The 111837-nt window shown below is 41.6% G+C and overlaps 9 protein-coding genes, 2 long non-coding RNA genes and 1 pseudogene across 23 annotated transcripts; 7 read left to right on the top strand and 5 right to left on the bottom strand.

Moving 5' to 3' along the window:
- LOC8081474 (zinc finger protein ZAT12) lies at positions 1324 to 2273 on the bottom strand. Its single transcript, XM_002465410.2, has one exon. It carries the CDS (start codon positions 2080 to 2082, stop codon positions 1489 to 1491), a length of 594 nt encoding a protein of 197 aa, XP_002465455.1. The 5' UTR covers positions 2083 to 2273; the 3' UTR covers positions 1324 to 1488.
- LOC110432005 lies at positions 6573 to 7725 on the top strand. Its single transcript, XR_002449454.1, has 2 exons — positions 6573 to 7233; positions 7565 to 7725. It is a non-coding gene; the product is annotated as an uncharacterized LOC110432005 (long non-coding RNA).
- LOC8084908 (kinesin-like protein KIN-5B) lies at positions 9435 to 16190 on the top strand. 3 transcript variants are annotated; one of them, XM_021457358.1, is made up of 23 exons: positions 9435 to 9926; positions 10416 to 10542; positions 10710 to 10865; positions 10952 to 11289; positions 11377 to 11506; positions 12113 to 12210; positions 12301 to 12457; positions 12538 to 12607; positions 12685 to 12761; positions 12902 to 12955; positions 13046 to 13126; positions 13237 to 13339; positions 13453 to 13539; positions 13618 to 13793; positions 13877 to 14038; positions 14137 to 14244; positions 14330 to 14488; positions 14564 to 14647; positions 14721 to 14929; positions 15044 to 15145; positions 15234 to 15343; positions 15420 to 15571; positions 15847 to 16190. In XM_021457358.1, the coding sequence occupies exons 1-23, from the start codon at positions 9700 to 9702 to the stop codon at positions 16048 to 16050; spliced, it is 3171 nt and encodes a 1056-aa protein (XP_021313033.1). In that variant the 5' UTR covers positions 9435 to 9699; the 3' UTR covers positions 16051 to 16190. The 3 variants fall into 3 exon arrangements, with proteins under 3 accessions (XP_021313033.1, XP_021313027.1, XP_021313029.1); XM_021457352.1 differs by having other exon boundaries at positions 9436 to 9926; positions 11377 to 11515; XM_021457354.1 differs by having other exon boundaries at positions 9438 to 9926; positions 11377 to 11515; positions 14724 to 14929.
- On the bottom strand, positions 25792 to 29721 carry LOC110432019. Its single transcript, XR_002449473.1, has 2 exons — positions 29098 to 29721; positions 25792 to 26125 (listed from the first exon to the last, which is right to left on the bottom strand). It is a non-coding gene; the product is annotated as an uncharacterized LOC110432019 (long non-coding RNA).
- On the bottom strand, positions 30640 to 37006 carry LOC8084906 (annotated as a pseudogene).
- On the bottom strand, positions 54588 to 71107 carry LOC8081472. The gene is made up of 4 exons (XM_002465407.2): positions 70330 to 71107; positions 69391 to 69851; positions 56642 to 56877; positions 54588 to 55328 (listed from the first exon to the last, which is right to left on the bottom strand). Exons 1-4 carry the CDS (start codon positions 70533 to 70535, stop codon positions 54756 to 54758), a joined length of 1476 nt encoding a protein of 491 aa, XP_002465452.1. The 5' UTR covers positions 70536 to 71107; the 3' UTR covers positions 54588 to 54755.
- Positions 64912 to 76369, top strand: LOC8081470 (probable 4-coumarate--CoA ligase 5). Of its 11 annotated transcripts, none has more exons than XM_021451617.1 (8): positions 71228 to 71625; positions 72322 to 72374; positions 73493 to 73626; positions 73696 to 74314; positions 74403 to 74464; positions 74880 to 75019; positions 75114 to 75288; positions 75691 to 76369. In XM_021451617.1, the coding sequence occupies exons 7-8, from the start codon at positions 75220 to 75222 to the stop codon at positions 76282 to 76284; spliced, it is 663 nt and encodes a 220-aa protein (XP_021307292.1). In that variant the 5' UTR covers positions 71228 to 71625; positions 72322 to 72374; positions 73493 to 73626; positions 73696 to 74314; positions 74403 to 74464; positions 74880 to 75019; positions 75114 to 75219; the 3' UTR covers positions 76285 to 76369. The 11 variants fall into 11 exon arrangements, 10 of the variants coding, with proteins under 10 accessions (XP_021307287.1, XP_021307291.1, XP_021307293.1 ...); XM_021451613.1 differs by having other exon boundaries at positions 74383 to 74464; XM_021451615.1 differs by lacking the exon at positions 74880 to 75019.
- On the top strand, positions 80080 to 81911 carry LOC8084905 (nitric oxide synthase-interacting protein). Its single transcript, XM_002468030.2, has 2 exons — positions 80080 to 80476; positions 81100 to 81911. Exons 1-2 carry the CDS (start codon positions 80238 to 80240, stop codon positions 81776 to 81778), a joined length of 918 nt encoding a protein of 305 aa, XP_002468075.1. The 5' UTR covers positions 80080 to 80237; the 3' UTR covers positions 81779 to 81911.
- LOC110431204 (photosynthetic NDH subunit of lumenal location 1, chloroplastic) lies at positions 82464 to 84433 on the top strand. The gene is made up of 8 exons (XM_021449938.1): positions 82464 to 82627; positions 82725 to 82821; positions 82904 to 82987; positions 83117 to 83190; positions 83295 to 83417; positions 83536 to 83607; positions 83812 to 83908; positions 83997 to 84433. The coding sequence occupies exons 1-8, from the start codon at positions 82586 to 82588 to the stop codon at positions 84104 to 84106; spliced, it is 699 nt and encodes a 232-aa protein (XP_021305613.1). The 5' UTR covers positions 82464 to 82585; the 3' UTR covers positions 84107 to 84433.
- On the bottom strand, positions 85646 to 93841 carry LOC8081469 (ABC transporter B family member 20). Its single transcript, XM_002465406.2, has 11 exons — positions 92982 to 93841; positions 91629 to 91683; positions 91379 to 91554; positions 91076 to 91276; positions 90587 to 90846; positions 90187 to 90497; positions 89889 to 90109; positions 89460 to 89800; positions 88216 to 89009; positions 87870 to 88111; positions 85646 to 87261 (listed from the first exon to the last, which is right to left on the bottom strand). Exons 1-11 carry the CDS (start codon positions 93390 to 93392, stop codon positions 86032 to 86034), a joined length of 4242 nt encoding a protein of 1413 aa, XP_002465451.1. The 5' UTR covers positions 93393 to 93841; the 3' UTR covers positions 85646 to 86031.
- On the top strand, positions 98922 to 100311 carry LOC8081468. The gene is made up of 3 exons (XM_002468029.2): positions 98922 to 99608; positions 99767 to 99872; positions 99968 to 100311. Exons 1-3 carry the CDS (start codon positions 99564 to 99566, stop codon positions 100054 to 100056), a joined length of 240 nt encoding a protein of 79 aa, XP_002468074.1. The 5' UTR covers positions 98922 to 99563; the 3' UTR covers positions 100057 to 100311.
- On the top strand, positions 106814 to 111476 carry LOC8081467 (terpene synthase 10). The gene is made up of 7 exons (XM_002468028.2): positions 106814 to 107047; positions 109261 to 109519; positions 109606 to 109981; positions 110071 to 110289; positions 110500 to 110638; positions 110758 to 111009; positions 111101 to 111476. Exons 1-7 carry the CDS (start codon positions 106814 to 106816, stop codon positions 111401 to 111403), a joined length of 1782 nt encoding a protein of 593 aa, XP_002468073.2. The 3' UTR covers positions 111404 to 111476.

The raw sequence follows: 111837 nt of genomic DNA, 5'->3' as shown, positions 1-111837 counted from the left end.
TGAGTTTGGATGGAGGGGGAGGGGGTCCAAGTAGGACACCGCATCTTCTTCGCGAATGCTCTTTATAAACTTACGAGGGGCCTTTGGGGAACGGTCAACTTCTTATTTCTCCTAAATAAGCATATGGACGGGGGCATGACCTATATGACTCTCGACATCTTATCTTTTGGTTTGTGTTGTTGGGGACAACCAGATGGATTGAGGATAATCCAGCGAGGTATGATCTATACATGACAAGATATAGGTGGTAGGTGAATTTGATGACTCGCATTAACTCAAATCGAGGACACGGTGAATCATCGATTGGTGTAAGGCGCTTGAATACCCTCTACGATAATGTGAGGCTTTAAATTCTTGAGCTATTCATGTTCTTTCTTACTAGCAAGGAGGAGGCATGAAGCGCTCAACTCAGGTTAAGACGACGTTGGGATTGCAGGAAGCTTGACCATGAAAAACTCATGGGCTACTAATCAATGCATGTACCGCGAGTATCCTAGCTAAGGCAATAATCCAACCCTAGTCAAGGAATGGGCTAGGCCGATTAGACTAGGACGGTTTTGATCTAGCGGTGCCTCATCTACTTGGCGCATAGGAGTAGACGGGATATAGGCATCTGAGTAGAATATTTAAGAGATTATGGTAAGTGAATAGGAAACAAAATCAGTGATTGTCAGGGGTGATCCACATGTAACCTACCTTAGTGTTATATAAGGCTTGGTGGGGAGCCCTTGATGATTATTCCCTACTTGACACCAAACCCTTCGACGCACAAACAATACAACATCAACATATGTTGGATGTAGGGCACTTCTATCTCCCAAGTAAGTGTTATTCCTCTCATCTACTATGTGCGTGATACAATGAATTCATTGCTATTGGAAGAAATAACACTGACATAATAGATAAGCCATAAGAAGCCTAGATCAACTAGCTGGGGTAGATTGTGTGATTGCATATCCAACCACTCAAGTTTGTGTCTATTTAACTTGGCTTTAGGTTCATATTTTATTCTCAATAATGAAAAGCTTCCCAATTCCCCCCTAGATTGAATCTATCTTTTAGAAAACATTAGACATTCAAATCCTCCTGGATTGAATATTTCCCAATTCCTTCTAGATTGAATCTCTCTTTAAAGAACATTCGACATTCAAATCCTCCTGTATTGAATCTATCTTTTTTTTAGCAGAAAACATTGGACATAACACTAAATTCGTAATAAGTTAGAGAAAAGAGATGTATATATATTTCAAGGTATTGATAATATAAAAAAACAAAATGCCGCAGAAAGTCAAACTATACTATATAGAGCCGCCCCCTAGAGCATTAGAAGCATCCTCATACATTTCTGAGAAAAAAACCATGTAGGTACTCTGGAATTTCTAATGCTTCGAGGTTGACCGCTGGGGCGGCTTAATGATTGTAGTAATAATGTAATAATAATAATTAAAAAATGGAACCGAGAAGATCAATCTATTCCATGTTCTTTCTTTAACGTAAGAAGTCAACTACTGCTACGGGGAATTCGATGGAGAGCCTGGCGCGATCCTGCTCCTCCTCCAGCTCCGGCACGGCGTTAAGGTCCAGCACGAGCTCGGCCGGCGGCGCGGTCTTCTTGCCGCTGTCGTCTTTCGGGGCGAGTAGCCCGGTGCCGAGGCTGAGGCCAAGCCCGAGTCCGGGGCTGCCGCCGTCCGCCTGATCGGCAGCCCGGTGGCGGCGCATGTGGCCGCCGAGCGCCTGGCCGATGGCGAACTCGAGACCGCAGATGGAGCAGCCGTGTACCTTGGGCTTGGGCGGCTCGGCCGCGGCGGCGTCGACGCCGCCGTCCGCGAGGCGGGGCTTCTTGTGGCTGGCCCGGTGGCCGCCGAGCGCCTGGAAAGACGGGAACTGCCTGTTGCAGGTCTTGCACTCGAACACCCGCTCGGGCGCCGAGGAGGCCGCGTCCGTGGATGCCACGCCGCCGGCGCCGTGGTAGTGGTGCTGGTGGTCTCCCGAGAAGAGCAGCAGGAAGCGCGCGACGTCGGCGCCGTCGGGCAGCCAGACCATCTCCTCGGCCTTCTGCCGTGTCCTCTTGCCATACGCCATGGATTGTTGAGCACGACGAATCGTCGAACGAGCAGAGATCGCGCGTCGAAGCTAGCTAGCTGCTGATAGCACTTGAGCAAAGATGATCGAGGACTGGAAAGCTGGATGTGGTGAGCCCGATCGATCTATCGATCGATCGAGTGCTTTGCTTTCTCGGAAGCGTTTGAATGCAGAAAAGATGAGGAACCTGGAGCGTGTATTTATAGCTAATAAGCTAGCTACTGAGATAAGTCTACACATGTACGTGCTCCGCGCGACTTGCAGCATTGTTAATAGCTTGACTTGTGGAGCTAGCTAATACTGTACTAATAAACATGTCAAGTCAGATTTGGCATTTGCCTGGCTTGGGTAGCAGCTAGCTAGCCTTTGATCCGTTAGTTGGTTTCTGATGAGGTGTGTGTGTGTGGCGACTGACGACACGCGCGGCGGCCGATGGAGGAAGGAGCAGAGCTGCTGCAGGGGCGGCGGCGCAACGAAGCCGTTTTTGGTCGCGCATTGTGATCACCAGAAGGCAGAAGCCGTTCGAGGAGATTGTCTTGACCTGGCGCTGGCGGTGTCCATATGCATGGTTGCGAAGTATAACTTAGATCCTACATCCTGCTAGTTACACGTGTGTACGGCTACTACAATAAATATGGTGACGTTTTCATTATCTTTCTTTCGATTGAGTCCAACTGAGCTAACGACGGTAGTAGCCTAAGAAGCCAGCGAACAGTGCTTTTAGCCATAGATTTTCTACCAAGCGAATATGCTTTTAATAACTAGCTGGCATAGTGGCATGGCCGGCCGTTGGCAACCTTTTGCAATTGCAGGCTGGGACTCTGGAAAGCCCTCTGAAGAGCAAGGACTCTGAACTCCTATTCGGATCATTCTGATCGACCTTCAGGCTTGCAGGTTCCCTCCTGTTCCTTCAGTCCATATGTCATGCACTTGTCATCGTTGCGACTTTGCGAGCGTTGGGAGAGGCAAGGCGGTAGCTAAGCTAACCCACCGCGCGCACTTAGGGCCTGTTTAATATTAGTTGGAGCCCTAGTGCCAATCAATTGGCCAGGCATTGATCTCAATCTCAGGTTATCAGATAAAAAATCAAACGCTTGATAATCTTGCCAGGGCTAGTCAACCTTTTACAGCTCTTAACCAAATAGATAGCCTTGTACTGTAATAAAGCGTGTCCTTTGAGTAATCCATAACCCTGCAACTAACCATGCGCCGCGATGTCGATCGACTAGCTAGATCAGACGGCGCCTTCAGTCTTTCGGCGTTTAGAGCAAGAACAATAACACCGCCCGCTAGCCAGCGAAATGAAGTCTGACGTGGCTTTCAATTAATACGGAAGCAACAAGCATAGCAATGCATGAGCACATGCAACCAATGAGGACCAAGCAAAGCAGGAGATCAACGAATGGGGATGAGCAACACGTATATCGTCCGCTTCATGCCGGCGTTTGGTGAGACGCCCGCTGGGCACTCTCTCCACTTTTCTCTCTCTGCCAACACGGATCCAGCCCGCTCTCAGCCACCCATAATACTTGCTCTTAGAGCAAGAACAATAACACCGTCCGCTAGCCAGCGAAATGAAGTCTGACGTGGCTTTCAATTAATGCGGAAGCAGCAAGCATAGCAATGCATGAGCACATGCAACCAATGAGGACCAAGCAAAGCAGGAGATCAGTGAATGGGGATGAGCAGCACGTATATCGCCCGCTTCATGCCGGCGTTTGGTGAGACTCCCGCTGGGCACTCTCTCCCCTTTTCTCTCTCTGCCAACACGGATCCAGCCCGCTCTCAGCCACCCATAATACTTGCTCTTAGAGCAAGAACAATAACACCGCCCGCTAGCCAGCGAAATGAAGTCTGACGTGACTTTCAATTAATGCGGAAGCAGCAAACATAGCAATGCATGAGCACATACAACCAATGAGGACCAAGCAAAGCAGGAGATCAGCGAACGGGGATGAGCAGCACGTATATCGCCCGCTTCATACTGGCGTTTGGTGAGACACCCGCTGGGTACTCTCTCCCCTTTTCTCTCTCTCTGCCAACACGGATCCAGCCTGCTCTCAGCCACCCATAATACTTGCTCTTACAAGGTCTGAGCTCTGAAGTCCTGCTAGGTGTTTGCAGCCTCAAGCATAGGCTCCCGAAAACTTCAACACATGCATGCTTGCAGTCGGAAGTTTCCTTCTCGATGCAAATGCATTAACCCCAGCCAAACACAGTTCTTCCGCGGCGTGGTATGGCATATATGCATCATTATTCATTGGCAGTTGTGCAGCATGAACTCATGATTCATGCGTGTACCACATCAAGAGGAGGAAGTTGAATCTCTGGACATAAGAGGGGGGAAATGGGATTGTTTATAGCATTAGTACATAATGCGATCACTGATAAGACCTGGGATAAAATCATAATATATAGGGCCCTAATATATAAATCTGCACCGAACCTTCATCAACTTCGCTTCCAATTGAAACAACATGGCCACAACTTATACTACTCAAGAGAGTATAATATACATAAATACATAATATAAGCTATCTAGCTATTATTTCAGTTATTAAAAGCGAAAAGGAAAGTGCTTACATCTCAGCCCATTGACATTGTTTTCGAGAATACTGTACCTGCTACATACACCAAAGGTCAAATAATACATAATAGTACCCTACTCGCCATGTACATATCTAGCTGCATGCGCGGTGCTCATCCACACCACGTATACGCGTATTTCCTCTCTGTACGAGAGAGATATAATATAATTGTTGATAGAAGTTGAGCTATAGCTAGATTCGGTCCTTAGCTTGACTGCAACAGCATCGAGAGCAGCCACTTGATGAGGAGCTTATAGATTCAGACGACTTTCTACAGAAGTACTGAATGTGGCGTGTGGACAGCGATAACAGCATTGCAGTTGCAGAGAAGAGCAAGTCTGAGTACGCACGCCATGACGCGTTTCTAACAGATGCATGTCTCTAGCTAATTCTTCTGTATGCTAAGGCCAAGCTGCTGACCAAGGCAGCAGTTAGGATTAGGAGAGGAATATCCCAAAATGACTCTACTCTAGTGTTTGATAAATTTATTTTGCAGAAAGCCCCCGACACTCTGTGCATTTCAAATTCCTCCTGCACATGATTGGGTTTTACGCTCTGCACTTCTCTGCAGGGCTAATGCATGCCTAATGATATCGACATATATATATCGTCTCTAGGCCCAAGAAAAGCTAGTACACGATCTGAAGCAGATGTCTGCCATAGACAAGGGCCTTTGTTTAGTTCACCCCGAAAACCAAAACTTTTTAAGATTCTCCGTCACATCAAATCTTGTGGCACATGTATGGAGCATTAAATATAGTTAAAAATAAAAACTAATTACACAGTTTGCTTGTAAATCACAAGATGAATCTTTTGAGTCTAATTAATCTATATTTGGACAATATTTACCACAAACAAACGAAAGTGCTACAGTAGCCATTTTTTTTCATATCGGCAACTAAACAAGGCCAAGGTATGATAATGAGAACCGTATACTTACTCCGTCCATAAAAAAATTGTAATTTTCATTTTTCAAAAAGTCAAATAATTTAAATTTTTACTAAATTTACATAAAAAGAATACTAGATACAAAATAAGTGTTGTTAGATTAGTTATAAAATAGATTTAATAAATTTATTTAGAGACATAAATATGAATATTATTTACTATAAACTTAGTTAAATTTTAATCAATTTGATTGACATGTATCTCATAATTAAATTCTTTTAGAGACGGAAGGAGTATATTTAATTTGTGCGGAATAAATTGATCGTAGCGCGAAAGCGAGAAACAACCCATTTGATGAGGATTGAGACAAACGTAGGTTCTGTTTCTGCTTGGAACTACCCGAACCTGTTGCTGCATGCATGCATGCATAAGCACATGCACTGAACCCAGCGCTACGCCCGCGCGCGCAGCCGTGATGGAGCTCGTCATGCTGCGGTCTCCCACACGCTCAAAACCCTCCTCCAACGGCACCTGCTTGCTTGGACTTGGACCAAGAGATTTCATTGTTCTGACTTCTGACTGCTGCGTTATTGGATGGCGAATTCTTTTCTAATTAAGTGATCTCAAATTCACTAATAGCAGATGGACCTATCGTCACCACCAGCTGGATTGTTGGAGGACACAGCAGGATCTATATATATATGCGGTCGGTTTCCATCAGAGAGGGGCTTAGTTAATTTGATCTGATGATATCATAAGGCCAGTTTCAATACATGTTTTATGAGAGTGTCATGCACATTAAATAGGGTGTCACATAAGCAAAATTGCTGACTTGGCATGGTCATTAAATGAAGGAGTTTCATCAAACCAGAGAGGAGTTTCATCCCCATGAAACTCTTGTGGCTCGGTTACCTAGTTTATAATTTTGGTAACTGTACTATAAAACTGTGCATTGAGACTGGCCGTTCGTACGCCCGCTTTAATTTCATGGTGTTTCCAAGATCGAACCGCACATCTACGGAACAGGAGGCTAGCTAATGGCGGATTCATGCATGCATGCATGCATTCATGCTTGCCGAGATCGAAAATCTCAATTAAGGGCATATACAACGGGTCTCTGCAAGGGTCGTCTACATGTGGCAATTTTTACAAAAAGCCCCCTGGCGAGCATGGAAGGCACCGAGCCCGTCGTCTCGCGAAGAGACGAGGACGGCTCGTGCTCCGATGCTCGAAGAGACGATGGCTTCCGCGTTGTACGAGCTCGTCGTCGCTTCGCGGATCCAGTGCATCTCGCGGGAAGGATTGCGCTGAAATCCCTATCCCCTTCCACCTTTCACCATATATCCTGCTTCCTTTTTCGTCTTCTCCCAGCACAGATCGAAAATGTCTAGTATGGAGCCATGGAGGCGGCGGCGACCACGGATCGAGCTCAAGGGCGCGACAGCGACGAGGACGGACAAGGCCTCGGTAGCAGCCAGAAAGACCAAGGACAGATCAGCCGCGACGGCCTTCTCCGCAGTCGGACGCGGCCACCACCACCCCTTCGGTCGCGGCAACGGCTCAGTGTCGATCATGGCGGGAGCAGCCCCCGCGGAGGTGGTTTTCCATTCCCTACGTCTTCGTCTTCTGCTTGGTGGGAACTTGGTTGCGATGGCAATTCAATTTGTCCATCTTGGTAAGAACAATAGTTTAGTTCTGATACATATGCTTTCAGTTAGCAATTAAGTTTCAGATAGCAATTTCAGTTTCCTTCTAGTTATGTGCTTTCAGTTAGCAAGTTTCAGACGGCAATTTCTTAAAGCTGTTAACGTATTCCCCCCCCCCCCCCCCCCAAAAAAAAAAGTTGTTAATGTATCAGTTTCTGTTTTTTACAACTAAGTATCAGTTTCTGTTAGCTGCTATCTGAAATTCTATCAGTTTCTGAAATTGTTAGCTTCTGAAAGCTGAAAACTGTTATCAGTTAGTGCAGACTATCAATTGTTTCCCTTCGTTCTGTTTGTTTACAGGACGAGAACCAGAAAGCTAGTTGTAGTCCTAGCTGAACAAGCCGTAGCTGCTGATGTATGGAGCTGTCATGCTTTTATTTTGTATTTTCATAGTACCTTGAAAAAATTCTAATTTCTTTGGTTGCATGCTGATGAATGGAGTTTGTGTGAACTTTCTCTTAGTTATCTTGCTTTGCGTTTATTGTTTTCTTATCAAATAGCAACATATTGGTATACAAAATAGTATTTAGGATGGATCTTGTTTATATGCACAACATTAAATAGCTTGCAGACAGAAAAAAACAGTCCATTGTATAATCTGTCTTTTTAGCTGTCTATATGTCAAATTCCATATTCTTATAGACGGGACTCTGTCTATGGGCTGTACATGCCACGACGACGGTTTCACTGCAGCTCTGGCCATCCCTCTGTGAGCATTGCTTGCAGGATCAGGAAATATTCATCAGGATGTACAGTACAGTAGTAAAAGCAGTGACGGCGGCACGTACTGTACGCTACTACGGGCGTGCGCTGACGATACGAAACGGGCGGCGGCCGGCTGCGGTTAGCTTTTTCGTGACTGCTTCGTAATCATAGCAGCCAGACGACGTACTTACAGCTGCATGCATGCGGCTGCCGACTGCCGTTAAACACTTTCATTTTCGCCACGGCTCTGGTCGGTGCTGGACGCAGAGGAAAGTAGCAGCAGCCTGAGAGACGATGTTGACTGATGACTGGGAATCTCTATGTGCGGTGGCTGCACACAACACAAACAGTCCTTGAAACCGTTTTCATCTCAGAGTTCGTTACCCATATATATATTCCACGATCGACGTGTCTCCACAGCTCGAGCTACCATTTTCCAAGTCAGGTCAGCTTGCTAACTGCTACGCCAATCTGAAGCTAGCTCACCATCTCACGGAATTCTTGAGCTTTGACTTTTTGGGCACCATTATTTTTCATCATGACGCATGCAGAACGTCAGAACACCTAATAATATAATAAATCTTCATTATCTCCCTGCTTCTGTCGGTTAATTGGGCCTTGAGAGGAACACAGCTCAATATTCCTTGTTGACCTTCTAGAGACTAGACCCAAGCTACATTGAAGTGATCAGCTGATCCAGCCGAGTAAACAACTGCTGCTTCCCAAGTCAAACATGCTCCCTCATCCGGAGAGAGAGAGAGAGAGAGAGAGAGAGAGAGAGAGAGAGAGAGAGAGAGAGAGAGAGAGAGTGCATATAACAAGCTTTAAAAAAAAGAAATGCAACTGACATCAACTACCCCAGGTGTAGCTAAAGCTTCATTTGGTTGGACCTAGTAGCACCGCAATCCAGTAGGAGGCTAGTTTAAGCCGCATTATTCAGAACCAACGTGCTGTGCAAAGTCAACAATTGCTTGTTTGTGCGAGTTCAAACTGCAAGCAGAGCACGTATCATATTCATAATATAGAATTGTCTGGTTCATCGACAGCGATTGAAGCAGTAGAAGCTGGTGGTGTAGAGACGCATGCATGCGCGCATTGCGCATGCCCCGTCTCTGCTTGCAAGTGAAATCGTGCTGTCGTTGACATTTCGATACGTCCGAATAAATAAAGATTCTTGCAAACCACTATTTTGTTACCGGTTGCAAATCTCCGATCCGCGTTGGACTGTTGATGATTTTATTTTGCTATTGATAAAGTCCCTAGCTTTTGGCATTATCATACCTTTCTGCAATCATGACAAGTTAAACCACTTTTTTAATATAAGATATACTCAACGATCCGAGTCTGACCTGACTTTCGAGTTTTGACCTGGCGTGTTCATGGGCTATATTTGTTCGGCGAAAGAATCTTCAGGCCTCAAATTAAGCTAGGGTCAGTCCCATGACGGCCCAACACATACATCGCCCATGGACGCAGTCACCCACTCACCCCGGAGGGCAGAGGCCCAGTCGCCACACTCTCACTCTCACTCTACGGTCTACGCTCCGCACCTCATCACTGCTTAATTCAAATTTCTCCTCAACGGAAAATCTTTAATCATCACGGCCTCCCTACTCCGCTTTCCCCAATCCACCCCTTGCCCCTTCCAAGGAGCGGCGAATCCGCCCTAGAACTTCGTGATTTCCTTCAAATCACTCCTCGGATCAGAGCGTCGCGGGTGTCGCCGGGGTATGGCGCAGACACCGAACCCCAGCAGGAGGTCGTGGGTCGGCCCGGCGCCTATGCCATTCCTCACGCCGCGGCCGGAGCGGCGGCACCTTGAGATGAGGTGGGCTGATGGAGTGTCCCAGAGCGCTGCTCGCCGTAGCGGCGTGGGTGCCATTGCCGGCAACGGTGGAGGCGGGGATGGATGCGAGAGGAATCGGGAGGTGAACGTTCAGGTCGTGCTCCGGTGCAGGTGAGTTACTCGAGACTGTGGAGGACGGGTTTTATTTTTTTAATAACAATAAGAATTGTTTGGGCTCCTAAAAATTTCTGGCTCCGATCCTGTCCGTATGAGTCTATGAATTGTGTTTCAGTGGCAAATTTGTGAAGCCCAACGTTTACACTGGCAAGAGTCCAATTTTAAATAATAATTTCATCACAACCGAATCATTTAAAAAATGTAATTAGGATTGTACCATCGGGATACTATGAAATTCCATGTAGGATCTTAAGGTCCACTTCAATTTGTATTAATATACTATAAAATGAGTGGATTTAGGATACAGGGTGGAATTGATATTGTTTTGGTTTGATAGGATCATAGTATAAGATTCTACAATACGGATTGGGATCCTGTCAGTGACACCCTTGAAGAGTACCCGGTGCTTCATTGCTGCTATGAGAAAACCTTTTGCTACCATCGCGTAATTGCTCCTGACTGTGCGTTCTGTCTGTCTTGTAGGCCACTGAGTGAGGAGGAGCAGAGATTGAATGTGCAGAGCGCCATCTCTTGTAATGACCTGAAGAGGGAGGTCATAGTTCTGCACAGCCTCTTCAAGCAAGTAGACAAGACGTTTACCTTTGACAAGGTAAATCCTCTTTGGACCTGTGTGTGCGCGCGCATGTGTTTGTTTATCTTTTTCTATATGATTGTGGAGGTTTAACTACTGGAGTACTGGTTCTAAAAGATGTTGTATTATGATTCATATTGCTTACCACCATTGTTCTTGGATATGTGGTTGTTGTTTTGTCCTAGGTTTTTGGACCAAAATCTCAGCAAAGGTCGATATATGACCATGCTGTTGCACCAATAGTGATTGATGTCCTCGAAGGCTATAACTGCACTGTCTTCGCCTTTGGACAGACTGGAACTGGAAAGACATATACCATGGAGGGAGAGATGACACTGAAGGTACCCAGAATATATGGACATCATCTATGATGAAGGCACGAAGTTCCTTTTAACTGCTGAATAATTTGTCTTACCTAATATGTTAGGTCAATGAACTACCGGATACTGCTGGTGTCATCCCTAGAGCAGTGCGCCATATCTTTGATATGCTTGAAGCACAGAAGGCTGATTATAGCATGAAGGTAACCTTCTTAGAGCTCTATAATGAAGATATAACAGACCTATTGTCTTTGGAGGACCAAAGCAGATTCCCTGAAGGTAGTCAAAAGAGGCCTATAACTCTTATGGAAGATGGCAAAGGCGGCGCAGTCATAAGAGGACTCGAAGAGATTGTTGTCTACAGTCCTAGTGACATATACAACCTTTTGGAACACGGGTCATCTAGGAGACGCACTGCTCACACTGCACTAAATAAGCAAAGCAGGTTCTTAATCATTCCATTTCTACCTTATTTTGGTACAGAGATTGTTGTCTGTCAGGGACTAAGCAACTCTGCATTCTGTTCTTGCAGCCGATCACATGCTATTTTTTCTATAAACATCCATGTCAAAGAAACAACAGTAGGAAATGAGGAACTCATGAAGTATGGGAGGTTGAACCTTGTAGACTTGGCAGGATCAGAGAATATCGCTCGATCAGGGGCAAGAGAAGTACTTCTTTTCTATTGCCATTTGCTACTCATTAGCAATAACATTACCTGTTAGCTTGTTTACCATATCTTGTCCAGTTGGGTAATTTGGTTTAGTCGATGTATCCATCTTGTCTACTTGTATTGAATCATATAGTCATGGTGCATCATGTGTAGAATATGATAGAAGTACATAACTATATCTTGGTGTACGTGTATATTATCATAAAGATGGGTATATGAAATAATGAAAGGACGATGCACGATATGGGGGGTTCTCAGCTAATTGTCATCAATATATTGGCTGATGTTTCCCAACTCAGTGGTCATTGTGATGTTCAGGGGTTATGGGGCACAAGGTCATTGAAGGAATCAATTCAGTTCAGTAATAGTACTGCATATTCCAGGAGCAGCCATCTGTAGTTAAAACCTTATGCTGCCCACGAAATGGAGCATTTCCTTTCTTTTTTCTGGCGATCAAGATCTTTATTATCTTACGCTGTATACACTGAATAAAATTATCTGTATACACAATCTCACTGTGCCTCTATATTAGCATCCCAAAATATGCTCTTCCGGCATGACAGTCCTGTTTAAGTCATAATTTTGCTTGCTATAGGGTAGAGCAAGAGAAGCTGGAGAGATGAATAAGAGCCTATTAACTCTGGGACGTGTCATCACTGCGCTCGTGGAGCATTCAGTTCATGTGCCATACAGGTTATACACTGTGCTTAGTTTTGATATGTAAGCTCATGAGCAGTTCATTTTGTGCGCGGGCAGTAATGCATATTCATATACTTTTATCAGGGATAGTAAACTCACCAGACTGCTAAGAGAATCATTAGGAGGCAAAGCCAAAACATGCATCATAGCAACAGTGTCTCCATCTGTCCATTCCCTGGAGGAAACACTGGTGACACTTGAGTACGCTTCTCGTGCTAAAAGCATAAGAAACAAGCCGGAGGTGAAACTTCTATTCACCATGGGGTTTGAAACTTTCAATTTACTCAAAACTCTTGTTAGAATCTTGACCATCTATTGCAGGCAAATAAAAAAACATGCAAATCTGTAATGCTCAAGGACCTCAACCAAGAACTGGAAAGAATGAAACAAGGTTCTCTCTTTCTCTCTAGATTTCGCTGCATTGATGACATTAGCATAGTATCTCATAAGTATATCGTCACTTGTCAGATGTCAAAGCTGCAAGGGAAAGGAATGGAATCTACATCCCTCATGAAAGGTTCGTCCTAGACGAGGCAGAAAGAAAGGTATAAGTACGAGTGTACAGCACCTCCATCACCAAAGCCTTGAGAATTTCATTAAATATAGTTCTTATGCAACATTGCAACTTCTGTGTATTGATTTTTACTATTCTTAATCCATTAATCACATTGACTATTTATTGCAGAAAATGAAGGAAAAAATAGAAAATTTGGAGCTCAGTCTTGAAAAGCAGAACAAAGTATATGCATATCCCCAAATCTGATTTAGTTGTATTTTTTTCAATAATTTCAAAGTTGAACTGACTCTTATACTTCTGGTGATCTGGTAGGAAGTTGAAAAATTCAAAGGCTTTTACCTAGCAGAGCAGGAATGCCGCTTGGACTTGGAAAGTCAGAACAAAGATTTGAAGGTAAAGCACTTTGGAGAACTTTCTTTTCTTATTTTCTGAATAACGCATACTTCCTTTTCATTTATTTAGATCTATTAGGGTCCTCACATTTTGTACATATCCTTATTTAGGTAAATCTTGAAAACTGGAAGGGAAAGTTTCTGGATCTTCAAGAAGTTCATTGCAGAGCTAAAAGGGAGAAGGACTTCATTATCTCAAATTTACTTCATTCTGGTATTTTTTTTATCATAAGTAACTAAAGTAATTTCTAACTCAAAGAGTTTAATATATGTACAACTCTTCCATCCATGGCCAATTGTTTTGTTGTTATCCATTATATTGTATAGAACACTTAATTCTTGAACGAGCAAAGGATTTGCGCAACACCTTGGAGAATGCATCTGGAGATACCACTGTACTTCTGAATAAACTAGGTAATATCTACTATGATTTAATTTAATCCAGTATCTTTCCTTCTACTGACTATGCATGTCTTTCACAATCATTTATAGAAAGGCAATCAAAAACTGATGCTGAAAACAAAGGCTTGCTATCTGGTTTTCGGGCTGAATTGGATCATAGTCTTGGAGTTCTGCATGCTACAGTCGCTGGATCGGTTTGTGAACAGAGTAAAATTTTGGAGTCTATGAATGAACAAACAAAGTTGTACTTTTCAGCCAGAAATGAGGTGCCACTCTTGAAATGCTATACTTTTATTATTACTATCCCTACTAGTACACTAAAATAGCTACAACATACAATTGCTTCCAGTCAGAGAACCAATTGGAGAAAAGAATTGCAAAAGTCAAAGATATGTATGTCTCTGGGGTCCAATGCATGAAGGAGCTCGCTAATACCTTGAGGGAGCAATCTATCATAGATTCCGAGCAGATGAGGCAAAACATATCTACTAATGCAATTGCTGTTGACAATGTATGGAATAACAGAAACTTTTGTATGAATACAATCTAATGCAGAAAAAACAAAGTGTTGAATGCAATCTAATTATTCTATGTATATGAACACTACAGTTTCTCGCAATGATGGTTCCTGAAGCTGAGCAAGTTCTAAACGATGTTCTGAAATCTACTTCGGAGCTCAAAGAACTATTAGCTTTTTCTGCAAAACTACAACACTCTGTATGTCTCCTTGATTTTGTTAGTTCATGTGCCTGTATGGAACATATTTAGCTAGACGCGACAACTCGTGTGATTTCTTTTGAAGGGATTTAAAAGGAGTCTTACTTCTGCACAAGCCATGTCAAAGACATCAATTGATTTCTTTAAAGATATCAGGATACATGTGTCTCGGCTCATCACTCTTATGGAACAGAATCAAATGGAAAGGTCCTCCAAACTTGTTAAATTTGAACATGAGTTTAAGGTAGTTGATTTAGATATATGTGCTATATATTTCATTTATGAACAAACTCTCTGATGACTTGCCACCTTTTGACAGGAAACTTGTGTTAAAGACGAGCAAACTGCTCTGAATAAGATTGCTGCAATTTTATCAGAGTTGACTGCCAAGAAAACTACAATGGTCAGATTTTATATTGCATGAGAAAATAAAATGGTCTTAGTATGACTTCAGCTTTAACTGATGTAAACTTTAGCAGGTTTCATCATATATGGGACAGCTGAATGATAGATACAGTGAAGAGCAGAAGCACCTGAAATTGGAGATGTCCAACCTACAACAGGTTTCAGATAATGGCAAAAATGCGTCTGTGGTTCATGTTGGAGTGATAGAGAGCCAGTTCCACGAGGATATGTCATCGCATGCTAAATTAAATGATCAAATGGAAGGCATCTTGCAGCAATGGTACCAATCTCACTTGTAAACCTCAAACAACGTGCAATTTGAATCAGCCATTCATTCTTGAAGTACTTCCATTTCCATGATTTGTTTATGCTTAAGAGGCACTGTCCATTGCAGCTTGAAGAAAGGTAGCCATTCTGTATCTTACTTGTCACATACACAATCATCTTTGCATGATCTTGTTAAGAGCTCAATCATGGAGACTGACGATTTTATTGAGTAAGTTGTAATCATGTTTAGTAAAGTTATCATTGTTGATACTCTGAGCAGGCCTTTTCCATGTCTCTTACCCGTTTCTTGTATGCAGGGAAAGGAGAAACAAAAATGAAAATATGTTCCAGGAAAGGCTTCTGTTTTCTTCACAGAATGATGCAGAGTTCCATGCCATTACATCCAAAGTGTTGACTGCTTCAAAGAGTAAAGCTTTATCTTTGTGAAAAAATTATTTTCCGAAAGAATGCATTTTCCTTATGTTGTCTTTGTGCATTTCCAGATTCCCTCTTACTGGATCATAAAACTAGCAAGATGATAGAGACTAACTCTACCACTTTCTTGGATCATCTGGAACTGCTGAATGAAAAGCACAGTGAAGGGGCAGAATCTATAAGAAGCATGACGAGTAACTGTCTTGAGAAGGATTACATGGTAAGCTCCGTGGACCTGTTTAGATTAGAAATGAAAAAGGCAGAGTGTAAGGATATATATAAGATAATATAATAAGTACAACAAAATGACACTGTATTACTGTTTGTCTGGCTGTAAAGTGGCTATTTCCTTGTTGCAGCAGAGCTATATCACCATTATAAGCAACCTTAAAATTTCAAGTGATGAACCGATATTGCTCAATGTAAACCACCTTTATGTGATTATCATTTGATTATTTGTTATATCCATTGACCTAGCTATTGTTCACCCATCAGGCTAATAGTCCGGTTCAAAACCATCCAAGGGAACTACTGACCAGTGCAAACAGCTTGGAATCAATCGACAAACTAAGAGCTTCTGTGCCTGATCTGGTGGCAAAGTTCAGGTTCGAGAACAAGTTGGATGAAATGGACAAGGGGAAGCAATACTCCGATCAAAGGACACGCACTCCAAGAAGTCCTCTGACGCCTGTCAATTAGTACCTTGAGTGATGAGTGAAGATTGTGGCAAATTCTGGGATGCTCAAATGTTGTAAAGATGGCAAGATATCTTGCCGATCTGTCACCACCTTAATTTAGCATGCTCAGGTGTTAGGCCCTGTTTAGTTTTCCACCCAAAATTTTTTCGTCCATGCCCATCGAATCTTTGGACACATACATGAAACATTAAATGTACATAAAAAAATAAACTAATTACACAGTTTGATTGAAAAACGTGAGACAAATCTTTTAAGCCTAGTTACTCCATGATTAGCCTTAAATGCTACAGTAACTCACATGTGCTAATGATAGATTAATTATGCTTAATAGATTTGTCTTGTAGTTTCCTGATGAGCTATGTAATTTGTTTTTTAGTTTTTAAAAACCCCTTCCGACATCCTTCCGACATATCCGATGTGACACATCTCCAATCTAAACAGGGCCTTAGGATGCTGCATAGCAAAGATTCTGATTAGGGTTAGATAAGGAGGAGAAAACATTTGTTTTCTTTTTGTATTATATGTAAAATCAACGTGATATTCTCACTGTTATGCTTTCCATTTCTGATCAATCCTGTGAGGAAAGTAGCATGCAACGTCGAATTTCTTTCTCAAAACCATACTGAGAATTAAAAGTTTGCTAACATGGTATGTATCTCGAGAATCCACTTGTTCCTTTTGTAACGTGTTTGCCATTTTCTAACGCACAATGTTGCATATCTGAGCCCTTCTGGTTCAGGCTATCTGGGCAGATGATCACATGAGGAAAGCACAGAGGAAGAGAATGGTATGCAGAACGGCTCATAAAGTCATCTTGGGAAAGAGAAGGGTGAGGGAAAGGATAAGATGCAGGAAAACACAGAGAGCACGGTCTGGTGAGGGAAGGCAGTGTTTCATCGATCAGCCATGCAGAGGTCTGTTCCTCACTTCACTTGTTGCAGCATTTTTCATCTCTTTCTCTTGAAAACAAAACTGCACTCTGTTCTTCAAAATCGTGTTATGAACTTGGGCCTTGTTTAGGCCCTGTTTAGTTCCCCACCCAAAATTTTTTCGTCCATCTCATCAAATCTTTGGACACATGCATGGAACATTAAATGTACATAAAAAAATAAACTAATTATACAGTTTGATTGAAAAACGTGAGACGAATCTTTTAAACCTAGTTACTCCATAATTAGCCTTAAGTGCTACAGTAACTCACATGTGCTAATGATAGATTAATTATGCTTAATAGATTTGTCTTGTAGTTTTCTGATGAGCTATGTAATTTGTTTTTTTATTAGTTTCTAAAAAACCTCTCCCGACATCCTTTCGACACATCAATGTGACACCCAAAAAATTTTCATCTCCAGTCTAAACAGGGCTAGTTCCCAAAAAATTTTGCAAAATTTTTCAGATTCCCCGTCACATCGAATCTTTAGACGCATGCATGGAGTATTAAATATAGATGAAAATAAAAACTAATTGCACAGTTTGGTCGAAATTGACGAGACGAATCTTTTGAGCCTAGTTAGTCCATGATTGGACAATTTTTATCAAATACAAACGAAAGTGCTACAGTGTCGATTTTGTAAAATTTTTTGGAACTAAACAAGGAATGCTCATTCTGTTGGCAGGAAGAACTTGGCTGTCCCAGACTGGAGCCGCGAAAAGTCCTCGCCCTGTCTGCGGAGGCTGATGATGCAATCTGGCATCTGGCCTCACTGGCACGAAGGAGGATGCTGCTCGGCCGGGGAGCGGAGGTGGGAGGCCGGAGAGGAGGCGGCCAGGTTGCGGCAGGGGCTTTCCCGTTTGGAAGAAGTCCCTCCTTTAACTTTCGCAAATGTCTGTTTTTCATTTCTGAACTTTAAAACCGAGTAAAATACATCCCTCAATTTTTGAAACCATGAATATTACGTCCCTGACATGGTTATGAGCGGTTTTGAAGGCAGTTTTGTCTTTTTTATTTATTTATTTTGGCTGGATATTTGTAAAATTATAGTAAATCACATAAAATTCATAAAATAGTAAATCTAATTTTGTTGGACTCCAGATAAGTAGATCTACATAGTGAACATATAATATAGTATGCTTTAGTACAAATTTTTTATTGTAGCTTTAGATCTGTGTTTTTCTATAATTAATTAGAATAATTCATAGCTATAGTTTGTATGGTCCAATTATGGTGAATTTTTTTATGTTAGACTAATTATTATATGTTTAAACTATGGTAAAAATTTCATACTCATTAAGATCATGTATAACTTAGTTATAGATTTATTATAATTTAACGAGCAAAAACCTAAATAAATCTATAACTAAGTAATAAGTGATTCAATGAGTATAAATTTTTACTATAACTCAAACATAGAATAATTAGCTCACCATATAAATTTCATCACAATTAGACCATAGAAAATGTAGCTATAATTAGTCTAGTTAATTGCAGAAAAATATAGATCTAAAGATGCATCAAAAAAATTGTACTAGAACATACTATATTATATATCAATGTGTAGATCTACTTATCTGAAGTCCAACAAAATTAAGTTTTCTATTTTATGATTTTTACGTGATTTACTGTGATTTTTTCAAAAAATTCAGCCAAAATAAATAAAAAGAAAAAGACAAAACCGCTTTCAAAACCAGGTCAAGGATGTAATGTGCACGGTTTTAAAAGTTGAGGGATGTATTTTGTACGGTTTTAGAGTTTAGGGATGAAAATTAGACTTTTGTGAAAGTTAAGGAACATAAAGTAGACTTTTTTCTTACCGTTTTGTATGACAACGCTGTCGGGTCTGTAGAGTGGGAGGGCCCATGTACTAAATAGTAGCCTCTCGCCGCGCCGGCTCTGCCGTCCGCGTTCTTCTTTTCTTCCTGGACTCCGCCGCGCCCTCACAGAAGCGAGGAACTACCAAATCCGGCACGAGCACGCGGTCGTCCTTCTCTGGCTAAGCCTCTGCACACGGAACCAAAGATAAAGGCCTAGCCTTGTTTAGTTTATCCTGAAAACCAAAAAGTTTTCAAGGTCACATCGAATCTTGTGGCACATATATGAAACATTAAATATAGACGAAAACAAAAACTAATTACACAGTTTAGCTGTAAATCACGAGACGAATTTTTTGATCCTAATTAATCTATGATTATATAATATTTGTCACAAACAAACGAAAATGTTACAGTACCGAAAACTTTTCACTTTTCGGAACTAAACAAGGGCCTTGTTTAGTTCTCTAAAAATTTTACAAAATTGTTCAGATTCCTCGTCACATCGAATCTTTAGACGCATGTATGAAGTATTAAATATAGACGAAAATAAAAACTAATTACACAGTTTGGTCAAAATTGACGAGACAAATCTTTTGAGTCTAATTAGTCTATGATTGGACAATATTTGTCAAATACAAACGAAAGTGCTACAGGGTCAATTTTGCAAAAAATTTTAGAACTAAACAGGCCTAAGAGGAAAACACGTGAGGACGCTGCCGCCGCGGCAATTCACAGAACACTCGCCGCCCCTCGCCAAAGAAGGCCGGAAGAGAACAGAGAGAGAGAGTCTCCGATTGCATAGTACTTCCAGCCGGTTTGCTTACTTTTTCTGCCAGTGCGTGTTTTTCTCTTGCGCTCTCATAATAAATATTTTTAGCCATGACTTTTCACACCAGCGACCTTTCACTTTTGGGTTGTCTACTTTGTATGCTTTCCACCACATGGCAACATCCTCTTGCAAATGCATAGTAGCGTGAGTTGCGTGCTGCTCGTGTCCAAGTAGTGTCGCATGAACTGATGAACATTCAGCATTAAGCTGATGCAGCATCTGCTCACCTCGATCTGCTCGTGGAGATGCTTGATGCAGGTGGCTGCCTCGTGGAGCACTGATGCCGTATCCGTCTGCACACGCGGGTAGATCTTATTCAGAGACACAAACGCTCTTCAGATTGGCATGCTATGCATGCAGATCACAAATAGGATATACACACACAAGCATGAGCAGCACAGGTCGACGAACTGCCGGAGCTTACCTTGCCAATTGCCATACTGCTGAAGCGCCGTGATCCTGTCCCCCAGCTTACCTTGCCATACTGCCTGCACAAAGTACAAAAAGAAGAAGAAAAAACATTCAGAATGCAGAACGTTCAGGTGATGTTGATGTCCGGCATCAGTCAGGCAGGCATCGAAGCCTGCTGCTGTGCATACAAAGGGTTTTACATGCGAACAAAACAACCTTGGTTGCCTTCATAGACTGATTTCTTGTTGGTTTCGGATTGCACCACTGGCCGTGCCGTGGACCTTGCCCTGCCGCTGGCGTTGTTGTCTTGAGCCTCTTTGATGCCCTGACCCCCGAGACGGCTGCCATCACCAGTCAGCTTTGCTGCAGTACTCTTAAATGACTATTTCGATCGAACGGTAACAATCACTTATTACCTTCTAGGAGGTAATAGATGAAATATTTTTTTATTTATTTTCTTGTTTTAGAAAATAGGATAAATAAGGAAAGTTTTAGATATAAAAAACATTCCTTGATTTGATTGATGTATGCGTGATCTCATTGATATAGTAAATTCATTTTTTTAGTATGTGCATGCATGGAAGTTGAGGGGTTAGGGTGTGTGTTCGTGTAATGTACGTGGCTAGTAGTGTATGTTTGATCGGCATGGGTAACATGAGTGAATAACGTGTTAGTACAGATAATATTTTATTATTTGTAACTTTTAGATACAACAAGTCTTTTGATCTGACAAATCAAACTTTTTTAAGTTTAATCAAATGTATACAAAATAGTATGAATAATTATTCGTTGAAATAGGTTTAATATGAAAACATATTTATAGTTGTTCTGATGATACTTACTCAACATCATAAATATTAGTACTTAAATTTAATCAAGTTTAAATTTATTTGACTCTCCAAGAAGTGACAATATTTTTTCTTCACTGAGGGAGTAATCTCTTTTAATATTTTCTATAGTGCTCATAGACATGGAAGAAAAACAAATGGAAGAAAAACAAAAATTGTTTTGATTTGACACTAGGTCAAATTCTTGCTCAGTATTTGCACAGTGCCACAAATTTTCCCGACATACAAATGGTTTGAACCTGATTATCGATCATATAAAAAAAGGAAAACACATCAATATTGAACTATTCTCTCTTCAAACATTACACAATGTATACACTATATGCAATAGAAAAATATCATTTTTGTATGAGGGAACGAACGTAATTAGGGGACGGATGGACATTTCCATCTTGGGCGGCATGTATGATTTCCCCTCCCGTTATTAGGAATTTAGGAGCATGCGGAGGAAGTGTTTTTTGTTTTTCTATATTATTTAATTTATTAAATAATTCATAAAATCCGGAAAATCAACTGCTCGAATTTATTTGAGCTCCTCACCGGTCACCGTCTCCCCCGCTGCTCCCGTCCATTTCATCGAGTAGTGCTGACAGAAATAGGCATGTCCAAGACGTAAACTTTAATACTAGAACCATTAGCATGATACCAGTGAAGAGAATTACAGCGGCAGCGGCAGTTGGCTGGGTGAGGCTGAGCTGCGAAAACGCGGGCCAGGCCTCGCTGCTGTAGATCGGATTCGCGCCTATTCCTAATTCATTTCATTCATGCACAATCAGTGAGATTAAACAAACGGGGGTAATAAATACTCTAGCACTGATCCTGCCGTTTCAGGCATTTGTTTTCTCCCTATCCGGCCCCAGAAAACCCCTTTTGATTCTTACACGATGATGATGATTAGATGGCAGGCTCATCACTAGTCCCGCATGCTAATCACCGAAGGGCATGTAATTCGTTATTACCAGTTTATCCCGCATGCTTCAACTTGTAGAGTTGTTCTAAGTTAAACTTTTCAAATTTTGTCTGAATTTCTAGAAAAAAATGATAAAATTTATAATACCAAATTAATACCATTAAATTTATTATAGAATATATTTTCATAAGATATTGATTTTATATCATAGATTTTGATATTTTTTATAAAGTTAGTCAAATTTAAAAAGTTTGAGTAGCACGGATTTTAGAAGTTGAAGTTTTAGAGACAGACGAACTACATCCGGCTGAACCGGGCTGACTGGATGTAGTGTGGCCTTGTTTGGTTGCCTGCTCGTGGCTTGGAGCCAAGCTCTGCTTATGCAATAAGCATCTCGCAACCAGACTCTGGAAAAACACCGGACTCAGTCGTTTCTTCTGAGCCAGGCTGCCCAGGTGCAACCATTTAGGAGACTAATGATGTATTAGTGTATGATTAGTAAATAGTAAGTGATATTAATATATTTTAAAGATGTTAAGACATAATTAGATAAAATAAGAACTTTAAGAGTGTACCTATAAAAATAAAAATCATAATTATGATTTTATAATATCTTATGTTACATATATTCATGCAGGCAATCAAACAATATCTCTTCTCAGCCAAACTAAGTAGATGCAGTCAACCAAACACGACTACTTACATATACTCAGCCTATCCCATATGAGCCTAGCTCTCATATACAAACCATGTTCATACGCGAACCCCCTCTCTTGTCTCGCTCTCTGTCCGTTGCTCCCGTGCTGGCGAGTGTCACGGCGTAGGGTTTGGACATTGGACCCTGCAGCTTAGCAGCCAAGTTCCCGGAACATAGGGTACGTGGTACGAGAACGTGGTACGCGGTACGACATTCTCATAAACTATGGAACGTAGGGGGTATATAGCTTCGTCTCGTTCCTTTAAGTTGCGGAACGCGTTCCACTTTCTAAAGGAACGTGTTTGGGACGTAGTGGTTGGCTCAGATAGTTTTATATGTTGTTTTGAACCAAATGAGTTCGATTTCTAGCGTGATATAGTTTACTATTGTATTTTTGTTTCATTTAGGGCTGTCTAACTCCAACCTTTTGGCTCATTGCATGTGTAGGCGAATGAGTCAATCACCATCTAGATTTTTCGCCGACCGCTCATGGACGGGCACGGCGCAGTATGCACACACACCACGAAGTTCCATAGTCGCTTGGGACTGACGTTCCTATGATTGCTCCTATATATGATTCGTGTTCCACCGCATTTGGAAACGATGTTCCATGATGTTCCCGTTCCACGTTTCGGAACGAAGTTCCCGGAACGAGGAACGTACCCATGTTCCCGTACCCGGCTGCTAAGCCCTGCAGGTTGACCAGTGTTGGAGCTCGGATAAGAGATTCCTGTCCTCTCGCTGGAGCCCGGAGATGAGATCAAGCAGCCCAGTTTAGGGCCCGGTCTTTTCCAATAAAAACAGCCCAGAAATTAATCTAACTCATGAAGTTTATACAATTTTAACCAGCATTCCTGCCAGGAAATTTTCCAGCGAAGGGGCCCTTAATTAGGAGGCCGGCCTAATTGTATAAGGGACGCGTCGCATCAACGACGCTCCTGCTCGATCCACCCTCCATCCAACCATGCTTTATTTCCTCAAATGTCACAACTCTAATCTAGTATAGGAAATAGTAATTGCTTCGTTTTTTCCTCAAACGTCACAACTCTAACGAAAATAGTAGAGTAAAACTTGCTCTGTACAAGTCAGCAGACGCCATGGATCACAACAAATTGGAGAGGGTTGGAGCTCGCTCTCTCTACTAAAATAGTAGAGTAAATCTTGGCTTGTACAAGTCAGGAGACGCCATGGATCACAACAGATTGGAGAGGGTTGGAGCTCGCTCTGTACTTTAGCTTGGGCGTGTGGTGACGTGCAGAGCAAAGCAAGGAAAGTGCTTATGACTTATGAGTTATGAAGCGGCTGGGCGTCACATAGGAAGAAGACAAAACTACGGAGATGACCTTGCTGCGCTACGTCAACCTCTTCAAAGGTCTGATGATGTCTGGCCTTATCATCAAAATGCTGGTGACACTCAGTTTTTTTTTTTTTTTTTTTTTTTTTTTTTGAGGAATCTGGTGACACTCAGTGGCCTCGACGGACCAGCCATGCTGGGACAGATTGTCACGTAATACTTCCTTGCATCGTCTGTGTTGTTCGAGGACTCGTTCATGCCATGCCAGACCAAGCTTCTATAGAGGGGACTAAATGACGGCACAAGGTGAGGGGGTGTTTAGTTTCCTATATAATCCAAAATACAAAATGTCAACTACTTTGAAGTGATGAAATACAAAATGCCAAAAAATTCAGGGTCATATTTAGTTTCATCCAAAATGCAGAATTTATTGTACTCATGAAACCTCTTGAGGCTCATTTTGGTTTTTTTTTTTGACCCCTTGAGGCCAAAAACCAAAATGGAGAATAATTACCTTTTTGCTAAAAATTTTGTATAGTGTTTAGTTCTATTTTACAAAATGATGCACCAAAACCCAAAATATTTTGGGAAAAAATGAGAATTAAACACTCCCTGAGACTCGGTACATGATACCAGATAATGGGAGGATGTCAGGGCGTTTGGCAGTTGCCTTGGGAAACGGGGAGCTGTTTTTTGCTGCTTATGATCAACTTGGCAATGAGGACACATGGTGGGTGTCATTGATTTGTCTATTACTCCCTCCGTCTATGAAAGAATCAATTCCTATAATTCATACCAGTCATTTTTTTAAATTTGACTAACTTTATAGAAAAGAGTAACAACATCTATGACATAAAATGTGCATCCTATAAAATATATTCTATGATGTATCTAATAACACTAATTTGATACCATCAATCTTAGCATTTGTTTCTAGAAATTTGGTTAAGGTTTAAAAAGTTTGACTTAGAACAATTTTAGAAATTGATTTTTTCGTGGACGGAGGGAGTACCTCAGTGTTAGTCAGAGTCAGGGCTATGATATTGTGGTATTGTGGGTATTTTCCGTATTTTAATATGTATCTATGTAAGGTTTCAGGCTTGATTCTCTTAAAACTAGGTCAACTTTATTCTTCTTAACTGAAAGACATAGCTCCTGTCATTTTTTTAAAAAAGAGAGTTCTCCATTTCAAACTATAGTTCAATTTAGCTTTATCGCTTTATATCCAGAGTCAAACCTGATAAATTTGGCTTGCCTTTACGGCCAAGGAAGCCCTTGAGCCAAACCAATATTTGGTGTCTAAAATCACCCGGGAATGCGTGTTACTGTTAGGCGAGCAAAAGAACTGTGTTGTCTACTTACTTATGACTAAATGAGCACTTTGTGCAGATTCTGTGCGGACTCGAACCCCCGCGTATTATCCAAAACCGAGAAGATTGTCAGATGAGGAATTTGATATCCCCCCGTTGTCTCAGAATTCAGCAAAGCAAGCCCAGATCATCAGATGCCCTTTCTCGTCCAGATTTTCTATTCAGAGTTTCCAGGATAAAAAATGGCGTGTGGGAAGACATCACGGTGCCCTGAAGTCTGAACTCTGAAGTCGAAGCAAACACCAACCTCAAGATTCTTCACGACAGGAGCAGCTTGCAAATGACCAAATCACCAAAGGTAAAAAGGTGCCTGGCATTTGAATACAGGGAATCGAATACGCCAAAAATACACTACTGTGCTAGACACAAAGCCCTCTCCAAACAAGATGGCAAGGGATATTTGTTTCATATGACCATCGCGTTCTGGTTTTAGATGCTTCCTGCGGCCAGCATTGCACAGCAAACCTTTGTCGCGCCCGCGCCTGCCCTCACTAGCAAGTCAGAACCTGTCGCTGAAGCAACTGTTTCATTTCACAAAGTCATGGCAATAGCAGCCAGCAGCACGAAATTAAATAATTGCAAGGACAACTCTGACCCGGTGTGTTCGGTTATCACAAGGGCCGATTCATTACTTTTCTTAGATCAAAGGCGTGACGCCCAGCTTATATTGAAAGCTGAAAATGGTAACAGTTTTTGCTGGGGACACCAGCTATTACATCCAAGCACATCAAAAGAGAGGCACACCTCCATCTAAACCTCCCCACAGTACGATCACAACACCAGAAACGACACCCCTATTTTACAGCAAAACAACTCCAAAAACCGACACTAAAAGACCTGGTCTACAAATATAGAAAACAACTCATTGGAACTTTTAGGTGCAGACCACCATCGCTCCATCCCCTCCTTCAGTTTGCCCAGCCATGCATCCTTGGTCGCTCCGTCGTTCCTTGACATCAAGATCCACTGCTTTAAGAAACCCAAAGATTTATAAGCCACTTGCTTGGGTGATTTGATCACAGTATTAGAGAAAATAAGATCATTTCTAGTTTTCCACAGTGATCACCCCAAGGGCCGATTCATTACACGACAGAGGAGTGCTGTTTCAGCATCAATAGTTTTCTTCAAACCAGTGAACGTATAGGAGCTACATGACACAGGATGCGTGAAAGATATAAGATACCAAACTCAATCTAGAAAGAAGGATGAAGATGATATATGCGATCTTGGGTTTAATGTGATATTGCAATAGCCAAGAAAATCTTTACTTTACAGAAGTGATCCCTGTCCGTGACTTCTACTACGTGAACAAAACTTGATGACAAATGATTGTGCAGTTTCAAATAAATGTCTTAGTCAAGGGTAGTCTAAACAGGCTATGACCAATAATCATAATCACCAGAAATGCCAGAACCTTAGTAATCAGCATGGATTTATGATTGTTTCATCAAAGAGTTGGTAGAAAATTATAGTCTGGTAGGGTCCTTTGCAGGAGTTATGTCGTGTCAAAAAACAATTTTCTTTTAACATATTAGTAGGAAAAATAACTAAGATTTGGAGAGTATCATTTACAGCATACCATGTGAGATGCTAATACCATGTAAGAGTAATATGCTACTATAAAAGATTTTAAAGTTTGAACATTAGCAGCAATAAATAGTAAGAACACCTTCAGTCCATTGATGAATCGCATAGACATCTGAGAAAAATATATACTATGTAGTTACAAATAACCCTTTAACATCCCTGGTGAAAAACAGCTCTAAAGTTGATTCAATGAAATAAATAATCATCAGTATCATGTGGTCCTTCTGGCAACAAATTTAAAAGTGTAAAAGAAAATCTATGGAGCTACAATATGATTAATTGAATACCGGCCTGTACAATCATTCAGAGTAGCAACACAACCGAAACAACTAACTGCTGATCTTGACAAAATTAGAAGACGCTTTCTGTGGGCGGGCACCAGTGAGTTAACAGGAGGAAAATGCAAAGTGGCATGGAGTACGGTGGCCAAACCAATAGAGTACGGGGGTTTGGAAATCATTGAACTACAGGCTTTCAGTCGAGCGTTGCGGGTCAGATGGCTTTGGCTCCAATGGTCCAACCCTGAACGCCCATGGAATGGCATGGAACTGCCAATTGATGCAACAGACTTAGCCCTTTTCAACGCGGCTACGGTGGTCACAGTAAGGAACGGACTCAAAGCCTTCTTTTGGCACTCAAGTTGGATTGAAGGAAGACCTCCAGCAAGCCTGTGCCCCATGTTGTACCAACACAGTAGGCGAAAAAATAGGACTGTAAGAGATGCAGTCTTGAATGGCAACTGGATTAGAGACATTGCCCACAACCTGAACCATGATCTCCTAAATGAGTTTTTTAGACTGTGGACAGCAATTGAGATGGTCGGACTTAATCTGGAGGACACCAGCGAGGACACTATCACCTGGACGCTTGAGAGCTCAGGAGAATACTCGGCGAGATCCGCATATGCTATCCAGTTTGCAGGCCAAATTCTGTCCAACAGCCGGGTTTTGATTTGGAAGGCTTGGGCGCCACCGAAATGCAAGTTTTTCACCTGGCTGCTACTGCAAAATAGGCTGTGGACAGCTGCACGCTTGCAGGCACGCGGGTGGGAAAACAATTATTTTTGTGCTTTTTGTGTAAGGAACTTAGAGACGACACACCACCTCTTCTTTGAGTGTCCCTTCGCCAGATCAGTATGGCAGCTCGCGGCCTCCTGGAGTTCCTGTGGCAGCCTTGATCCGAGAGGCTGGAGACTTGATCTTGACTTGGAAGAGTCATTCAGCCAAGCTCTAGGGGATGGCGAGAAGAAAGGACACACTATGCTGATTCTGACCTTGTGGACTATCTGGAATTGGCGAAACGCTATCATTTTCAGAGATCGCCGAACATCAGTACAAGCGGTTTTCATGGAAATCCAAGACATGGCACAACAGTGGTCACTAGCGGGTTGCGTGGCTCTAAAGCCGCTTTTTGTCGTGCATAACTCTAGCGAGTAATTGACTTTGTAAAACCACCCGAGGCATCCTAGGCTGTGCTGGGGAGCGCATCTCGCGCTTGTAAACTTGAAGTTTCTGCCCCCTCTTATTTAATCAAAGCCGACTAAGGCCGGGTCTTTCAAAAAAAAAAAAGAGTAGCAACACAACAATGTTGTGACCTTGGCTCCTGAGTCATGAGCCTGAAAGTCTTAGGGGCTTAATGATCCATCAACAATGGCAACTCAATTAGACTAATCATAATTTTTCGAAGGAACAAAGTAACTGTTATTGGAAAATGCAGCCAATCAATTGTTACAGGTATACGGGCCATAGATTTATCCAATTACACTCTTTACCCTATAGTGCTTTCTGCAGAAACCACAAGTGTATTTCAATGGAATGTGTTACAAGGTAGGTGAAAACAATGTTTTTATTGACTGTTATTATGTTTTAGGTGAAAACAATGTTTTATTGATTGTTATTGTGTTTTATTTACCATTATGACATTTCTGCTCACAAATCCGATAAACCTCCATACAAAATCATTTTAAACAGATAACAAACCACAGATACAATTGGCGGTGATACTGAACCATCAAAACACATAAAGCCACCCATGAGGCCATGACAGCAAGTTGCAATGTGTAAACAAGAGGATGCAGAGCACTGGAAACAAAATCAGCAAGTACCTAGGGTATCAATGCCTTATCTCTCAACTTCGTATCCCAAGAGGCAAAAATATGTTCACATGAGCAGCAAGAAATAAGAGCCACACTTAACAAACATCATATATGTAGTGTATTGAATAAATATTTCCACTGGAGTCATGAGCCTAAAGGTTCTAATGGTTTAATGATCCATCAACAGTGACAACTCAACGAATGAATGAAACTAGTTCTGATATTTGAAAGAACAAAAAAGCAACTAGCAACTAACCTGTCATACAGCAGCTGCAACTGGTTTCTTTTATTCCTCCTCTTCTTCCTCCTTCAATTGCTCTTCTTCAGAGATCCAATCCTTGCCATCTGGATAAGGTGGACACCACACAGGTGACTTTGGTCGCTTTTCATGAAGGAATTCACCTTCGTTGTATGCATCCCTTAAGGGCACTCTAATTCGATTCCTCAATTCATGGATGGATTTGACATGTAGGCCACTGCGATTGGTTATCTCTGGAAGGGGTTTTTTTCTTATCATGCAATCAACATATTCCAAATACTGAAGCGAGTAATGTTTATAGGTTCTAATGTTTGCAGATAAAGGAGCCATCCCTGATTTCTTGTCCCATCTGGAGTCCAGCGTGTTCAGAAACAACAGGTCAAAAGAATCTTTGACTTCCTTCCAGACCTCTTCATCTCTCATAGCCTCACAAATGTTGACAGCAAATATTGCAACAGCTTCCAAAGCATCATTGTAACTGACTCCATCACACTTGTAGAGGACTTCAAAGCCATGAGTCATTGCAAATGGACCAATTCTAACCTCTCCAAGAGTATGTTTACAGATGTCATGGTAGTTGAACCCCATCTTAATGATAGTGCAACCTGGAATACACCTTTCTTTTTTCTTCTCATCAATGTCTTGGATTTCGAAGGCACCATATCTGTCACCATCCCACCCCAACAAATATAGATCTCTGCCGTTGATGTATAAAGTAAGCTCACGCTCTCTGAACTTCAATTTCAAATGGAAAATTCCTTCTGCTGGGGTGGTGAAAATCTCAGCACCAGGTCCAAAATATTGTGACAAATCAGTTACCTTAGTATTTGACTTGCACCACTCTCTGGCTTTATTAATTGCTCTGGTGTAACTGTGTTTGAACGCAGATAAATTATTCTCATCAAAATTGATAGTGGCTGTGTTTCCAGGAGCTCTTTCATCAACTGAGTTTCTAGAATTACTGGATACCATTCGAAACTGATGGTATGAAAAATATAAGGACTTAACCACCACCTGCATTATTATCAGAGGCTAAGAAAAATTATGATAAATATGACAAATATGAAATACCGAAACTAGTACTCTATAAAACAGAATTCACATGCATTGCACTAATATGACAAATATGAAATACAAAAACTAGTACTCTACGAAAAGTTTCTGTATGAATTAATGCATATATGGGTTATCCTCACTTGGTTCTAATTGTGAGTTTGCCCTCCTTTTTTCAACTTTGCAATTGGGGCACTGTTGCAGCAATTCATGGTATCCTATTCTTTTTGAAACCATGTAAACAGCAATTAAATGAGATATATTGTTTACTATTGGTATTTACTGGAGATGCTATGTAGGTCCATACATTATACCAATAACATTTGAAAGTCTAAAAGTTAAAAGGAACATAGTTTTAAAATGCTTTTATCTGCTTTCACTCTGATATCTAAGCTACTGCAGACTAATGGAAACCAAAATGCTATAGAAACTTCAGTTTCATCAGCATTATGCTGCAAGGTTTCTGGCATATGAATATTATGTAAATCAGTTACTACCATAAAGCACCTGGAAAAAAGCATTGCATTTTTTTTCGCGAACAGGTTTCCCCGTGTTTCAAAAAAAAAAAACATTGCATCACTTAGTGATGTAGAGTATATTGAACTTGGTGAGTAGACAAAACCTTCTTAGAGTTCACTTCTTGATCGATTTGTCGATTTCCTCCCATGACTTTCTTCTGTGACTGCAATAATCCTCTCTGGTTTTCCTGCATCGAAGAACTTCAATATATATTCAAAGTGACTATCTTCAGAATGTCAAAAATGCCAATCACCACCTTTGAGTTCTGAAGCTCCAGTTCATCCTGCATCCTCCCGCATTCTTCCTCATGCTTCATTCTTAGTGATTTTATTTGATATTCATGCTCATTGCTAAGCAATGACGGTCTCTGCATATATATTATACAAATTTCATTAGTATGGAAACCTGCATGATCAAAGCATCTTGCGGAATTTGTTACTGACCTCCCTCAATTCTTTCTCAACCTGGGATTCAATGAGCTGCAGTTCTTCTTTGAGATAAGCCTGGAGAGTTGACTCATTATGCTCTTTGTCCTGCTGAATTCTTGCCACCTGAATATCAGCAGAAAACCACCTTCATGGTCATTTAAGGAAAAAATATACTCAATCCGTCCCAAATAGTAGGTCGGTTTGTCTTTTCTATGTACATTCATTTTCATATGCATCTAGATGTATATCTAGGTGCATAACGAAATGAATGTACCTAGAAAAGCCAAAATGACCTACAATTTAGGATGGATGTAGTACAGTTTTACTATGCATATATTGTGCAGCAATTCATGGTATCCTATTTTTTTGAAACCATGTACAAATGAGATATATTGTTTACTATTGGTATTTTCTGGAGATACTATGTAGGTCCATACATTATACCAATAACATTTGAAAGTCTAAAAGTTAGGAACATAGTTTTAAAATGATTTTATCTGCTTTCACTCTGATATCTCTAAGCTATTGCAAACTAAATGGAAACCAAAATGCTATAGAAACTTCAGTTTCATCAGCAGTATGCTGCAAGGTTTCTGGCATATGAATATTATGTAAATCAGTTACTACCATAAAGCACCTGGAAGAAATCATCTCATTTCTAGTTTGATACATTAGGCTATTTGGTATGGCTTTCATTTCATTTACATGTCAAGACCATTTAGGGAAAAAAAATAAAAGAAACTCCAAGGACCCCAGAAACATTTTGAGGTCACTCAGCCTTTTTAGCAGAGAGGTCATAAAAGAAAGTTTAACTTGCACTTGTCAACATTCATCATTAGATGGGCAAGAACATTAAAATGAGTATCTTAATTTTTTAAAATGATGAAAATAAAACACAAAAAACTTACTATTGCACCGTGATCCTCCTTAAGATGCATCGAATGCCTTGCAGAATCTCGCTTCTTCTCTGATATCTTTTCATTGCATTTTTCTTCCATTTCACTTATGAGTTTGTCAGCCTGAATTTTTGAGCATTCATTAAAAATATAGCATAAGAGAGGCTTGATGTTCTAGGCATATAGTTTCTGAAATAAAATAAGTTAAGCATAAATAGTTTCTGAAATAAAAGGAGTTAACTTACCTTTTCTTTTATGACATTTGTGATTTCTATCTTTTCAAGTTCGTATTTCTTACGGATTTCATTGATCGCCTGTAAAATTCATTCACAAACTGAATTTGTTTGTGATTGAGATGCCAAAGTGGTGCACAATTAATAGACATGTAATACCTGGTAATTTTTGAGAGAGGGCTCCTTCAAATGTTTGGATAGCTCTATCTTTTCACCTTCAAGCATGGGATCATACCGTGTTCTTGCCTCACTAACCTGGGCAGTGGATTGAAAAGGTTGTTATGCACTTATGTTATCTACAAACTATTAAATTATGTGATTTAACAAATCCATACCTGTAATTTCTGGTCTTCCATAGTCTTCTCTCTTTCCACCGAACAACTACAAAGTTGCTCCTCCTCATTCAGGACACTACAGGGCTGGAAATTCTGATTCTCAAGTGTTTCAGTCTGCTGGTCATGCTTACTTATCTCTCCTTGCAGAGATTCAGCACTGTTGGACATTGACTGTGCTTGGCTTTGAAGATCATGGTTATCTGATTCTAGCTTCAAAAACTTTTGAAGCAACTCTTGCTGCAGAATACAATATCATGAGTAAAGAAGCTTACACGTCATCAATTGTTTGTAAATAGCAAATAAGTGTGTAACCGGGACAGATAGTTGACAAACCTCACAATCTTCATGGGGTAACTTTCCTACCCAATTGATATTCGAAGCAGAAATTTCAGCTTCAGATTCTAATCTTCTTAACTTATTTTCAGTCACTTCAATATGTTGAACCATAGCAATTGAACCCTTTAATTGCTTGATGATGGAATCTGCATATAGATACAGTTATATTACTGATAAGGGTAGTACTGTTGTTGTTATGGTCGGCAAGACATATCAGCGTAGGAGTCGTGGCTGACCAGGTTGGCTGATCAGGCCTTATGTTGGGCGCCTGGATACAGGACTAGGCCTGGTCGGTTTAGGAGTTCAGCTAGTTATGGAGTCCTATATGTTAGGATCTATTTATATTTAGTTATTATTATTATTTGGTAAAAGTAGCAGGTTTGTTAGGATTGTTTGTATAAGTATTGGACTCTGATTAATGAGAAGGATCAGCCTGGGATTGAGATACTTGTATCTCCCTTGGGCGCCCAGCCCCCTTGTCTCCTACCCCTCGACATCCATTGTCTTGCAGCTAAAACCCTAGGCGCCGAGCACGGCGCCGCCAGCAAGTCGCCGTGCTTTCAAGCCTAGACCACCAGTCCATCATCGGTATAATCTCAGAAGTGCTAGCGCTAACAGTTGTTGTGTTGCATGGTAGGCATAGCTCAAGGTTAAAATCACTGAATTTTGGAAATAAAATAAGTGGGACTTGGCAATTTTATGGACTATCCTAATGCAATTTAAGCATATGGTCGACATCATTTTTAAATCATCATTTGATACAGAGAAACTAACTTATACCTTTTTCCTTTATCATAGCATCATTTGAATACAGTTCTTCCTTGTAATTTTGATCCATTTCTTCTTTTTCTTGTTTCATCTGCAAAATGTCCAGTTTATCTGAAAATAGGACAGCAGAAAGCTATTGTCACATTGTTTCAGAATTATTTATCACATTGCGGATGTTCTATCTATTAACATATGATACGAACATAGATAGAAGTAGAGAACGTATGCACAGTTTAGTGTCAAGTTACTAAGACTGATTAACCTGAAATGATCTTTTGTTCTGCACAGTCTTGTTTTGTTGATAAATCATGCAACAGGAAGTTAAATTCATCTACAACTTTGGAATTCTTCCCAAGCATCTCTTCAAAAAAATTTTATCTTCCTCAGTTGTTTATTGTTTCACCAGTCAGATCTGAACAGCAAACAAGCAAAATAAATGTCACCATAAATACTACCTTGTTCTTTCTCTCGAGCTAGCCGCTGCAGAGTCTGAGTCAGTTGATCACACAAGGTCTTTGTTGAGGAGGCTCCCGAATCTAATCCTTGCCAGAGCTTCGAATCTTCAGTCTGCTTTACCTTAAGCTTTGCATTTCCATTCACAACTTGTTGAAGTTTTCCCTCTAAAAGGTCTATCTGTTCTGTCGCCCTTCCCTGTTTGGTATGCTGAATTTGTAAAATACCATAATGTATCAGTAATAAGACATCCAGCTACCATGTTTGATGTAGAAAAAAACAACGATATATGCTGATAAAATCATTTCAACCTTGAGCTAATCTACCCAATATCCATAACTAACTGCAAAACTGATATTTCCTGTGCCACTCTGAATTTTAACAGAACTATCTGCACCAAGTAGATGGTTTCTCGTTGCATCAGAGCTTAGGTCTCTGAAGGGCAAAGGCCTATTTTAATTAAGTTGCCAACCGCCCACTAGATGAAAATACATAACAAAACACGATGGTAAATGATATGGTGGACTTTCCTAGAATTTTGCAGAGTGAACAATGTTAAGGATTCAAAGGGTGCACACGTCAAGAAAATGTTGACGGACTCTGTTGATACTGAAAAGGCACAGCATCCAATTCCAATGTCCATAGGTAGAATTTGTTCGACAGTAATGCATAAATGTAACTTCCAGATAAATGAATAAAGGAAATACTGAAAAGAGATATGAGGATTTTATGCTTGCAAGCTACCCATAATAGTTGAACATTTTTTCCTCTTCATGTTGACAACCTGGCATGATTACTTATTGTTAGATATACAGCCTATAGTCTAATGAGAGGTCTGCAACCATTTGTTCTACCTGGACTGAAATGAGTAGCCCTCAAAATGTGACAGAATACCATAACAAGACTAGACTAGAGGAGTCCTACCAAGCTACCACCAGGGATGATCAACTGGCACATCCCATAAAATAGAGATTTGCAATTTGACATTGATTAAAAGGCTACTAACATCATCCAGACATACATCTAAACCATGTAGAGATAAAATAGTGACCGGACAACAATGACAAATTTCAGGAATAACATCAATTCATACAATTGTACCAACCAGCTATATTGATTTCAGTAAAATTCTACCACAAGGAAAAAACGTTGCAAAATGTTGAGATTATACCGCCATTTGCAGATCAATCTTCACTGAAGCCTTCTCCTTGACCAATTTCTATGCAACCAGACAACAGAGGTTACATCACATTATTTCAGAAATATTTAGCAAATTGCATATCGTTCTAGCTATCTACTAATGTATCATATCAACGCCACAGAATTACGAACATATGCACAGTTTAGCGCCAAGTTACTAGGACTGACCAACCTGAAAAGATGTTTTGTTCTGCACAGTCCCGTTTTGTCGATAAATCATGCAACAGGTATTTGAAATCATCTAGAGATCGGGAATTATTGCAAAGCATCTCTTCAAAAAACTTCTTATCTTCATGAGCTGTAAGTGTATTGTTTCACCAGTCAAATCTGAACAACAGACTTGCAAAGTAAATGCTACAATAAATATTTACCTTGTTCTGACTGACGAGATAGCAGCAGCGGAGTTTCAGTCAGCTGATCACACTGGGTCTTCAGTAAGGAGACTTCTGAATCTAATCCTTGCCAGAGCTTCGAATCTTCAGTATGCTTCACCTTAAGCTTTGCATCTCCATTAACCACTTGTTGAAGTTTTCCCTCAGAATGGTTTATTTGTTCTGTCAGTCTTCGCAGTTTGGTATGCTGAATTTGTCAAATACCAAAATGTATCAGTAATAAGAGATCCACATACTTAAATAACATGTTGATGTAGAAAAAACAATGATACATGCTCATAAACTAATTTCAACCTTGAGCCTAGAAACATTCAGAACATAACACAGTGCTAAATGAGAAGGTGAACTTCCCAAGAATTTCGCCTGTGAGAAGTGTATAGGGCTCTTTCTCAGGCAAGGTACGCAAGGATACATACATCAAGAACATAAAGGCAGTGACTCTATTGATAGAAATAACACAGCATCCAATCCCAGCATCCATGGGTTGAATTCTTCGACACAAACGTATAAATGTATATTCAGAGAAACAAACAAAGGAAATACTTAAAGACAGATGCAGATTTGATGCTTGCGAGCTTCCTGTAGAGGTTGAATAATTTCTCTTCCGTTTTGCAGCTTGCATGATTACATGGTTAGATAATGCAGCCTACCAAAGTAGTTCAACGATAAGCACACTGTGCCACTGGTCCACTGCAATTAATCTGTTTTACCTGGACCTGAATTCCAAAGTCTTTGAATCATGACAAAATACCATCTAACAAGGCTAAACTAGAAGAGTATCTGTATACTCTACCAGGCTATAACCCGGGATGACACAACTGGCACATCCCCACAACATACAGCTCTACGATTTTGACATTGATCAACAAGTGAACTTTTCAGCCAGTCTAAACCATGCTAGCATTCAGACAGACACCAAGTCTAAACCATGCAGGAAAATAAAACAATGACAGGAAAACCGCGATAAATTTCTGTAATAACTTCAATTCAAGCAATTTAATCGTACGAGCAATATCGATTCAGTAAGATTCCGCCACAGTGCATAAACGTTGCAGAGTTTTGAGAAGTTATACCATCGCTTCCAGATAAGTCCTAACGGAAACCAACTCCTGGTTAAATTTGTCTGCAACCAAACGAAAATTCCAACAGAAATCAGCAATAACGCATAGACATTATTCTCAAACAAAACCGGGAGCAAAAACTAAAATTAGAACCGATGATCTTAAGATTTGCGAAGCTCCCATCGCTAGTCCTCTCAGCATCAAATGAGGGCTTGCTGTTCGCGGCCTTCATGGAAGTCGATGTAGAGCCAACAAGGACTCGGAAGCGCCCGAGGATCCTAACGAATGAGAGATTCCGCATATCTTCCACGGTAGCCGGACTGTTGGTCTGCGGCCAGAGGCGGAGGTACTGATGCGGTTTCGGATGCTCGGATCGCACAGCACGAAGGGAAGGGAGGGGAAGGGAAGGGGCGGGCGTACCTTCTAGATGCTCGTCGCCGGCGAAGGGTGAAAATCTAGAGATCGCGGCACTCTCCGCCGAGTCGTCACCGCAGGAAATGTGTGTGTGAGGAGAGAGTTCAAAGTTCAAAGGCGAATCCCCACTTGGGAGGGAAGTCGAGGGCTGGACAGCCTGGCTTCGCGCGTAACGGCTACGGGCCAACAAATCGGCCGGGCTTTATCTCCGGCGAAGATAGCGGCCCGAGCGCGCAGCTTGGATGCCGGAGAAAGCTGGCCCAATGAACCCTGAGTAGGGGCGAACTCGTAAGCGTGGCAAATTGTTTCGTTGCCCGTGAGGCCCAACAAGGCTGACCAACACAACCTAACGGCCTAGCTCCCAATCGTCTTCAGAGGTTTCATCACTACTGTAGTACCGTTGTTGACGCATTTTAATCAAAACGTATCTGCAAAGTGCTTAACACGGTTCTTTAACACGTTTTAGAACGCATCTTCCCTAGAACCTTATTCCTGTATACCAAAATGTTACCTCCGCGGACCACGTCATAGCTAAACGACCGCCGTCCGCTTAGGCCTTCACAAAAACGCAAAACTTTACAAGATTCCCCATCACATCGAATCTTGCGGCACATACATGAAGTATTAAATATAAATAAAAAAATAACTAATTGCACAGTTTACCTGTAAATCACGAGACGAATCTTTTAAGCCTAGTTACTCCGTAATTAGACAATATTTGTCAAATAAAAACGAAAATGCTACAGCGTCAAAACCCAAAACCTTTTTACATCTAAAAAGTTTTCAAGATTCCTCGTCACATCGAATCTTGCGGCACATGCATGAACCATTAAATATAGACGAAAACAAAAACTAATTACACAGTTTGTCTGTAAATCACGAGACGAATCTTTTGATCCTAGTTAGTTTATGATTAGACAATATTTGTCAAATAAAAACAAAAGTGCTACAGTAGCGAAATCCAAAAAATTTTCGGAACTGTTTAGATGTCATTTTTTTTTGAATTTCGCTACTGTAGCACTTTCGTTTGTTTGTGGCAAATATTGTTCAATCATAGACTAATTAAGATCATAAGATTCATCTCGCAATTTACAGGCAAACTGTGTAATTAGTTTTTGTTTTCGTCTATATTTAATGCTTCATGCATGTGCCGTAAGATTCGATATGACAGGGAATTTTGAAAATTTTTTGGTTTTTAGGTGAACAAAGCCTTAGTCGTGCGGGTGAACCCATCGCCATTCTTTAATTCTTTTGTCCCAGTCCAAGCGCGTGCAAAAAAAAACATCTTAGACCTTCTAGTGTTCCTCCTAGTTATTAGAAGCGGATCGGATCAGTGGTCGGACCGTTAAAAGATCGAAGGGCGTGGTCATGTACTCATGTGCACTTCTGCAGTCCTGCTGTGCAGCGTGGTGCTTCGGTAGAGCGCATGCACCTGGCATTGATGGGTCCCGCATGGCAGCTCATCATTGACTCGTGGAGTGGGCTGCATGCACGAGCCATGGATTGGCCCAGCTAGCGGCTAATTTTACTTTTTTTTGGAGTTTGAATGTTGCATGCGTGGCTGCTCTGTTGACTTTTGACAGTCCAGACGTCAGCTGACGTCAGCATGGCGAGGTCGTCTTTTAAATTTTAGAAAATTATAAATTTTCCAAATGAGCTCCAAATTAAATAAATAATATATTTATTTTGATATCCCAACGAGTTCTTTGCAATGATGCACTCCATTTTAGCATTCTAGATTGTTTTCAATGGTGAATATTTCTATTACTATGTGTTTTGAACTATTACAACGAGAATGTTCACACTTGATGTCTTGAATTTAAGAACATATCATTCTATATTTGCATAACTATGAACCTTATGGTTATATAATTAAAATATATTATTTATATCATCTATCAATTATTAATTACATCATATATATATACCGGTTCAATGTATTTGTAACCGGTTCAATATAACTGATCCAATATAATTGAACCAACGGTTTAACTGGTTTTAAACGGTTGAACTAATGAACCGACAACCTCGCCGGTTCGATCTCTGGTCCGGTCCTAATAACTATGGTATTTTTGTCAAAAAAATAATAACTATGGTATTCCCCACAAGACTCCTGACCCTTTCGTTTCCCACCACTCCACCGGGTAAGAGCAAATATTATAGTGGATTGTAAGCCGACTAAATGCTAAGATAGAGGAGAGAGGGGAGAAGAGATAGGAACCTTAGGCCACCCTCAATGGGAGTTTCATGATCCAGTTTCCAACACATCCATATTTTTGGAAATAGTGCATAGGAGTTTCATAGGGATGAAACTCTCTCTACTTCCATAAAACTTTTATCATCTCTCTCTTCATTACTATAGGGCCACATCACCATATTTAATGTGCACGAAACTCTTATGAAACACCATTGAAAGTGACCTTAGACTAGTTTCAATGTATAGTTTCATGGCACAGTTACCAAGACTATAAACTAGGTAACCGAGCCACATGAGTTTCATGGGGATGAAACTCCTCTCTCAGGTCATCCACAATGGTTATAGAATAGCTAGCTAGGAGGAATTCTATGGCTCTCAATAGCACTTTACAAATAGCTAGCGAGATGACGTATAAAAATAATAAAAAAGTAGCACTCTCATTGCCTATCAAGGAGAGAGATCAAATAGCTAGGGACTTTCTAGTTAGTGACTCATAAATAGCTAATCTAGCATGATTTTCTAGAATAACTCTCTCACAATACTCTCTACAATAGTTAGCGACTTCCTAAGCTAGCTATTTGCAAATTGCCATTGAGAGCCAATAACATTCTTTCTAGAGATCAAATAGCTAGCGATTTGAACACCATTGCGGACACCCTTATCTGATGAAACTCTTTCATTTAATGACTCTGCTAAGTCAGCAATTTTGTTTATATGACACCCTATTTAATGTGCATGACACTTTTATGAGCACATACATTGAGAACAGCCTTACAGCTTACGCATAAAAACCAAAAAACTTTGTAAGAGAGATAAATGAGCCATATAACTAACTCATTGAGCCCATCGGCACTGAACCAATATAAATAGAAAAAGATGCCGTGCGATGTGAGTTAGTTATGTCAATATAAATAAAAAAAGCTATAAAGAACCTTATAGCCCAATAAATAAATTGTATTAGGTCTTATTTACTTACACCTAAAAATCCAAAAAATTTTAAGATTTCCGTCGCATCAAATCTTTAGTCACATTTATGGAGTATTAAATGTAGACGAAAATAAAAACTAATTGCACAGTTTAGTCGAAATTGATGAGACGAATCTTTTGAGCCTAGTTAGTTCATAATTAGACAATAATTACCACAAACAAACGAAAATACTACAATATCGTGAAATTTTTCTTTTCACGAACTAAGGCCTTGTTTAGTTCCTTCCCGAAATTTTTTCGGGACACTGTAGCAGTTTCGTTTGTTTGTGGTAATTATTGTTCAATCATGGACTAACTAGGCTCAAAAGATTCATCTCGTAAATTTCGACCAAACTGTGCAATTAGTTTTTATTTTTATTTATATTTAATACTTTATGTATGTGTCTAAAGATTCGATGTGATAGAAAATCTTAAAAAGTTTTTGGATTTTGGATGGAAGTAAACAAGACCTAAGCAAGGCCTTATTAAATTTGCTCAAAGTGAGCCCATCGGCACCGAACCAGGCCGACACCTGATACAGCCGGCAACGGCACCTCGGTAGCTGTATGCGAGAGGGCCCATGGAGCGGACGCGTCGCCCGGTCATCGGCGTGCCGTGATGCCGTCGCTGACTACTGCGGGCCACGGCTGTCGCACAGCATGCACCGGTCCCACGGCACCGTCTAGCAATCGTCCACGCGTACTTCATGCTAATCTCGAGGCACGGCTCCACCAACCAATGAAACAGCGAGTCGCCCGCATCCTTGGAGGGAAAGCAAGGGGCCAGGTAGCCAGAATGCCAGATCTGAGGACGTGCATCATGCGTACCGGCAGTGCTATGCGACACGATCGCATAGAAATTTTTTATGGCAGCATCGTGCAAAGTCTAGGCCCATTAAAATAAGACGTGTTTAGTGAGATGAGTTAAAATTTGAAGGTATTATAGCTTTTTTATTTTATTTAGCAATTAGTGTTCAATCATAAACTAAATTATACTTAAAAGATTTGTCTCGCAAATTATTTTTAGCTGTATTTTTAGTTTCATAAATAATCTATATTTAATCAGTGGTGAAGCTAGAGCAAATTAAAGAATAATGAAGTTTTTTAGTAGATATGAAATTTTAAAGTGTCACAATAGTGAAAATTCGATTGTAATAGTAGGTTTTCAAATTTTTATGGGTGCATGTGCACCCACAATCATGAACCTAGCTTCACCACTGTATTTAGCTTGTTCGCTGGTCTGGAAAATCATAGCTGAAAATACTGTTCGCTGATTTATTATGAGAGAAAAAAATACTGTTGGCTGACAGAAAAAATACGGTTGATAAGACAAGCGAACGGACTCTGTCAAACATTTGATATGATGAGAGTTAAAGTTTAACAACGCCAACCAAACAGATCCTTAGCCTCTCACACTATCTTGTAAAAAACTGCACAATCACTCTCACTCCCATCTTCATCAACTGCACAGCCTTGCTTAAGCTTATTTGCGAAATGTATCAACTATTTAGTAATAATTTTTTCTTATAATAAATTAGCCACAAAGAAAGATGAGGCGCTGCACAAGGAGCCAGAGCTGAATCGCGCTGCTGGGCTGACCAACAGCCCCTGTTCGGTTATCGCTTTAGGTCTCGTTTACTTTCAAAATTTTTTGCAAAATACAAATAGTAGCACTATAATACCTAATTTTAAGGACAAAACCAAATATGCACCATATGCGAGTTTTATAAGGCAAATCTCACATATAGCTACAAATAAGGAGTAATACCAAAAGACAATGCACAAATATATAACGTACTAAGTATAAAAGAGATAACCTTCAGTATCAAACAGCGGATAGATAACTCCAAACTTCGGGTATCAACTTCACTCTACAGGATCCAACTGACTGGTTGATCACAAGCCCAAAACTTCTCCTGAGGTGTGGGGAAAATTGCAAGAGTGAGCACATATCGTACTCAACAAATATAACCAGGGGTTCATGAGGCTCAATAAACTGACACTGGTTTGACTGCATTTAGCTTTTATATGTAGATAGCATATTTATCATTGGATAGCAAATGTCAAGGTAGCATAATTAAATCCCATAACCACATGATCAATGTATACAAGAATTAAGAATAACACATATAAACAACATAATAAACCATCCTTTATTATCATTAATCATGTTCATCAGTGTCCATCTATTCCGTCAGTTTTCCGGACCGCCCGTATCCATGGGCACGGCTAGTATACCAGATTTAACACTCTGCAGAGGTTGTACATCTTTACCCATGAGTCATGATTTACCCTTTCGCCCGAGGCCCGTCGACCTCTTAGCTCACTTCCAAGGAAAGCCGGCAGGGTTCACTATGAAGTCTTTCAAAAGTTCGTCTAACAAGTTAGGGGCCGTAAGGTTTCCTTTGCGCGTAGATATAGATACCCCCTTCCAAATAGCACAATGACGCGCAGCCTATACACATAAGGACAGGGGCTCGCACTATACCCAAAACGGTTCAGCCCCTCCGCCCTTTCGGGTAACCTCTAACAAGCTAGGAAAGCTTACTCATACTTGACTAAAGCCAGAGCCATATAGCCCTCATGGTTGTACGAGTTGTCCCAGCTTTTGCCAAGGGATAAGTCCTTATGGAGGGTCAAGATCAATCCAGCAAAAGTTAGAGTTCTTTCCACCCTTTATATTCAAGTTGCTAGAAAGCTTATCTTATTGTTTATTGTATATCCAAATATTCATGTTACAAGATCATGGATTATATTCAAGCACTAGCAAGAACTACCTAAATGCATATCCAAAATATGCAACAAGGAATTCAGGATAACAATCATCTATGATTTTGCTAAGGTCATCAAGGTGGACACATGCATATGATATACATTGTATTAATTGTGTATAGGTAATAAGGATAGTCCCAAGTTATACTTGCCTTGATCAAAGCTCTCTTGAGCCTGCTGCTGATCTTCAAAAGCTTGACCTTGATCACCAACGTATCGCTCACCGTCTATATCCGATCATCAATCAACGACACACAATCCAATATAGACAATCAGACACGAAGCAAACAAGCTATAATTAGAACAATACACCAAACAGTGGTAAAACAAATATAAAAGTTTATGAAAATATTCTACGCAGCGCTACGATCACACAAACGTAAAGATCACGAAAATCAGAATTAAAACGGAGAAGATATGAATTTTCTAAGATTTCCTATAGAGAAATAATTAATTAAATGCTACTGCAGAATTAAAAAGTTTCAATACAGCAAACTAATACTTCTAACATGGAGAGGTCGTGAAAACGAATCTAACGAAATTTGAATGGACTAAAACGGAGTTAAAATGAACATTATATGACCAAAATACTTCCAGTGGCAATCTTGTAATTATCAGAAAACGTATTCAGCTTGGAACAACGAGAATACACTTTCCACACAGCAAAACGTGCTTTCCAGAGAGCGCCAAGGACCGCGGGTTCTAATCACGAGTTTCCCAGGGGCTCTTTAACAAAGTGGCGCAGTGAAGGGGTATCGGCTCACCTCGACCGTCGGATTAGAAACGAGCGGTGCAGATCCGATCTGATGGGGAGGGGAGGACAGGTCGGCGGCGCGCAGGAGCCCTACGGCGGCTCCATGGCTGGAGTTAGAGAGAGCTCGCCGGAGTTGGCGACTTTGGCGATTTAGTGCGCTATTTGACAAACCAAGGACATGGGGACGGAGCGAAGCTTTGTGCGAACCCATCTAGGGCATTCTTACGGTCGGAGAAGGCCCGGAGAAAGCGTAGCCACGCGCGGCGGCGGAAGGAACTCTCGGGAGAGATCCACACGTCGAAGATAGGCGTATTTGGACGATTTGGATGCGAAAAGAGAGATACGGGGTGGAGAGAGAGCTTTATAGGGTCTCGGGTAAGCGATTTGGCAAGGGAATCCCCTGATCTCGGGATGGATTTGCTTCCGGTCGAGTCTGGCTCGTCCACGGCAGAAGGAAAGAGGTGGACGCCGCTTGGTGGGTTCCCTGCATCAGCGAAAGGAGAGCGGGGCCCAGTCGTCAGCCGAAAGGAAGAGAGAGGAGGGGGCGCTGTCGAGCGGTATCCGGGAGAAGGGGTGCGCGGCCTGGGCTTTGGCTCACGGGTCAGTGGGGAGTCCAACTCCTTGCCGGCTCTGGGTAGAAGACGGCGCCGACAAGTGGGGCTAAGCCGTCAGTGGCTCTGGACGTGGGGTCCGCGTGCTAGAGTAAGAAGGGAAGGGAAAGGGGAGGGCACGGACAGGCTGGGCTGAAGAGTGGAAGCTGCCACGGAGTTGGGCTGGGGTCTGCTGCTGCCCTGCTGGCCCAGACAAGAAAGGGGGGAGGGAGATTTGGCGCGGGGCTAGGGTGGGCCTCGGAAAGAGAGGAGCTGGGCTGGCTGGGTTGTTTCCCACTTTTTTTCTTTTCTATTTTATTTTCCAAAGCATTTTCAAATCCATTTTAAAATCACTTTGAAATACTTTTGAACTTTAGTCAAATCACTCAGCACAATAAAATTAATTCTCCTACATGAATGCACAAACAAGTTGCTAAGTTCTATGATAAATTTTATTTTAATGGAAAATATTATTTTTCCTATGTTTCATGAGCACAAAAATTCATAAATATATCATTTTAGCTCTATTTTCTAAGGTAACAATTTTTAGGGTGTTACAAGCACTTTCGTTTGTATTTGACAAATATTGTCCAATTATGGACTAACTATGCTCAAAAGATTCGTCTCGTCAATTTCGACCAAACTGTGCAATTAATTTTTATTTTTATCTATATTTAATACTCCATACATACGTCTAAAGATTCGATGTGACGGAGAATCTGAAAAATTTTGCAAAATTTTTAGGAACTAAACAAGGCTTATTCCCCTCGCTGGCGGGATCTTGCGAGGTGCCAATGCAGCCATCTTGATCACTGACTCATCCTCTATTGAGAATATATTCATCTAATGATGATATTTATTTGAGATTATAAATAAAATTTTTTTTACATTTAGTCAAATTTAGAAATTTTGGACTTTGCAAAGACGGAAGGAGTAGAAATCAACTCTTACTTAGGGCTGTTATATATATATATATATATATATATATATATATATATATTCTACACCCTAAGTGTAGAATATTATATATATACGGTAGCGCTATTCTACACTTGTATATATATATATATATATGGAAAATCTTTATTTAGTTTTCTATTGTTTGTTTAAATTTTTAACAGAGCAAATATATAAATAAATAGGTAAGAAATACTTAGCGAAATACATGGGGATGCTCTCCGCGAAACTAGATGTTGACATAGTCTTTTGGTGTAGCTGAATGACAGCGAAGGTGTACTTCCTCTCTGAAAGTATTAATGCTAATGACTGATGGAACAACACTTTGTTTGAAGACAGAACATCCTCCTACTTATCCACTTTAATCCTTTGAATTATGTGAAGCTAAAATAGACAACAAAACTTGTGGAACTGATTAAGCATTAGTGATAAAAATCTAAGCCTTGAGTATGTAGAACTTTCTTAACATATATGTCTCTCTATTTGTTAGGATCTCTCTATCAATATATTTTTTTCATATAATGCAAAGAAACTGTAACTATGATGAATGCATATTTATTATTATTTTTTCGTCACCACGGTGAGTATCCTCATGGGTTTTATGCCATAAATTTATTCACATGGGGCTTAACATCTTTAGGATGCAATGCAAAAACGTTTTTATTTTCTTTTCTAATACGGAGATGATAAAATAAACATGATACTAATTATGTAATTAAGGAAAGTAAATATGCTAAGGAAAAACTTATGCATTACTGAAAGGGAAATGATAACTACCATTTTCCTCTCGGCATGAGGGCTTGGTGATTTAAGTCCTCTAAACAGGACATCCTAGGGCACATCAGACGGTTCGAACGGTGCCATTGGTTGTACCTCTTCTTGTACTAAATCTGAAACTGATTTTACCTTCCATACATATTTAGTAGGTGGGGTTGACATAGGGGAAGAAGCTTCTTGTTTTGTTGATTCTTGGTCTAAAGTAGGATCACTCTTCTCAATTCCTTCTTCATAGTCAGTCCGTTCCTCAATAGAGGTTTGTTTCTTCTGGTTCGGTTACGACGTCTTCTTCTTGTTCTATTTTTCTTTGGATCTTCCTCAATTATATAATTGTCACTGAAATAGCCACATACCTTTCCTAGAGGGAAGTGGAAGTGGAGCTCCCCGATCCAATGTAGATGATGGCCTTGATGGTGTTTAGGAACGGTCTTCCGAGGATGATGGGTGGATCTTGCTCTTCTTCTCCCATGTCTAAGACCAGGAAGTTGGTGGGGATGTAGTGGTCGTCAATTTGTATCGAAACATCTTTTGATATCCCCTCCACGAATCGATAGGTAGGATACAAGGGTATTGTTCCATATAAATGTTCATAAGTTACCTTGGCTATTATATTGACTCCTGATTCGGTGTCGCAGATAACTTTTTGGAAGGAGCTTGGATTGATTGTGCATTCGATGGTTGGGACACCTGGATCGTCTTTCTTGGGTAGAAGTGGGGATCTAAGTTGATAGTCATGCTCCTTATGGACTGTAGTGACCATTCTCATTGACTCTGTTTGTGCCTTCTTGTTTTTATTCTTATTCTTATTCGTCCTATTGTTTTTCTTCTTTGGCTCATAAGACCATTGTGGATGTGTTGGGAACTATAACACCTAATTATTGAAAGAGAAGCTTTACCTCTTTCCTTTGATGTTAAAACTAATCTTAGCACTATTGGCGTAGATGATAGCTCCAGCGATGTTCAAGAAGGGTCATCCAAAAATGATGGGTGAATTCTCATCATCGCCTGTCTCCACTATCACAAAGTCTATAGTAACATATGAGCTATCAACTCGCACATAGATATCTTCTAGGATTCCTTTAGCTTGGCACAGTAACTGGTCTGCAAGCTACAAGAACATGGTTGTGTATAATAATCGATAATCAAACATCTTTTCATAAATTACCTTAGGCATGATGTTGACGCTTGCACCAAAGTCACAGATAGCTTCGTTGAACATTTTGCTTCCAATCTAGATGAGGATGACCAGTCTCCCTGGATCACCTTTCTTGATCGGCAGAGTTGCATCGGTCCATCCTCCGATTGAAGGATCACTCCAATAGCTTCCTATATTAAAGATGTCTGAGTAGTTACCTAAGTAGTTAGGTCCGTGCTGTTGATTCCAACCTTAATTCTATTGAGGATGGTAGTAATTTTTGTTGTTGTTGAGGTAGTTCACATCCTCTTGTAGCTCTAGGCATTTATTGTCTGAATGCCTAGTTGCTAAATTATTTCGGTTACCTTTAAGCCATACTCAATTTGCTAAATAACAATTATGCTCTTTCATCTCCACTTGAATAAATCTTTATCGACAGAGTTGTGTGGTGCTTAGGTTAAAATCTCTTCCTAAATTAAATTAGACGTGTTGTCTAGGTAGATTTTTGAGCCGATAGTATACTTTAGTAGACACTGGATATTTTATTGGACTAACCCCTATAGGAAACTCTCAAATCCAATCAATTTGGATAAGTTATGAGAAGAACCCAAATCGAAGATGAAGAAAGACACATGACAAACTCCCATAACTTTGCGCAAAGAGGACACAACTCAACTTTGCATAAAGTGGACAACTCATTCATCATGTATGAACTAGATGAATGAATATAAGCTACGCCTATTCATGGTTTGGCAAAAAAATATGCAAACCCAACCACCATTGCAGCTATGAAACAAAGAGGAAGAAGATGAGTGTCATGGAACAATGAATGGAGCGGATGGTCCAATAGAGATGTCAAAATCAAAGAGCAAAAAGATAGTGTGCCAAAGAATGAGAAAGAAATGGTGCAATCTAGGAAACAAGAAGTTCATGAACAACTCGAGCTGCAAGGCTAGCTGTCACACTCGGTTTTAAAGAACAAAACCAGGATAGCCATATGTGTGCCCAGGAAGTCCACACATACAACAACAGAAGCAATAGTATCAAAAATAGTGTTATATAGCGGAAACATACTTATAATTAACACTTACATCAGAGTATCGCGGAACGGTAACTATTCTTCAGGCTCAATCTTCACATGGACGGTTGACTGGGGGTAACATATGCCTAGCACTTCTTGTATCCTGAGAACGTCCTTCGGTAACTCCTTCGCTCCTCTGATAACTCTTACTAGTAAACTGGAGTGTCGAGAAATTGCAAGAGTGAGCACATATCGTACTCAACAAGTATAACTAGGGGTTCATGAGGCTCAAAAAGCTGACACTGGTTTGACTGCATTTAGCTTTTATATTTACATAGCATATTTATCATTGGATAGCAAATATCAAGGTAGCATAATTAATCCCATAACCACATGATCAATGTATACAAGAATTAAGAATAACACATATAAACAACATAATAAACCATCATTTATTATCATTATTCACGTTCATCAGTGTCCATCTATTCCGTCAGTTTTCCGGGCCGCCCGTATCCGTGGGCACGGCTAGTATACCAGATTTAACACTCTGCAGAGGTTGTACATCTTTGCCCACGAGTCATGATTTACCCTTTCGCCCGGAGTAGCTAATCTCTTAACCCCCTTCCTAGAGAGGTCGGCAGGGATCAGTATGAAGCCTTTCAAAAGTGCGTCTAACATGTTAGGGCCGCAAGGTTTCCTTCGCGAGCAGATATAGATACCCCCCTTCCGAATGGCACAATGGCGCGCAGCCTATACACATAGGGACAGGGGCTCGCACTATACCCGTGTCGGTTCAGCCCCTCTAGCGCCCTTTCGGGTAACCTCTAACAAGCTAGAAAAGTTCTTCATATTGAGCTAAAGCCAGAGCCATATAGCCCTCATGGTTGTACGAGTTGTCCCAGCTTTTGCCAAGGGATAAGTCCTTATGGAGGGTCAAGATCAATCCAGCAAAAAGCCAGAGTTCTTTCCACTCTTTATATTCAAGTTGCTATAAAGCTTATTTTGTTGTTTATTGTATATTCAAGTATTCATGTTACAAGATCATGGATTAATAATCAAGCACTAGCAAGAACTACCCACATGCATATCCAAATAGGTAACAAGGAATTCAGGATAACAATCATCTATGATTTTGCTAAGGTCATCAAGGTGGACACATGCATATGATATATGTATTAAAAGTGTGTAGGTAACAAGGATAATCCCAAGTTATACTTGCCTTAAACTTGCTCAATTCTCACACCATGAGCCTTCGGTCATCATCTTCTGATCATCATCACCCATAAACGGATCTCGTCTACTCGTAGCAAGCACCACACAAAGGCAAACATACAAACAACAAATAGAACAACTAAGAACAATACACCGTATAAGATAAAAGAGCGTACTAAAAGAGAATCAACGCTATAAGATCGCAAGAAGCACCGGAACATAACTTATCGCTAAAAGAAATGATTAATGTTAGTTTTATATTATAAAAGAGAAGTTTACATATTTGATTTATTTAAGTAAACAAAATAATGTAAAAGTTATGAATTCAGATTAATGTTAACATATTTATTTTCAAAGTCAAGTTAAAACTAATCATATTTTATTTATACATAATTTTATATTGTTTATACCAGTTGAACTTTAACTTGTAAAATAATGTAACATGTGAGCACTAAAATAAGTTTTATTGTATATATCATGATTGTCTAAGCAAGATATAATTAAAACATATTCAAGTTGCTATTAGCTAAATTCATGCTCATATAATTACAAAGGAAACCTATATTATTTTTAATTATAAAACTAACTAAAATCATATTAAGCAATTAAATATTTAGCAATATATGGAAAACATGTGACATAAAAACACTAGCACTAACACGTAGATTACATTGCTATGAATCTAACACAACTTGAACGGATCAAATCAGAGTTAAAATAAGCATTTTATGGCTAAAACAAACTAGTGTATTTTCTTTGTATTTCTAGATTTGTTTTTCTAAAGGAAAACGACCACAAAACTTAGTGATGTCATCATGTGATCATCATGACATCAGCACAATCATAAACAATAAAATAATAGACAATGAGGTGATACTCACGATTTTATTAATTGACCATCAGGAGTTTGCTACTGTTGTAAGCAACAACGTTGTTGCTAGTTCTGAGCAATGACGACTTGTAAGATTGGATAGCTCGATTTGTAGGTGAGATGAGTCATGATGGTGGCCGCCGGCTGATTTTGTCAAGGCTGGTCAGATGCTGCAGGCAAAGACGGCTGATGCCATAAAGCAAAAGCGAGACACAAACAACACAGAAAGAACGAGAAGACACAGAGTGGCCTCACCGACGGCGGGACAACATGCAGATGCCATGGAGCGTGCCAATCGGACTCGGAGAAGATGGCCGACAGAGAGGTGGTCTTGGGTTGGCAACGCTACTTCAGGGTTGATGAGGCGATCGATGACATCCAGTGGAAAAACTTTCTGGCGGCGCGGCAAGATTGAGACGGCGGCACATGACGAGAGCTAGGGCTCCATGCTGCTGTTCTTGTGGATAAAGAGAACGACAATAGATTGTGGCTTATATATGTAGCTGGCTGACTCGATCCGATCTGCGCCGTTCCGAACTTGAGCCGGCATTGGTCTGTTCCAGTTTTATTTACATGATGCGCAGAGCTTGCATGCCTTCTTTGTTAATGCCTCCAATGACCACATCATTGGCTCAGATCCTTGCTTCTCTTTGTATTGTTCAATCTTGTTGATTGATCCACGACTCTTAATAAAATACACACAGCAGCGTGTAGTGCGATGAGAGGATTGGCAGGCTGGACAGCGACGGAACCGAAAAGACTAATGACCAGCTCTGCCGGAGATGACGAAGGATGCGGCAATGACTTTATCTTCTTATGACGGTGGCTCTCCTCTTGGCAGATTTGGTGAGCGGCTCAAAGAAGGGTCAGCATGCAGCTCGGCATTGCAGAGATGAAGGCGGCGGCGGCAATGACGTCCTAGGGCTGCGTGGTATTTCATCATATAGACCAAGGGTTGCAAGGGTCTGGAAAAGGAGGCGATTTGGGTCTTGCTATTTATAGACGTGCATGTTATGATATTGTTCTGGAGTCCTTACCGTTCGCGGCATAGATTAGATAGACCAATAATTCCAAGGAAAGAAAAACAAAGATTATTCTTCTAGAAAAAGACTGACGACCAGCTATATAAATAAAGGAGAGTTTGCTTGCTTCAGTCGATTATCACGTCAAAGCACATAGGTACCAGGAACAAAAGGAATAACTAGAAGAAACATAGATTAGGTGTCAACGAGAGAGAGATATTGATGATCGGAGCAAAGATAACGCTAGAAGGAAAAACCAACATTCAGATATGGAAAAAAAAATTAAAGAATGATATATATTTCATATAACTAATTGATGCTATTTTAAACTAACGTTAGAAATTTTATCCAAATATCAGAATATTTATTCTAATTAGTGTTTTATATACACAACCCAAAATTTTAATTTTGGGGTGTGACACTAGCCGAACAAGGAAACTTCAAGCAAAAGGGAAGGACCATCATGAGTCATCTACCCTTCGTTACTTGGTGCTATCACACTCCAATGACAAAGGTAACATCCTAAGATAAATGGTCATCATTTAAAATGTTTTTCCTTGATTTTGGTAGACACACATTGACACATATAAGAAACTAACATGTTTGAGTTACAGTTCTACTTAATCCAACCTAATTAACCCAACACGTTTAGTTCCTTAAGCTTATTCCTAGCACCACTTCCTTGATCTCATAGTTTTAACCAAATAAGCTAAAAAGTTGCACACCTTATTTCTGAAAGATGATAGTCATAATCATGTAAAAATTGATATATTATATAAAGATAGACAATCCTTCCATATGTTAAGCTATTTAATCTATTTTGCCAAATGTCTTTAAATGATACATTCATGTTCAACCTTCCAATTTTTACCACTCATGTTATAATTGAACAAAGCACATAATATCAACTTCATCTTGTTCATGTGCCTAAGATTAGGGAAGAATAAATAAAGTTTTGGTTTTGTTGGTGTTTTTCCATCAACAGAGCCCATGCACTTCATCTCTACCTTGTCTTATGAGTGGAACACACTTCAAACAAAATGTGAGAATCAGTTGACTCCCCGATTTATACAAGTGAAGGTGAATCTGTCAAACCAAAATCAAAACTCAAAACTAAGACAGGTTTGGCAGAAGGTGACATCACCATTAAAGGCCCCACCACAAGAATTCTCATCTTAAGAACAAATCGAGGTACTTGATCAATGAACTTCACAGGGAGAAGTCCGGTTCAAGGACTCGCAACACCGAACCCTCACCAAAAGAGCTAGCATAGGAGAGAAGCACCTTAGTGTATCCAGGTAAGTATTCTTTCCCTTTATTCTAGTTTTAGTTTCTTTTAAATAGTTAAGAAAATGATGAATGAAAACAAAATAAAAATTTATCTTTATAATAAATATATATACTGTGTGATCTAAAAAATGGAAACAAAATAAAAAAATATGTCTAGTTTGCTTTATTTTGTTTTTAAGCGCTGAATAAAATAAAGAGTTTTGCCATATTTCCAGTTCTTAACGTATACAAATATTTGTAATTCTCTTGCGTACATGCTTCTTTCAGATTGATCTGTAATCCGCTGGAACAACTTGACATTGTTCAGCAATTGAATTCCCAGAAAATCAAGTGCTTTGGACCTTTATAATCTTTACGCATACAGACCTAAAGAAAACACGTCTAATGAAGACCTGATGATTTACCCGGCCACTGTTTTAGGTTATGGTAGCTTGCACAGCACCATGTTGTTGAACCGAAATTCGATAGCCTTTTTCCTCATTCTGATTAGCTGCTATTGCTAATTGGTCGTTCGAGATTTCATGCCAAGCAAGGCTTCACGTCCTAGTTTTAGAGCAACTCCAAGAGACTGGCTAAAATTAGTAGCCAAATTCTATTGTTTAGCTATTTTGTAAAGTAGAAAACTTTTTAAAAAAGAAAAGATCCACAACAGTCTTGCTATTTTACAAAATCATATAGCTTGTGTCAGTGGTTGGCTATATATGGTCATCGAAAATCATAGAATAGCTAATTTTCTATTTTACAAAACTAGGTAGCACATCTGTTGGAGTCTATCTTTTGTTATGCAAATTCTAAAATAGCATCTATAATAAAAATAGCCAAGCTGTTAGAGTTGCTCAGAGCATCTCCAACAACTTGGTATTTCAACATGCTATCCTACCAAATTTGCTAAAAGCATAAAAATCCTCCTCCAACAACTCCTTATCTCAACTTTCTAAATTTCTCAAGTTGCTATCCAGAGGTTTCTACTGCCGAGATTTGTCAAGTTGCTATCCCGAGCGCAACTTGTTGGAGATACATATTCTTTTACCAAGTGAGCGGGTCCCATCTGTCATTCTCTATTTTAACCAAGTGAGAATAGTAACTTATTGGAGACACATCTTTTTTCTTTTGCTAAATAAATTAGCAACTTGCTATAACTCAAGATTTGACAAGTGAATTTTACCAAGTTGTTGGAGATGCTCTGAGCATCTCCAAGAGCTTTTCTAAATCTCACTCTCTAAATCACTTTCTATATTTTTGTACTTTCCAATAGTTTTGGTAAATCTCATGCGCACTCTAGAAAGTCATTCTCGCCTTCTATATTTGGCTAGCGAAAAACCCGAAATAGACAATGGCTATATTTGGATGACCATTTAGAGAAGCTGTTGGAGAATAGTTTTTCATCAAAATTGCTATTCCTAGCATTTAGGGATAATATACAAAGTCTCTTGGAGATGCTCTTAGTGCTCGCTGAGATACCAATCAACCATACAAGTTCACACTTCTTTTTGTGCCTTAGACAAATCAGACTTGCGGGTGTCCACAATTATGCCATAAGAAAAAAGGCTGCACAACACCATGGAGAAAACTTCCTGTCTTTTATTTGTATATCCGAACAGAGACTTTTTGATCTAGTAATGGAGCATCACACCAGAAGTTACAACTTACAACCACTAAAGCACGATGCATAATAAATAATTCAGAAATTAGCTGAACATTGAGTCAGAAACTGGAATCATGTTCATCCGCTGCAGCAGTTTCCCCAACTCTCATCCACTGTGGATCATCAGAGTGGATGTGGGTGGGAAATTCGTCCATACGTTTAACCTAACCCCTGCTGCTAAAATAATGGAGACAAGAGAACCGAATATGTATGATAAAGTATAAAGACATATTACAAGAGTTACAATGCTCCTTATTAAACAAAGTTAAAATCAAGTTTGCACAGCTACAAGTCCACCACTCAACTGCCCAAGTTTTTAGTCTCTTGGCTCACTCATTACAGGCACAGGAAAGCTATCAGGCATCACCGTAGTACCCCCTCAGCATAGTTGACCAAGTCACCTTTACTGAGATTAATCCAAAACCAGTCTTTATTTCTTGAACATCATGGCCATGGGTTTTGGCCTTGAAGGAACAAAAATGCTGCTCCAAACTGGATGACAATGCACCTACATTGAACTTCAAATCTAACGAATAATACATCGTTACAGCAACCACCGACCTCTTTAACGCACGTGACTCCATGATAGCACCGTTAAAGAGTCGGATTTCCTCATCCAAATCACTGGTTATACAACCAACAGACAAATTAAATTTTTTCTGTACTTCCAATATTAGGACCTCTACAGTAGCCTCAACTGCATCATAAAGACGTGCGGCAGTTAACTTAACTGTACCACAATCACCAGCGAAGCGACATGTGAATGGGCGATCCCACATGACTGAAGGGCCTATGATTGATGCGCCATCAATCAGCTGTAGGTCATCTTTTTCTTGTTCACCTGTCTTGATCCTCATGTCATATTCGATTAGAGCTTGGTCAAAAAAATCTATCGCTCGCTTAGGGCCAGCCATGTTGATGAGAGAACCCTGCAAAACTATTGTACTTAGTAGCTCTTCAAATAAACATAAGAAACAGCTAGAGTAGATGCTTCTATTAGGATGTTCCACTTGTAAAAACATTTACTTGCATATTTTACCACTGATAATCAAGATCTCTGTCATTTAACAGACAAAATTGTTACAAAGTGCGCAATGGTGATAGAGGGGCAATTGTCCCTGTGATTCATTTGATTTTGTTTCAGATCCCAAATAGTCAAATAAACCTGTGTGAAATGAAAAATTTTCTGTATAGATGGAATCAATGCTATGATTCTTCATATGCCTATAAACAAAAAAAAATCAATGTGTAGTAAACTAAGCAGCAACCAAGAGCCCAAAACTGTTCAATAAGATTTTGTGGGGATAGTGGGTACATGATACTCCCTAAGTTTCATAATTTAAATCCATTACCATTATCATAGTAAACAATCATTTCATAATATAGGACCCGTTCAGGCCATTGATATGACATGTTTTTGAAAGGAGAGACTCTTCAAAAGTAGATATTGACCTTTATTTTTTCTTACAATAGATTTCCCATTGCTACTAAATCAATGTCATCTAAAAAGTATTTCAAGTATCAACATATTGATGCAACTTACACTAAGCGTGCTTATAATCTGACTCATTGTTGGTAGAAGCTTATTAAGTTTGATTTCCAAATCGAAATTTGACTTACATTGATGGACCGATAAAGTAGCTTCTACAATCCAAAGGATTATACTATCATTAAGCTACTTTTGGACAGATTAATCACATGGAATCTTTTTTTTTGGCAGCTAAAAAAAATATTACATGGGAGCTATAACACAGCAACAAAAAACTAATCCTATTTCTAGTTATTAAGGACATCAAGAGGGCAAACAAGCCTTATATCCACCAAATAATTTAAGAGAACAGTTAATTCAACATTCATAATCTATCCAAACTTTAATGATGCAAAAGAGAGATGCCGTGGAGAGTATGTAATGATATGTTTAGCCTAGTATTGTGAAATAAGTAATGTAATTTAAAATAAGGAATGACTCTACTTATCACCATCAAGTACAAAAATGGGGTATTTAGCCCTGAAATATTCCATACCATCTGATCTGCTGTCTAAATGATTCAATAAGGCAGATTTGGGGGTGGTTTTTCCCATGTGGCAGGGTCCACCTAACGAGCCATGTGGGTGAAACCACCTCAAAACTGCCCAAGGTATTATTACCCGAGGGGGTTAAGCAAACAAACCTCATTACTAGGGAGTGTTAAAACATATTCCTTGAAATAATTGGTAACTGCAGATAAGTATGGACATGCACCTGCTCCACAACGATGGGATCATCCCTGCTGAAATTGATGATATAATTAAGCAATGGATCCAGTTCATCCCGCACTGCTATGTATCCATACAACTCTACTAAGCCACCATCCACAGAAATTTCAGCCAACTCTAATGATAAAATTTGCAGCATGCAAGCACGGCCATGGTGCATGCGAATTCCATTGCGGATGATAACATTTGTGGGATCTGAAAACATCATTGCCTCCACCCGAGCTTCATAAAAATTATATAGTCATATCATAAGTTTATATTGAAATTGATGCAGTAAATAAATACTTGAAAGTAAATATGCTATTTGAGGATTACATGGTCTATCGGTAATTTTTCATTTTCATCATCTAAGCATAGACAATCTATGTTCCTTTTTCTAGGAATTGTGCACCCTTGAAAAGTTCTAGGAACAACACAAAAAGCAATGCCTTGAAAAGCTTATCAGTTGCTTGCAGTGAAAGCATTCAGCACAGGATTAATGAGGGTTGAAGGGGCTATCAACACAAATGGTATGACATCTTTTGTCCCAAAGCATACAATGCCTGCAATCTATATCTTATATAATTGGAACCCACTAAGCATCATAAATACTATTTCTCTCTTCTCTCAAGCAGCCACATCACCTTGATCATTCTGTCCGTCAGATACAACTCTGCATGTATTCTGCCCATTAGGATGCATGTCTCTTTGATTTCTTTCTTCTCCATTCATTAATTAACTAAAGAGAAACTCATGAGCCCAAGATTTTCATCCAAGAGATCACTCACATGGCTTTCAATGTAATCTCAACAAGTGCACGATTTATATGAGCAACTAAACAACCACTATCTCTCTCCACATTTGCACCATTTATGTGAAAAAATGAACACACACAAGAGGAACTTCTAATATTTTCTTCCTCAATCAGTTTGTCTTATATATGTCATCCGAGATACAATTTTAATGTGTTATGATGCATGTCATTTCATCCACATGGCTTATGACATGGGTGAATGAATTGGACACACACTTATGATGCATGCCATGTCATCCCGAATACACATGATCCCCAAGGATCAGTGCCCAAAGATGTCGACAGCTAGTACGGTCCACCTTGCTGGCCATCGGCTCTCCATGGCGCCACCCTAGATAGAGCTAACCTTTTTAACTCACATCAAATCATTTCAGAGATGTACGGCTGATGGTTTATGCGGCTGATAAGCCAGTTGAAGCTGATTTGTTGTGAGAGAAAAATATTGTTCCATGGCTGATAAACCAGAATTTCTTGCCCTAGTGATACTAATGTTTCTCGATCTACGTGCAGCTCTACTCAACCGATATTGTTTCTTTCTATTTGTTAGTTGATGGTGTTTTGTAGCTCTTAATATACATATATGTGTTGCAATGTAGTTTGCTCCGTTTTTTACGATTTTCTTTATTTCCACCTCCATTCTTTTTATGTACAAATTCATGTGGGTTTTGTTATTTTATTTGATTAGTAAATGGTCTATTCCATGAGATGAAACGGTTGTTGAATGTTGACGCATGTGTGACAGCTACCATTATGATTACATACCAAGCCAGACTACCACTATGTGTTTAGCAACATTTATCTATTTTTTATTTGAAAACCAGTTCTATTTTGTATTAACCCTGTGTTCACATTAGCCCTACCATGACATGCTTCCTTTATTCGAAAATCCACCATTTCATGTTTTCAGCAAACTCGATCTAAGTGCTGCTTTGTAATATTACATGCTCTTCATACTCTTTTACCTAAAAAAACTCTTGCATATTTTGGCCATAGTTTATAAAAAATCTCCCTTAAATCCCGCAGCAACGCACAATGATTCACCTAGTTTATTTACATGAGATTGGTGTGCGGAGTTGGGTGGGATGATTTCCAGCCCATTAGTGCATTGGTGCTACAACTCAATACCCTCCAGTATTACTGCAGAAGAGTGATGGAGGAGAGAAACCTCTATCCTTATGTCATGTGGGGGGCCGACACTACAGCTGCCGGCCTCGGACACGAGTGAAGGAGAATATAATTGGTGGAATATTTGAATATATTGCATTGGGCCTCATGGGCTGATTATATAGGATACATAGGACTAACACCTTATGTGGGTACACAATACGGTACTATTCCTATTTACTCTAATATCCCACCGCAGTCACAGCAGGAGCGCTACAGACGGTAAGACTGGAGAAGAAGCTGATAAGTAACATCTCCCCCGTAGTCATAACAGTCGATGCGCCGCGTATACTGTGGCTGGAGAAGAAGCCGATGAGTCCTCATGCAACGCGGTAGCCCTTTGTGCCGATGTCGAGGTAGCCAAGCGTAAGGGCGCAGTAGCCATGGTCGAAGAAGCCGTGCTGAAGATGGCCGAGGTCGACGTAGTTGTGGTTGGTTGCGTGTCGATGGAGCTGCAGGCACACAAGGGGCGCCATGGTAATGACGGAGACGCGTCGAGGCAGTCGTCATGGGAGGGGTTGATGCCGAAGTCGATGCAATCAGAACCGTCGTAGAAGAAGGGCGACGACGCAATCGAGGCAGACGGGGTAGGAACGGGAGGGTCGATGCCGAAGTCGATGCAGTCAAGCCGCCTGAGCACCGAGGCGCAATTGGATTTGCCAGATCCAGCAACGCGTCGGGGATGAAAGCATGTGTCGGTGTTGCCAATACCAAGCGTACAAGAGATAGGGCCCCAACCGTGTGGTTGTGCTGGACGAAGAAGCAATGCGGGAGAAGACGCGTCGGCGAGCAGGTCTCAGCGACGACGCGGGTAGTGGCAGCTCGATGACGAAGACCCAATCAATAGGACGAAGACCTTGTGCAGACAGATGGCGCAGCAGGGATTGCGCAACACAGTCGTCGATGCACAGATGATGGCGATGGAGATGCAACGGCGAAGCGTACACACGGACAAAGTGTTGTGGCCCGATGAGGCGACACAACAGCAGCCCTATTGCTCGAAGAAGATGCACGTAGTACTCGGAGACGATGTCGATGAAGTCGATGTCGATGAAGTCGATGTCGATGCCGGAGTAGAACGCGCGAGGTCGACGGACGGTGGGCGACTCAATCCCGATCAGTGATCGGGCAAACCAAAAAGATACAGCAGCAGCAGATCGGGTGTACCCAGTCCTGATCGGGCAGCGCAAGGCGCACGGTGGGTCACGAACACGCGGGGTCGAAGGCGCCAACGCAGATCGACGAGGTGGAGATGGACAGATCCGCCCAGCAACAGCGACACGCCAGATCTGGCTGCCTCCATGGCAGCGCAGGGTCAAGGCGTGTGGCCGGCCCTAGCTGCCCTCCACAGCGTCACTACAGGGAAGTTGCGGCCTCGGTACTATGTGTTGTACCGCATTGCTGCTATCATCAACGACGTCGCCTACCTCCTCGAGCTCCCTCCCCACACCTGTCTGCACAATGTCTTCCACGTCGGGCTCCTAAAGAAGTTCGTGGGCACTCCTGCCACTCCTCCGACTCTGCCTCCCGTGCATCATGGTGCCACACAGCCAGTTCTAGAACACGCCTCGCGCACCAAGCTGGCCTACGGCGTCCGCCAAGTCCTGATACATTGGCAAGGCGAGCCCTCGACCTTCGCCACCTGGGAAGACATTGACAGCTTCACCAAGCGCTACCCAAGCTTCCAGCTCGAGGACGAGCTGCTCGTCAAGGTGGGGAGAGATGTCATGTGGGGGCCGACACTACAGTCACTGGCTTCGGACACGAGGAGCAGCCACGGCAGCCCCCAAGGACGCACATGGCCTGGAAGAAACCAAGGAGGCTTAGGCAGCTAGAGGGGCTGTAGTCTTTAAGGCAATTAAGAAGTAATAGAGATTACGGAATTAATTAGCCAGTTAGCAGTTAATGGCTGGCACAAGCTAAGCTCCTATATGTACCCTCTGTACTCGTTGAATGAAAGCAAGTAAAAAGTTCCCTAATCTCCCTCTGCTATTCTTCATCTCACCTCTGCTCTTGGTAGCCAGGCAAAAGCCGTGGCAACCTTACCTGGTTCGAACTATGAGCTGAGAAGCCAAGGGCCGCCATCCCTAGATACCCAGGCCCATGACACCTTCTAACAAGGTAAGACTCCTAGCATCACCTACAAGCATATGGCAATAGGATTATTCCACTCAAGGATTTGTTCAGGTGTCCTAAACCCCATGGAAGTCCCCACGCTGACATATTGGGTACCACATGTGGAAAAACTGTGCACCCTCAAACTCAGCCCGTGCAGGTGCTTGTGCCCATCGTTCCTGTGACCTTCCTCCAAGAGCCGCTCTACCCCTTACCCTACCCTAGCACTTCCTTTCAAGCACTATTGCCGCTCTCCATTTTCTACCCTCACCGCCTCTCTGCATTACTAAACATTCCATCACTCTTCTGCAGATGATGGCGGCAGGTGCTGATAGTATTACGGATCCTCACTTCTGCAGATGAAAAGTTGTCTCTTCAACTTGTAGATTACAAAGCACACAACCATAATCCTCACTTCTGTTACCTTTTAGTTTTCCTTCTTAGGATATTTCTTGTATTGGGTTGGTCCACAAAAAGAAGCCAGATGAAAACATTGATTTTTTTTTTGTAACACTAAACACTTTGATTTCCAATGCATGTTGTGTGACCAAGAGGAAGAAACTGCTCGGCACGTTCTCACAACTTGTGTTTTTGTATGAAAATTCTGGTATAATTTATCGGTTCCCATCGGATTGGAGTGTATTTTTCCAAATAACAATGAGTTGAGCTTTCTGGATTGGTGGAGAAAAGCAAGTCTAAGGATAGGAAAGCCCCAAAGGGTTTAAGACTGCTGTAATTTTGGGTGCTTGGACCTTGTGGATTGATGTAATTTTGATGGGATCTCCCATTCACTTTTGATCGCCCAAAATTTCAAGAATGAGATGAAGCTGTGGTGTCTAGCAGGGGCACATAAACTGCAAGAGCTATGCATGTTGTATGACCAAGAGGAAGAAACTGCTCGGCACATTATCACAAATTGTGTTTTGTATGAAAATTCTGGTATAATTTATCAGTTCCCATCGGATTGGAGCGTATTTTTCCAAATAACAATGAGTTGAGCTTTCTGGATTGGTGGAGAAAAGCAAGTCTAAGGATAGGAAAGCCCCAAAGGGTTTAAGACTGCTGTAATTTTGGGTGCTTGGACCTTGTGGATTGCTGTAATTTTGATGGGATCTCCCATTCGCTTTCGATCGCCCAAAAATATTTCAAGGATGAGACAAAGCTGTGGTGTCTGGCAGGGGCACATAAACTGCAAGAGCTAGGCACAGGTCATGCTAATGCTCTAGTTTAAATACACCAAGTTGGGTCGTTCTTTGTAATGTAAGACATGCAACCATTTTTCCTGGTTTCTATTGTGGTAATTGTTACAGTGAGTTCAAGATGGCAAGAGAGAGAGCTTTCTATGTGTAGTTGTGTATATATACACTAGGGCACATGGGCCATATGGGCCAAGAGAGTATGGGCCTACAGATACACTTAACACCCCCCTTCAAACTCAAGGCAGAGGTGGATAGCATGATATGCTCCTTTCTTATATATTGGGCAGGTCTGCTACAGGAGAACAAGAAGCAGCAGATCATTCAAGGCGTGGAAGTGGTGAAGACAATGGCCCTGTTCTTCCACAAGCAAGATCTGGCGGCGCAAGCTCAAGAGGAGCGTCAGTTGGTTCCCTATGTGGGTTAGATGATAGTGTCTGTTGGTTGCGGCCTGCGTGCTGTTTGGGAAGGTGCCCAGTAAGGCCTCATTAGTTGTGCTTGCAGGGGGTTTTTTGGATAGACATCTTTCTCTCGTTCCTTGTTGTGGTGTTAGTTTTTGGGGTTCATGCAAATGTTCCCTTGGCGAATAGTTGCATGGACGCTTGGCACTCCTATTATCATTTTTATTACTGCTTAACTGCTAAACTGTGTAATTTCGTTGCTTTAGTTAGTAATGAAATTCGGTTTTCACCGGTGTGGAAAGAAAAGGCGGAGGTGGAGGATGTGAAGCATTGAGTTTGAGCATATGAAGCCGAAGTTGCTCGCGAGTTTATGCTTTGGTAATAAATCTGCCACTTGTAGTTCTGATGGGACACACTGAAGAGCAATCGTCTTTTAATGACAATGAGACTGGGAAAGTAGCATCAACACCAATATGTGTAAGCTCGTGTTTCACAGAATCATTGACAATCTGTATAGCTCTAGCTCCAATATTACACTAAAATCAGCTAGCAGTCATCGAGGCCATCTAATCTCTGAGGTGGTAGTAACACAAGTACTTGAAGTTCTGCCTCTGTACTGGATCAGGATACAGCTGATTGCTTCTTGGACTTCCATACAAGGGGAGAAGAACCGAGAAAATTGCAATAACCAGTAACAGAACGGTGATCTGTAGGATCACTCGCCCAAGTGCAGTCCAAGTAGGCATAAAGACGGAGCGGATTATCACTAGCATAGATTAGAACAAACACTGAGATGATGTCCCCGTTAAGTATCTCAGCGGAGCAAATGTCAAAAATGAACTGAAGTAAAAGCACTGACAAACTGGCTTAAGATATGTACTGCATGAGCAATGTCGGTGTCGGTAATGGTGAGATAAACAAGGCTGCCCACAATATGTCTTATATCGTGAGGGGTCCTCTAGAGGAGTACCATCAGTAGGACAAAATTCCAAGTGAAGATCCATGGGTGTTGCAGCTGTCCGATTATCAGAAATGCCAGAGCAAGCAATAAGATCATGTATATACTTGGACTGACAGAGATAATAACCCTTTGGAGAATGTAACACCTCAATCCCTAGGAAATAACTGAGGACCTAGATCAGACACCTGAAACCGCTTGCCAAGTTGTTCCTTCACATGAGAAATGTGGCCCATATCATCTCCCGTGATTAGCATGTCATCAACATATAGAAAGAGCAAGGTACACCCTTGCGGAGAGAGATGAATACATAAGGCAGGATCATCATCACTCAGTGAAAAAACAGCATCCTGTATCACCGATACAAAACACTCAAACCAAGCACGTGGAGCCTTTTTAAGACCATATAAGGCACGACGAAGACAGCAAACATATCCTGAAGGTGCATCAACACCTAGTGGTGCATCAACACCTAGTGGTGGCTGCATATAAACTTCCTCATGTAAATCACCATGAAGAAAAGCATTTTTAATATCCATCAGAGAGATAGTCCAGGACTTAGCAGCAGCCACAGGAATCAAAGTATGAACCATGGTCGTGTGAGCAACAAGAGTAAATGTCTCATCATAATCACGACCCTGAGTCTGCTGAAAACCTCTGGCGACTAGACGAGCTTTATATCGCTCAACAGGACATCAGATTTGGTTTTAACTTTGAACAGCCATTTACATGTGATAGGAACTGTATGAGATGGTAATGGAACAATATCACAAGTACTTGTGCGCTCAAGTGCAGCGAGCTCCTCAGACATAGCAGGCTGCCATTTCGGAATGAGAGAAGCATCTTGATTAGTGGATGTCTCATCCACAATATCACTTCCAAGTGGAAATCACAATTTATCAAGTGGCACAATAGTGGTGCGATCAGGCAAACTCTATCTCATTAGAAGCATTAGAATCAACAAAAAAACAAGAGCATCACGACTGGCTGAGGAAGAAGGATAAGATGGAGGCTCTATGGGACTGGTGGAATGATGAGCGTAAACACGTGATGGGTGGTTTACATGGTGGAGGCCTGGGTGGTGGAGACTGCGGAGCTAGGATTGGTGGAGGGTCATGAGAAGGAAATGGTGTAGAACAAGGAGGCATCATCACTAGATAAAATAGGAGGAAGGTAAAGAAAATACGTGGGCTCTGTAGGAGAGGGAGATGACTGGGTAGAAGGGTTATAAAAGAAAGGTCAGTCCTCAACAAATGTCACATCACGAAAGATACATATGTGGCGAGTGGAAGGATCATAACAGCAGTAACCCTAATGCTCATGCCCCAGGAAAACACATTCTACCGATTGAGCCATCCATAGTTATTAAGGCGTCGCCTAGGCGACGACTAGACGTCCGGGCGATTTTTGAATCGTGGCGTCGTGCTCGCCGCGGCCTCCTCGAATATGGCGTCGCCTTGGGCCAAAAGTCGTCGCCAAGGCGTCGGATTTGCGGAGGCGGACGCCACTGGACGGAAAAGGTGAGAGGGAAAGAGCAGCGCGATCCGCGCGCCGAGGAAAAGGAGGGAGGAGCGTGCGCAGGGGGTAGGGAAAAGGATTGAGCTGCGCGTGGTGGGAAGCGCAGCGCCGCTCGCGCGGGAAAAGAAGTTGCGGCTCGCATACATCTCCCGCCAGAGGCTCCCCAATCCCCATCGTGTCTTCCCAATCCCATCGCATCTGTTGAGAGAGGGAGAGGGAGAGGAAAAGGAAGGAGAGAGGAAGAGGAAGAGGAAGAGGAAGAGGGCGGCGGAGCACCTGAAATCCGGCGCCGGCACTGACGCAGACAGCTGCCCCGCGCAACTCCGCCCCATCCGCACGACTCTGCTCGTCCGCGCGACTCTGTTTTGTCCACGACTCCATCCCCTTCGCAACTGCTCCGTCCGCCATCCGAAGAGCGAGAGGGGAAGAGAAGGGGCCATCCCCAATCCCCACCTGGTCTAACCCTCGTGCCTTCGGTGCGTCCTTTTCTCCCTCCTTCCTGTGCTCTGCTACGTGGACTCTGTTCTGCATCTTCTTCCTCTGCTCTGCTCCTACTATGCTCTGCTGGTTGCTTCCTATCTGTGGTTGCTATGGATTAGCAGCGTTAGTAATTAAGTTATGTTATGTCACTAGAGTCTAATTTGCTCCTATTGAGAGATGAGAGATTTCAGATTTACTAGTTTGCTACTTTATGTCGTGCCCTGTTACTGTTGCAGAACTATTTATTATGATAGTATATATGGTATGATTTGCTTCTGATTTCTAGTGGTATTATATCTTAAGATGTTAGTATGGCGTCACCTCGCCTTGCGCCTCAAACGCCTAGGCGTCTGGAAGGGGGTCGAGCGCCGCACCTCGCCTTATCGCCTTAAAAACTATGGAGCCATCAACTTAGTTCGCTCACGAGATGCAAGCAAAACATTGCAGGTATATCCAAATACCCGAAGATGATCAAGGCAAGGAGTGCCAAAAAAGATTTCACTAGGACACTTTCTAGATAGTTTGGATGATGGTTGTCAGTTGATAAGATAAACAGATATTGAGACCACGTGCCCCAAAAGTGAGGGAACAAAGGAGGCAATTGGAAGAGTCCGAGCAGTTTCAATGACATGGTGATGTTTGCGTTCAGCTATGCCATTTTGCGGATGGGCGTCAAAGCTGAGGAAGAGTATCCTCAAAGGTCAAAAACTGCCAAACAAGGTCAGACAAATATTATCCATCAGAGTTAGAATGCAAAATTTTAATAGAGGTGGAAAGTTGAGTATGAACCATGCGAGTAAAAGACTGATAAATGGAACACAAATGGGATCGGTGTTACAAAATAAAGCCAAATGTATCGAGAATGATCATCCGCAAAGATAACATAATACTTATGGCCACCTTTAGTAGCAAAAGGAGTAGGGCCCAAATATCTAAGTGAATAAGATCAAAGGATTTGAGTGAGATACACTAGAAGGATAGGAAGCTGAATATGTTTTCCAAGCTTACAAACCTTGCAATGAAAGTTAGACTCAACAGATGTGTGATCTAAATAGCCCTGGTGTATTAATGTGGACAAGCAAGACCCACAGAGGTGACCGAGTCAATGCCAAATGGCAAGAATGATGTGGATGATGATGCAACAGATGACACACAAGCGGCGGAATAAGGAAGACGAAAGGTGTCCAAAATCTAGGGGCTAGGAGAACCTTTAGGGCGATGACAAGTCCCAATCACAGTCCCGCTTTGACGACCATGAATAAAATAAGATGAGTCATCAAATCCAATAAAGCAATTGTGATCAGCAATTTGGCCCACTGAAAGAAGATTCATGGACAATTGAGGTACAAATGAGATGTCAGGTACAAAAAATTGGTACTACAAAGAGCACCCGATGAGCGAAATAACAAGATGTGCCATCAGCAGTCTAATAGAAGCACCATTAGTGATTGGCTTGCAAATAACCCAGTGATCAGATTCACATGAAAGGAAGCCCCTGAACCAAGAACCCAAGCCAGCTGGAGGCACCAATAGGTGAAGCAACAACAATAGAGACAGAACCACCTCTAGAAATGGAAGAGGTACCATGGACACGAGTAGCACGAGAAAGCATAGTGTGCATCAAGGAGCACCCATGACGACCACGACAGCGCTCTGGTGACAGCGACTGGCGGCAGCGCACCGAGCTACGCGATCCTCCAGCTGGCTCCTCCGTCTAGCGCTCCATCTGGGCGCGCAGCGCCGCAGCAGCAGCCACCATGGCCTGAGCCGCAGCAGCTACCTGCCTAGCCATCTCGGCTGCCGCCGCAGCCGCTGCCTCAGCGGCAGCAAGGCGCGTCGCATGGTTGTTGGCCTTGGCACCCGCAGCGGCGCGAGCTCTGGCTATTTGGCTGGCGATCGACATGGCTCACTCAAGAACCCTAGGCTCTAGATACCAATTGTTGCCCAAGAACAAAATAGATCTCAGATATGGGTAAGCCTAGAGAGCGGCTTGGCCATAGGCCGCTTGGATTGAATCTGAAATTGCAAAACTTGGGATACAAGATGGTCTGCTATTGCTTATATAGCAAAGTGGCTTTACCTACTCTAGCATATGCCTACTGCATAAAGCATATATTTGGGTGGTAAGTGAGAGTGTTAGCCTAGTGCAATGTTTTTGAGGCGTCACCTAGTCGTCGCCTAGGCGACAAGGCGTGGTCAAGGGCCTGGGCGTCAGGGTCGCCACGGCCTCAGCATGTATGGCGTCTGCCTCATAGGATTAGGCGTCGCCTAGGTGTGAATGGTGTCGGGCAGACGCCAGTCGCGGGGAAGGGCGCCAAAAGAAGCGTGGCCCCGTGGGAAGTCGACCACGCGCCTACGGGAAAAGTAAGAGGCACGGGAAATTGACCATCCAGGTAGCCTCTTCGCGCATGAAATCTACCGCGCGAGTCATTTACCGCGAGTGTGAGCAAGGGGAGAGGAAGAGAGAAGGCGACGGACGGACCTCGACCTCTGCTTGGCTGCTCCTCTAATTGTGTCCACTGGCCGACCGCCTCTGCTGCGAGAGCCGCCCCAACATCTCCACTTGGCCGTCCGCCCCTACCGTGGAGCCGCTCAAGCATCGTCGCACATCGCTGCTGCAGTCCGCACCTGCTCATGTGACTTTGCCTCGAGTCTTCCTCCGTCGGCCCGGCTGTTGACTGCGCCTCCGTCGGGTACTTCCCCTTCCGCCTCGTATGCCCCCCGCCTCCATCTGCTTTTCCAAATCTCATGTACTCTGTTGTCTGCTCTGCACTGTATATTACAGTCTCCTACTGCTCTGAAGTCTGAATCTGAATATTGTACTCTGCTTCGTGCTCTGCCCCCAAATCCCCCAGCCCCCCTGCTCCTCTGTTCTGCTCCCCCAAATATCACAGGTCCTGTCGTCTCCTCTATTCTGGTCCCCCAAATCTCCCAGCTCCCTGCTGGCTCCTCTGTTTGTCTCCCAGATCTCCCAGCCACATGCCGCCTTTTGTATTTCTTGGCTCTGCCTTTGGCCATTGGTGCATGTACTCTGCTCTTAGCTGGACTAGTGTGTATACTCTGCTTTTAGCTACACTAGTATGTATGGGCTCAAGAATTGGGAACGGACAAGGTATATGTGCTGCTCTAGTATCTAAAGTTCTAGCCTACACAACGCCTTCATGGCGCCTAAAATGGGCATATGGCGTCGCCTAGGCGTCTGCCATAAACGCCTAGGCGTTGTGAAGGGGGTCGGGCGCCGCACCACGCCACAATGCCTCAAAAACATTGGCCTACTGCTGAACCCAATTGTATCTAGTTACCTGCTATTACCTTTACCATTTACTGTAAGGTAGAATTCAGGTTCCTTGACAACCAAGTAGAATCATGGCATCTGCTTTTAGGCAGTTAGAATATGTCAGGTAGTTGGTACACCACTTGCCTATATATGCAGTGGTAAAGCATCTTCTTGTAAGCTAAGTAATTCCTGCACTTCAATACAATCCAAGCGGCATTCTTGCCAAGCTGCCCTCTGGATGCCCAAAACTACTTGTGTTCTATGTTCATGTTTGCAACACTAAGACACCTGAAACTATCAAGACAGTGAATAGTAAAGACAGTAAAGTAAGATACAAGCAACTAGGCTTAACTATCAATGTAAATTACATAGGATGCGACAAGGTCCTAGTCCATGTAATCAAACTCTACATACCCTCAGCCCCTCCCATTAGGTAACAGAGCAAATTGCTATCTGTATGGTGCTGAGTTGAAGGGCTGCAAAAGTAAAGAGCAAGGTTTGGAGTGGAAGTGCTAATGTCATCCAAGTTTAAAGACCTCGAGTGCATTTTTCTCATAACTGAAAGAGTGCGAGCCAAGGAATGTTGCACACAGCTGGTAATGGTGCAGGGTTCCTTGTATGGAAGGATTCTAGGGTCACAACAAAATATGTACAACTGTAGGATATAGAAAGAGATACGCTATGCTTAAGGAAACAAATCATATCCCTTATAACAACAGATAAAGTATGTACAGCTGTAGGATATGGAATGCTATGTTTAGAGGACACAAAATCATGTCCCTAATAACAAAAAATAAAATAGGAAAAGAGAATAAGAGAAATTGATCACTTACTCTCATTACGTTCCGCAATGCGATACTGTTTTTTCCACCATATATCCATACTCCTGTATATAGAACCATCACAGTGTCTGCTTTTTTCAAGTATATTACTCAAAGTATAACCATTGTCCTCACTTATTTCTTCATCGTCACTGACAAGATGTTTCCCCCGTTGATCCTCTAGGTCTTCCAAACATCCTGTGTGCTTAGTAGTCCTATAAGCATCTTTGTCCCCTCTCTCATCTCCAGCTACCTGCGAAGCATCTTTGTCACCTCTCTCACCTTCGGCTACCTGCGCGATTGTGCCGCTTGTCTCAATGTTTTTAATGCCATGGGTGATCCCAGAATACATGTTGTCTTGGGAAAAAATAATGAAGTTGACAGAAGAGTTGTGATGGCGCGTGTATGGTTTTCTAGACTCATCCCCTTTTACTCGACTGATGGTGGCCACGTTCCGGGGTCTATGAAAAAATCTGTCACGAAGAGCATAAAAAGGATAGTACCAGCAGTCAGAATTGAAACCGTAAGCTTGGAATCGACTTCTATTTTTTCTCGATCTCCTTTTTATTTCACAATTTTGGGAGGCGTATTGGACTAACTAAAAGATTCTTCGGACCAGAAAAAATACAAGCCATTTGAACAAGCGATCCAGATACGAAAACAATAGCAACCAAATAAGGCCCCGTTCGTTTAGGGTGGAATGGGATCAGGAATTGTTCCAGCTGATGAATCTTATACAAATTTGTGAACCAATCCAGCTGGGAATTGTTCCAGGCCTTAAATCCCGATGAAACGAACAAGGCCTAAGGTGCAAATTTCAGCATTAGAACAAGGGAAAAAAATTGTCTCCATTTGCACATAAAACGCAAAGTTGGCCACAATCCACATCCAAAACTACATTAGTATATTACCATGTAAAGGCACAAACTTTCATCAGACAAGAAAACACACCGGGAAACACAACGGACTAGTGGATTGGGAGCTGCCAAGAGTGGGAAAACTCGTCCCGCAAGCCCTCGTGGCCACCCGCGAAGCAGAGCAGATGCCATGGAAACATACTGCGGGAGAGGAGAGGCGATGCGTCCGGCCAGCAAAGGTAGCGATGTTACTGGCTCGGAGGAGGTAGGAACATAGGAATAGGGTGGGGGGATTTGCATCTGAGATTGCGGCGGCGCCTGGAAAGGGGAATCGCCGAACAAACAGACCTGGATCGGGACCCCTCCGTGGCCCAATAAAGCCCACCGTGACCAACTGCAACAGTTTTGCTATTCTTGTTATGGAGGCCTTTTAGAATTTTTATAGTAGAAAAATAGGCTCCAACAGATATGCTATTTGGTTTCGTAAAATAGAAAGTTTGCTATCTCTTGATTTTCGCTGGCCATATATAGCCAACCACTGGCACTAGCTATCTAATAGCAAGGCTGTTGTGAACCTCTTCTTTTTTAGGAAGTTATCTATTTTACAAAATGACTAAACATTAGAATTTAACTACTAAATTTAGCCAAGCTCTTGGAGATGCTCTAACTATCTTCTCTGGAATTAAGGCCTTGTTCAGTTTCTAAATTTTTATCATATCGAATCTTACGGTACATGTATAAAAATTTCAGTCTGCCATCACTACCTAAATGAGCCCACACGTCCGTCCATATGTCCGCCACCCATGTTTCCGGGGATGTTTGGTTGCTAGCCATAGTTTACCACAACTAACTTTAGATAAGTGTGGCAAGCCACAAAAAGTGTGGCTAACAAATTGGTTGCCACACTTTGTCATGTCTAAAGGAATCTTGCCACACTTTTTAACTCTATGACATGTGGAGCCCAAAAGAATCATGCCTAAACTTAGTTGTCAACCAAACACTTGTCAACTTGGTCAAACTTGCCTAAGGTAAAGTGTGGCAAAGTGTGGCTAGCAACCAAACAGCCCCTCCGTCCGCCACCCACGCCACCATGTTTCCGTCTCCCTATATGTCTGCCAGCCCGCCACCCATGTTTCCGTCTCCGTATATGTCTGCCAGCCTGTTTCTGTCTCTGTATGTCTGCTCGGACAAGGGTATGCGATGACAGAGGCAGGCCCCGTGCTCTCCATGTGCATGGCGTTTGCCAAGGAGCCGTTGCCGGTGAAGTCCGATGCCTGCGGCACGGTGGTGAGGAACGCCGAGCTCAAGATCATGGACCTGGACACCGGGCTGTCCCTCCCCCGCAACCAGCCCAATGAGATTTGCATCAGGGGCAAGCAGTTGATGAAAGGTACGTAACCAATTTTTTTTCTTATTACACAAATTACAAACAACCAGTGAAACACTAATCTATAACTACTGCCATACGATTACATGGGTCCGAACAATTGTCCGAACTTTTAGAAGTTTATATTAATTAGATTTTTTAATTATTATTTTGAAATTTTTGAAAACCACCTATAGTAAAGTCAATTTAGAAGAAGACCAAGTTTATTTGTCTGGTACCCTAAGTGCACCAGTAAAATAAATATTCTTCTTCTATCCATTTCTAATATGAATACATGAAGTGGTTATGTTGCTGGAGGGGCTACAGTTTGGTAATCATGTGATTACTACCACTCTAAATGCTTGTTACTTCCTCTGTCTCTAAAAACTTCAAGTCTTAGAGTTCTCTTAAGCCAAACTTTTTAAAATTTAACCGAATTTCTAGAAAAAAATACTAAGATTTATAGCACCAAAATAGTACTATTAAATTTATCATAGAATATATATTCAAATATGTCTATATATAATATACCTACCTATTAATAAAGAGGTAAAATTTCTGATCTTTTTTATCGTTTAGCTCAACGGTCGACCCACTCGTCCGCGACCCCTCACTAAGGCCCAAGTTGAGTTGCTACTATGCATCTAGGGAAAAGAAATTTGTATCCATAACCCCTATCCGTGCTGCCGCTAATGGTTTCATTGCTCGCTCGTCTCTCAGTGCCGCCGCTGCGTCGGCACGTTCGCTCGTCTCCCCATATCGTCGATGCGTCGGTGAGCTCGCTTATTTCCCCATGCCGCTGATGCAACTTGACCGGTGGCAAGCAAGGCATTGTTTACTTTCCAAAATATTTTGCAAAATATTTCAGATTCTCCGTCACATCGAATCAATGCATGGAACATTAAATATAAGTAAAAAATAACTAATTACACAGTTTACTTATAATTTACGAGACGAATCTTTTGAGCCTATTTAACCTATGATTAGACAATATTTATTAAATACAAACGAAAATGCTATTGTTTATATTTTGCAAAAAATTTTAACAAGTAAACAAGGCCCAAGTTGTTAAATTAGTGGTTGCTAGCGCATGACCGAGCCTGTAAAAGGATGGGTCGCCCAGATAGCTCCCAGAGCTACCCCTTGCTACGGGGAGCTCCCAGAGCTACCCCTTGCTACGAGGAATTGCTGTGAAACTGAGGCCTTGTTTAGATCCGAAATATTTTTAGATTTTGATATTGTAGTATTTTTGTTTTTATTTGATAAACATTGTCCAATCATAGAGTAACTAGGTTTAAAAGATTCATCTCACGATTTACAGATAACTTGTGCAATTAGTTTTTGTTTTCATCTATATTTAATATTCCATGCATATGCCGCAAGATTCGATATGATAGAAATTTTTTTATAAAAAATGATTTTTGGAGTTTACTAAACAAGACCTGAGTGCTCGAAGATAGGGGAAGAAAAAGGCGGCTCTGCTCAAGACGCAGCCTAGAACGACATAGAGTGAAGTTTTGAGTATCACATTGGATATTTCCAACCAAACTGTATAATTTATTTATTTATTTATTTATTTATTTATATTTAATAGTCTATATATGTGTCCAAACATTCGATGGGATGAGTGAAAACTTTTTGGATGGATAGACCTTGTTTAGTTTTAAATTTTTTTGCAAAATCGACACTGTAGCACTTTTGTTTGTATTTGATAAATATTGTCCAATCATGGACTAATTAGGCTCAAAAGATTCGTCTCGTAAATTATATATAGTCAAATTATACAATTAGTTATTATTTTTATCTATATTTAATGTTCCATATATACACCGCAAGATTCGATGTGACGGAAAATTTGAAATTTTTTATAAATTTTTTTAAACTAAATAAGGCCTAAGGTGGCGGCTCTGTTCAATGGCCACGGTGCCACACGTGAGCAATGAAGACGAGGCAAGGGATGGTTTGGCACGGAGCATGGCTTGGAGCAGCAGGAGCCAAGCGGGTACACCGGCTTCGACTAGCGAGGTAAAACGGTCTCCAACAGCTTACCTATCACGGTACCCAAATCTAAATATGCGTCATCTGTTGCTTTAGGTGAAGAAGTGAAGGTTCAACAGACTACTCAAACTAAAGACGCAATTTGTATTGCGGTGGAGTTGGAACCCAAATATGCATCTCTCTCTTCTCAACCCAATTCTCTCCCACAGCAACGATGGTGGCAGCGAGCACTGACCGCCAACGAGCCTAGCACCGCGAGGCGAGCTCCATCGGACCTCCATCGAACCAGCGGTGAACTCCATCGGGCGAACTCTGCACACGAGCGTTGCATCACGAGGGCGACCTCCGTCAACGGGTCCACGAGCGTCCGTGAGGGCGTCCGGGAGTTCCACTCGCGTCCTCTGACGGGCAGCCGCGAGATCCGCTCGAGCTCGGCATTTGCTCGAGGTGGAGGCACTCCTCGTGGTGGCTCACGAGCTCGGCCTCGGTGACCTTCAGGGGCGGGGCGGCGACGCAGGACGCCTTGCACGTGGCGGCCTTGGATGGCGCCAACGCAGATGCAGTGATGGCGGTGGCCTCAGCCTTGGCGAGGCAGCTGGCAGCGTGGCGTGGGGTTGGTCTACGCATGCTGGTCGTGACGGGTGGGGACGATGGAATCCGCCGACCGTGTAGCTCCATGCTCGGGGACTGTTCTTTTGTCTTCCCTGTTGGAGAGGTAAAGTTTTGGATCCCTCATTCTTTCACTGTGCACAACCTAAATCATGAAATAGGTATTGTGTTTAGGTATCTTCTATTGGAGATAGTCTAAGACAGGGCAGGGTGGCGTCACTTCACCTTCGACTACACTCCCTTATGTAAAATCAAGGTGATATCCTATATACTCTTATAAAGCTAAATCTTACTGAATGATTTCTCTTTTCATATAAGGTGTTATATCATTTCCCGCTAAGTGTCCCACTAACTTACAATCCATTCATACAAACTATCCATGTCATCTCTTATTAATTACAAAAAAAATCTACATCATCTCTATTATGTGCAATACTTTTAATCTTTAATATATTAAATTTAAGTCATCTAAATATGCTATTTATTTCATCACATATTCTTCAATGTGATCGAATATTCTATTAGTTTTTTCTTCTCTTAGCTTACTGATTTTTTTATCAGGACTGATTTAATAAAATAACATGCAAGTCTAGGCGTATATAGAATACTATATAACAATGCTATATATAAATATATATTGATTTTTAAGAAAATCTTGTGGCAATACGCAGGGTATGCTTTTAGTTCTGCCTTCCATTTCTGATCAATCCTGTGAGGAAAGTAGCATGCAATGTTGAATTTCTTTCTCATTCCTGAATGTGCACATGGTAACTCCAAAAACATAATATGTATTGAAAGATTTGCTAACATGGTATGTATCTCAAGAATCCACGTGTTCCTTTTGTACCGTGCTTTCCATTTTCTAACGCGGAATGTTGCATATCTGAGCCCTCGCGTTGCTTCAGGCTATGTGGGCAGATGATCACATGTAGGAAGCACAGATAAGAGAGTGAAATGCACAACGGCTCATAAAATCATCTTGGCAACGAGAAGGCTGAGGGAAAGGATAAGATGCAGGAAAACACAGAGGAGCAGGGTCTCGTGAGGGAAGATAACGTTTCATCGATCAGCCATGCAGAGGTCTGTTCCTCTCTTCAGTCTTCACTTGTTCCAGCATTTTCCCCCTCTTTTTTGTTAAGAAAAAAAATCGTGTTATGAACTCGTTAGATATGCGATGTAGATATATATATTGTACAGTACATTGCTTGGCAATTGGCAACAATATTTTGGATATGATACTTGTTTCTAGATGTCTGCTCTTCGTTGGGAATTGTGTATCTTTTGTACACAATTTATATTGTTAGATTAGATCAATGGATCTTGGCAAACTGTGAGCTTTTTCAGTGGTATATACTATATGTTTCCGAATGGATTTAGGGTTCTAAGAAACGTACGAATTTGACATTTGCAAAAGTATATCCTGCACGTGACTATACGAGTCTAATTACTAAATAGCTTTGCCCTTGCACACTCTGTTTGCAGGAGCGCAGAGTTTTGGAGGAAGAACTTGGCTGGGCTAGACTGGAGCGGCAGAAAATCCTCGCCCTTTCTGCGGAGGCTGATGATGCAATCTGGCATCTGGCCTCACTGGCACGAAGGAGGATGCAAGAAAGGGACGAGGCCAGGAACCAAGCGAGGATGCTGCTCGCGGACCTGCAGGCAAGAAACGCCCGCATGGTGGCGGCGCTTCCGGGAACGCCGTGCTCCAGAGTTGCACGGCCTGATGCGTTCGCTGCCACCGGCTACAGGCACAACCAGGCTCTTCCTCCGGAGTTGAGGCCTCTCGGCGGTACGATGGTGCAGGGGCAGCGTGCCCGTGCAGGAACTGGCTACTGCGCTGCTGCGCCGTCCAGCGGCTTCGGCCACAGGAGGAACATCATCGGCTCGTCTCTGGACGCCTACGCTGTTCAGCCGTCTCTACATGATGGCTTCGCTTCCACGAGCCAGGATCACTTCGATCCTGACATGTTCCTGGTCGACGTCGCGGAATCGCCGCAAGATGTCGTTCCAGTTCCGGCCACTGCAGAGTCCTGCCAGGGGAGAAGCTCCGGCTCCGGCACTTATGGTCATATTTAAGCCTTGTTTTGTTCGCAAAAATTTTCAAGATTTTCCGTCACATCGAATCTTTGGTTGCATGCATGGAGCATTAAATATAGACAAAAATAAAAACTAACTCCACAGTTTACCTGTAATTTGTGAGATGAATCTTTTGAGTCTAGTTACTCCGTGATTGAACAATGTTTGTCAAACAAAAAGGAAATGCTACAGTAACCAAAAACAAAAGTTTTTGCGAACTAAACAAAGCCTTAGGCGAGCATAAGGCCTTGCAGTGAAAAAAAAAAACTAAACCAGCAGCTCAAGCTGATGAGCGTTGTGTCATGGACCATGGCCATGCTCCCTAGATCCTGGTGTTTAGTTGCTCGCAGGATCGAATTTGTTCACAAGGTTGTTAGTACTTGCACGCTAAAACTTCTATCAGTTTGATCAGGTGATGTGGATTTGAATTTCTTTTCGCTACAGCATTTAAACGATCATCAGTCATTGTGGATTGGACTGACATTGCCGGCTCCCGCTAGGATCATTTGGCCACCATGATCTCTGATAATAAATCGCTAGGAACCTGCCTTCGTTTCATCAGATTGCAAAGCCCCATCGATATTGCAAGGCTTCAACCATCCCTCATCCGGAGGCCTCCTCCACCATACCAACTCTCTGGCCGCCATATTTGAAACGTGATTGGTGAGTACCGGCTCCTTGGAACAGCACAGGACTGCACACACAATTGCAACGGTGTCCCTTCCTTCTTCACCTGCATAATATTAATTCGATTTAGTTCTTCCCACCATCTCCATAGCAAGATAATCACCGGAGATCTTGTATTCGGTCTAAGCTTGAGGACCTCCTGAACAAAAGCAATGGCAGACTGAACTTGAAGGAGGTGGTGTATCCTGAGCAGTGTGTTAAAAAAAATCGACCTGCAGAGGGTAAGACCATCCTCGGACATTGCTATAATAGAGAAGACTTTCTCATATAAGCCGAGAAAACCTCTGAATCTCTGACCCACCCTGACCACAGGTACTGTTGCCCTATAAGAACTGAGAACTGGGTCAAGTCTTTTGACATGTGCTTTGACCATGAGACAGACCAGAGGATTTTTTTTTAACCATGGCCTAAAATATGCTCCTATGTGGAGCGAATCTATAAACTGTAGAGTGCTATTGAGGCTCTATAACCAAATCGACTGGGCAACTTGTATCAAGTATAATTCCACGTCTCCTCAATTTCATCTTAGTGATCAATATAGATGATGTTATGGGATATGTGTCAGTCAAACTTTCTCAACTTTGACTAGGGCCTTGTTTAGGGCCTTGTTTAGATTTGAAATTTTTTTGCCCAAAGAGGAAAATTTTTGTGGAATTGGGGCCTAGGAACTAAACAGGGTCAAAAAATTTTGGGACCAAAATTTTGGGCTACAGGGTCTGCTAAAGTTCTGACCACAAAAACTTTTACCACTTTGGCCAAACAATTTCAAATCTAAACAGAGCCTTAGTTGGTGGAAAACTTTGGGTTTGACTACTTTAACACTCCATTTGTATTTGATAATTATTGTGTAATCATGGATTAACTAGGCTTAAAAGATTTGTCTCGCAAACTAAGGCTCTGCTTGGTTCCACCAACTAAATTTTAGCTAGCTAAATTTTAGTCACTTTAGTAGCTAAAGTTCCAAACACATTGACTAAAATGAGCTAAAATAGTTTAGTTCCATTAGTCATCCAAGAGTAGCTAAAATAATTTTAGCTAGCTAAAATTTAGCAAGGGGAACCAAACAGGCCCTAAGTAAATTGTGCAATTAGTTATTTTTTATCTATATTTAATGCTCTATACATACGTCCAAAGATTTGATATGACAGAGAATCTTGAAAAAATTTAAGAAATTTTGGAAAACTAAATAGGGCCTAGGTTTGTAGAAAATATGTACAACATTTATATCTCCAAACAAATTTATTATGAAAATATATTTAATGATCTATCTAATGATATTAATTATATATTATAAATATTAATATTCTTTAACATATAACTGGTCAAAGTAAAAAAAATAATTTCTTGAAAAATAAGAATAACGTTGATGAGGGAGTATGAGCCAAACGCGAAAGGAGGAGCACCTGCATTTGCGGCACAGGATGATGACTTCCCGACCTGGACGGTTCTCTTTCTTTCTCCTCCATCAGCAAGCACATGGTATGCAGATTTGACTGAAAATTTTCCTTTGGAATCAAAATGCCAAGCCACAAAATCACTGTGATAGGGCCTAAGGATGTTTGTTTCAGAGTAGAAAACTTTGTGCCGTGTTGGGAGTTCCCGATCAGAGTCTAGGTACGAAGCTGGACAGTTCCAAATCTGGCTGAACGAGCTCGCTCAGCGCCTGTTTAGACTAAAGTAGTTTTTGAAAAACCGTGATTTATAGGAGGATGATGCTTATATTCTGTACGCACAGGCTGTTGAGACTGCCGATCACTTACTGATTGGCTGTGTTGTCATGAGGGAGCTTTGATGTGCGTTACTAAGAGAAACTCCAGCCCAAACAAGTCCCTATTCTAAATCTAAGGACTTGATCCAAAGAAATCAACTCCGATCTATCTCCTACCTGGACTCTCATTTTCCATGTCCTTCCAAATTATAGTTTCAGCCCATCACATCCAGAACCCCCCTATCCAGTAGGTCCCACCCATAAATCAAGACAGGAATTACAAATGGTGGAGTTGTCTGTTGTTTCCAGTGAAGTTGGTCTTAATCTGAACCCCTACTTTTTTATCATAGCCTGTAAATAAAAGTTTAAGGGCTTAATTTAAAGACTTCGGCTGGAGTTGCTCTGACGCCGCTAGATTTGGGGACGCTTACTCCCCTAATCTGTATATAGGGAAACTCCAGGTGCAAAAAACGTTATTATCTACGGATCCTCCTTATGTGCATATCCCTATGGGGAATCATGCTTTAATTTTTCATTGCATTAAATATCTTGAATAAAAAAAGAGGGAATTTGCTCTGATATAGATTATAAGTCTAGCCTTCTTGGCACACCTAAGTGCAATTAGTAAGCGAATAGGTCAATACAACTAAAAAATGCTTCACTATACCACGATATGGGACAAAAATTAGAAATCCGCTTATATAATAAAGTCGATCTAGCCACGGGGTGATGGCTTCGGCAACAAGCTCGCCTCGACGCGCTCTACGACTAGCTTTCGAACTTTGATGTTGCTCGTCTCTTGGGTTATCTCGAAGGAGAGGAACAACAGAACCTTCTCATGGGAGTTCCAGAGCTCTTCCGGTGGGTGCTACGCGAAGCTGAGGATTGGGTTCTGGCAGGTTTCAGGGTCATTGCCTTAGCTATCCCGTTTTGGTCGCACTCTAGTGTCACTATGTAATCTTCAACTCCTCTCTTTCAGTAGCTAGGCAAAGTGTTCGACCTAACGTATTTGGCTCCTCACCGTCGAGGTTCGGTTTGTGTTGTTGTTGTTGTTAAAACTTCCTCTTAATGAAAAACAGGTGAACGACCCGATCTCAAAAAAAAAAACCATGGTTTTATAAACTAAAATGAAAAGGATGTAATAACACCATAGCTTATAGAAAAAAATCATGAGTGGAGTTTTTTAAATTTCAGAAATATTAAAGTTTTGATAAAATCATGGTTTTTGAAACTATAGAGATTTACTGTATCTAAATATCCATCATTTTACAAAAAAAAAGTAAGAGTTGCAATTTGGAATCCCTCCGAGCCCGACCCAGAAAACATTTTCGGCCCATGGTCAATCCCGCTCAGCTCAGCCCACTTGTGTGCACGGAGTCCCTCCGAGCCCGACCCAGACACAGGGTTCCTCTCGTCACCGTCATCTTCCTCTCGCCAGTCGCCCATTTCCCTTCCCCGCGTCAAACAAATCTAGGGTTCCAAGCGAGCGAAAGCCTTCCTCCGCCAGCCGATCTCCCCGCATCTTCCCGGACTAAGCCGATTAGAGGCACGAGCGAAGATGCCGCAGCGGCACTCGAAGAACAACAACGACCTCGCCTTCTTCACGTACGAGGAGAAGCGGAAGCTCGGGTACGGCACGCAGCGGGAGCGCCTGGGGAAGGACTCCATCAAGCCCTTCGACGCCTGCTGCCTCTGCCTCAAGCCGCTTATCGACCCGCTCTGCTGCCCCAAGGGCCACACCTTCTGTAAGGAGTGCATCCTCGAGTGCCTCCTCGCCCAGAAGAAGGACATCAAGCGGTAGGTAGCATTCGCAACGCTGCACGGTCTATTTCTCTGGATTATTGATTGCTTACTTTGCTGTAGGTAGTATTTTTTTATATAATGATTTAGGTAGTAATTGGTTGGGCCATTGGGGTAGTACTGTTGTAGGGTGCGCGGTGGTAGGGATGAGAGAAGGTTAAGAATTGTCAGGCTAATATCAGTGCTGACTCAGGCGGCTGATGATTTTTGTGCAGATATTAAGCTAAGCACGCCCATGAATTTTAGGCCAACATTATTTAACCTGGAGTTAGATTTAGTTTTTGCAAGGTCACACCTGTACTTGGGATAAAATTATCTTTCATGGATCCATACCATGTCTTGATTTGAGCTCTTGTATGTAGTGTAGTCAGCATCCAACATTTTACCTTAGCCATTTCTCATTGTACCTGCAAGTATATGTTTGTTGGCTAAAGTTCATTTTGCGAGCAGTCATGTTCATCGGCCACTGTTCATTAGACTAATTCCCCTCTTGTAGTTTCCTTACCTAGAATTCCTGTTGTTCATGATGGGCTTTAAAAATTCTGTAGTTGGCCTAAAATCATCTGCTTTGTAATTGAGTCTACTAACAGATTACTGAGTGTTTACTCTTGTTCCTCCAGCAAGCTAGCAGCTCACGAGGCCCAGAAAAAGCAAGAGAAGGAGGAGGAGGAGGAGAAGCTAATTCTGCAGAAGGCTAAGGAGTTGGATGCCTTTGATCAGCAGAATCATGGGGCTGTTCCCCAGTACCATGATCGCAGTGGTTCCCAAGACAAGAATGGGTTTCATGGAGCAAACAGTGTGAAGGTCACTTCTTTTGAAGAGGAAGCCCTCCGCAACATGAAGGCATTCTGGCTCCCTTCAGCTACTCCTGAAGCTACAGTCAAGGTAGATGCACCCTCCACTGACACTGTCTGCCCTGAGGGGCAGGAGAAACTCAAGTTGAAATCGCTCTTCCCTATCTCATTCACGGAGGAAACTGTTGATCAGAAGAGCAAGAAGACAGTGGAAAAGAGCTACATGTGCCCTAGTTGCAAGTCCACTCTCACAAACACCATGTCCCTTGTGGCGGTCAGCACCTGTGGCCACGTCTTCTGCAAGAAGTGCTCTGACAAGTTTCTAGTAAAGGATAAAGCTTGCTTAGAGTGCAGCAAACCATTCAAGGAGAGGAATCTGGTTCCATTGGAGAAAGGAGGAACTGGGTTTGCTGCACATGATGAACGCTTGGAGGCAAGGGATTTCAAGCATTTGGGTAGTGGTTCTGGGTTAGGACTAGTGAAGCCTGCACCAAAAGCTTTCTAGCCTTGAATAATTGTAGCCCCGCTGTTGTATATTGTTTATCATGGTGTCATGAAATTATGTAACCTGGAAATTTTGTTTTATGGCATCAAAATCACTCTATTCAGAACAGTTCCTCGTCAGTCTTTACGATCCATCTGATACACATGCATCTTGCAACTTTGCTTCTTTTTATTGTGGCAAATTTGTTAAGCTGCAGCTGATGTATTATGATGTCTGACTATGATCCGCTTGCTCTTGTTGTTGGCATACTCCCTCTGTCTCAAAATAAATGTCGTTTTTGTTTTTTGAGAAATAATTTTAACTAAATATATATTAAAAAATAAATATTTATGGTACATAATTAGTATCATTGGAAAGATCTTTGAATCTAGTTTTTTTTAACAAATTTATTTGGAGATACAAATGTTACATGTATTTTCTTTAAATATAGTTAAACTTGTGAGAGGAAATCTAAAATAACAGTTATTTTAAGACAAGGGAGTATACCTTAATATTATGTTAAATATTACCCTAGAAAAACGAGCAGGAACATGTCATCGTCGTACCACCTATCCATCAGAAGGGCTGTTGCCTGATGCCTGTTGGGATAGCCCACTTTTGTCAGCCAGTGGTCAAAACAAGACAATCAAAAGTGCTGAAATGAGGATAACGAAAATGCTGACTTGGCTGCCTTGGCTTCCACCCACACACTCGATACTGGAAAAGTGGGCGTGTCCAGCAGCTGTGGACAGGATAACCGATGCTGGGCTACAAGCTTCACAGAACTCTTCCTCCAGCTTAGTGCCAACCTGAACTACTGAAGGTGAAATGGCAAGCCTGCAGAATCTGATTTGCTCCGTATCCAAACAAGTATGTGCTCAAGCCCCTTCTCACAGTTTTCTGGAATTTACTTATTTTCCCTGCAGTTCTGAGGAGTAACAGCTTGAACCCGGGTGCTGATTTTCAGTTGGTTGTGCCAAATTGTGCGGTGACTGCCAAACCGAATGGGGCTCCTCCCTCGGTTGTGGCGGCAAGCTCGAAAGAAGGATCTTTGAATGACAGCAGTAATTGCTCATTTTATTGTTTCTCATACATCTGATGCTCGACAGAATTTTGTTTTATTATAACATCTCTCCACTTATATAGAGGTCACGAAAAGGCGATTAGCTTTGTTTGGTGCTGGAGCGTTAGCCACTGGCCTACTGAAGACAGGCTCTGCATTTGCTGAAGGTATGGCCATTTTGGATGGCCTCACATCGTGTTTATCACTTATCAGGATCAGACTATAATTCTCAAGCAGCCTTTCTGTCTTTTCTTTATATATATTTGACATTAATTGGAGCTGGTCCTTGATTTCAGAAGTACCGAAGAATTATAAATCTTATGTGGATGCGAAAGATGGATACTCATATCTTTATCCAGCTGAATGGAGGGTAAGGTTGCCATGTGATTCTTGAATAATTAAGGACTCAATGCAAATGACCTTTTTTCTGAAGGGTAGTTTTCATGATGCCTTTGTTTCTTTGTCCCTGGATAGGATTTCGACTTCTTGGGGCATGATTCGGCATTCAAAGATAAAAATTTTGCCCTTCAGTGTGTTCGGGTGGGATTTATTCCTACTGAGAAAACAGATGTCCGCGACCTAGGACCAATGGATGAGGTGTGTTTCTTTGGCCTATGTGCTCTTTACTTTGATTAGTCGCAGAAGATAGACATAGCTTTGAAAGCCCAGAGATTCGCTTTTGCTGATCTAATGAATAGTTTTCACATTATACCAGGCCATCTTCAATCTGGTAAACAATGTTTATGCTGCCCCGAATCAAATACCGTCTGTCTATGACATGCAAGAGGTCTGCCATCTGTTCATTGCTTATTCAATAATCATGTCTTGCCTGACCACGGAGCTACCTGAGCAGAAACTCTTATAACCAATGAATTTATGTGCTGTACTCACTGTTCTATTGCTACCTACGCAGCTCAGCGCTCGTTTGAGATGCAGTTTTACGAGTAAAAACTGCTACTGAAATAAGCGGTTGATCATACTATTTTTGCAGCGTACTGTTGACGGCAAGAACTACTGGACGTTTGAATACGATCTGGAGGCTCCGGGCTACGGTGTTTCTGCGTTTGCAACGGTCGCCATTGGAAACGGTAGGATGCCTATGAACCGCAAAACGGTAGGATGCTCATGTGTTTCCTGTTGGGAAAAAAAATGAGATGAAACTTTTTTTTTCTCCAGGTCGATACTACACGTTGATCGTGACCGCGAACGAACGCCGGTGGAGCAGACTGCGAAACAAGCTCAAAGTCGTCGCGGACTCTTTCAAGATCTCGGATCTGACAGCGTGATCGCTTGCTTCTATTAGGGCAGCTCCAATGATGATTTTTGAGCTACCTTAAAGCATATTATTTCATACTTTAATAAAAGCTAGCTCTCGATGAAGAGCTAAGATCATACACACATTCCAAGATTACGTGAGAGTGTTATGTGAGGACACGCACGCTATGAGCAACGTGCTAAACTTAGCACTATTGAAAAAGTTACTTAGAGATAGTAACTAGCTTTATATTCTTGAGGGCGCCTTTAATTGTGATGTAATGCACGGCCTCATGAGCCTTGGGCATATGTATGCAGTATGCTTGGTGAAGAGAAATGTCTATACCCTTGGTGTGATACCCGTGCCTATCGTCAATGATGCAGATGTGCGTACCATGTTAGCGAAAGATGAAATACCTTGTGCTGGTTGCATTTGCTGTCGGCTCGTGGCTCCCAAAATTAGACGGTCCGTGAACAGCATCCAGCTGTCGGTACAAATACAACACTCATTTCAGTAGGGGCCTTGCCCCTCCTGTTTGCTAAAAAAAAAACAAATACAACACTCATGCGGCTTAGAAAGCTTCGAAACGAAGCTAATGAAAAATAGAGACAATGATTTATCACTAGATTGTTTCAAGCACAAGTTTGACGGGTGATGTGATGGCATCACAATTATTGATGTTGACGGTGCCTTCATTGCTCAATCGGGTGCCGCGGCGGTGGGTGTCAAACTGTCAAGTACGCGATGCGGAGGAAGCACAAGTGTCCGCGTGCTTGGAAATTGGAAGGAATCAGGCTGCCTGGCGTCGACCGTCGAGGTGGCCTGCTCGCTCGCACCATGGTCCTGGAATCTCTCCCTGCTCGGTGGAGACAGGAGAAGCGCTTTGTTTAGCCCAAACATCGTTAGTTTTTTCTTAATACTGAAAAACTGCTTTTCTGACTTTTGGTTTTTAGCCTCGGTTGATTTTTGTTGTTGAGCAAATCTTCTTAACCAACTTTTCTGCGTAAGTCAACTGTTTAGTAGAGCTGGGCTGTTTGCCAAGACAAAAGGACAGCAAACATTGGTCAGGTAATCAGGTTGGAAGGGGCAGATATTTGGTGGCCAGGCGCCCATCGTCGTCGATGCACTCTGTGATAGCAGGCAGCTAACAAGGGGGTGTTTGGTTGCAGACGCTAAAATTTAATGTTTGATATATGTCTAAACATTCTAGAGTTTATAACTCTAAACCAAACAGGGCCTAAGTTTAGGGATGACATTACTTAATCCACTGTGGGCCCTTTAGATGCATATGTACTCTCTTTAATCGAAGTGGAACTTGTAAGAACATATCCAATGAAAAAAAACTCATGCCACTTCTGTAACAACGTGGAATGAAGCTTGCCATGGTGCAGTCAAAATGAGAAACGCTTCGCTCGTGCCCATCGACCCAATAAAATAATCAATTGCAAATTAAAAGAATCTGGTTCGAATTTTCAACATCTGCAACTCCTAAGCTGAACGGTCTCGTTGACGAAAATAACGCCGCGTCCAGAATTACCCAGTAACAGGCTTTTCATCACGGCTGCAAGACTTGGACCGACCAAGAATCGAACTTTATACACAAGTTATTAAATGATCAAAACACTAGCATTAGAGGCGAGAGACATCACAAGCACGAGCCTCTGAAAGAATGTTTCAACTCATATATTACAAAAATTACAATGCCCTCCAAACTTGCTAACTATTTCCAGAATGAGTTGTGCCCTACAGTTTCAACACAGTTACTTACCTGAATCTGCAAGCTAATTTTTTTTGTCAAGATCAGGTCAGCATTCCGCTTACTGAGAACAGCATCAGCAGGGCGGCAACTTCCAGCACTTTCATGTGCCAAAAAGGGCGCCTGAATGGCTGCACCAAGAGCAGAAGGAAACCTGATCATGCCCTAGGATAATTTACACCTAACAAGCCCAACAATAATTACATTAGCCGATGCTGGCGAAGACCCTTGCCAAAATGGGGTTGCATCAATCTAACATATAGACCGTTCTGGTCCATCAGAGAGTCATGTGTGCCCTGCTCAACTATCCTACCACCATTTAGGACAACAATGTTATCCACATGCTTCATCATTGCTGCCCTGTGCGCAATGAGAATTGTTGTCTTGTTACCCATAACTAGAGTGTCGAGAGCTTCCTGTACCACTCTACTTGATTCGGACTCAATTGCAGAGCTGGCCTCATCCAACAACAATATAGGTGCATTCTTCAAAACCACCCTAGCAATGGCAATCCGTTGCTTTTGCCCAGGTGTTAGATCAACCCCTCTCATTCCGACATGAGTGTCATATCCATGTGGCAAGCTGCTGATGAAATGATGAGCATTTGCTATCCTTGCAGCTTCCTTCATCTCAGCCTCTGTTGCATTGTGCCTTGCATAAATAATATTTTCTCTTATTGTTGTTGAGAAAATAACTGGATCTTGCTGAATCAGGCCCATGTGGCTACGCAACCATCTAAGGTTAAATGATTTCAGATCTCGACCATCCAGTAGGACTTGACCAGAAACTGGGTCATAGAATCTCTCGATCAAAGAAATAACAGTGCTTTTCCCTGATCCTGAAACCCCAACCACTGCAACTGTTTGCCCACCACTCACTTTAAGATTAAAATTACTCAGCACAAGAATGTCAGGGCGAGCAGGAAAAGAGAAATCAACATTCTTGAATTCAATGCTTCCATAGACATTGGGTGGTTTCAAGCCAGTGGTATCATCAGGATCAATCTTTGGCTCACGGTCAATAATTTCAAAGACTGATGTAAGAGATTTCCTCCTTTTAAGAATGTAAGGTGCAAGTCCAAATGGCTCCACCAATGCGAATGATGCAAATGAAAACAGAATGTACTCTTTTAGTCCTGTGGCTATTGTCAGACGTTGTTGGTCAACTGAAATAGCAGTGTACCAAAGAAGCAGGGCATTGCAGGCAAAAAGAAGGAACTGGGAGAGACCAAAGCCAAAGCCTATAGCCAATCCTTGCACAAGACTTTGTTTTAGTATCTTGCCAAGATGTAGTCTGTAGAGTTCCATTATCTTATCCCCAGCACAGAATGCTACTACAGTGTATATGTTCCGGACTGCATCTTCAAGCACTAACGAAGCCTTTCTATGCATTTCCTGAATTCCTCTTGAGAAGCCAGCAAGCCACAATTTCTGCAACACAAGTTATTAGACCCATTAGAGATTTGCCAGTATACTAATGTGCTACAGTTATAACATATGGAACATATGAAGCGCTGCTGCTAAGAGCAAGTAGCATGATATAAAAATTTCAACATATGTAACCCATATGTCGCAAAGCCCATTACTAACGCATATATCACAAATTTAAAAAAATGGGAGGAGTAGATCATAAAGGGAACTGTCACAAAGCCCATTACTAACATGAAAAGTAATATTTTAGAGTTTGAAGTCTTCAGTAATCTTTGACAGAATATTCGGTCTTACGCATGCAAGCTTCAAAGGAAGTAAATGCTAAGGCAATGGAAGCCACCAGGACTCACAAGGCTTTATTATGATCAGCTGTATACACTAGGAACCAAGTGATCCAAAGTATAACTGAGGCTCAGATTGATCAAACAATATTTATGAAAAGATTTCCTTTCTGACAACATGTTACTACATCAATGCCAATGTTACTAATCCAACCTCAACCAAACAACAGTGTGCGCAGTGCAACAATTACATGGATAGGCATCAAATTTCTGTTAAAATACCAATCTTTTCATGGGATAGCAGACAAATAAAGAAAACTTTATTACCTGTGCAATAGCAGATATGACAAGAACTGGCAAAGTTGCAAGGGCAATAAGTGCCACCCGCCATTCCAACAACATTCCAATAAGGAGAGCCACAGATACTGCAGCAGTGTCTTGTATAAATATGGAAAGCCGGTTACTGAAGGCAGCACGGACAAATGTAGCATCATTTGCGAGGCGCATGGACAGTGTATCAGCATTGTTCTCCTCTTTGTCAAACCATCCAACTTCATTGCGTAGCATTGCTGTCAAAGAAATCATAAATAAGAATTAAACTCTAATAAGGTAAAACCAACTACATGATTAGCAGAATACAAGAGCAGCATATAAAGATGCAGATTGCAATTACCTGAGAACATCATCCTTCTTATGCGCTCAGTCATCTTCTCCCCCATTATTCCAAAATAGAAATGTTGCAACCAGTTGACCAGCACTGTAATAACACCCATGCCTACTATGAATAAACACCATCTGTTCACTTCATGGCGCATATCACGGATTTCTATTTGATAGTATGCTGACACTATAAGTGCTATTGTGTAAGCAAGCAGTGGATTAAATGAGCCAAATATAGCAGCACCAATTGTACCTAAAAGAGCATAAGGCCATTCAGCAATACTAAGTGTTGCAAGACGCCAAAAAGATGGAGGTTTCTGGTGCTGAACCTCATCCAGTTCACTGTGTTCAGAACTCGTATCATCTCGTTCACTCTGTGGTCTGCTAAAAGTTTGTGAATGTGAACGCTCGTTCTTAGGATCAGAAGTCAAAAGAGGAGATATGGGTGAGTCTGGTTCTGAATTCTTAGATGACTGCCGCTGTATAGGATGGACATCAACTTTAGGAAGATCAGGTAATTTCATTTCAAAACTATCCTGCCTCTTAATGGATGGTGTTCTTTCGGTTTCAATTGCAACCATAGGTATCCCGTTGTCCATAGTTTGTTCTGAAGGTGGACTTCGATCCTTTGGTGACTCATGAGAGTTTCTGTTGGTATCTGATCTCCAAAATTGAAGCATGCCATGTGTCCTTTGTAGTGAAGGTGATTTTGCCATCTTAGGAGAGGACGATTCTTGAAAATATTGGCTCACTGATGTGTCCTCAATTTGGAGCGACTTACGCTCCCTGCTGTTCTTGGTAGGCATCCTGTCATGAAACAAGATAAGGTAGTCCAAATCAAATCATACACTTTTTTCAGCAGATATGACGGAACAAACATTCAAATAAAAACCAAGAACAAACAAATATTCATAAAGTATAAATACAAAGGTTAAGCAAAATCTCTTCAGCCCAGTCGTATTTCAAATGATGCTATAGTATCAATGTTCTACTAGGATCTAAAAATTAGTTGTTAGTACTCCCTCCGTCCTAGAACAGTGTTATGTTAAAGTATGGTAAGTTTGGGCAAATTTACAATATAGTGTACTAAATACGTACCATTAGATTAGTCATGAAACATATTTTGGCAATATATTCTTTTGGCATCATAAACATCAATGTTTAAAAAAAATATATTTAATCAAAACGGAGGGGGTATCCACAGGTACTAGATATGCTTAGCCACCTTTGGGTAATGCCTATGAAAAAAGGCTTTACCTTTTGGGAAGTTTTGTTGCTTCCTCACACCTTAAAAGCTCAGCATAAAGGCCATCCAAGTTTAGAAGTTCATCATGTGTCCCCATTTCAACAAGATGACCCTCCTCCATTACAGCTATATAATCAGCATTTTTAATGAGGCAAAGACGTCTAGCAATTATAATGGTTGACCTTCCCAACATGAGAACATCTAATGCTTCTTGCACAGCTTTTTCAGCTTCAAAATCAAGTCCTCCCGTGACCTCATCAAGCAACAGAATGGATGGATTCGAAAGCACAGCACGAGCAATAGAAATTTTGATCTTCTGTTCATCAGTGAGTGCTATACCAGCTCGACCAACCTACAGAATTTCTAAAAGTGAGTACCAGAGACTCAATGCCTAAGCAGTCTAGCCATGATAGACAACAAATATATGGTACCTCCTTTACCTGGGTTTCATACCCCTTTTCAAGTGAACTGATGAACCCATGGGCATGAGCTGTTTTTGCTGCCTCTTCTATCTGATCAAAGGTAGCAGATCTTCCATAAGCAATATTTTCCCGAATGCTCAAACTCAATAAGGCTGGTTCTTGTGTCACCAGACCAATTTGGCTTCTTAACCATTCTACTTTCAAATTTTTTATGTTTTCCCCATCCAAAAGAACTTCACCTGAAACATAAATATGAGTAGCCTTTTAAATGGAGGAATAGAAGTGGAAAACAAAATATGCTTCTCAGTGCTATTACCTAATGTTGGGTCATAGAATCTCTCCATCAGAGGAATTATACTGCTTTTCCCCGAGCCATTTCTACCAACAAGTGCCACAGTTTTTCTCGCCGGTACAGTGAGGAAGAAACCACTTAATATTGGGATTTCAGGACGAGACAGGTAGCTAAAGTACACATTTCGAAATTCAATATTCCCCTGCACCTGGGGTAAGGTTGTCCCTTCTTGATTGGTGCTGGAAGTTGAACGACTAATCATCTCATATAGTCTATAAGCAGCAATACGCCCTTGCTCAAATGAATAAAAATTTGTAGCTGCTTGATTCAAACCACTACAAATTTAAAAGGAAACAAAGATAAGGATATACATGACAGAAAAAATTATATAAAGCAAAACTTCTGCATAAATTAAATTGCTTACAGGCCGCTCAGAATTACAGAGAATAAAGCAACCACAACTTCACCGCCATCAGCTTTTCTGCGATGGATCAGATGTCTTCCAACCCAAAGTTGCAAAGCGCAAGAGCAAATGGCAAGTCCATATGTAAATCCAAGACCAATCCCTTGGACAAGGCTAATCAAAATTCCATATCTAAGTGTGGCTTGAAGTGAGGTAGCATAGGAGTACTTTGCAAGAGTTTCATTTGTAAAAGCATACAGTGTCCTGATGTATGAGATGGCCTGTACGTGCAAAAGTCACATTAGAACCAGGCATATTTTAACTAATTAATTGCACATCAAACCAGAATGATCATGTAATCTACAAAGTCAACAGCACAGAATAGCTGCCCTCTGATACAGCAGTGACATCGAAGATATGGCAGTCATGAGCACTGTATCAGACAGCGGCTTGGTTGGTGTGTACTTTAAAAGTTCAAAAGAAAGATTGGCACAATGAAAAAGGTAACACCTGTTCAGCAATGCTAGCCGCTTCAGCATATGCATCTTGAATGTTTTCAGCCAGCCTATGAAGAAATATGTTAGATATTCCTCCTGCTGCAACAATCAAGGGTCCAGTGGCAAGAGTTAGAAGTGCTATTTGCCAACAATTCAGAAGGCCAACAATGAGACCACCAGCAAATGTAGCCATATTATGTATGTAGTTCCCAACCTACAAAGAAACCCACTTGTTAGAAGACCCTAGAGTGATGAGGTTCACTCTGCAGATCATAATTCCAGAAGAACAGATGGTTACTTCACTCTTTAGGCTTACTTTCTCACTTATAGCTGACTGAATGAGCAATACATCACTGAGCACTTGACTAACAATATCTCCGTTGTTACCATATGTATCAAAAAAACTCATGTCTTGATTTAGCAAAACCTGAACATATTTTGATCTGATGACAGCAGTTTGCCGTTCCCCAGTTAGAATCCAACATGATACCTCTGCACAACTGAAATAATCAGGAATTTGTGTTTGTGCAGTGAGAACTGCAATTTAAATGACAATAGTTACTTACCTATCCATCCTGCGACGAAAACACCAGCAGCTATAAAGACAATATACAAGGCATGCTGCAACGTTGATGAAAAAATGTAAGAGGGCAAGATATGAACTTCAGAATATGGAAAACTGGGAGGGAGGGTCCTAAGAGACAAAGGAAACATGCAAGGTCACACCCGTTTGAAGAAATTTCGATAATAGTTTCTTACAAGCCCGAAATTTGGGTACAAGCAGAATCAAACAACTGAATAAATAAATAGATTGCCATAAACGACAAGGTCGAGTACAACGATAACAGTCCACATCAATTAATGAACTAGATGTGGGGAGCCTAGGAGCTTTCCAGAAGCAGCCATTATGAAATAACTTAAGTGTTTAATGCAGGATATTTTAGAAATTACTTGTTTACCCCCTGAGGAAATGGTCCCGTCAGTCCAGGGTTTTTTTTTCAATTCCTCTTGTCACAGATGAAGCTGCCATATCCCTATAGTTTTATCTCCGCCTACAGGGTACACCAGCTATGAAAAGAGAGTGTCAAGTGAAACATTCACTTGGCTGCCTCTAAAATGGTTATAACTAAACTACCAAAGGCATAGGTTATTCCAGGAAAACTTTCATAAACTGGATGAATATAGAGTACAAAAGAACTCAACGTTCAGAATGCAGAACTCTTTTCATTCCAATCACACATGAATACAACAATAATGACCAACCACAAGACATCAACAAGTATCAACCGTTCCCTTTACGTGTTAACAGCTAAGAAACACATATTACACCAATAAACGTCTTTAGACTCTGGCATCCTTGACATCAAGGAGACCATCCTGCAACCAACCTTGACATAAATTTTTTAAATGGAAAATTCCATAAAACATTACAAACATTTAAACCATGGCTACTTCACTTTTACATTCTCTGTCTCAACATATACACAATTTCAAAAGGTGCCTCCACAGAAGCAGCAGCCCAAACTTTCAGCAAAGGTGACACCAAACACACCCCAACCCACCAATTCCAACTCCTAATAACGCATGATGACTTTGGAAACTTTGCATCAGAAACGAAATCAAAATGGACTGATTTGAAGTGATAACTTGAGTTATAAACATAACTACACTTAAAAAACGCAAAGCAGCAAACATGTGCAGTGCAGTTGGAAACTTTCCTAGCCTTAATGTTTGAAATGCAACCTAGAAGCAGCTATTCAATAAGAAATCAAAGCAACCAGGGCCCTGTAATTTTTTAGAATTGCCATGTCCCCAAAGTACAACAAACATATGTAGCTACAATCCTTCCATCTAAAATCGAAAATATAACAGTTATTGTATGTACAGCTAAGTGCCAAGCATCAGAAGTATCAGCTTACCTCCTTAAACCGCCGGAGCAGCTCATCACCACGGCCATAGAGAGACGACCCAACCCGCTCAGAGTCGAGCAAATTCAGGGCCCTCCCGAAGTAGTGAAGGTACACGACGAGCGCGGCGCCATGCGCAGCAGCAGCAAGCGCCCCAACAGCCATAAGGGCCCAATCGACCCCATCGGCGAACTCGAAAAGCCTCCAGAACGACACCGCCGCGGGCGGCGGCTCGACCTCGTCGTCCTCCACTTCCTCCTCTCCGCCGCCAGCGCCTTCCCCCTCCCTCGCCCCCACGCCGGCATCCCCCACGGGCCCGTCCCCATACGGGGACGGCGACTCCGGAGGCTCGGAGACCTCGGATACGGGTGTGAGCGGCTGTACATGGGGCGACGCCCACCCGAACAACCCAGCCGGCACCATCTCCTTCTCGACGCCTTGCGCAGCTCGACGAAGCCGTCAGAATTCAAAAACCCTAGGATCCAACGGAGCTCATCACCACAGCCTGCCCCGAGACGGCGACTACGGGAAGACGCGGCGGCGGTGGCGGCGGCGGCGACGACGACCAGGTCCCTTCCGAAGCGAGGCTCGAGTCGCCTCCTAATAAACTAAATTCCAAGAGGCCAGTGCCGCAAAGGAGAGACCCTTTGAAAAACTCTATTCTCGGCGGCACACGGCAACGACGACCCGGTCAGAAAAATTCGGCAGCGCCTCCCACACAAGAGAAAGCCACTCCACGCTGAGCTCCTCGGCGGCGGCTCGTCGCCGGCCAAGAGGCGGGGCGGGCGCGGCGGTGGGGATGATGGTGTGCGCGTAGTTGGGGGTTTTCCTCCTCCGCTTCTGGCGGCGTGCGCGTAGGAAAGGTGAGGAAGAGGGGACCCGTGCGTGTGATTGCGGTGTGATGGGCGGGGCCCACATGGCGGTGGCCCTTTCTGCCTGGTGTTTGGTGTAAAGCGGGTTGGCGAGTGTGGCGCAGGGCCCACTTGGCGGTGGCAGGGAGGTCTGGGCTGGAGGCGCGTACGGCACCGGTGGGCCAGGGTTGACAGCGAGAAGGGGGGAGTTACGTGTCCCGTGTGGCGTGTGGAAAAAATTTCGCGCGACGTTGGAATTAGACGGGCGGGATTGGTGCGGAAAGGTCTCGTGGGCAACGAAGATGGCGGGGCCCGCCTGCGCTGCGCCTGGTGGCATGAGCTGTGTCGGTGTAGCTTTCTTCCCCTGCTAGGGACACACGAAATTCCGGCCCCGTATTTTTCGAACATGGAAGTGAAACTCTTGTGGCAGTAAACCCTGTGGCTGTGGCAGCTGTGAAAACAGCTTGGTTGTAGCAACATACTCTTTTTTTTGTGTGACTTGTTGCAGCAACCTACTCAAGGCTTCTGTTAAGCTCCTCCCCCGAAGTTTACTCCTTATTCTATTGGACATTTAAACACATATAAGGAGTATTAAATATAAACTAAAAAGATAATCAATTATGCATACTACGACTATTTGCTAGGTGAATCTTTTAAGTCTAATTAATCTATTATTTTAATAATATGATGTTATGTGCTAATGTCAGATTAATTAGATTTAATAAATTCATTTCGTGGAGTATCGAACACTTTTATAATTTGTTTCATTATTACTATCAGAACACTCGATGTCACCCCATATGACAGCCGATGTAACACCCTAAAACTTTACACCACAATGCATCATTTGATTGTGCTTTTCAATTGTGACAGGGTAGGATGTTTGGATGCATGCATGCTATTTAATTGAGAAAATGTTTTGTTAAGACGTGGGTTGATAAGCTATGGTTGAAGTAATATTCGCTGATTTATTGTGGAAGACTCTCACAATAAATCAGCGAACAGTACTTTTAACTATGGCTTATCAGCCCAGTGAATAAGCTATACTAGATAGATAGTGAGTTAAGTGTTTATGGTGGATAGCTGACGCAAGTTACAATATCAGAATATTTCAAATAAGACAAACTTTGGACCTTACATCAACACCAACTTCATGTTTGTTACATATAATCAGAAGTTTTTAGTTAATTACAAATTACAATATAATAAAGTAAAGAAACATAAACAAATACTCCCTCTATTTTAAACTATAAGTCATTTTAAGAATCTTGGAGAGTCAAAGCATCTCAAGTTTACCAAAATTATAGACAAAATTGTAAAGATTTTTTACATCAAATAGGTATACTATGAAAATATAATTGATGAAGAATTTAATGATACTTGGAATCATAAATGTTATTATCTCATCATGCAAATTTGGTCAAACTTGAAATACTTTGACTCTCCAAAATTCTTGGAGTGACTTCTAATTTGGGAGGGATGGAGTAGTAAAGAAGATGTGCATAAGTAAATTAGCATTAAGAGTTCATATCAATTGAAGATAATATTATTTGTCATCCCATCATTATTTATCATCACTCAAATCACCATCCTCGGCATTTTTGTTGTTATGGGTACATCCACATTATTACTTGAACCATCGACATAGCGAATATTGACCTAACAAAAATTTAGTGGGATGCTAGGTTTAAACATGCTATCCTCAGCTGCTTTGTAGCGGTAGAGGGTTGCTCTTGTTATAATGGTTGCCGTCATAGGTACTACTAGTTATATTTATTACTATGATTATATATGCCATAATATCACATTCAAACAAACTTTACAAGTCCAATTTTATGTTACTTGTTTTAATTTGAAAGTTTAGATATTAATTTATATATATGTATATGGTCTTTTATCACTTTACCCTACTGCCTCCTCGCTAGATTCTTTTAATTTTCCGTTGTTCATTCATAGTGACCATACTTACTTAGTGTGGTATGGTTGGATAAGGTATGAGGATCTTGCAGGTGAATGATAAATGCATTTGCATTGCACATTTGTGGATGTGCTTAGCATGTAAAGAAAGAGGTAGCGAGATTACCAACTTTGGTTCAAAACATAACAGGACGATTTATATAGTAACACTCATTGGTTGATGTCTTTAAATAGAATGCAACCTATAAAGTTAGATGTAAAGAGCATTTATCTAAGGTTCATAAACAAAGCTTTGATATTGCCATAGCTTGTTAGATATAAGTGTTATTTATCAGTCTGACTGCCATAACACTAATATGGATGTCATAGTTTTTCTCCATTTGTCGATACTAATGCCTTTTACTAACAATCCAAAATGAGTGGAGATCAGACTCCTATCCAAACAATTGACAATGCTCAACAACTATGTGTATTTGGGTCTATGATTTTGGAACCCATATATGAAATAATGGAATTGATGTGTCCTTGTAGGGTGATTTTGAAACAAGGCACTTCAATCCAAATGGTGGTTTTGCTTGTCGTTCATTTCATGTCTTTTGAATTATTTTATGTTTAGATGCGTCTAGTGAAACTAAGACAAATACACACTTTTTATTCCCAGCATGTATTAACGGGACAAGATTAAAGCAAATGATTGAGCTTGCACCTATAAAACTCTATACTTTATTAAATCATAAATAGCATGCTTTTTAGTATACCACACCTACTCATAAGTTAGAGTTGCATTTTTTTGGAATAACACATGACCTCTAGAATTGTAGTATTTCTTTGTAGGATTGGAGTAGTATATATACACTCATTTCATTCTAAATATAAGACATTTTGGCTTTTCAAAATATATAGTTTTTGATATGCACTTAGATATAGATATATATATATATATATTATGTCTAGATACATAACAGAAACAATATATATAGAAAAGACAAAATGCCTTATAATTTAAAATACAAGGAATACGTACTTAACAACAAAAACTACTGCTACCAAATCACAGTATTAGACTATTAGTGCAATATATATTATTGTACGAGCTAGACCAACATCTTACACCTACCTAACACATACTCTCTAGGGTCCACTTTCTAAGGCACACATACATATTAAGGTTCTATATTTACAAATTATGACTAATAATTTGGCCAACTTTTTTGAATTATGGTAATGCAAGCTTTGGTAAACACAGTATTTACAAATCTGCAATTATAATAAATAATATAATCTAAAATAGATGAATGATGACTATGACATGCATGTCAAACGGTACATATTATATAGACTCAACTTGAGGGAGTACTGTCATGTTTCAATGCCGGCATTAGTGCCTGTAATAAAATGACAAGCTAATGTCCCAGCGCGTATTGTCGGGTTGGGTATCCGTAGAATTAATCGTCCTCCACGCTGTCGCCTTGTTGACTACGAGCAGCGCCTGATAACGACGGTCATTGACGACCCAGGCAGCGCAGCTCGGAAACGAAACGAGCGATAATTTTCCATAGCTAGGTGCGCCCTCTAACGGGACTTGTTTAGTTCATCTCAAAAACTAATTTTTTTAAATTTTTTTTGTCATATTAAATTTTACGGCACATATATATATTACTAAATATAGACGAAAATAAAAACCAAATATACAGTTAGCCTATAAATCGCGAGATGAACATTTTATGTCTAGTTACTTCATAATTAAATAATATTTATTAAATAAAAACAAAAATACTATATTACCAAAAACAAATTTTTTTTTGAACTAAACGAGGCCTAAGATTCGGGCCATCCTTCTGGAAGCTTGCTCCTAATTAATCCCACTCCCACCCCACCAAGTCACCAACCAGGGCAGGTACCATCTCTTCTCCTCCAGCCTTGCGATGCTGGCTGGCATGCTGTGCACGTCCGTCCATCTCTGTTCACGATTGCTCGTCGTTTATACACACACCTGAAAGGAACCCTCCAGAGAAACCGTGATTCCGTAATGTTAGGTTAAAATTCCACCCAGACCAGAGAATCCGGTGCGCTCAGCTTTTTCTTAGAAACAATAATTTATTTCTCCTCTCTGAAGTTTCACAAGCGCACGTGTCCTGGTATTTATGGGCTTACGACCATCAGTCCACCCGGGCGAGGCTCCATTTAATTTAACAGTTAGGGACGGCAATGGCGTACTCCATATTACTCAACCACACCCATGCCCATAAAAAATTCAAGGACTAAAATCGAATCGAAGTAAAATACCACTAACTAACTACAATTACCCTTTCAAAAAAAATTAACTACAATTAATTAATTTCTTGCATGATCAACGATTCGCTTGAGCTTATCAGCCGATTTTTCCAGCTATTCAGCAGTGTTTATCTCTCACAATAAATCAACTAATAGTACTTTTCTATCACGTTGAAGTTTAAATTTAATCTGCGTCACAACTTGAATTTATGTAACCGTTGCTGGCTCCTTGCACAAAAAAAAAAAAAAATTGTATGCAGGCTGAAGTTGTCAGCAACTTGGGCTCTCTAGGGAAAGATGGTTCGTGCGGCCCATCGCGTCTTTCAAGACAGGAGTAGTGCAGGCCCTAACCTAGAGGCCCATGAAGCCCGCGTCCGCATCCAGCATATATCCTTACTGAAATCATGAGGTGCTTGGGGTTCGTCATGTGGCGTGTGTGCCGTGTGCCAAGCAAGCGTGCCCTTCGCTTTGGTCCGTCCAGCCATACTCGCGTGGACGTTGGGCGCGGACGCACGGTGCTCCAACCAGCCGTTCACCGATCGGCTGATGCTTGGAAACGACCCCTATCACCCAACTCCCCTACCCTTTTGTTATCCGCCGATCTGATGGAGAACGGAGCTGTAGGCCCCCCGTCACAGCTTTCGGTCATGCTGCGTAGGCGCTGTGCATGGGCGACAGGTACTCCGCCATGTAGACAGCTACCCGGCTACGCGTCGGCCGGGCACGGCCCCGCACAGGGCTTTTGTCTTGCGAGGTCCCGTGGTGGCGCACAGGAACCTCAGCAGGATCCGCTGCGCTCATGCGCCGGCGCGCCGCGCGCTTATGCCCTGAGGCTGAGCCCTCCCCTATGTGCCGAGTCGTGGCCGCCGTCTGCTCCTATCCTGCTCGGCCGCTCGGGTTTGGTGCCGCTCTTCGGCTCTTCACACAGAGGATCCGGGACGGGCGCCGCTCCGGGCCGAGGAGTGGCGACGTGGCCGGCCGTGCTGGGCCATGTGGCACGTGAAGGGGGCGAGGTGCATGTCCACCTGGCGGCTTCCGCGCGTGGGGGCCCGCCCGCATAGACCACGGGCCGGGCTTGGAGGAGAAAAGATATTTGCGCGCGGCGGCCCACGTCGCTTTCCAATCTCCGCTCCTCCAATCGGCTCCCCGCGCCCACGTGAACGCCCGGCCCGGCCGCCCCACGCTTTTCCTCCCGCGCCGGCTCCGTGCGCTCGGTCCACCGGCGCCGACTGGCCGTCGCCCGTCGCCGCGGCCAGCGGGGGTGGAGGAGCCGTGGACCTCTCCCAGCGAGGCGCCCCGCGGGAGGCGGTGTCCTCATCCGTGGCGCATGTATATATAGGATCCTCCCCTGTCGACTCTGCACGCCTTATCGTCACACACGGAATCAGATTGCGGGCAGCCATAGACTCTCCCTTTGCTGTAGCTATAGCAAACTGTTTCCCGGGAGAGGTAGACGGAGAGAGAGAGAGGTCAACAGGGCACTGCCTGCCTAGTGTGTTGCTCAACGCCTCAACCAAAAAAAAGCCAGAAGGATCCATCCATCCATCCATCCATGGCTCCCGGAGACGACTCTAATCCTGCCTCTTATATCCACACGGTAATTAAGCAACCATTTTATTTTATTCTCCGACCTGTTTCGTTATTAGTTCTTCTGAACTGAAGTCACAATCGTCTGCATGACTGCATGCATGATGCTCGGAACTAATTAACTGCGGTGGTCGTCCTCGGCGACGGCGTCGTTCATCACGCATGCAGGTGCAGCACCTGATAGAGAGGTGCATGACGTTCGGGATGAGCATGGAGGAGTGCATGGAGGCGCTGGCCAAGCGCGCCGACGTCCAGCCGGTCGTCACCTCCACAGGTCATTTCAGTAGTAGAAACGAATGAATTGCCTGCCAGCCATCTGAATTTGGTTATTCTGGTAAATTCATGTATGTTTCCTGCGAGCATTTGCAGTGTGGAAGGAGCTGGAGAAGGAGAACAAGGAGTTCTTCGACAAGTACAAGCAGTGGATATCGGAGAAGAGAAGCGCAAGCACCTCCTAGCACAGTATAGAACTGAATTAGCTGCTGCTGGCTTGCTTAAATAGTTATGATGTTTATTGTTTAGTTAATTTTGGATTTATTACTCAATTACTGTGTTTAATTAGAGAGGAATAAGGCGTAGGGAGGTCGATCAGCTGCTAATGTGATCTTCTGTAATCACAGACATCATGTTGGCTGTGGCGTTATGTGTACATACAGGGTAAAGCAGGGGAAGCCATGCATATTATCGTGCGCACAACTCTTATCTTATACGTATACCGTCTTATTCGATTTTGTGCGACTTACGTGCAAGTAGTCGTTGCTGGCGTATTGTATATATACACATTTTCCTCTCCTACTTACCATAATACCACATATGGCTCATCCTCGCTAAAACGTTTTCTGACAAGAATATAAACCAGAAACTGAACTTGGTACTTATAATCATCACTTCTTCAGAAGAAGCCCATACATATAGAGGGGCCGATTGGTAGGGTGTTGAAATTGAGCTGGCCTGGTTCTACAACTTGAGGAAGCCCATACACATACAGTCTATCGGTATAGTAGCTGAATTAGTGGAGATGGAAATTACGGGGTAAGCCGCAAGTACCAATTTATCTGAGATTTTTTTTTTGTCAGCACTAGTAAATGAGTTGACTCAGTGTTTTGCACTTGTAGTTCCTTATTAGGGCGTCTCCTATTCTGATGTGGATATAAAAAAAAAGGTAGAAGATGAAGTAGTGCGATGGATAAATGGACTATTTATTTTACGTAATCTAAAAATACGAGAGAATGAAATATGGATGTAATTTTATATATATATATATATATATATATATATATATATATAAGTAAGATTTTACAAAATAATCTTTATTTATATTTTTCACTTTTACATAAACTAGTTACATAACTAGTATCATTGCAGATGCTGTAAGAACTAGTTTGTATTCAACTATTTTTTTGGAATCGGAGTGGATTGAAGGGGACTAATTAAACTCAATTCCCCTTCAATACCCTGCAATACTCAAAGGGGAATGGTTGATTAAAGGAGCTCTAAAAGTTCTCTCGAGTCAGAGGTTCGGTATACATTAGCTCTGCTAGTTTACTTCTGGGCACTGTCTTCTCTCTGTTAACCTCTGAGTCAGAGGTTCGGTAGTGCTGTAGGTCTGGTAGCTTACTTATGGACACTGTCTTCTCTTTGTCTCTGGTTTAGACGACTCTTTGTACTTCCGTTTGCTGAATGGAAGTGGAATTGCCTCGTGTCGAAAAAAATAATGTATAAGACAATTTGATTTTCAGTCGCTAAATAAGGAACTACTTTTAATTTTCCATGCTAAATACTTAAATAATTTTCTTAATAAACTAATTATAAAAGATGATAAGAAGGCCGGAGAATGAGATGGCTGGTGGGACGTGCACATGGCGTGTTGCATGCTGACAAGGATATAAGACGTACAGTATTATGAAAAGTATGATGTATGACAGGAAGAAAACTAGGAATATTTTGGGCAGGCAGGCAGCCAGGCCAGGCCACCGCGCATCGGCGCATGGGCATGGACGGAACGGGCCCAGGCCAAAGCCAAACAGGGAAATAGGATAGGTTTGGTGCGACACGACGGGCGGCACAGGACCTTCGGCCGGCAGCGATCGAGACGGAGACGCAACCGGTGGTGTCGTGGTGACATGCTCTACGGCGGGGACGCACGACGCGAACGGGGGATGACGACTGGAGCAGCAGCGCTGACGATAGCTCCCGCGCGCGGGTTTCTGTCGCACAGAAGAAGAAGAAGAAGAAGAAGAAGAAGAAGGTGGAGGGGGGCCGCCGGGCGGGTCACCGATCGATCCGCACCGTCTCGTCCGCTTCTGCCGAGACGAGAACTGCCGTCTTTGTATGCCGTGCGCCTCTCAAATCTCAATCAGACAATCAGCTAGTACTACTTGCATACAAACTGTGTCTTGCGCGGCTAGCGAATGGGTCTGTTCAGTTTCGTGTTATACTTATACATAATCACGTTACTCAAACTGCGCCGCTCCGTCCGTGGGTTACATTTTACTAGTCGTTGTGCTCGTATTTTAGAAATAACCACCAATGTTCCTTTAATAAGTAATAGAAAAACGTTAACTGCCGTGTCGGGGACACCACGCGTGCGGAACTACTTGCACAACTTTGTTACTCCAAGACAGGTCACTACTTGCAATGCAATCCGGGGACTCGGTCGCAATTTGGAGTAGCAAACTCCATTATCTTGGAGATGGTCAGATGTGGCGGTGAATCCTGTGATGATGATGTGTGGCCTTATTTAGTTCCCTAAAAATTTTGCAAAATTTTTCAGATTCCCTATCACATCGAATCTTTAGACGTATGCATGGAGTATTAAATATAGATGAAAATAAAAACTAATTGTACAGTTTGGTCGGAATTGACGAGACGAATCTTTTGAGTCCAGTTAGTCTATAATTGGACAATATTTATCAAATACAAACGAAAATATTACTATTTCTATTTTAAAAAAATTTTGGAAGTAAACAAGGCCTCTGTTCGTGTGGCGTGTGGGTGTTCCCATATAAAGCAAGTTGCTGTACTATATAGCAAAAATAACGACCCAGAGGTTGTCTATGCTCAACTGGCATCACATCGCGAGTGTAAAAAACAAAAGGAGGGAGGTGTTGCCGTGCTAGACTGACTGACTAGTAATCTCTTCCACAATCTCCATATTCACTGCACCTACTGTAACAACAACAACCCACAAGCATTAAAGAGGGGACGATGCTCCAAATAAATACTTCGATTTTTTTCTAGTCTAAATCAATAAACTACCATTTAATTCATTAAATTAGACTAGAGAAAAATTATAGATATTCATTTAGACACCATCTTCATCTTTAACAAGTATAATATGTACTGTACATGTACATCAGGAGTGCGTGCGCGGTGGTGGCAGGGGCACAACGATGCCCAAATGGGTTCAGCGGCGTCCGTGTACACTGGCCGGCGGTGACATACTCCTCGTTGCCCAACAGTTGAACTACGGCTACATGGAGTTATTATCGGCTGGCAATAACAATAAGCGTGTGATCCTAGACTAGCGGGGTTTGACTTAGGCCTTGTTTAGTTCCGAAAAGCGAAAAAATTTCGGTACTGTAGCACTTTCGTTTGTTTGTGACAAATATTATCTAATCATGGACTAACTAGGATCAAAAGATTTATCTCGTAGTTTACAGTTAAACTGTGTAATTAGTTTTAGTTTTCGTCTACATTTAATGTTTCATGCATGTGCCATAAGATTCGATGTGACGGGGAATCTTGAAAACTTTTTGGTTTTCAGGGTAAACTAAACAAGGCCTTATAAAGAGTAGTATTTATGTACTCTCTTATATATATATATCCATAAAGAAGGTCGTTTTAGATAAGGTTTGAGTCAAATATTGGGAATATAAATCATGAATAACTTAAAAGTTGTTGAATTTGAAAATGTGAAAACCATGAGTAGATTTGTCTTGAAAAATAATTTCATAAAAATATACATATAACACTTTTTGATAAATTTTTTTTATTAAAACAAAGAGTCAAAGTTAGGCTTTGGAGCCCATGTCGTTGTCCTAAACGACTTCTTCTGTAGATATGAAAGGAGTACAACTCATGCATAACATTACTTTTCGTTCGTGTTTCTCGTTTAGGACATCTTCTAGACAACAAAATTATGCAAAACACAATTCCAATAAAATATTTTGATTATTTAAAATTGTTTGCCTATTATATTAGGATACACTTGATGAAACTTTATATTTTACTGTATACATACTTATGTTTCATTATGTATTTTATAGGATGCATACTAGTAGTAACAACCTAGTGGTTAATATTTTACTATTATCAAGCATTAAACTATGGACTTCTTTTTTTCTAGTGAACCATATTACAAACGCAGATACTCGTGTGTGTATAGTACATGCATGTGAATAAACATACATCCTACTTCATTATGAGCACTTTCGAAAACTAAGCCAGTAGATTTTGAAATTGTCACCACATGTGCACACGATCGACAAACACGGTTGCCTACTAAAAGAAGAATAGAATTATTAAGTCGTTCAGGTACTAAAATAAATTCAGAAAAATAGATAAATTTGACATTCAAACTCATTCTGAAAAAATTTATATCAAAATAACAAAATTTATTTGCATATGCATTAATTTTGTCCTCTAGTGCATACGCAAATGAAGGATTTTTGTCCTCTTGTGCATATACGAATGAAATTTATTATTATTATATGATTTTTTTAAACGAGTTTGATGAATCTCAAATTTTATGTGCATATCTATAGATGCACTATTGGTGTGCACAAATTTAAAATGTTTGAAAACTCTTAAGACATTGTTTGAATGTTGTCGGATTCACCCCAATCCACATGTGATAAAGTGGATTGGGTTGGAATTTAGTTTAAGTTCCACTCCAATCCATCCCAAGTTCCCAACACATGTGGATTGATGTGAATCCGAATACATCCAAACAAAGCCTAAAGATGTTTTAATGTGGTTTCATGGATTACACTGAAAATATAGTTTGCACTGAATATTTTACCAAAAATATTTCATTAGACTATTATTCATGAGTTATCGCTATTAATTAGCGTCAACCGGTACGGAATAGATTGGCCCAAGCCTCGTTGCCTGCAGGCTGCAGCTGTCAGCATAGTTATTAGAACCGGACTGGAGATTGAACCGGCAAGGCTTTCGGTTTAATGGTTCACTGGTCCAACCGTTAAGAACCAGTTGAACCGCTAGTTTGATAGTTTTGGACCGGATGAATTGAACCGCCCACAAATATTTTGAACCGGTGTAATAAAACAATATACAATAAATAACCAATAACATATAGTTGATTACATATGCAAATTAGATGATAAAAAACAGAAAATGCGCATGAAAATGTAATATATGGAGCACTTATAAATTATTGAAAAAGAAACTAAATAGTAACTTAGATATTCATCGTTACAAACATTTTCAAATACTAAAATGGAGTGCACTATTGTGAAGAGGTCATTGAAATAATTAAAATGGATATATTATTTCTCTAATTTGAAGGTCGCACGAAAAAGTTTTAAACATTTTAAATTCAAATACATGAAACGTCCAGTACTCCCAAGTCCAATCAACGAACCGAACCACCAGCGTGGGCGCCAAAAAGAGTACTGCACAGCGCGAGCATAGCAGGTGGAGCCCTGTAGGGACCACGCCGCAGGTGCACAGCGGATGCACGCCACAAGCCAGAGCATACTGCACGCACAGCATACAACACTATTCCAGACCGGCCGGTTCACATGCACGGTTTTTTCACTAGTTCCATAAAAACCGGCCGGTTCAACCAGTTTTACCGGTCTAATTACACGAATGGTCTTTTAAGTGAACCGAACCATTATAGTCTTTGGTTCGGTCTTTTATCGGTCCGACCGCCGGTCCAGTCCAACGCAAGCGCTTAGGGAGGCGCTAAGACTATCTCCAACAATCGTCACCCAAAATACAAGACTCATTTGTCCTTTGGGTAGCGCTACAGGTAAAAGGTTCCATACCTATTTTTAGTCTTATCTAACAACAAGACCTAAAAGACAATACTCTCTGCAAATGGGTCTCGAGGAGAGAGGATATCCAAATTTGGGTTATGGCTTTCCTGATACCCAAAGTGGGTCTTCTGTATGGGTACTCTGTTGGATGCTATAGGTATTATGCTGGAGACCTATTTTGAGTTTGGGTTCCCAAATGGGTCTCCTTGTCCTGTTGGAGATAGGATTCTGCATTTTATTTACTTTTTTTTGCCACCGTGTGCATGTGGCCAGACGCTTAGCAGTGGTAACGACGTTCAAACAAGCAGCTGGTGCTGGGTGATTTTATAGTTTAAAAGTGACGGTTTTAAGGATAGATAAACACATTGGCATGTAAGTTTAGCTTTTTCCATGGTAGGGTAGGCACTTACACAATTGTTCGCAAAAAAAAAAGTCCTTAGAGCACCTCCAACAGTTTTGCTATTCTTATTATGGAGGCCTTTTAGAACTTTTATAGTAAAAAAATAGCCTCCAACAGATGTGCTATTTAGTTTTGTAAAATAGAAAGTTTGCTATCCCTTAATTTTCGTTGGTCATATATAGCCAACCACTGGCACTAGCTATCTGATAGCAAGACTGTTGTAAATCTCTTCTTTCTTAAGAAGTTATCTATTTTACAGAATGGCTAAACATTAGAATTTGGCTATTAATTTTAGCCAAGCTCTTGGAGATGCTCTTACATAATTATTTGATTATTTTCTTTCTGTAAGAGCAAATTCACGGATTGTATATACCCTCAAGAGTCAAGACTCGAGAGGGCGCTCGAAATGGCGAGCGCCGTCCCAAGTCCCAACCCGCGATATGTGATCGGCTGATCGCCGGTCGCCGCCGCCCGGCCCGTCCAGCGCTGAAGGTGCCGCACGATGCACGGCAGCGAATGCCGTGGCGTTGACCGTTGAGCAGGCTAGCCGCCGCTCATGCGCAGAACGTGCAAGCCCTCCGGACGCGGCGCTGCTTCCGCCTCTCCACACATATAGTACAGGCATACTACAGCATACTGCGTACAGTATATAGGCATCATATCGCTCCAGTAAAAAAAAAAAACGGATGGAGCCATGGAGGTGCTGTGCTAGACCAGCTATAAATATTCACTGCACCTAACAACGACAAACAACCCACAGGCACAATGTACATGCATATCGGCAGTGCGTGCACGGTGCGAGGGGCAGCTATGGCGACGACGCCCAAATGGGTTCAGCAGCAGCAGCAGCAGCAGCCGTGCGCGCCGGCTGCACGTCGTGCTGCGGGGTACACGGTGGTGAGATGCTCCTCGTTGCCTGAGGGACCGGCGCCGCAGCTGCAACTGCCGCCGCCTATACGGCGGTCGGCGAACTACCAACCCAACAGTTGGAACTACGATTCATTGGAGTCATCATTAGCGGGTTGCAACAAGCGTAATCGTGAGGTTTGGCTTACATGTACTGGTCTAAAAAAATACTCTAGTTCTAGATGTTATTAGACCTTGTTTAGTTTCCAAAAAATTTTGCAAAATTTTTCAGATTCTCCGTCACATCGAGTCTTTAGACGCATGCATTGAGTATTAAATATAGAAAAAAGTTAAAAACTAATTGCATTTAGTCGAAATTGACGAATCTTTTGAGCCTAGTTACTCCATGATTGGACAATATTTGTCAAATACAAACGAAAGTGCTACAGTATCGATTTTCCAAAATTTTTTGGAACTAAACAAGGCCTTAGTTAAAGTGCGTATAGCTTAACCAAACAAATATATAAGAAACATATTTATATTTACGATCCTAAATAAGTATACTATGAAAATATATCTCATGATAAATCTAATAATACTTATAATTATTTGATATCATACATATTTAAGTTTCTAAATATTTAGTTAAGTTTAAAATAGTTTAGTTTGGTGCCATTCTAGAATTGCACTTTTTTAATGGATGAAGTATAACTCACGCATAGTATCACTTTCGGTTTGTATTTGTGGTTAATTCATAGAAGTTTTTTATAGGGATAGGGTGTGCGTGCGTGTGTTTATAGGAATGAGTGTGCGCTCGTGTTTGTGAGCGTCTGCATCTGTAACTGGGTCTCATAAAAAATATGATATAAAAATCTTATTTTATATATTCATTGATATCTTCTAGACACTTAATGAAACCACAAAAGGAACCATTCGAATAAAATATTTTGATTCACTTAAACTTGTTTGTCTACCATATTACGATAAATTTCATGAAATTTTACATTTTACTAAATGCAAGCTGATGTTTCATTGTATTCTATATTTTACACATATATTTAATTAGTAACAATAATTCAATAGTTATTAATATTTTATTTATTAAGCTTATTGTACAACAGTGTTGCTACATGTCGCCTCTTTTTTTTACTGTAAATCGTACACTACAACAAAAAAGGATTTTAGGAGGTATGCTATTTTTATTTTTTAGAAGCGTACACAAGTTTGACTTATATTTTACAGACATGATCGTTTTATTTGCGAGGACATCCAAAATATTACGTATCTTCTAAATTTATTTATAGAGATGAGCCTCACGAGAGATCGGACTCTGAAAATATGGCCTATTTTCTATAAATAGGCGTGGAGCCTAAGCCGACCCATAAATATAATCACATATATAAGCCAAAACTAGAGGGTTTCTCATCTCATTTCTCTTTGTCTCCGTCCGTTGCCCCTCCAATTCTCTCCCCCTCATGAACCAGATGCCGAGAACAGTATTGTTAAATCATTCGATACTAAAATAAATCTATAAAAATAAGAACGCCTACATCAATGTCTAATCCGGGGTGGCTAGCCACCTAAGCTTGGCTTTCTACCGCTAGCGCCCCCATCCTCCCCCACCCCCTTTAGCCATGTCGCCACTGCCTATGGACCTCTAGTCACGCCACCATCCAGTGCTAGTAGACCACCAAAGAGGAAGGATCACACAGGGCCTCCGCACCGTACACTCCCCCAACTTTGCTGTTGCGCCGGGTGTTTTACCGTAAGCCCACATATCCTTTGTTGCACTCTTCAAAGCCAACTTGACATCGTCTTCTATATTTGGACCCACCCTCTCTAGAAGCGAGCCCTTTGCTGCTTGTAGTGGCGGGAGCTCCATTGATGAGCCTATAGCACGAGATACATAGGTTTTAGTTGAGAGAGACAAGCGGAGGGGAGAGAATAAAGAGGTGGGTCCCACTTTTTCGGTGGAGTGAAGGGAAGATGTGAGACCCATAATTCTATATTAGCAAAATAACTTTGCCGAATTAAAAAATCATGTACTCCTTCCTTCTCAAAATAATTCTATAGACCCATAATGTCTATCCTCAAGCATCAGTTGCATTACATGAATTCAAGTCATGTACTCCCTCCTTCCCAAAATGATTATTGTTTTAAGTTTTCGTGTCACAAGTTTGATTGTATTTATAGAAAATACGTGCAACATTTATATTCTCAAATAAATTTGTTAAAAAACTAGATTGAAAGATCTTTCCGATGATACTAATTATGTACCATAAGTATTAATACTTTTTAATATATATTTAGTTAAAGTTATTTCTCGGGAAGTGGGAACGCCAATTATTTTGGATCGGAGGGAGTATATTGTTACTATGTGCTGTATTTTTTTTTTATTTCTTGTGGTGTAGGGGGACCCATCTAGCTTCGACAAGTTAAAGTTTCGAGTAAGGCATCTACTTCTCCAACAGGAAGTAGAAATATTGACGAAGCTTAGAGTCATTGACACAGTTCAACGGCTCGGTGTTGCTTACCATTTCGACGACGAGATCAGTGCCATACTCAACTCCGTGTCAACGGAGAAACAAGACGTCGATCGCGTGGACGATGTTCGTCTCATGACCTTATCCTTTAGATTGCTTAGGCAGAACAACTATCCCGTTTCTCCAGGTAACTAATTTCAGAGAGAGTACACATTTGCCCTCTGTGTTTCCTGATTGCTAAGCAAATTTAACTGATAACCAAAATCGCAACAGAAGTAGTGTTGCGAAGCCTGAAGGATGGAACTGGTAACTTCAAGAAAACGCTTCAGAAAGATACAGAGGGTCTTCTTTCCCTCTACGAGGCTTCACATCTTGCATTTGAAGGCGACCATCTCCTGGATGAAGCACGGGTGTTTTCTACAGAGGCTCTAAGAGAACTCAGGCCGTCCATGCATCCACATCTAAGGAGCTCTGTGGATAATGCTTTGGCCGTTCCACTGCACTGGGCGGCCCCACGGTTGCAAGCGAGATGGTTCATCAACCACTATGCAAGAGATAGTGATGCGGATTTGTCGTTGCTTCATTTTGCCAAGCTTGACTTCAACAATGTGCAGAAATTACAGCAGCAAGAACTTTCAAGGATTACACGGTAATAGAAGAAAACATGTCAGTCAATTTCTAGGAGGATCCCGATCTTACTATACAACATGTTGTGCTGATGTTGTTTCCATTTTGTAGCTGGTGGAGGAACGCTGATCTGAGTGAAAGTCTGCCATTTGCGAGGGATCGTCTGATGGAGTGCTTCTATTTTGCTACCGGGGTTGCTCCTGAACCTAGTCTCGAGGCATGTCGAGAAGTGGTCGCTAAAACATTTGCTCTGATTGTGCTCTTAGACGATATCTATGATATCTACGGAACCCTGGATGAGCTTGTAATGTTCACCGATGCCATTGAAAGGTAAGCTTTGAAATGCACCGTAATGGAAATGCATTTCTTAATGGAATAAAGTTGACTACAACAAATACAGTACTACATGGAAATAGTATAAAACTACAGTGCTACTTTCAATTAGTTTCTGCCATACGTATTACTTATAGTACTAAAACTAATGTCACAATGTATTATATTACAACATGAATTGAATAAGCAATGAATATTTCTCCACAGATGGGGGACATCCGCAAGCGAACAACTCCCTGAGTATATGAAAGCAATCTACCTCACGATCGTCAGCACATCAAATGAGGTGGCTGAGCACGTGCTTAGGCAAGAAGGATGCGACGCGAGGTTTCTTCTTAAGAAAGCGGTAAGTACAGACCACAAGTAGACAAATATACTATCATTCCTCGGTTGACAAAATACAAAATGCACCAAGAGTTTATGATGAATGACGAAGCTAACACTTACAACTACTTACTGTCTCAGTGGCATGACCTCTGCAAGGCATTCCTAATGGAAGCAAAGTGGCATTACAGCAATTACAAACCAACCCTCCATGAGTATTTGGAGAACGGGTGGATATCTGTCTCTGGGCCACTAATGTTAATTCATGCTTTCCCCATCATCGAGAAGAAGGGTGTTACCCCAAACTCCATACAGCAACTCGAGAGTTATCCAAAATTGGTACAGATGGTATCCAAAATATTCCGCCTTTGCAACGACTCCGCAACGCATTCTGTAAGAACACCGTTTATTCTTGCACTAAATTTGTTAGATCAAAACAAAGCCCTTGTTGAGATTTATTTCCTGCATGTAAATGTAAATGTAGGAAGAGCTGAAGAGAGGAGATGCGCCATCTTCTATAGCCATTTACATGTCAGAGAACAGAGCCACGGAGCATGACGCTCGCAAGGCCATGAGAGATCTGACCATGGAGACCTGGAAAACAGTCAACCAGGATGCGTTCAGTAACTGCCGATTCCCTCTTCCCTTCGCAAATGCCTGCGTGAATATGGCGCGCATCTCTCACTGCATCTACCGGGGCGGAGGAGATGGTATTAGTGCACCAGATGATGAGAAAATGATGGAAATCAAGGAGCTATTCTTGCAGCCATTCAAAGTGGAAAATTGAAGGTGCATGCAGATGCAGCTTGCTAATTAATTGCCCCAACTCAGTCCACCGAGACATTGTGGTGAAAATTAGAATGGTGTAAAAGTGCATTCCATGCGTTTCAATAAATCATGTGTATTTCAACCAACTTTATATTTTGTTTTAGGCCTATGCCTCTGTAAGCATTGTTGTGTACCAAATCATTTGAATTTCTAACATTTGGTTAACAAGAAACAAGGACTAATTTTGGTCTCGTACGGTCGTCCCTCTGGATTCACATAATTTATGTCGCATAATATAGGCAGAGCCAGCCCAGAAATACCCCAAGGCAGTTTTTCTCAGACACGGAGCGATACGTCAATGCCTGTCGTCTGATAAACACTCGACTGCTGCATCTCTATTGGACCGGACTGTCTGTGAGATGAGGGAGCTTTTATCGAGCCTTTTGATAGTGT

This window comes from Sorghum bicolor, chromosome 1 (assembly GCF_000003195.3).
Source record: "Sorghum bicolor cultivar BTx623 chromosome 1, Sorghum_bicolor_NCBIv3, whole genome shotgun sequence".
Lineage (NCBI taxonomy): Eukaryota > Viridiplantae > Streptophyta > Magnoliopsida > Poales > Poaceae > Sorghum > Sorghum bicolor.
This window is presented reverse-complemented; position numbering and strand designations above follow the sequence as displayed.

Coding starts and splice junctions, on each gene's coding strand:
- LOC8081474 (XM_002465410.2), bottom strand. CDS start 2,082: ATGGCGTATGGCAAGAGGACACGGCAGAAGGCCGAGGAGATGGTCTGG.
- LOC8084908 (XM_021457352.1), top strand. CDS start 9,700: ATGGCGCAGACACCGAACCCCAGCAGGAGGTCGTGGGTCGGCCCGGCG. Junction 11,516..12,112: donor CTCGATCAGGGGCAAGAGAA/GTACTTCTTTTC, acceptor TGCTTGCTATAG/GGTAGAGCAAGAGAAGCTGG. Junction 12,211..12,300: donor TCAGTTCATGTGCCATACAG/GTTATACACTGT, acceptor TACTTTTATCAG/GGATAGTAAACTCACCAGAC.
- LOC8081472 (XM_002465407.2), bottom strand. CDS start 70,535: ATGCAAATCCCCCCACCCTATTCCTATGTTCCTACCTCCTCCGAGCCA. Junction 69,852..70,329: donor CTAGTCCGTTGTGTTTCCCG/GTGTGTTTTCTT, acceptor TCTTCGTGACAG/ATTTTTTCATAGACCCCGGA. Junction 56,878..69,390: donor CATTGCGGAACGTAATGAGA/GTAAGTGATCAA, acceptor ATTTTTATGAAG/CTCGGGTGGAGGCAATGATG.
- LOC8081470 (XM_021451618.1), top strand. CDS start 75,220: ATGCAGGAAAACACAGAGGAGCAGGGTCTCGTGAGGGAAGATAACGTT. Junction 75,289..75,690: donor CATCGATCAGCCATGCAGAG/GTCTGTTCCTCT, acceptor CTCTGTTTGCAG/GAGCGCAGAGTTTTGGAGGA.
- LOC8084905 (XM_002468030.2), top strand. CDS start 80,238: ATGCCGCAGCGGCACTCGAAGAACAACAACGACCTCGCCTTCTTCACG. Junction 80,477..81,099: donor CAGAAGAAGGACATCAAGCG/GTAGGTAGCATT, acceptor TTGTTCCTCCAG/CAAGCTAGCAGCTCACGAGG.
- LOC110431204 (XM_021449938.1), top strand. CDS start 82,586: ATGGCAAGCCTGCAGAATCTGATTTGCTCCGTATCCAAACAA. Junction 82,822..82,903: donor AGGATCTTTGAATGACAGCA/GTAATTGCTCAT, acceptor CCACTTATATAG/AGGTCACGAAAAGGCGATTA. Junction 83,909..83,996: donor AACGGTCGCCATTGGAAACG/GTAGGATGCCTA, acceptor TTTTTTCTCCAG/GTCGATACTACACGTTGATC.
- LOC8081469 (XM_002465406.2), bottom strand. CDS start 93,392: ATGGTGCCGGCTGGGTTGTTCGGGTGGGCGTCGCCCCATGTACAGCCG. Junction 91,555..91,628: donor TTTCGTCGCAGGATGGATAG/GTAAGTAACTAT, acceptor TCAGTTGTGCAG/AGGTATCATGTTGGATTCTA. Junction 88,112..88,215: donor AAGAAGGATGATGTTCTCAG/GTAATTGCAATC, acceptor TTTCTTTGACAG/CAATGCTACGCAATGAAGTT.
- LOC8081468 (XM_002468029.2), top strand. CDS start 99,564: ATGGCTCCCGGAGACGACTCTAATCCTGCCTCTTATATCCACACG. Junction 99,609..99,766: donor CTGCCTCTTATATCCACACG/GTAATTAAGCAA, acceptor TCACGCATGCAG/GTGCAGCACCTGATAGAGAG. Junction 99,873..99,967: donor GCCGGTCGTCACCTCCACAG/GTCATTTCAGTA, acceptor GAGCATTTGCAG/TGTGGAAGGAGCTGGAGAAG.
- LOC8081467 (XM_002468028.2), top strand. CDS start 106,814: ATGGCGACGACGCCCAAATGGGTTCAGCAGCAGCAGCAGCAGCAGCCG. Junction 109,982..110,070: donor GAACTTTCAAGGATTACACG/GTAATAGAAGAA, acceptor TCCATTTTGTAG/CTGGTGGAGGAACGCTGATC. Junction 111,010..111,100: donor ACGACTCCGCAACGCATTCT/GTAAGAACACCG, acceptor ATGTAAATGTAG/GAAGAGCTGAAGAGAGGAGA.